This window comes from Ranitomeya variabilis, chromosome 1, assembly GCF_051348905.1.
Source record: "Ranitomeya variabilis isolate aRanVar5 chromosome 1, aRanVar5.hap1, whole genome shotgun sequence".
NCBI classification, from domain to species: Eukaryota; Metazoa; Chordata; class Amphibia; order Anura; family Dendrobatidae; genus Ranitomeya; species Ranitomeya variabilis.
In genome coordinates this window covers 267,246,976-267,391,154 of record NC_135232.1, presented here as the reverse complement: position 1 = coordinate 267,391,154, position 144,179 = coordinate 267,246,976, and the positions used below count along the sequence as shown (strand labels likewise).

Genomic DNA, 144,179 nt, shown 5'->3' with positions numbered 1-144,179 from the left:
TATCTGTTAGAACTCTAAGGCCACATTCATATGTTCAGTATTTGGTCAGTATTTCACATTTGTATTTGGCTAGGTGGTTGCACGACTCGTTAGAGGGTTGATTGTGACTTGTAGGATCACTACTTCCAACAAGTGGCGCTATAGAGTTAAGTCCTCTTTTTCTCAGAAGAGGCAATTTGCACATTTGTATTTGTAAGCCAAAACCAGACGTGGGGGGAAAATACAGAAGTGGTGACGTGTATCTATTATACTTTTTCTCTGATTGTTCCACACCTGATTTTGGCTTACAAATACTGACGTAATATACTTATCCAATACTGATAGTGTGAATGTGGCTGGCTATACACACTAGACGGCTGTCAGCTGAATGTTGCTTCGGCCGATTGTTCAGCAGACAGCCACCTCAGCTGAATGTCCCACACAAGAAGCCTTATTCATTGTAATCTCTTAACGAAAAGCTGCCGAGAGACACATTGGCCAGTAGCTTAGCTCAGGGAGAACAATGTGATCGACATCTACCCTTACCATCAGTTGACCGGCGGCCTCATATACATAACACTATTAGTCGATATTGGCGGGTTCAGCCAACTTTAAGAGGTATTCCCATCTCTGTGATCCTATCCCAATATATAGTAGGTGTAATAATAATAACATTAACAAATATCTCCAATTAGAAACGTAGTATAGTTTTTCTGATTCGTTATGTATTTTCCTCATGTGCAGGCATTGCAGGATCTTAGGTATCCATGGTTACAACCTCTGATATAGTGAGAGTTAGTGGTCGTAACCATAGATACCTAAGGTCCTGCAATGCCTGCACACGAGGAAAGAGACACAGCAAATCAATAGAACTATACTACATTTCTAATTGGAGATATTTGTTGATATTATTATTATTACACCTACTACATATTTGGATAGCATCTTGAAGATGGGAATACCCCTTTAAGTCTAATGTGTATGGGAGCCTTCAGGCTACATTCTGTGTGCTGGTATTGTTTTTTCTCAGACAGCACACTGACCCATAAAGTTTCATTGATCCATACAAACATGCATTTTAAAAACAAATCCTGGTGTCCAGTCTGTGAGACTAAGAATTAAGAGAACTTTCTATTCTCATCTTTTTGGGGACCAGACTCGGCCATTAAAGATTAAAGGGATTTGCATAAAACAGATGAAAAACAGAAGGCATACTTTGTAATTCAGAGATACATCGGAATTTCATCCATTTTTTACTGATCTATTGTAAAACGACAAGGATAAATAAAAGATCAGACGATCTACCTGCTTCAGTGAGAGAAAGAATCTGAAAAAACCCCAGATGCAACAAGGAGGTAATACAAAAAGCACATGAGACAAACAGCGCGTTTCTCACTGACGTAAAAATAGACACGGATGTGTTACTACGGCCTAGGGGAGAGATCACACAAGGCTCCCTGGTTGCACGTGGCATGCACTCCACACACTTGCCGCACAATTATCTTCAGTAGTCACGCTGCCATCAGACAGCTATGGGTGGGGAGAGATTTGAACCCTGGGGGGTTATTATCCTAATGAACAAATCAATGTTTCAAGCCATGTCAATAATAAAATACTTAAAAAATGTATTGCAGCAATAGTAAGTGTGTAAAAAGTATAAGAGTGAGTGAAGCATTCATGTCACGGCCGCCATCCAGCCGAGAAGCGCAGCGGCCAGGTGTTACTGTAGTTTTAAAGTTTCCTATTAAACAATCATTTGATTTTGTGGATGAAACAGCTGCTCCGTGTGCAAAATCTAGTAATTGTTATATGGGCAATCTAAAATCACAGCAGCACCTGGTCGCAGCGGCTCTCGGCCTTACCGCAAGAGATAAAGTAAAAGCATGTAAATAAGTATAAAGGGATAATGAAATACCAAATTACTTAGCTCGGCTGCTCCCATCCTGGAGGAGTTTGGGAAAGGGACTGGAAGATATGTCATCAAAGGCTGACCTGTCACGATCTCCTGCCTGGTGTTACCCCCCTTCCTTATAGTTCCAGTACAAATTATTTAATCACGTGTTTGCAGCAAGTAGGATTCCCCCAATGAAATGACTTTCTAAGACTTATGTAACTATTTCTCTAAGAATTGTTTAGATCTCGTACATATAATGATAAGAAGCAAATAACTTTCTTGACCTTGCATTCATAGAAGAGATATCAGATGGTCAAATGGTCATGAAATGCAGTCTGGCTTCACAAAATTCTAGATATTTACCCCATAATTTACTAAACTCTGAATCAGCGGTCCCCAACCTTTCTTACGTGAAACCAGGAAACAACTAAAACAAGAAGTACCCACAGACTAAGGCTATGTTCACACGCAGCATTTTGCTGTGGATTTTTCGGCATCAAAAGCCAAAGTGGTTGGCAGGGAAAACGCTGTTTTTACTTGTCCTTTTTTTCCCATTTACTAGATTGGGTAAAAAAAACCTTACAAAAATGTTGAAAGAAATGACATGCTGCGGTTTTAAAAAAATGTCCAGTGGCTCAAAAAATGCAAGGAAAAAAACAGTATATGAATGACAGTTTAGAAATCTGTAAAACAGTGTTTTTCTGCACAAAAAGATATGTGGTGTGAACATACCCTAATTCTTCGGCCGTCATAGTAATAAGTGACCACAGCATCGATTGGGATAAGCCGATGCGATCTGAGTTACCTCTGGAGCTGTCTGCAGTTGGAAAACAGCCGACGCCTGCTGTGAAAAGAGAATGCTCAGCTTCTGAACACTTTCAACACAGGGATGCTGCCATTGGGTCCCACTGTATATATGTCACTGGTCATTAGAGGGTTATTCTGGCTCTGCTCACTGCTGTATCGTGATGTCACATCATGTCTACAGATGACTGCCGGGACAAGTACGTGATCAGTGAGTATTGTGCACCTGTCCTAGTCTTTGGAATAGGACAGGTAGACGATATCTGCTAAAAGATGTCCAGCGCTACTATCTCCAAATATGGAAGTGCATGGAGGCAGAATAATCCTTTACATCTTTCCAAATGAGGTAGAATTTCCAGGAATTACAACAAGGTAGAATTACCAGGAATTTAAGGGCCCCATAATGGCAAAATTTTCGAGCCCTCTTGAGACTCTGGCTCTGACCCAGCTCCGCCTCCACCCCTCAAACCTTCCACAGTCCCACCACCCCCTCTTGGTAAAACTCCACTTCTGAATCATGTTCTCACCAATCACACACAAACAGTTCCCATCAAACACCAGATAACATACATAGCCATCAGCTTTTGTTTTGTCCAAAATATTTTGTAAGCCGCCGCAATGACAAGGTAGATTCTTTTGGCCTAGCCCTACTCTACTCTAACCTATTAAACATTTGCTAAATATCCAGTACTCTTTTTAGATATATTTTTCTTTAAAGGAATGTGTCACATTTTTTAAAATGACCAATAATACCACATACAAGGGACAAATACCGTCACACCATTGCCACACCGCATATTACCACAACATAGTGACCAAATAATACCTAATACAAAAACAAATACTGCCACACCATGGCCAGAACACATTACCACCACATAGTGATAGAATAATACCACATACAAGGAACAAATACTGCCACGCCATAACCAGATCACATATTATCCCCACATAGTGACAAAATAATACCACATACAAGGAACAAATACTGCCACACCATGACCAGAGCACATATTACCAACACATAGTGATCACATAATACCACATACAAGGATCAAATACTGCCACGCCATGACCAGATCACATATTATTCCCACAGTGACCAAATAATACAACTTACAAGGAACAAATACTGCCACACCATGACCAGATCACATATCCCCACATACTGACCAAATAATACCACATGCATGTAACACACACTGCCGCACCTGGACCAGAGCACATATTACACAACATAGTGACCGAATTATACCACATACAAAGAACAAATACTGCCACACCATGACCAGAGCACATATTATCCCCACAGTGACCAAATAATACCACATACAGGGATCAAATACTGCCAAACCAAGATCAGAGCACATATTACCTCCACATAGTGACCAAAACACCACATACAAGGAACAAATACTGCCACACCATGACCAGAGCACATATTATCCCCACAGTGACCGAATAATACCACATACAAGAAACAAATACTACCATTCCATGACCAGAGCACATATTACCACCACACAGTGACCGAATATTACCACGTACAAGGAACAAATACTTTCACACCATGACCAGAGCCCATTTTACCACCACATAGTGACCAAAAGCACCACATACAAGGAACAAATACCGCCACACCATGACCAGAGCACATATTACTTCCATATAGTGACCAAATAATACCACATGCAAGGAACAAATACTGCCACACCATGACCAGAGCACATATTACCACCACATAGTGATTGCATAATACCACATACAAGGAACAAATACTGCCACATTATGACTAGAACGTATACAGCTCTGGCAAAAATTAAGAGACCACCACATCAAAACCCTGTCATGTTATTCCACAAAATATTGATTTCTGAACTCTTCCTGAGTTAAAACATTAGTATTGTTGTTTCTAAATGATTATGAACTTGTTTTCTTTGCATTATTTAAGGTCTGAAAGCACTGTTTCTTTGTTTTTATTTTGACCATTTCTCCATTTCAGAAAAAAAATACAAAATTTATTGCTTGGAAAGTCGGAGACATGTTGTCAGAAGTTTATAGAATAAATGAACAATTTACATTTTACTCAAAATATACCTGTAAAGAGAAAAATCGGACAAACTGAACATTTTGCAGTGGTCTCTTAATTCTTGCCAGAGCTGTATAACCACCACGTAGTGACTGAATAATACTACATATTACCACCACATAATGACTGAATACTCCAATATTGATCATTAATAAAATAAAACCCCACAACATTAATATTACCATGAGTGCCGTTATACACAGGAGCTCTGTACATAGTGCATAGTATCAGTGTACAGGTAACACCGACTCACCAGTGACATCTCTAGTTGAAGTCCTTTATCTTTGCTTTTATTCTTCATCTAAGCTCAGATGGCCATCACTTGTACCAGCCAGCACTCATCTGTCACAAATCATTAAGGGATTCGTGACAGCTCTGGGTCTGTTGAAATTTAAATATTGATTTTTCCTTCAGCTGATGTTGTTGGTAAACACTCCCACCTTCCATTATATAATCACATGTCCCATCAGCTGATCGTTGGTTATAGAGTTCCTCTATGCAGATCAGCTAGGGGTGTGGAACTCTTCTGTGACAGTGGTGTTGCTGATGTTTGAGTTTTGATTCCAGGTGCTGGTGGTGGGGGTTAAAATTACCGTTGTATTGTCAGGTGACATCAAGCCCAGGGGTTAGTAAGGGAGAGCCATCTATAAAGCGCCCATTACTAACCCCATAGTAGGTATTGTTATAAATACACAGCAACAATAAAATCTTTTATTTGAAATAAAACAAAACACCACGTTTAACACTCTTATTTAAAAAAAATAAATAAATTTAAACTCCCCTTACGACAATTCCATTAAAGCCCTTGTCCCCTTTAAAAGACAGAAAATAATGAACAACCATAATACTCACCTTACGCCTAATCCATTGAAGCCCTTGTCACCTGTAAAAAAAAAAAAAGAAGAAAAATAATAAACAACCATATCCCTCACCTGTCCAAAGTGAAGATTAGCATTACTGTCCCATGCCTTAATCCAACTCTGCGATATCTGGCTTACAACCTGAACGGTGGAATGATACGACCACCCAGGCTGAAAACCATGAGACAATGGATAAAACACGGTGTTTTGTTTTATTTTAAATAAAGGATTTTATTCCTGCTGTGTTTTTTTCAATAGTTACTATGGGGTTAGTGATGGGGGCGTCTTATAGATGCCTCTCCATTACTAACCCCTCGGCTTGATGTCACCTGACAATACAAAGGTGACATCAACCTCAAACCTATTACCCCACTTGCCATCACCACAGGGCAAGTGGGAAGATCAAGACTAAGTACCAGACTTGGCACATTTTATGTATGCACCATTTCTGGGGTGGCTGAGGGCTGATGTTGGTAGCCTGGGAGTGAGAGGAAATATCTCTGACCCCTTCAAAGGGTATTAAAGGGAACCTGTCACCTGAATTTGGCGGGACCAGTTTTGGGTCATATGGGCGGGGTTTTCTGGTGTTTGATTCACCCTTTCCTTACCCACTGGCTGCATGCTGGCTGCAATATTGGATTGAAGTTCATTCTCTGTCCTCCGGAGTACACGCCAGCGCAAGGCAAGATTGCCTTGCGCAGGCGTGTACTCCTGAGGACAGAGAATAAACTTCAATCCAATATTGCGGCAAGCATGCAGCCAATGGGTAAGGAAAGGGTGAATCAAACACCCGAAAACCCCGCCCATATGACCCAAAACTGGTCCCGCCAAATTCAGGTGACAGGTTCCCTTTAATATCAACCCACAGCTGTCTGTTTTGCCTTTGCTGGTTTGAGTTTATAGTGGGACCCTACGTCATTTATTTTTCTGGGGTCCCCCATAAATTCACCAGAAAAGGCTAAGCAAACAGCTGTGAGCTGTTATTATTAGCCTGGGAACCTTATGGGGTATTATCCCTTGTACCAGATTATTACCATGAGCTGCCCAGTCGTGGACTTTCCCTCTGCTGGTTATGAAAATTGGGCAGGAACACATGCCTTTTTTTATTTAATTCTTTATTTTACAAAGGTGTTACACAGCTGCTGCTAAATACACCTCTCATCATTGTCGCCTGCTCACACTAATCTTTGCACGACCAGGAGAAAATGATGAGAGCTGCCTTCAGCTGCCGGCGCCTGAGACCGGTACTTGTTAGGCTGATGTCTAAGATTATATTGCAAAACCCTGTTGACAGGTTCCCTTTAAAGGGATTTTCCGGGTCAAATTTATGATAAGGCATTGATTACTGTACACACTGTTTGGATTCCGCTGTTTCACTTACCTGTGCCCTCACTGAAATCTTTACAAGCCTCTATTAATGGTATATATTTCATTCATCTGATGCTTTTAACCCTTTAAGGCCTGCATCCTCACTCCCATCTCTGCTAGCCTCTATTAATGGTATACATTTCATTTATCTTACTGAGTTTGTTCCCTGATGCTGTATGGTCATCTCACTTGATCAAAGAGCTAATGATTAGTGATGAGCGAATATACTCGTTACTCGAGATTTCCCCAGCACGCTCAGGGGTCCTCCGAGTATTTTTTAGTGCTCGGAGATTTATTTTTTATTGCTGCAGCTGAATGATTTACATCTGTTAGCCAGCTTGATTAGATGTGGGGATTCCCTAGCAACCAGGCAACCCCCACATGTACTTATGCTGGCTAACAGATGTAAATCATTCAGCTGCGGCAAGAAAAACTAAATCCCGAGTACTAAAAAATACTCGGAGGACACCCGAGAGTGCTCGGGAAGGCTCGAGTAACGAGTATATTCGCTCATCACTATTAATGATCCATGTTGGTCTACAACTTTCAAGAAAGTTTTTTTGGGTCTGCAAGTTTAAAGAAAAAAATTGACCATATCCAACAGGTAATTTTCTCTCACTCCCCTAATATCATGCATTCTCTTCTCTCTTGCTCTCCATCTAACTCACTTTTTTGTCTTTGAACCGGTCATGGAAGGTTACCTGGCTCCTCGCATCTTCTTGCCCTACTAAGCAGACCAGTGACCCTTTTCCCTCACAACTCCTTCAGTCCCTTTCCCCTTCTGTCACCACTTACCTAACTAAAATATTTAATCTCTCTCTCATCTGGAATTTTTCCCTCCGCCTTCAAACATACCAGCATATACCAATTACTTTAAAAAAAATCCCTTGGCCAGAATTGCTAACTACAGACCTTTCTCTAATCTCCCATTCATTTCTAAACTACTTGAATGTTTAGTCCACTCTTGCATAATCCCCTATCTTCTCAGATAATGCTTTTATTGACCCTTCTACTAAAACTGACCTTACTAAAGTCTGTAATGATCTACTTACATATAAATCTAATGGTCACTGCTCCCTGCTGATGCTCCTGGATCTCTCTGTAGTATTCCACACTGAGTCATGAACACTGACCTTAACTGAGGCAAGGGAGGCCTGCAGATCTTTGGATGTTGTTGTGCTGTATTTTGTGACCTCTTGAATGAGTCGTCGCTGTGCTCTTGGGGTAATTTTGGTCATCCAGCCACTTCTGGGAAGGTTCACCACTGTTCTATGTTTTCACCATTTGTGAATAAACTCTCGCACTGTTTTTCGCTGGAATCCTAAAGCTTGAGAAATGGCTCAATTACTTTGTTTCTCATTTGGTCCAGAATTTCTTTGAATTGCGGCATGTCTAGCTTTTGAGGAACCTTTGGTCTACTTCACTTTGTCAGACAGGTTCTACTTAAAGGAAAGGTGCCGCATTTTATTTTTTGTATTAAAAATAATTGTTTATATAAACAATTATTTTTCATACAAACTTCCTTTTTTTAACTTTAAAATTTTTTTTATTATTAATTTTTTTTTAAGCCACTGGGCGCCGCCATTTTGCTTTGCAGGAGTGTAAGTGAAGCTGCACGTCACTTACACTCTGCATTTACGGCAGCCCAGGGCATAGAGATCTGCGGTCGGGAGCCGACTCTATAGCTAGCATTATAAGCTGCTTTCTGCTGTGTCTGGCCACGCCCCCTGAGCCGTCCTGCACAGCAGAGGCAGGAGATCAGCGCAATCTTCCTGGAGCTCACACTGCAGCTGTGAGCTCCAGCTCCCAGGATAATCGCAGGAGCCCTGCAGCTATAGGAGGAGGAGGAGAAGACCAAGGAGGGGAGGGAGAAGAAAGGACTCAGCAGGGAGCCGTAAGTATCAGTGGGGAGGGGGAGAGGGAATCTATTCCTATCCCTTGTGGTGCTGATTCTGAGCAGTGTATCTCCTCCCATGTGTGTTACTGTCTGCTGAGCTGTGTATCTAATCCTCTCCTGTGTGATACTGACTGAGCTGTGTATCTAATCCTCTCCTGTGTGATACTGACTGAGCTGTGTATCTAATCCTCTCCTGTGTGATGCTGACTGAGCTGTGTATCTAATCCTTTCCTGTGTGATACTGTCTGAGCTGTGTATCTAATCCTCTCCTGTGTGATACTGTCTGAGCTGTGTATCTAATCCTCTCCTGTGTGATAGTCTGCTGAGCCATGTATCTAATCCTATCCTGTGTGATACTGACTGCTGAGCCATGTATCTAATCCTTTCCTGTGTGATACTGTGCTGAGCTGTGTACCTAATCCTCTCCTGTGTGATACTGTCTGCTGAGCCATGCATCTAATCCTATCCTGTGTGATACTGTCTGCTGAGCCGTGTATCTAATCCTCTCCTGTGTGATACTGACTGAGCTGTGTATCTAATCCTCTCCTGTGTGATGCTGACTGAGCTGTGTATCTAATCCTCTCCTGTGTGATACTGTCTGAGCTGTGTATCTAATCCTCTCCTGTGTGATACTGTCTGAGCTGTGTATCTAATCCTCTCCTGTGTGATAGTCTGCTGAGCCATGTATCTAATCCTATCCTGTGTGATACTGACTGCTGAGCCATGTATCTAATCCTTTCCTGTGTGATACTGTGCTGAGCTGTGTACCTAATCCTCTCCTGTGTGATACTGTCTGCTAAGCCATGCATCTAATCCTATCCTGTGTGATACTGTCTGCTGAGCCGTGTATCTAATCCTCTCCTGTGTGATACTGTCTGAGCTGTGTATCTAATCCTCTCCTGTGTGATAGTCTGCTGAGCCATGTATCTAATCCTATCCTGTGTGATACTGACTGCTGAGCCATGTATCTAATCCTTTCCTGTGTGATACTGTGCTGAGCTGTGTACCTAATCCTCTCCTGTGTGATACTGTCTGCTGAGCCATGCATCTAATCCTATCCTGTGTGATACTGTCTGCTGAGCCGTGTATCTAATCCTCTCCTGTGTGATACTGTCTGAGCTGTGTATCTAATCCTCTCCTGTGTGGTAGTCTGCTGAGCCATGTATCTAATCCTTTCCTGTGTGATACTGTCTGCTGAGCCATGCATCTAATCCTATCCTGTGATACTGTGCTGAGCCTTGTATCTAATCCTACCCTGTGTGATACTGTGCTGAGCCGTGTATCTAATCCTCTACTGTGGGATACTGTGTGCTGAGCCATGTATCTAATCCTATCCTGTGTGATACTGACTGAGCTGTGTATCTAATCCTCTCCTGTGTGATGCCGTCTGCTGAGCCATGTATCTAATCCTATCCTATGTGATACTGTGCTGAGCCTTGTATCTAATCCTATCCTGTATGATACTGTCTGAGCTGTGTATCTAATCCTCTCCTGTGTGATAGTCTGCTGAGCCATGTATCTAATCCTATCCTGTGTGATACTGACTGCTGAGCCATGTATCTAATCCTTTCCTGTGTGATACTGTGCTGAGCTGTGTATCTAATCCTCTCCTGTGTGATACTGACTGCTGAGCCATGTATCTAATCCTTTCCTGTGTGATACTGTGCTGAGCTGTGTATCTAATCCTCTCCTATGCAGTCCTCTCCCCCGTTATGTGTGATCTATATGGCGGCGTTCTGTGAGAAGTATATGGCGGTACTATGTGATGTATATGGTGGTATTATGTGTGATCTATATGGCGATATGTGAGAACACTGGTGGTATTATGTGAGATCTATATGGCGGTATTATGTGAGATCTATATGGCGGTGTGCTCTATATGGCGGTATTATGTGTGCTCTATATGGCAGTATTATGTGTGCTCTATATGGCGGTATTATGTGTGCTCTATATGGCAGTATTATGTGTGCTCTATATGGCAGTATTATGTGAGATCTATATGGCGTCGTTATGTGAGAAGTATATGGCGGTACTATGTGATGTATATGGTGGTATTATGTTTGATATATATGGCGGTATTATGTGTGCTCTATATGGCGGTATTATGTGTGCTCTTTATGGCAGTATTATGTGTGCTCTATATGGCAGTATTATGTGAGATCTATATGGCGTCGTTATGTGATGTATATGGCGGTATTATGTTTGATATATATGGCGGTATTATGTGTGATCTATATGGCGATATGTGAGAACACTGGTGGTATTATGTGAGATCTATATGACGGTATTGTGTGAAGTATATTGTGGTATTGTGTGCTCGGTATTATGTGTGCTCTATATGGCGGTATTATGTGTGCTCTATATGGCGGTATTATGTGAGAACACTCTGGCGTCGTTATTTGCGATGGTATTATGTGAGAACTATAGGACAGTATTATGTGTGCTCTATATGGCGGTATTATGTGAGAACACTATGGAAGTATTATCTGCAGAAAGGGGACCAAATCTAGGGTGGTTCCGGTTGAGCAGCTGCACGCGGGTCTGGGGTAATAGAGGGGGCAGCATGACCTCCAGTTAGGTGCCTTCAGGGGAGGGCTGGTAAGGCAGCTGAAGAGAGGGGTCTCATGTTTATCGTTACTATATGGCTACATTTCCTTCCCAGCATCACCCCGGACTGCGCCTGTCACCTCGCTTTCACACATCGCCAGGACAGGATCTGAGGAGGGGAATGGGGTCTTTGCATGCAAAGCCTGGATCAGAACAGGCCATCAATCAGCAGAAATGTTTCCTGGATTTCTGAGGAGACGGTCCATCCATGTGTATAAAAGACAGCGTTCTATGTACAATCCCTGGCTGCTCTGCGCACCAAACAGGGTGCCCCCCATAGACCAGCACACTGCTCTCCTGAAATACTCTGTGCTGCTGTCACCCTGCTCCCTCCACCATATATCTCCCAGAATCCTTGCTGCCTGCCATCTTCGGTGACTGTCTACTTGTCAGTATAACTTTGCAGTCACCAACAAAATGGCTGCACACTGTGTTCCTGAATCCTCTCATCCCCTAGCAAACACCAGAAGGGGAGGAGAGGAGTGACATCACACACACGTCAGCAGACTCAGCCCATAATTACTGCAGTGCAGTAATGTGAGCTAGTTGTACACTAGGTTTTTGTCAAATTTCATTAGCTGCTCCCCCTAGTGTTTAAAAGTGGAAATGCCAAACCTTTTAAAATTATTTTTCATATTTTACTAAATTAAAAACAAATGATAATATTTTTTAAGAAAATGTAAACATTAATTTTTTACATTTTTTCAATCGCTGGAAATTTTTTTTTTTTTTATGGCACCTTCCCTTTAAGTGATTTTTTGATTGAGAACAGGAGTGCCAGCAATCAGCCTGCGTGTGGTTAGGGAATTTGAACTCAGCTTCCCAAAGATGTGATAAACCAGTTAAAATATAAATTAAGGGATGGGGGCAATCACTTCTTCACACAGGGCCCTGTAGGTTAGGATTTCTTCTTCCCTTAATAATAAAGACCTTCATTTAACCCCTTTCTGACATCCGATGTACTATCCCGTCCCCATATGACCATGGACGGGATAGTACGCCGAAGCGATCGGGGCCGGTTGTCAGCTGTTTCTCACAGCTGACACCCGGCACTAAGTGGCAGGAGCGGTCACGGACCGCTCCCAGCACTTTAACTCCTGGAACACTGCGATCAAACAAGATCGCAGCATTCCCGTGGCATAGAGAAGCATGGCGCAGGGAGGGGGCTCCCTGCGTGCTTCCTTCAGACCCTCAGAACAATGCAGGACTTGAGAAGCCTCTTTCACTGCCTGTCAGATCGCTGATCTGACACAGTGGTGTGCAAAGTGAAGCTCATCAAGAGAATGCCAAGAGTGTGCAAAGCAGTCATCAAAGCAAAAGGTGGCTACTTTGAAGAACCTAGAATATAAGACATATTTTCAGCTGTTTCACACTTTTTTGCTAAGTATATAATTCCACATGTGTTAATTCATAGTTTTGATGACTTCAGTGTGAATGTACAATTTTCAGTCATGAAAATACAGAAAAATCTTTAAATGAGGTGTGTCCAAGCTTTTGGTCTGTACTGTACATTAGAGGGCTTTGCAAATTCAACGTGATGCACGCAGACCATTCCATCAAAGTCTGCATTCCAAAATGGTGCTCCTTCCCTTCCGAGCTCTACCATGTGCCCAAACGGTGGTTCTCCCCCACATATGGGGTATCAGAGTACTCAGGACAAATGGAACATCTTTTGGGGTCCAAATCCTCTGGCTACCCTTGGGAAAATAAAAAATTGGGGGCTAAAAGATAATTTTTGTGGAAGAAAAATGATTTTTTTAAATTTTCATGGCTCTACATTATATACTTCTGTGAAACAACTGGGGGTTTAAAGCGCTCCACGCACATCTAGATAAGTTCCTTTGGTGGTCTAGTTTCCAAAATTGAGTCACTTGTGGGGGGTTTCCACTGTTTAGGCACATCAGAGGCTCTCCAAACACGACATGGCGTCCGCTCTCAATTCCAGCCAATTCTGCGTTGAAAAAGTCAACCGGTGCTCCTTTCCTTCTGAGCTCTGCCGTGTGCCCAAACAGTGGTTTACCCCCACATTTGCGGTATCAGCGTACTCCGGACTAATTGCACAACAACTTTTGGGGTCTAATTTCTCCTGTTACCCTTGGGAAATTAAAAATTGGGGGCGAAAAATAATTTTTGTGAAAAAAATATGATTTTTTATTTTTACAGTCTACATTATATACTCCTGTGAAGCCCTTAGGGGTTCAAAGTGCTCACCACACATGTAGATAAGTTCCTTAGTGGGTCTAATTTCCAAAATGGTGTCACTTGTGTTTAGGCACATCGAGAGCTCTCCAAATGCGACATGGAATCCAATTTCAATTCCAGCCAATTTTGCATTGAAAAGTCAAATGGCGCTCCTTCCCTTCCAAGCTCTGCCATGCGCCCAAACAGTGGTTTACCCCCACATATGGGGTATCAGCGTACTCAGGACAAATTGCACAACTTTTGGGGTCCAATTTCTCCTGTTACCCTTGGTAAATTTTTTCTGAAAAAAAGTTAAATGTTCATTTTTTTTTTAAACATTCCAAAAATTCCTGTGAAGCACCTGAAGGGATAATAAACTTCTTGAATGTGGTTTTGAGCACCTTTAGGGGTGCAATTTTCAGAATGGTGTCATTTTTTTTGTATTTTCTATCATATAGACCTCTTAAAGTGACTTTAAACGTTATGTGGTCCTTTAAAAAAAAAAAAAAAAGCGTTTCTTCCAAATCTTGTCTCTTGTAGCGTGTTTACACACCCTCCATGCACTTAAGAGCACATTGTATCTGCACTTATACTGATATTGGCTTGTGACCGATAAATGCAGCGTTATTTGAATACCATATTTATTATATTGATGGCTGGAACACACAACACAAGCAGTTTTTACCATTTACCCAATTTCCTCATAGATTGTAAGCTTGCATGCAGGGTACTCACTCCTCTTGAGTCTGTAATGTAAAGTGTCGCGGAATATGTTGGCGCTATAGAAATAAAAATTAACATTACATACAAATGCTAATGTTAGATACCATATATACTCGAGTATAAGTCGACCCGAGTATAAGCCGAGGCGCCTAATTTTACCACAAAACACTGGGTAAACTTATTGGCTCGAGTATAAGCCGGGTATATATTGTACCCTCATCCCTGTCCTGGTATGCATGGCTCCTTATCCCCATCATTGTATGCATGGTTCCTATATAAAAAAAACCAAAACATCCTACTTACCTTGCCTGCGCGCCCTTGCTGCATCTCGTTCCAGCATCTTCCGTCCGAGCAATCATGTGGCCCCATTCATTAAGGTAATGAATATTCATTCCACACCTAAGGGAGAGAAGAATGACTATTCATTACCTTAATGAGCGGGGCCACGTGATCACTCGGCTGGAAGAGCGGCTGGCGCCGGAACGAACAAGATGCAGAGATGGTGCGCAGGGAATGTAAGTAGGATGTGTGTTGGAAGCAGGTGGCTGCGGCTGTTGCTGTTCGCTATTACAGCGGCACAGGCTTTAGCCACAGTCGCTGGCTCCTGCCTCTGTGACCCGCTGCTCTGCCGCTCCCCCTCCCTCTTTCTGGGACAATTGACTCGTGTATCAGCCGAGGGGAAGGGGGGGGGGGGGGGTGTTCAAATGTGCTGAAATACTCTGCTTATACACGAGTATATACGGTATTTCAAATCCGATATGTTCAGATTAGAACCTGAGCTATAATCATTTAATTCTTACGATTCATGTTTGGTTTTCCAGTTTGACTTTAAACATGATTTGCTGATTCTGACTGTAAATCAGGCTAAACTGTCCAAAAAAGGTGATTGGTAAGAGATGACCATGCAAACAACTTACTTTTAAGAGAAATATCACATGGCAAGCTGACTCCCAGACGTAAGCCTCAAGCTCAGAAAGTAAACATAACAGGGAATATGTCACCAGAATTTTGCTATCCCATCTGAGGGCAGCATGATGTAGGGGCGCAGATCTTGATCCCAGCTATGTACCACTAGCTGAGCTGCTAGCTTCTGTTTTGATAAAATGTCTGTTTTATCTGCTGCAGATCTACCAGCTCTCTGAATGTTGTGTTCTCTATAACCGCGCCCACACCACTGACTGGCAGCTGTGTGTACACTGTGCATAGGCAGTCAGAGGTGGGGCAGGATTATACACAGCCTGATAAAACAGTGATTTTATTAGAACTACAGCAATCAGGCCAGTAAGTGACACATCAGTGGAATCAGTGTCTCTGCCCCTACATTATGCTCTCAGATTAGGTGGCAAAAATCTGGTGACAGATGCCCTTTAATAGTTCTTCTTTACATCTTTGAACATTGAAGTATTAACGCAATGTTTTATTTTCACAGATTTGGAGACTAGTAACCAATTTTCTGTACTTCGGACAGCTGGGTTTCAGTTTTGTTTTCAAAATGATTTTTACGTATCCTCACATTGTAGAAGGGATCCACCCTCTAAATATGGACATGGGAATGTGTGTTGCTGTCTTTAATAATGTCACAATATAGAAGTCACTAAGTGAAATACATGGTTACTTTGGTTGTTAGTTTCCTTTACAGATATTTCTTCTATCCAGGTACAGATATTGTAAAATGTTGGAAGAAACCTCCTTTAGGGGGCGCACAGCAGATTTTGTGTTCATGTTTCTCTTTGGAGGACTCGTCATTACAGTATCCTTTTGTTGTTTTAAATCGTCGCAGATACTGAAAATCTTTAAATGAACTCCGATCCAAGAAATGTCTTTATATTAGTAAGAGAGAAATAAGAAAACTCTGGGTTAGTAGAAAAGCTTATGGTGAGGTTTTTCTTCCTTAATAGGGACTTTAAAATGCAGCTGTATTACCTCAGTGTAAAGCTAGTGTTATACCAGTAGCACATGACTAGGACAGTGCTCACATGCAGGCTATCCCCGCATGTGTTGTGGCTGTCGGACAGTTGCGAGACATGCAGCCGCGGGGACTAGAACATATTATTCGAGCATGCCGAAGACACTCAGTTACCACCCGAGCATGCTCAGATAACACCTTATTAGAGCACATTCGCTCATCACTAGTGAACACAACCTTTTCTAATGCAATTTTTGCACTCTGACACGGAGTTAGAACATGAAAGAGCCATATTTTCATTTTTGAATGGGCAGCTTGATTGTAACACATTTTCACTATGCTTCATCATCTATTTGTCAATTAAAATAAGTTTCTAATACCATTTTTTTGCAACAACAAATCAAATCTGCCAATATGTGTGTGTAAATAAAGCAAGTATCATATGATGGCTGTATCCTTATAGTTACAAATATCTGGCTAAAAAACCTATAAAATAAAAATGTTATTTTAGTAAAGGGAATCGGTCAGCAGCTTTTTGCTACCTCATTAGCATAATGTAGGCAAAGAGACCCTGATTCCAGCAATGTATCACTTAGTTTACTGGGTGCATTGGTTCTGACACAGTCAGAGTTCTTAGATTTAGGAATGCAGCACAGCTGATGAAGCTAACCCCACCCACGGGCTCTCTATGTACATTGTCTAGAGACAGTGAGCTGCTTATCACAGGAGGGGGTGGAGTCCGATTACACAGACTGCAGTAACTGATGTAGTCCAGACAATGATGATCATAAGGTGATAAAACCTTCAGAATAAGTAAACAGTACCCAGCTGGACATGTGACACATCATTGAAATCTGTGATTTAACCCCTACCTCATACTGTCCTCAGATTACATAGCAAAAACCTGCTATCATATTCCCTTTAAAATACATTTATAACTTCGAGATGGGAGTATCGATTCACAAGACTCCTGTCCATCAGCCTGGTCAGTAATCTTTGACCACTGGACTGGAGGCCTACAAAACTCACTACCTCTCAGAATAGTCAGGAGATTCGCAGACCACCTGGCCAGCAGCCACAGATTAGTGACCTAGCTGATGGATCGGAGTGCTGCGAATCGATTCTCCACTCTCAATCTCTCACCTAGTCACAAGAGAGAGAGGATGATTGTAGAATCTTTGTGGCTCTGACTGCTGGTATCACAATTGATCACTAGAATGAGGATCAGAAACCCACTGATCTGGAGCACTGTACTCAGAGCTAAAAGACTACTACTGACTATTCATGTTTCTTACCTATCCTGTGGATAATAAATGTTTGTAGTGGGATAACCCCTTTTATAAATGCTCCTTCTGTATAGTATTCTATGGGTCTGATCATACTCCGCATGTAATCTTTTTAGGCTTCTTTTGACTATACGGGGGCTCATGTGGCGGCCAATTTCTCAGGAGCATTTAGGTCCTCCCGAACCTTTGCATCTTCTTTAGGTATCATCAATACTGTAGCTATAAAAATAAATGTACATTATTTGAGCCGCCAGTGATTTCTTTAGGTCTAAATTGTCCAATCATGTCCTAAACAAGAAACAGGTGTTTGGTCTTTTTGTCAATCTCTTCTTCATGGGCCAGGCTTTTACTCTGATGTTGGTATACATTTGGTGCCGCAGAAATCCTTCCGTTCAAATCAATATTCTTGGCATTCTTACAGTCCAGGCGCCATACATGCCCTGGGTACTTCTGGCTTTGTCCCTACTAGGGGACGATTCCGTTCTTGTGGATGCACTAGGTAAGATATGTGACCTCCAGGTCCGCTTTTTTACATGTGTTCAGAGGTGGCCCTATTTTAGGCTGTATGTAAAATGTTTTTCTTCCGTTTCAGGCATTGCAGCTGGGCACATTTATTACTTTCTTGAGGATGTTTTCCCAAACCAACCAGGAGGAAAGAAGCTCTTAGTTACTCCCGAAATTATGTAAGTATGAAAATGATGGGTCCTGTACCCTGCGTTAGCGAGAGTTTGGTTAATAGGAACTTGATGAAGTAATAGACAAGCAGAAAAACCCTTTCAGTGTTACCATAGGGTAGTGATCCTTATACAAAAAAGTGATGCTGTCCAGACCACTCATTCCCTGCCCACTGAGGTAGCAGATTGGCTGCAGGGTGAAATGACTGGTGGTTGGCCAATCACATCACTTCTGCTCCTCCAGAAATTGGAGCAGTGGTGGTGGGGATGATTTGATTGGTAAGTATTGATAGTTTTTTTTTTTTTTCATAAAGATCTCTACTTTTTAATCATTACAAATGCAGTGAAGAGCGCATTTAGATCAGGACATCTTGTACTTGGTTTTCCACCATATAAAAACAATATGCGCCATGGAAATAAGAAGTTGTTCGATAAATGTATGTTACAAAAACTAATGTCATAATAGTTGTGCAGGATTTCTTAAGGGAGGTAGAAACATTACCTTCTGAAAGCTTTATCTGTGTGTCTTCCGCAGGAAACAGATGTTTGATGAGCCTCACGTGGAGCCCAATTACAACCCTTTACCAGAAGATATTGTGAACCAATTGGTCAACAGGCAGCTGCCTCAAGTTGACTAAAGCAACAGTATTAAAACCAAATTTCCTGCATATCTTAAAATAAACGATTTTTCTAAGCTATGGACTTGTGCATTCAAGTTAGGCAGTACTGTGAATCAGTTTTAAAGAGGCCCTCCCAAAGTTTTTATCCTCTATTTTATTGCAGTCATCATATTACATAGCAATGTGTACTTACAATTGCTCATTTTGCCTTCCTACCCAATAAATTCTTCTCTTTTCTCTGCTCTATGCAGAAACAGGAAGTCGTGTCCTCGCAAAAAATCATTCCCCTCTTCAAGTCCTGATCCAGCTGCTCCCTCTGCCCCCACGCCAGAGACTGTTTCAGTGAATTATGGCTCATACAGGGAAAATTGAGCACCTGATTCTACATAGAGCTTAGAAGGTTTCAGTTAGTCAGTTTTTAATCATGTGATGTCATAGATCAAATAGAAAAGAAGTATTAGCTGGGTAGAAAGGCAAAAAGAGCAATTGTAAGTGCACAGGGCTATATAATATGATGACTGCAATGTATTAAGAGGATACAAATTTTGATGAGAAGAGCACTTCGTAATTTTCTTTTCTCTGCTCTGTATAGAAACAGGAAGTCTCTTATCCCTGCATGAGTTATCCCGATCTTCAACTACTGACTGAGCATAGCAGCTACTCCCTCTTGCCAAGGACTTTTGCAGTGATGACTCATTTAGGGAAGAGACTTCCTGTTTCTACATTTTGCTTCGAACAATTCAGCTAGTCAGCTTTTATTAACGTGATTTCATTGACCTAAAGGAAAAGAGAAGAATTGTTGTGTAGAAAGGCAAAATTAGCAATAGTAAGTACACACATATGACGACTGCAATATATATAGAGGATTAAAGTTTTTTAGAAGCACGTCTTTTATGGACAAGTAGGGTCAGCTAATACAATTTTTTTCTGAAATGATCTTTCCAAAATAGTATTTATTGGCTGACAAAATACACCATATCCTTAACAGAACATTGATCCTGAAATAATTGGATGAGGCACAGATTATATCTGTAAACAAACTTCAGACTTTATCCAGAGCAGACTTGCCCACATAGAACATAAATAGGCAGGGGAAGTGGGGAGACAATAAAAAAGGCAAAATCCTCAATGCAAAATATTCAGCATTATGTTTATTTAAAAAGTTCTCTACAAGTGCGTGACGCACCAATACAAATTAAAAATAGAACACAAAATAGCTTTACATATCACGTACACAGGTATAAAGGAGGGCTTGGGACATCTGTCTCAGGTCTTCCGGTAGTCAGGTAGCACTAAAGCTTCACACTCTGTACATGGAAGGAAAGGCTGAGGGAGTCAAACTAGGCAGCATCCAGCTGCTTTCAAAGTGGAATGTGTGGGTTCCCTGCACCTTCTGATTTGGGCTCAAGAGGTGCTAAGGAGACCCTTCCCTCCTCCACAGCTCTTTAGTCTTAATTTTTTTTTTTTTTTTTTTTTACATTTTTCTCTTTTTTTTAATGGCTTTTTGTTTATTTATGGGGCGAGGTTCCATCTCCAGGATGTGAACCGCGAGTTTCATCGGGAGGGGACTGTTTACCAGGCCGGTGCAGTGTTGGCAAGACGTCTCATACGCCTATAGGGAGGAAAAGAGAAGAGGGGCAAGATAAATGTTAAGGAGGTTGTAGGTGTATTCTTAACACTAAGGCAGAGGATCAGGTAATGTTCATGGGGGATTTTAGTTTCACACTGGCCACTTGAAAACCATCTTCTAGCGCAACTACTTCTAATACCCTTCCAGATACTCTTTCAAAATAAACCAAATCCTGCAATCCGAAATGATCCTTCATCTGCTAAAGAGCTTTGTTGCCCAGAGTCGGACCATAAGAAAAAAATGCAGCAAGAGCTATGCATAAAATAATACAAGGGCATCACTTCAAAACGTGAAATGCCAACTGCAGAGCCTGTTGTGTACATGTCTACATGCCTGTGGCCAAATGTTCCAAGCTCGTAAGGTCATTCTGGTTTAGATCAAGTTGATGGGGAATTACATGTCTGTAAGCGCTCAGCCTAACTGGAGAAACCATGTGAAAAATGATATCTGCAGATTGTATATATCGAGGACGGAAAATAAGCCTTCTGTTCGATAAATCCGTTCTAATATTTATATAAATATCAGCTTTTGCCAAAGTTGAGTCAGTCCCATTGACTCCCATATGGTTGTGTATTTTACCGGTATGGCAAATTACAATATGTGCTGATAGCTAAAATTAAAAGAAAAAAGTAAAAAAAAAACAAAAAAAAAAAAACAAAAAACAATCTAGCCGGAACATATTTTCACATGGATGAAATTATCTATACAACAATAGGGGGCAAAGCAGACCCTAAAATTAGTTTCTATTGGTTCTACTAGATAAGTGCCAAACTGAAAGCTCTCCTTGCCCAGGGCAGGTAAGGCATTAACGTAGCGACTGAAGTGTTAGTACATTAACGGTTAGTACATTCACAGGCTTCTCTGCCATATTTCCATGGAACTTGTCCTACCCAACAGATGTTACAGCCACAATTATGGTGGCAACCAACCAGAAGCAGATACACTCTCTATAAAGGCACGTGTTCTAGTTTATCTAAGAATGTATTGCACAAAAACACGGATATGGAACCAAAAGACTTGTGCCTACAAGCACCGGGGCGGGAAACGATATCATCCAGATGTCCTCAGTTAGTAAACTAAAAGCTGAAGTTAGGGGCTTAAAAGTGCTAGAGGATGATAAAGCCAGCAAGTGGGTTACCCAAGTCATTCCAGGTTGTACCACAGATTGTCCTCAAGCCAATGGACTACAAGGGTACTGCAATGCCTAACTATGCAGATATCAGCCATGAATTTCCTCAGTCACAGCTCTTTAAGCATGATCGACCTACTCAACAAGAAAAATCAGGGGACAACCTCAGAGAAAACCATCCGTCCATGTGTACCGTAATAAATTCCGACCTATGCCCAAAGAGGCTCTCCAACCAGCGTGAGCCATTTAATCTGAAACATAGTGCCTCACCTTCCAGAAATAAAAACAGGAACATTAATACTGTCACTACACTAGATACACGGAAAGTAAAAATACAAATATTAATACTGCACATAAGTACTTGATAAAGGCACCACCATAATATAACCAGTGGTGATTCATGTTCCATTAACCCAGCATGCACCAGTAGACGTATACGCTACAGGGACTGGCAAAAGTTAAAGGATTATGGTTAAGCGTTTCAAGCAGCAAAGCTATATCTATAACGACATTTCACAAGCAGATTTTTGGCACCAGTTTTAAGTATAATCCATCGATGCTAAAGAATACTAAAGCCTGATCAACAGATACAAGATACAAAAGAACATGAAGGCTTCTGCTGTGGGCACTCAGAGGTGCTCCTGCTACAGGAACCAGCAATATCCTATATATAGTAGGTTCTGATAAAGGAGGGGAAAAAAATAAAAAATTATGAGGCAAGTTGGCGATTGACTATCTCAATGTGAGACAAAGATGCTTGAAGGTGGAAATCAATTCTAAGTGCATTAAGCCTCAAGGCAGAGTACCATGTTTAGGGGTTAAACAGAATCACTTTTCTAAGGGGAGTTGGGCACAGATGGTGCTACTAAGCTAATGGCGAGCACTGGGAGAAATGTCCAATCCCACCAGCTAAAGTCATATGAAATACCAACACGTCACTTGCAAAGTGCGATAATGATTAAAAGAGCAGCTCCACTGGCTGAAGCACGACAGCACAGACACGGATAGACACACATCACTTCATAGGCTGGTGCGCAAAAGCGGAAAAGTCTTCCTTGTGGACGCTCCCAGGAAGTGCCACATTGTTGGCTATATTCTACCCCGGCGAGAAGCCCGGAAGGAAAAGCGTATGAAACGACGGTGGCACCTGGTGTTCCTGTCCTGGTCACGGATCTTCTTTTCCATTTCTGCATCTGTAAGGGTCTCCAGAAGAGGACACCATTGGTCTGCATCACCTGTATTGCGGATTGCGATCTCCACTGTTGGTAAGGGGTTTTCACTGAAATAAGAATGTTAAAATGTTATGAGACAAATAATAATTTTATTTATATAGCGCCAACATATTCCGCAGCACTTTACAATTAAGCACGGACATGTACAGACAATAAAGACAATGCAAAGTAACACATTTCAGCAGGAGTAGTGAGGGCCCTGCTCACAAGCTTACAATCTAGAGGGAAATAAGGGGGGACAATAGGTAGAACGTGCGCTTGTCGTGTAAGGACCTGCCAAAACCCAGCACAGGTTTCCTGCAGTTATAAAATCAGATCAAACTTCACAAAATGACGACCACAGCTACCTAGTTGGGTGTAACATTTCTTCCCTCCTATTGCACATCGATTTACATATAAAAACAATGCTTTATGGCCAACTGTTGTGTACAGAGCATAATATAATAACAAAATAAGGAAACAACATCAAATTAAGGCCGGGTTTACACCAGCCGCTCTGTGAGGTTTAAAGGGCCACTGTCACCCCCCTCCAGCCGTTATAAACTAAAAGAGCCACATTGTGCAGCAGTAGTTTTAGGTTCAAGTATACCCCAAATAAAGCGTTTTTATACTTAGCCACAATTCCTGTCTCTAGCCAGGTAGGCGGGTCCTCACTCCCCAGCTTGGCCAGCTCCTCTGCCGTCACTCACATCTTCCTGCGTTTTCGGCGCTGCCCCCTCAGCGCTGTTATCGTTTCAAAACCGGCGCCTGCGCTGTGTACTGGTGTCCTGCGCAGACGCAGTAAGCTCTGGCCGTCTGATGTCCCTGCCAGGCTTGCACACTGCGCCTGCGCGGGCATTGTGGCCAGCCACCTTTGGAATCCCCGCCCCGCACTGTGTTATGCATTATGCACAGTGCGGGGCGGGGATTGCAAAGGTTCCACCTATACAGAATATTCCGTGTAATGGCTGATACCAGAGAACAAAAGACATCCACAGAACACCAGGATGGATCTGCTGCACAGCAAATAGCTGTAGGACCTGCGATGACGTCACTGCCATGTGATTAGGGCAATCACATGGCAGTGACGTCACCGCAGGTCCTACAGCTATTTGCTGTGCAGCAGATCCATCCTGGTGTTCTGTGGATGTCTTTTGTTCTCTGGTATCAGCCATTACACAAAATATTCTGTATAGGTGAAACAAATATATACTGATAAGAAGACGTTTTCCGGGGATTCCAAAGGTGGCTGGCCGCAGTGCCCGCGCAGGCGCAGTGTGCAAGCCTGGCTGGGATGTCAGACGGCCAGAGCTTACTGCGTCTGCGCAGGACACCAGTACACAGCGCAGGCGCCGGTTTTGAAACGATAACAGCGCTGAGGGGGCGGCGCCGAAAGCGCAGGAAGATTGGAGTGACGGCAGAGGAGCTGGCCAAGCTGGGGAGTGAGGACGCGCCTACCTGGCTAGAGACAGGAATTGTGGCTAAGTATAAAAACGCTTTATTTGGGGTATACTTGAACCTAAAACTAAAAGAGCCACCTTGTTAGAATGCAGCATTACTGCTGCACAAGGTGGCTCTTTTAGTTTATAACGGCTGGAGGGGGGTGACAGTGGCCCTTTAATGACCGGTGATCAGCCACGTTTGCCACCATAGGTTAGTTTAGTCACTTTACACTGGCATAACACTTAACGATACACACAGAACAATCAGCAATAGATCGTTCTGTGTACAGCGACTGTCATTGTCCTCGGCAGCACATATTTACACAGGACGATGTGCTGCTGAGAACAATGAGCTTCATGCCAGTCAAAAATGCATTTCACCCTATGAACGAGGATTGGGTGATCGACAGGTTGTTCTTAGTACGTGATAAGGACACGCGCATTTTGATAATCACTCGCAAAAATAATGCCGTGTATATATATCTTAAAGGGGTCACCCAGACAAAATTTTATTTTCCCATAAGACTCAATACAGTGTGTTCCAAATTATTATGCAAATTGGATTTAAGAGTCTTAAAGATTTAATGGTTTTGTTTTTCAAATAAACTTGTGCATGGTATTGTGTCTCAGGGCTCTATGGATCAGTCAAATCAATCTTAAAGACATGTGATAATTAGTTTTCCAGGTGATTCTAATTAAAGGAGAACTACATAAAAATGATGTTCCACATTATTAAGCAGGCCACAGGTTTCAAGCAATATGGGTAATGATAGGATCTCTCTGCTGCTGAAAAGCGTTAAATAGTGCAATGTCTTGGACAAGGTATGAAAACATTAGATATTTCACGAAAACTTAAGAGTGATCATCATATTGTGAAGAGATTGTGACTGACACAGAGCACAGACAGCATTCATGCAGATAAAGGCATAATGAGGAAGGTTTCTGCCAGACAAATTAATTGGATTAAGAGAGCAGCTGCCTAAATACCATTACAAAGCAGCAAACAGATATTTGAAGCTACTGGTGCCTCTGGAGCCTCAAGGTGTAGGATCCTTCAAAGGCTTGCTGTGGTGTATAAACCTATTCGGCCACCCCTAAACAGTGTTCACAAGCAGAAACGGTTGCAGTGGGCCCAGACATACATGAAGACTAATTTTCAAACAGTCTTGTTTACTGATGAGTGTCGATGGTTGGTGGATGCCCCAACAAAGCTGCGACATCAGCAAGGAGGTGGAGGAGTCATGTTTTGGGCCAGAATCATGGGGAAACAGCTGGTAGGGCCCTTTAAGGTTCCCGAAGGTGTGAAAATGACCTCTGCAAAGTATATAGAGTTTCTGACTGACAACTTTCTTCCATGGTATAAAAAGCAGAAACGTGCCTTCAGGAGCAAAATTATCTTCATGCATGACAATGCACCATCTCATGCTGCAAAGAATACCTCTGCGTCATTGGCTGCCATGGGCCTAAAAGGAGATAAACTCATGGTGTGGCCACCCCTGACCTCAACCCTATAGAGAACCTTTGGAGTATCATCAAGCAAAAGATCTATGAGGGTGGGAGGCAGTTCACATCAAAACCGCAGCTCTGGGAGGCTATTCTGACTTCATGCAAAGAAATACAAGCAGAAACTCTCCAAAAACTCACAAGTTCAATGGATGCAAGAATTGTGAAGGTGATATCAAAGAAGGGTTCCGATGTTAACATGTAACTTGGCCTGTGAGGATGTTTGGGAGTTAATAGCTTTTCTGTTCAGTGAATGTGACCTCCTAATGCTAAATTCCACAAATGAGCATTTTCAGTTCTTTAAAACATATCAAATGTTTAGAAATTCTACTGTGCCTAATAATTTGGAACAGTGCATTTTGAGTTTTTATTCTTTTTGGAGATTATGCTGTTCTCATTGGGAGGTTTCTTCAATAAAATTTGATGTATACTCTAACGGGTGATGACTTTTATTAGACTGACTGTCATTTGCACCGACCATTTAGGAAAATCCGAGAAAATTATAATTTGCATAATAATTTGGAACATGGTGTATGTTAAACAAAAACACGCAAACTCAGTCACACTGTCATGCTCACCGACCTGCAGCCACGCAAATCCAGAGTGGGTTGACCTGTGGTTTGCGCTAAGATGGGAAGTGGTGATGTAACAGCTCCACCTGTTGTCATCATAAAACATCAGATGACGCACTACTCCAGTCACTTCTGCAGCTGGATCCAGGTGAGTGATAGCAGGTGACATGGCACATGTTTTTTTAAACATCCAGACCACTAGGCAAACTTTTATTGTACTCGCCTACACGGCGGTCAGGGCCGATGGGCGTTGCTGGTCTTGCTTTAGCGCCGCCTCTTCTTGTGATCACCGTCTTCCTGCAGCGCTTTGTGTCCTACATCATCCACGCCGAGTCCCCCAATCGCGATCCTGTGCAGACGTACTTCTCTCTGCCCTGTCGAGGGCAGAGCAAGTACTGAAGTGTGCATGCGCAGGCGCTCTTCGCCCTTTTTCTGCGCCTACGCACTGCACTTGACAGGGCACAGAGAAGTACGCCAGCATAGGAGAGCGATGCTGGGCACTGGATGATGTAGGACGCGTCATCCACATGAAGCAGTGCAGGAGCACGGCGATCATAAGAAGAGAGGAGGCGCTGAAGCAAGAGCAGCAATGCCCATCTGCCCGGACCGCCCGGTAGGAGAGTATAATAAAAGTTCGGATCCGGGGAATATACACAGCATATTAGATTACTGTATATGAGGGCTTACAGGTACTGGCATTATCTCATATTGGAAAAACCTGGTGTATTTGGTTCATATTTAAAAAGTGTCTTGAATGACTGACACAAACCATTTTTTTTTTTTTTGGAAAGTATTGAATTTTTTTAACTGCTAAAATATAAAAAAGGGACTTTCCACTTTTTCCAATGCACAATATGGTAAAAATCAACGTTGTAATTCAAAGCTACAACTTGTCCCTCAAAAAGTCCTCATTGCTATTTAAAAAAAAAAAAAAAGTTATTAGCTCTTCGATGAATGGAAAGAAAATACAAAAGTAGAAAAGTGGGAAATCAACCATTAAGGGGTTATATTTTATTACTAATTTCGTCTGGAAAGGACCCAAGAGAGAACTGTTTTGTGTGGGGTTTAGTGAAAAAATAAGCTTGTTGATTCACATTCCTAGTTGACAGTGACATGAAAAACATTGTTTCCCATCTACGGAATATGCAAACAGTACAACACATGGGCTGCCCACAATCACTGCGTTATCTGCAAACAGACCGCGGGTGCTGAAAGGACGCTGCAAAAATATACACATGCTGCATGATCAGCAAAAGATTGTCTGCCGCACTCATGACTTGGCCCGTGTAAGATTACTGCTCCAACATACAGCAGATACAGCAGCTTTATAGGAGTTTTAGTGCAGAATCCTAAACCTGGCTTTACACCAAACGTGCGGCACTAAATGGCAGGGCTGTGGAGTCGGTAATCCAAACCTCCGACTCCGAGATTTCCATAACACCGACTCCACAGCCCTGCTTAATGGCCGCCATTCGGCTACTTGCTTGGTGAGATCGGTGGTCCTTTAGTACGGTTTTTAGACAGGCAGACCGCTCTTCAGATACACACTGAGCGGTCTGTAACAGATCGTCCTGAGCACAGACGGACATTTTTCTCTGCAGCCAAGGTCCTGTTTAAGATGATGTGCTGCTGAGAACGATGATCTTTTAAGGAAAAAAAATAAAAAAAAGATACATTTCATCTGAATGATTAGCATTTTGCTTGCTAGTAGAGTTTTTTAGGTGGTAAAAAAACAATGAGTTTTCTAGTGAAAACGGCTTCAGGAAACGCTCCTTTTGGGGAGTTTTTTATTTCCTAATGTGTTACGGAAAAGTTTTTTTCCAAGTGTTTTTTGTAGCTTTCTGATTGAAGAATTTCTAGTTTGGAGCAGATTCCATGAGGAAATTAGTTACTTGTTCACATGTAAGCAACTATGTAATAAATGGCGCTATAATAATAAATAATAATGTGGATCTATTGAAAAAAAGCACTCAATATGTGAACTCACAGGTAAAATAAAAGATGAATTTCTGGAGACACAATTGAATAGTTACTCTGCAAAAGTCATGACTTGATGTCCTATTACTGAGAATCCCAATGCCATGTCTAATTGAAACACTAAAAGGCAAAATCAGTGAAAGACCCCTGCACCTTCTTTGACAATGCAATGGTAAATTATTACTGCTTCGCAACGTACCACAAGGCGTCATGCCACATTATAGGTGAAAAATGTATAAATTGTTTGCAGGCCCACCAATGGATCTTTAGGTCATAAGGACGAGGGGGTCCTGTGCCTGTTTGTTCCTCTACACAGTGCTACCACAGTGACCAAGAGTTTGGAGCAGAAGTTGATCATTTCAGGTGCCGATCCATTCAAGGTCTAATGGACTGACAGATAAGACTTGTACAGCGGTTGGCTGTTTGTGATGCCAAAAACACAGAATATTATTTTATGCTAACCACTGATATAGCACCAATAACTCGACAGCGCTTTACAGACATCAGCATTACTGTCCCCGTTGGGGCTCACAACCTATATTCCGAATGGGAGAAAGCTAGAGAACCCGGAGGAAACTCACACAAACAAGAAGAGAACGTACAAACTCCTTGCAGATGTTGTCCTTGGTGGGATTTGAACCCAAGACCCAGTACCAAATAGCAACAGTGATAACCACAAAGCCACCATGAACAGTGGGACAGTTCACGTACGAGACCACCACCTGTATTCAAGTTGCTCCACACTAGTAATGTGTAGTGATCAGGAACGGGATGCTCGAGACCTCCACTCTAGCGACTGGTGATCAGACATTTATCACGCATATGAATCCAATATTCAAAGACCATGCATCGTTAGTTTAAGTAGGCCAGGAACCAACTCACATACAGTGTGATTCCCCCATAGTAAACCAAGAGTGCACGTGTGGAGTACTTCAAATAGCCCCAAGCAAAAGGAAGAAATGGAGCAACCATAAACCACAAAGTAAAAAGCAAATAAATTTTATTTATACATCATAAAACAACTGCCTAGATGTGCGCCACCGCATCCTGCAGAATTCTTCTGCCCAGCCCTGCATCAGCCGAAGCTTGAGTATGAACCATGGTCCTGTGTCCCCCAATGAGGCGAAGGAGAAATATCCAATACATATATTATAGAGGTCACACAAGTAGTAAGGAGGAACAACCAAAAAACGGAGGGGCAGACCGTAATTCTAGACAGGGTAAAAGAAAAAGTTCACCCAGTGTAGATCGATATGTAAAGAAACCACTCTATAAGTCTAACTGGATGAGTGTGGAGAAAGTGCTTTGTGCATGAAAAATAAAGTGCCAGAAGAAATTACTTGTCTAATCAAATGCTGTGTATTGCTGCATAATTCCCGCTAGGTAACATGTCACAGAGATACAGACTGCCACTTACCCATGTCATTTGTAACTTGGAAGTGCCCCTCGCAACCCCGACGCGCGTGTCGCCATGGCTTTCTCAACACCTCCCCTTGAAAAAGCCGTGGCGAAACACGCATCGGGGTTGCGTGGGGCACTCCAAGTTACAAATGACATGGGTAAGTGGCAGTATGTATTGGATATTTTATGAAGATGTATAAATAAAATGTATTTGATTTTTACTTTGTGGTTTATGGTTACTCTATCACACATAGTGTAGATAGGTGATACTCATTCTGGGGCTTCCCCTATAAGATTATGTTTCTGAGAAAAAAGTGTTGCATTCTTTGCATATTTCACCTAAGTGAATTAAAAAGATAATAAACTTTCCTTTCTTACCATTTGCTTCTGCATTTGTGCCCAAATCATATCCTACCTGAATGCATAAGTCTTCTGATGCCAGCTGAGCTGCCCACGGATGCTGTATGCAATAGTGGTAACGAACTCGCCACCCAAACCAAGCTCGGAACATAACTTCAGTGCAAACTTCTCTGGGGAGTTCTCTTTTTCGGACATATCCCATTCAAACTGGTCAACCAGGGAAATATTCCCAACGTGGATATTTAGCTGAGGAAGAGCACAAGGAGAAAAACAGCAAACCACAAAGTGAGGCCGCTATCTTTCATTCACCAACACAGCAATAGTCTCGACACAGAGACATTATGCAGCTTCGGAAAACACACGGCCAGCCTTTTATGATGTTAGGAAAATACTCATATTCCAGAAGTGCCATGCAAAAACATCATCCAGGAATGAAATCAGCTGTGAAAACTGCACAAAATGTCCATGGATTATCAAACTGTCTGAAAAAAAGCAAACACAACTGGCAGGCATATGACTACACTAAAAGAAAACCATGCAGCACACTGCGACAACATGCAATGGAGTCAGACGAAAAATGCACATAAGCAATTGCTACGAGGTTACAAAGACTACTTTCTCAGTACCTTAATGATGACTCTCTGGTCAGACTGGTCCTCCAGAATGCTGTCAGTAGGATAAGACTCTATCTGCTGGCGGATAGCTGAAGCAATAGCTGGGACAAAGGCAAGAGGGTTGAGGTCTAGGTCATCACAGAGAATCTCCGCAAACATTTCTGGGGTCATTAACTTCTCTGTAGACGAAAGGGGGAAAAAATGTCAATCCCTAGATGATAATAATAATCTTTATTTATATAGTGCCAACATATTCTGCAGTGCTTTACAGTTTAACAATTTGAAACACAACAGTCATAAGTAACAATGTTAACAATACAATAATTAAAGCAAAATAAGATGACCCTGCTCGTGAGAGCTTACAATCTACAATGAGGTGGGGAGATACAAAGTACAGGTGTGTATTTACAATGATGTATTTACAATGATGGTCCAGCCATCTTCAGAGGGTGGGGGATAGATGGAGATAGTGAATGGGCTACACACACACAAACATAAAATGACTGATTAGGGAACGTGATAGGCCGCTCTGAACAAATGTGTTTTGAGGGAGCGCCTAAAACTATGCAAATTGTGGATGGTCCTAATATCTTGGGGTAGAGCATTCCAGAGGATTGGCGCAGCATGGGAGAAGTCTTGGAGTCGGGAGTGGGAGGTACGGATTAGTGCAGAGCGCAGCGGTCGGTTAGGCCGATAGACAGAAATGAGGGAGGAGATGTAAGGGGGTGCCGCACTGTGGAGAGCTTTGTGGGTGAGAACAAGTACTTTGAATTGTATCCTGTAATGAATGGGCAACCAGTGTAATGACTGGCGAAGAGTGGACACGTCTGAAAACCGATTAGCTACATGGACAACCCTGGCTGCTGCATTAAGGATGGACTGGAGAGGGGAAAGTCGAGTAACGGGGAGGCCAATTAATAAAGCATTACAGTAGTCCAGGCGGGAGTGGATCAGGACGACAGTGAAGGTTTTTGTTGTTTCCATGGTGAGAAAAGGGCGGATTCTAGAGATGTTCTCTAGGTGTAAGCGGCACGAGCAGGCAAGAGATTGTATATGGGATGTGAAGGAGAGATTGGAGTCAAACATAACACCCAGACAGCGCGCCTGCTGCCGGGTTGCTATTATGGCCACCCACGGAAAGGGAAATGTCAGATTTTGGGAGGTTGGTAGAAGGCGGGAGCAGAAGTTCAGTTTTGGAGAGGTTGAGTTTCAGATACAGTGCGGGCATGATGTTGGAGACTGCAGACAGACAGTCAGTGGCGTTCTGTAGTACAGCGGGGGTAAGGTCAGGGGATGACGTGTATAGTTGTGTGTCATCAGCGTAAAGATGGTACTGAAAGCCAAATCTGCTGATGGTCTGTCCAACTGGGGCCGTGTAGAGACAGAAGAGAAGGGAGCCAAGGACTGAGCCCTGTGGTACCCCAACAGTGAGAGGAAGAGGAGAGGAAGTGGAGCCAGCAAACAAAACACTGAAGGAGCGGTCAGAAAGGTAGGAAGAGAACCAGGAGAGAGCAGTGTCATTAATGCCTAGTGACTGGAGCCTAGAGAGTAGGAGAGGGTGGTCAACAGTGTCGAATGCTGCAGAAAGGTCGAGAAGAATGAGCAGAGAGTGGTCACCACTGCATTTTGCTGTCAGAAGGTCATTGGTCACACTTTGATGAGTGCAGTTTCTGTCGAATGTAGGGGGCGGATACCGGACTGTGAGGGGTCTAGGAGGGAATGAGTAGAGAGGTAACGGGTAAGGTGGGAGTAGACCAGGCGCTCTAAGAGTTTAGAGATGAAGGGGAGATTGGAGACTGGTCTGTAGTTATTTGTGCAGGATGGGTCGAGGGCGGGTTTCTTTAGTAATGGAGTAATGATAGAGTGTTTGAAGGAGGAGGGGAAAATGTCTGAGGAGAGGGAGAGATTAAAGATTGCAGTTAGGCAAGTTGTGACAACTGGAGAGAGAGACTGGAGGAGATGAGAGGGAATGAGGTCAGTAGTGCATGTAGTCGGACGAGAAGAAGAGAGGAGCTTGGAGACTTCCTCTTCTGTGATGGGATCGAATGTGGAGAGTGAGTCAGGGGAAATGCAGGGAGGGATGGGAGTCACTGCACTTAGTGGCTGGGAGCGGATTTCCTGACGGATGTTATCTATTTTCTCTATAAAGTGGTAGGCCAAGTCATCAGCACAAATGTCTGTTATAGGGGGCTTGTGCTGTGGCCTGAGGAGGGAGTGAAAGGTGTCAAAAAGTTTCTTGGGGTTGTTGGCTAGTGAAGAGATCAGGGTGGTGTAGTAGGTCTGTTTGGCGAGGTGAAGGGCAGAATTATAGGTCCTTAACAAATTTAAAGTAACCCAAAACATAACTTCACAGCATAAATATCAATCTCTAATGATTTAACAATTGCAAAGTCCTTTCCTAACTCTACAATATTGATGGCCTATCTATAATACAGGCTATGAATACCACATTTACGGCGGTGCGAAGACTGAAGTGGCCAGGGGTTGTGCTGATCAAGAGCGCTCACATGCCAGTCATAGCTCAATGACTTATGGAATCGGCTGTATACCAATTTCTCTTGAATGGGACAGAGCGACCGAGAGCCAAAATACCAGGCACAACCACAAATAGAATTATAGAGTTGTGCCTGGTTAAGAAAAGGCCTAAAAAACTTCTTTAAAGGGAATTTGTCATCAGGTTTTTGCCACAATCTGAGAACAGAATGATGTCGGGGGGTGTCACTTGCTCAAATTTTGATAGCATCTCTGTTTTATCTGCTGCACATCTACCAGTTCTCTAATGCTGAGCTCTGTATAACTCCACCCACACCACATCTAAAAGGGAAATGTCACCACATCTAAACTATTAATATGGGCATACAGGTTATAGACTGCTGAGAAGAGTCATGTCCAGAATGTCTCATATCAGATGCCTTCCTGTGGATAAATCATCTTTTAATCACTTTGTATAAATGACCTCTTCCAGGCTTTGAGGAAGATGGTGCCTGGAAGATACTCTTCCTCCAGAGCTTATTATACATGAAGGGGAGTTAACAAGTGTGATGTGTAATAGCTAGTGATGAGCGAATATACTCGTTACTCGAGATTTCCCGAGCCCGCTCGGGTGTCCTCTGAGTATTTTTTAGTGCTCGGAGATTTAGTTTTTATTGCCGCAGCTGAATGATTTACATCTGTTAGCCAGCATAAGTACATGTGGGGGTTGCCTAATTGCTAGGGAATCCCTACATGTACTTATGCTGGCTTATCATTCAGCTGCAGCAATAAAAAATAAATCTCCGAGCACTAAAAAATACTCGGAAGACACCCGAGCATGCTCGAGAAATCTCGAGTAAGGAGTATATTTGCTCATCACTAGTAATAGCCACTCTCTGCTCTCAATCTTATTGCAGAGCTGTGTGTGACTTTAACTGACATACCTGCAGGTTCCTCCTAGCTTCAGCAGACAGGGGTGCAATAGTGTTGCAATACAGCAGAGCTCAGAGAGAAGCAAAAAATGTGTGTACAGACATTTCACTTCTCCTGTTCTGTGTTAGTTAGGCTACTTTCACACTAGCATCGGGCACTGCACGTCGCAATGCATGGTTGTGGAGAAAAAAACGCATCCTGCGGGCAACTTTGCAGGATTCGTTTTTTCTCCACAACCATAGACTTTTATTAGCGACGCAGTGCCACAAGTTGCAACTGTCGTGCGACGGTTGCATCGTGTTATGGCGGACCGTCGGCACAAAAAAAGTTACATGTAATTTTTTTTTGCACGTCGTGTCCGCCATTTTTGACCGCGCATGCACGGCCGAAACTCTGCCCCCTCCTCCCCGGACCTTACAATGGGGCAGCGGAAGCGTCGTAAGACTGCTTCCGCTGCCCACGTCGGGCATTTTTTTTTCACAGTATTCGTCGGTACGTCGGGCTGACGCAGCGCGACGGCCCCGTACCGACGCTAGTGTGAAAGCAGCCTTACTTGTCTAACTGGTAACTCCCCCTTCATCTACTATATAATTGTCTAAGGGTCACTTCCGTCTGTCTGTCCTTCTGTCTGTCTGTCTGTCACGGATATTCATTGGTCGCGGCCTCTGTCTGTCATGGAAATCCAAGTCGTTGATTGGTCGCGGCAAAACGGCCACGACCAATCAGCGACGGGCACAGTCCGGCGGCAAAGTGGCTGCTCCTTACTCCCCGCAGTCAGTGCTCACACAGGGTTAATGGCAGCGGTAACAGACCGCGTTATGACGCGGGTAACGCACTCCGTTACCGCTGCTATTAACCCTGTTAATTAACCAACTTTTTACTATTGATGCTGCCTATGCGGCATCAATAGTAAAAAGATCTAATGTTAAAAATAATTAAAAAAATCAAAAATTGTTATATACTCACCGTCCGTCGGCCCCTCGGATCCAGAACCGGCCTTTCCCGCTCCTCGCGACGCTCCGGTGACAGCTCCATGCATTGCGGTCTCGCGAGATGATGACGTGGCCTGTGCAATATACTACTACGTGGCCTGTGTTATATACTGCATGTGCGTGGGCTGTGCTATACACTCCGTGGGCTGTGCTATACACTCCGTGGGCTGTGCTATACACTCCGTGGGCTGTGCTATACACTCCGTGGGCTGTGCTATACACTCCGTGGGCTGTGCTATACACTCCGTGGGCTGTGCTATACACTCCGTGGGCTGTGCTATACACTCCGTGGGCTGTGCTATACACTCCGTGGGCTGTGCTATACACTCCGTGGGCTGTGCTATACACTCCGTGGGCTGTGCTATACACTCCGTGGGCTGTGCTATACACTCCGTGGGCTGTGCTATACACTCCGTGGGCTGTGCTATACACTCCGTGGGCTGTGCTATACACTCCGTGGGCTGTGCTATACACTCCGTGGGCTGTGCTATACACTCCGTGGGCTGTGCTATACACTCCGTGGGCTGTGCTATACACTCCGTGGGCTGTGCTATACACTCCGTGGGCTGTGCTATACACTCCGTGGGCTGTGCTATACACTCCGTGGGCTGTGCTATACACTCCGTGGGCTGTGCTATACACTCCGTGGGCTGTGCTATACACTCCGTGGGCTGTGCTATACACTCCGTGGGCTGTGCTATACACTCCGTGGGCTGTGTTATACACTCCGTGGGCTGTGTTATACACTCCGTGGGCTGTGCTATATACTAGGTGGCTGTGCTATACACTACGTGGCCGTGATGTGGGCTGTTATATACTACATGGCTGGCCGCGAACAATCAGCAACAGACGCATTCTGGCCACGAATTAGCGCGGGATTTGAACCACGCTTCGCTAATTGGTCGCGGACGGTCAAAACGACGCATGCGGTGGCATCCGCATACAGCGGCATGGCCTGCGTACCCAATGTTAAAGATAGGGTGCCCATGCAGTCGTAGGCGGAGCTGAACGAAGAGGCGCGGCTTCACGGAGGAAGTCCGCATGCCTCCGCAGCCCGGATAAACGCTAGTGTGAAACTAGCCTTAATTCATAGTTTTGATGCCTTCAGTGTGAATGTACAATTTTCATAGTCATGAAAATACAGAAAAATCTTTACATGAGAAGGTGTGTCCAAACTTTTGGTCTGTACTGTATATAGTGATAAACGATGATTCCTCAACTACAAGTCATCTGATACAAGACATACAGGGGTCACTCCCCTTAGCATTCTATAACCTGTATGCCCATATTAAGTTTAGATAAAGAGAATCTGTCACCACATTTGACCTATCAACTGTGTACATTGGGAAGAGGCAGAAAGTTGGCAGTCAGTGGTGGGGCGGGTTGATACAGACCAGGACAACATGGCATGAGACAACCAGCCCTCTACAAGTCCATCAATGCCAAAAATAAAAAAAATAGATGGTATCGGCCCCTTTAAAGATGACAATAAGATAATCACAGAGGATAAAGGCAGAGATATTACAGGCACTTTTCGTCCGTGTACACCAATGAACTGTCCATTACAGGGATCATTCAACAAGGCCAAAATCTAAATTCACAACCGCAAATGCCAGAATTAAATTTTTTTGGTCGCCGCGACATTGCATTAAAATGCAATAACGGGCCATTAAAAGATTGATCTACATCATAATGGTATCTATAAAAAAGGCCACCTCGGCGCACAAAATATAAGCCCTCACCCAGTCCCAGATCACGAAAAATAGAGTTGCTATGGAACTCGGCATATGACACAAATTTTTTTTTTTTTAACAAATTTTGGATTTTCTTTCACCACTTAAATAAAAAAGAACCTATACATTTTTGGTATCTATGAACTCGTAATGACCTGGGGAATCATACTGGCATGTCAGTTTTAGCATTTGGTGAACATGGTAAAAGCCCAGAAAACTGTTGTGAAATTTGCAATTTCACCGCACTTGGATTTTTTCCCCTTTTTTCCAGTGCACAATATGGTAAAACCAACGGTGTCGCTCAAAAGTACAAATTGTCCTGCAAAAAACAAGACGTCACATGGCCATACTGACGGGAAAAAAAAAAAAAAAAAAAAAAAGGTATACCTCTGGGAAGCAGGGGAGCAAAAACGAGAAATGCAAAAACGAAAATGGGCTGCGGTGTGAAGGGGTTAATAAATAGCTTGCTATCAAAAAGAACCTGAAGACCTACCTCTTCCGACAAGCCTACAACCTGCAGTAATCATCGATCGACCAAACCACTGTACGACCAGCTCTACCCTCACCTACTGTATCTTCACCCATCCCTTGTAGATTGTGAGCCCTCGCGGGCAGGGTCCTCTCTCCTCCTGTACCAGTTGTGACTTGTATTGTTCTAGATTATTGTACCTGTTTTTATTATGTATACCCCTCCTCACATGTAAAGCGCCATGGAATAAATGGCGCTATAATAATAAATAATAATAATATAACTAGTTTAACATAAAAAGAAGTGCATTTACATCTGAGCAAATTAAACATTGACAAATCCCCTGGCCCAGATGGCATTCATCCACGGATACTGAGGGAATTGAGTTCAATAATTGACAGACCACTGTATCTCATATTCTTAGACTCTTTTGTAACATGGGTGGTGCAACAGGATTGGAGAATGGCTCATGTGGTACCTATATTTAGGAAAGGTAAGAAGGTGGCTCCAGGCAACTACTGGTCGGCAAGCCTGACATCAGTAGTGTGCAAAATTTTTGAGGGCATTATAAGAGATGACCTGCATAAATATATTGTAGATAATAATATAAAAACTGACAACTAGTGATGAGCGAGTATACTTGTTGCTCGGTTGGTCTCCGAGTATTTGTTAGTGTTCGGAGATTTAGTTTTCATCGCAGCAGCTGAATGATTTACAGCTACTAGCCAGCCTGAGTACATGTGGGGGTTGCCTGGTTGCTAGGGAATCCCCACATGTATTCAAACTGTCTAGTAGCCGCAAATCATGCAGCTGAGGCGATGAAAAAATCTCCGAGCACTAACAAATACTCGGAGACCACCCGAGCGTGCTCTGGAAAACCAGAGCAACGAGTACACTCGCTCGTCACTACTGACAACCAGCATGGATTCATGAAGAATAAGTCGTGTCTAACATGTAGGGTTTCTATGAGGAGGTGAGTGCAAATCTGGATGTAGGTAATGCGGCTGATGTGATTTATCTTTACTTTGCATAGGCATTTGATACAGTTCCACATAACAGCCTTAGGCTACTTTCACACTAGTCCGTCGGTACGGGCCGTCGCAAACCGTCGGCCCGACAGACAGTGTGTTAAGTAGCGCAACGGGGGCAGCGGATGCAGTTTTTCAACGCATCTGCTGCCCCATTGTAATGTCCGGGGAGGAGGGGGCGGAGTTCCGGCCGCGCATGCGCGGTCGGAAATGGCGGACACGACGCACAAAAAAACATTACATGTAACTTTTTTTGTGCCGACAGTCTGCCAAAACACGACGCATCTGTCGCACGACGGATGCAACGTGAGGCCATACGTCGCAATGTGTCGCTAATGCAAGCCTATGGAGAAAAAACGCATCCTGCGGGCAACTTTGCAGGATGCGTTTTTTCTCCAAAATGACGCATTGCGACGTACAGCAAGCGACGCTAGTGTGAAAGTAGCCTTATACTGAAGCTACAGAAGCAAGGACTGGGGGAATCTATATGCAGATGGGTAAGGAATAGGCTAAATGGCAAGAAACAAAGTTGTCACAAATGGTACATTCGCTAAATGAGATATAGTCAGCAGTGGGGACCACAGGGATCTCTGCTAGGACCGATTCTTTTTAACCTCTTTATTAATGACCTAGTGGATGGGATTGAGAGTAAAGTGTCAGTCTTTGCTGACGACACCAAACTATGTAGGATATTAAAATCTGACCTTGACATTACAATATTGCAAAATGATCTGAATAAGATGTTTGAATGGGCAAACACTTGGCAAGTGAGGTTTATTCTTCATAAATGTAGAGTAATGCACATAGGACGGAGTAATCCTATTGCTGGATATACATTAAATGGGAGTATATTCGGGGACTATAGAACAGGAGAAGAACTTGGGTATCCTCGTTACAAGTAAACTGAGCAGCAGTACTCAATGTCAAGCAGCAGTCGCAATAGCAAACAAGATATTAGGATGTATAAAAACAGAGATAAAATCCAGTTATCCCAACGTATTACCCCTTTATAAATCACTGGTGAGGTCACATCTAGAATATGGAATGCAATCCAGTTTTGGGCTCCACATTTTAAAAAGGATATTCAGAAGTTAGAATTAGTTCAAAGATGGGCAACTACAAGGGATGGAGGGCCTCTCATAGGATGAAAGGTTGGAAAAGTTGGGCTTGTTTAGCTTAGAAAAAAGACGCCTCAGAGGAGATCTCATTTACATGTATAAATATTTGTGGCCAGTACAAAACACTGGCGCTTATTCCTTGCAAAGTCCATACACTGAGGACTAGGGGGCACTCATTACGGGTGGAAGAAAGGCGATTCCAGGAGTTAAACAGGAAAGGGTTCTTAGAGCAGTCAGACTGTGGAATTCCCTACCACAAGAGGTAGTAATGGCCGACACTATAACAGCTTTTAAAAAAGGGCAGGACGATTTCCTTGATACATAACATTGCGGGTTACAGTTAAATAGTGACAAAATGTACAATCGGTGGAGAAAGGTTGAACATGATGGACCTAGTGTTTTTTTTTTTTTTTTTAAACCTACGCAACCATGTAACTAGTGATAATCTCTTGCTGAAAAAAACAGTAATTGTATTAAAACTACAGCAAGCAGCCCAATAACAGGAAAATCGCTGGATCAAGGTCTCTGTCTTTAAATTAAGCTGCTGTCAGATTAGGTGACAGATTTCCTTTAAGCAGTATTAATCCTAAACTAAATCGAGTAACGCTAATAGGAGCCCCATAGTTCTACCGACTATTGCCTGTATCTGCAATCTCACCACCACCAAGTACCACTAGCTGATGAATGAGGAATTTGTGCAGAGTAATGCACATTTCTTTTATGATCATTCATTGCATGTAAGTGGTGAAATGACAAAACCGTGTGACGTGTTCCTTCGGGTGGACTACCAGCATGGCTACTAGTAAAGGCACTTTACAAATCACTGATCACAAAAGAACAACAAATTCAATTTGAAGCCAAAAGTACCATTCATGTTCCATGTAAACGCATCACGCAACTTCTGCCCATCGATCTCCATGTCCAGGCGGATCGGGACTAGCACCTCTGGCTGGGAAGCGTTCTCGTGAATCACTGCTGGATCATGATCATCAAAACTATGAGTGGAAGGGTAACAAAAACAAAACATGAAACGTCTCGCTATGTAATAATAATAATAATAAGAAGAAGAGAATTGCTGAGTGGCACAGACAACGTTCTCATTTCTCACCTCTGATTATGGTTACAGAGAATTATATTAACCCCTGCCCGACATATGGCGTACAAAGCTAGAATCCAGATTACCTTTCTGACATGTATGGCCACCTGTACTATTGGGGGCATGCTACATGAGAGGAGAGATACACAAGATACAAAGCACATCTTACCACAACGGGAAGGTTCTCTTCTTGTCCCGACCTAAGCGGTTTCGATTAATAGTAGTAGAACAGGGCACAGCGTCCAAGTGGTGAGAGCTGTTCGGCAGTGTTGGGACCCACTGGCTGTTTCTTTTCGCTTTTTGTTCCCTGAAATAAAAATATAAAAGCTCCAAGTCCAAAAATAGCGGGAACACGATAGGAAAAGCAGATAATGCGGTATCCACAGTTAATAATAAAAGTGCAGGTAAATATATAAAAGGCGTTTTAGGAACTAATCACACCCAGGTCACTCAGAATGGAAGCTACAAGTTTCTGCCAGTACAAATGGTGTCCAACCAACCCAACTCAATCACAATGGTGCCTGCTGTGGTTGTGTGGTTTGCAGCGTTGCCATTTTTCCTAGCTAATTTGACACAAGGAGAATCTGACACAAATGTGAACAGAACCTAAACAGCATTCATGAAACACTGCTCAAAAACTACCATATAGTGCAAGCACTAAAGACGTCATAATACTACATATATTTATGGGTAGGCCTCATGGTATGCAAACAGTGTATGCTCAAATATGAACTTTTACCAATTATGCCAACAGAAAAGGACGCGACAGCTCTCCTCTCCATGACCAACATATGATCCAAATGCCAACCCGCCCCAGACATGTTGGTACTTCTGGTCCACACCTGGACATCTCAGAACAGCACAGAATTCTATGTTGACCCAAGTTCAGATCTTTAGAACATTGTGGTCCAGGTGTTACAGGACCAATATGGACCCTAATAATCACTAACACTAGTCCAAGTCTAGTCTGAAATTTGACGTACTGTAATCTTGACTATATTGATGGTAACACTAGACTTTACTAAATACACCAGCGCTAGAACCATGCTCACCTGAGATATGTCGGAGGCTCGGTGCTAATAGAAACAGCTTTGTATTTTTCATCATTCCCGTCTAGGATCTCTTCAACTTCTGAAGCCTTCAATAGAGTGACACTAGTAGCTAATGTCGTGTACCCGTGATCTAGAGAAGAAAGGGGAAAGTACAGAACGAGTTACATCAAACTCACTGGAAACGCCGGTAATGTCGAGTGTGGACAAACAAACTGACTGGTAATGTTGGGCGCGGACAAACTCACCGGAAAAAACGGTAATGTCAAGCGCGGATGCCACCACTGTCTTAACACTGATGAATGCAGCTTAGTTGCCATTTTATGTGAATTTATTGACACATTCATTAAGACTTGATGGCTGCCACTTATGGTGCCATACTGGCTGTCATATGTCTGCAGTCAATTTAGGAGTCTGTGAAGTCGTGACAGTATGTGATGCGCACAATCACGATTACCCCGGATCCCGTGCGGGCACAGACTTTCACGTGTGCAATTTGCAGACTTGAGCTCACACTTCTCTTAATTCTCTTCTATTCAGATATGCAGAGAGAGAATAATTGGCAACTGGCCACAAATATACAAATCTCATATTTGGGGGTCATAAGACCACCCTAATGCCCCCCTCTTTCGCACAGGGAATAAAATGCGAATCACGACAGGTTGTGCATCATCTCATATAGTGACTGTAGACTTTCATCTTACAGGAAAACCCATTTAAATACAATAATTTGTATGGCCAACAACCCATAACCATGTATAATCGTGAGAGAACATGTGTCTCCAGGGCCGTATGGATCAGCTCTTCATTTCACCTCAGTAAGAAGAGAGGGAGCATGAGACCAGCACAAATATTTATTGAGAAATTACTGAAAAGTATAATGATGTGCTGCAGTATAAGATCAGGTCTCCTGCACAACACACTGTGACCATATACCTGCAGGGACAAGGGAAGAATGTGGTCCCCCCACATCGGCACCCTGGACAAGTCTGACAGGCCAGAATTAGAACGCTGGGCATGGGCACGATCTCAGGACTGCCTGAATAGCAAACAGATGGCGCACACAGGAACATCATGGAAGCAGCACCTACATTTCTTCCCATGTGAAGAAGCGACAATCTTCTTCCTTTCTTCTACTGTGGCCAGGCGTCTCCACAGGGAGGGGTACCTCTTGTACAGTGAACCTCTAAACATGCGCAGATAATTCCCCACCTGAAACCAAATAACCATAAAAACCAAATAATCATCACTGGTGACCATACAAAAGTAATTTTACAGCCACCCCCTATACAAGTATCGGGAAGGTAAATACCCCCCACCCTCCATACAAGTATCGGGAAGGTAAATCCCCCCCACCCCCCAAACAAGTATCGGGAAGGTAAATCCCCCCCCCCCATACAAGTATCGGGAAGGTAAATCCCCCCCCCCCATACAAGTATCGGGAAGGTAAATCCCCCCCCCCCCCATACAAGTATCGGGAAGGTAAATCCCCCCCCCCATACAAGTATCGGGAAGGTAAATCCCCCCCCCCATACAAGTATCGGGAAGGTAAATCCCCCCCCCATACAAGTATCGGGAAGGTAAATCCCCCCCCCCATACAAGTATCGGGAAGGTAAATCCCCCCCCCCCATACAAGTATCGGGAAGGTAAATCCCCCCCCATACAAGTATCGGGAAGGTAAATCCCCCCCCCCATACAAGTATCGGGAAGGTAAATCCCCCCCCCATACAAGTATCGGGAAGGTAAATCCCCCCCCCATACAAGTATCGGGAAGGTAAATCCCCCCCCCATGCAAGTATCGGGAAGGTAAATACCCCCCCCCCATGCAAGTATCGGGAAGGTAAATCCCCCCCATACAAGTATCGGGAAGGTAAATCCCCCCCATACAAGTATCGGTAAGGTAAATCCCCCCCCATACAAGTATCGGGGAGGTAAATCCCCCCCTCTTACTAGTCCGGGAGAAGTAACCGCCCCCTCACCATACACACCAGTCGTGAGGAGTTACTGCCTCCCCAGATATATAAATAAGTATTGGTGAGGTAATCCCCCCCCACATATATAAGTGTTGGTGAGGTAATCCCCCCCCCCCCATATATATAAATAAGTATTGGTGAGGTAATCCCCCCCATATAAGTATTGGTGAGGTAACCCCCCATATATATAAGTATTAGTGAGGTAATCCCCCACATATATATAAGTATTGGTGAGGTAATCCCCCATATATATAAGTATTGGTGAGGTAATCCCCCCATATATATAAGTATTGGTGAGGTAATCCCCCCATATATAAGTATTGGTGAGGTAATCCCCCCCCCCATATATATAAGTATTGGTGAGGTAATCCCCCCCATATATATAAGTATTGGTGAGGTAATCCCCCCCATATATATAAGTATTGGTGAGGTAATCCCCCCCCCCATATATACAAGTATTGGTGAGGTAATCCCCCCCCCCCCCATATATATAAGTATTGGTGAAGTAATCCCCCCCCCCATATATATAAGTATTGGTGAGGTAATCCCCCCCGTATATATAAGTATGGGAGAGGTAATCCCCCCCCCATACATATAAGTATTGGCGGGGCCGCCCCACATATATATATATATAAGTATTGGAGAGGTAATCCCCCCCATATATATAAGTATTGGTGAGGTAATCCCCCCATATATATAAGTATTGGTGGGGCCGCCCCCCATATATATAAGTATTGGTGAGGTAATCCCCCCATATATATATAAGTATTGGTGGGGCCGCCCCCCATATATATAAGTATTGGTGAGGTAATCCCCCCATATATATAAGTATTGGTGAGGTAATCCCCCCCATATATATAAGTATTGGTGAGGTAATCCCCCCATATAAGTATTGGTGAGGTAATCCCCCCATATATATATGTATTGGTGGGGCCGCCCCCCATATATATAAGTATTGGTGCGGTAATCCCCCATATATATAAGTATTGGTGAGGTAATACCCCCCATATATATAAGTATTGGTGAGGTAATCCCCCCATATATATATGTATTGGTGGGGCCGCCCCCCATATATAAGCACTGGGGAGGTAATCCCCCATATATATAAGTATTGGTGAGGTAATCCCCCCCATATATATAAGTATTGGTGAGGTAATCCCCCCATATATATAAGTATTGGTGAGGTAATCCCCCCATATATATAAGTATTGGTGAGGTAATCCCCCCATATATATATGTATTGGTGGGGCCGCCCCCCATATATATAAGCACTGGGGAGGTAATCCCCCATATATATAAGTATTGGTGAGGTAATCCCCCCCCCCATATATATAAGTATTGGTGAGGTAATCCCCCCCATATATATAAGTATTGGTGAGGTAATCCCCCCATATATATAAGTATTGGTGAGGTAATCCCCCCATATATATAAGTATTGGTGAGGTAATCCCCCCATATATATATGTATTGGTGGGGCCGCCCCCCATATATAAGCACTGGGGAGGTAATCCCCCATATATATAAGTATTGGTGAGGTAATCCCCCCCATATATATAAGTATTGGTGAGGTAATCCCCCATATATATAAGTATTGGTGAGGTAATCCCCCCATATATATATGTATTGGTGGGGCCGCCCCCCATATATATAAGTATTGGTGAGGTAATCCCCCATATATATAAGTATTGGTGAGGTAATCCCCCATATATATAAGTATTGGTGAGGTAATCCCCCCATATATATATGTATTGGTGGGGCCGCCCCCATATATATAAGTATTGGTGAGGTAATCCCCCCCCATATATATAAGTATTGGTGAGGTAATCCCCCCATATATATAAGTATTGGTGAGGTAATCCCCCCATATATATATGTATTGGTGGGGCCGCCCCCCATATATATAAGTATTGGTGAGGTAATCCCCCCCATATATATAAGTATTGGTGAGGTAATCCCCCATATATATAAGTATTGGTGAGGTAATCCCCCCATATATATATGTATTGGTGGGGCCGCCCCCCATATATATAAGTATTGGTGAGGTAATCCCCCCATATATATAAGTATTGGTGGGGCCGCCCCCATATATAAGCACTGGGGAGGTATTGGGGAGCTAGTCCCTCGCCTCCCCCAGATCCCTGGCATGTCCCGGATGCACACCTCCAGGGGGTCAGGTAACCCTGGGACATCCACATGTTCGCATTGTCTGCACTCCCCTCCTTGCTCCTTTGTCTGAGCCCCGGTTCTGAGCCGCTTAGTTCCGCGGTATTTTAAGGGTCTGACCCGATCTTTTTAATCTGATACCTCGGAGCCGATCATGTAAAAGTCTCCATCTTCTTCCAGCTGAAATTTCACCGGCTTTTGGCCGAATGTTTTACTCAGCGCCATGATCATTTTGCCTTCTCCTGCGCCGGGCCCGGCTCTCCGAGCATGCGCAGTACAATAATCAAGCAAGGAGTATGCGTAGGAATATTTGCCATTGGGCATGCGCAAAGCTAAGGGAGGAATATACGTCAATGAGTTTGCGTAGAAGCTGCCAATGCGCATGCGTAGTAGAGCGGCCTCGCTTCACACGCAGGGACAGTCAGGATCATTTAGATTCGGTAGCGAGGGTTAGTTTCCGCGCATGCGCATAGCACTGGTTGCTAGGAGTGTGGTAACGAAGCTTCATTTCTCTGTGTAGTTTTCTTTAGCGCTTTTTAACAAATACTTGCGTCCAAACTACTGCAAATATTTCCGGAACGTTATAGCTTTAAATGTGGGCAGTGCAACATGTATTCTGCAGCATAGAAAAGCTATACTGGCTGTACCACAACGCTAAAGCCATAATATTGCTCCTGTGCATGGCCGATGTGGCCGCATGGGCCGGTGGTAAGTGGCTGACCAGTGCACGGCCTGCTGACCTCGTTCTCTTGTCACAGGGAATCTGGACCTCTATACTTTCCATTGTAAGCCCTGAATTTTCTGGGATTGTCTCCTACTTTCAGGAACAATCCCGAATTCCAGCATGTCCCCGGCAGAGAAGGAATGGGGATATGTTCCCCTTCACCACACCCAAAAGCAGGTGTTCCACAGGGTGTAGGACCTTCGTGTGATGGGACGTTATATCTCTATTTTACCGATGGTGGATAAGCCTGACCCACTATTAGGACGCAGGTTTTTGGCCATCGACATGAGCGCCAATCAGCTACATGGCAGGTCGATCATGTAGCTCCATTTACATAAAGCAGTCATTCATGTTACTGGTGACTTAATTGCTCCATCTCTCCCTTTGTCTCTGTGAGGGCACATCAGACTACACTCGGATGACATCCAAGTGCAGTCAAATGTTTCACATGCACCTGTAGACTTGTATAGTCGAAAAATGTAAATCCAGCTTCAAAAATCTGATGCATAAAAAATATCAAATTTATTTCGTAGATTAAAAATAAGAGCAGCAGCATGGTAGCCACAGCCCCGGCTTGAAAAGATGATAAGCAGACGCGTTTCAGACTCTCCGGACTTTAATCATTGCAGACCTGTATGGGTGCACGTGATCAGATTATAGCAGCCACTAGCAACATGCTTCAATTCGGCATGAGAAAATAGTCACAGATCTGCACTGCCCCACAGCATAGCATTAGACCTAGTACTGTACGCTTTTGTCCTCATGGCTTTTACAAATAAAACAAGTTTCCCTGGCATTCCCACCATTAAATGAAAATACTCCGCATGCTGATATTCACATTAGGCATTGTAGTAAAGCGTTCACCTCTTGCTAGAATAACCTCCTGTATATGGTTATGTTCTACTACACCATGTTCCAAATTATTATGCAAATGACATTTTTCTCGGATTTTCCTAAAAGGTCAGTGCAAATGACAGTCAGTCTAATAAAAGTCATCACCCGTTAGATTATACATCGAATTTTATTGGAGAAACCTCCCAATGATAACAGTATAATCTCCAAAATGAATAAAAACTTAAAATGCGCTGTTACAAATTATTAGGCACAGTAGAATTTCTAAACATTTGATATGTTTTAAAGAACTGAAAATGCTCATTTGTGGAATTTTCAGCATTAGGAGGTCACATTCACTGAACAAAAAAGCTGTTTAACTCCCAAACATCCTATCAGGCCAAGTTACATGTTAACATAGGAGCCCTTCTCTGATATCACCTTCACAATTCTTGCATCCATTGAACTTGTAAGTTTTTGGAGAGTTTCTGCTTGTATTTCTTTGCATGAACTCAGAATAGCCTCCCAGAGCTGCTGTTTTCATGTGAACTGCCTCCCACCCTCATAGATCTTTTGCTTGATGATACTCCAAAGGTTCTCTATAGGGTTGAGGTCAGCGGAAGATGGTGGCCACACTATGAATTTATCTCCTTTTATGCTCATAGCAGCCAATGACTCAGATGCAGGGCTGCCACTAGGAATTTCGGGGCCCCATACTGGTAAAATTTTGGGGGCCCAGGCTCCACTCAAGCCCCGCCTCCACCCCTCGAACTGTCCACAGCCCCACCGCTGTCTCTTGGAAAAATTCCACTTCTCACCAATCACACATTAACTGTTCCCTTCACCAGATCACACACATAGCCCGCAGATTTTGTTTTTGCCAAAAGGTTTCTTTAATCTGCCACGACGACAAGGTAGACTCTTTTGGCCGGGCCCTACTCTAACTTTTTAAACATTTGTTAAAATATGCAATACAATTTAGGTATATTTTTATTTATTTTTAAATTTTTCAAATGACCAATAATACCACATACAAGGGACAAATACCACAACACCATGACCAGACACCATATTATCACCACATAGTGACCTATAATACTATCTACAAGGAACAATACTGCCACACCATGTGCAGACCACATATTACCACCACAGTGACCGAACAATATCACATACAAGGGACAAATACCACCGCAGCATGTACAGACCACATATTACCACCACATGGTGACCAACTACATACAAGGAACAAATACCACCACACCATGACCAGACCACATATTACCACCACATAGTGACCAAATAATAGCACATACAAGGAACAAATATCGCCACACCATGGCCGGACAACATATTACCACCACATTGTGACTGAATAGTATAATGCTGATCATTACTAAAAAAAAAAACACTATCACCATAAGTGCCATCATACACAGGAGATCTGTACTTAGTATGTAGTGTCTGTGTACAGGTAATACAGTGGTCACCGGTGCCATTATACACAGGAGCTCTATATATAGTGTCTGTACAGGTAATACAGGGATCACCAGTGAAATTATACACAGTAGCTCTGTATATAGGGTACAGTGTACATGTGGTACAGTGATCACTAGTGACATTATACACAGGAGCTCTGTATATAGTGTATAGTGTACAGATAATATAGTGATCACCAGTGACATACACAGGAGCTCTGTATAGAGTATACAGTGTATGGTGTCAGTGTACAGGTAACATACTTACTCACCAGTGTTGTCTCTAGCTGAAGTCCTTCATCTTTGCGTTTTTTTTTAATCCGGCGCAGACCGCCATCACTACTTTCAGCCAGGACTCGGCTCTGCATAAAATAACACAGTTATCTAGAGCACAGCTTCCAGAGCACATTCCCCACTTTCTCCCTTTCTTCTACACTACACATCTAAATACAGTCACCCACCATCTACAATATAATTGTCTAAGGGTCACTTCCGTCTGTCTGTCCGTAACTTCCGTAACGGTTATTCATTAGCTGATTGGTCTTGCCAGCTGCCTGTCATGGCTGCCGCGACCAATCAGCTACGGGCACAGTCCAATTAGTCCCTCCCTACTCCCCTGCAGTCAGGGCCGGCCGGCCGCTCCATACTCCCCGCAGTCACGGCTCACACAGGGTTAATGCCAGCGGTAAAGGACCGCGTTATGCCGCGGGTAACTCATTCCGTTACCGCCGCTATTAACCCTGTGTGACCAAGTTTTTACTATTGACGCTGCCTATGCAGCGTCAATAGTAAAAGGATCTAATGTTAAAAATAATAAAAAAAAATAGAAAATCATTATATACTCACCTTCCGCTGCCTTTCCCGTTCCTCGCCACCCTCCGGTAACCGCTCTGTGCAAGCAGCAGGTTCCGGTACCAATTATCGTATGGCAGAAGGACCTGCCATGACGTCACGGTCATGTGACCGCGATGTCATCACAGGCCCTGCGTGCCTGCGCGAGCAGGACCTGCCATGACATCACGGTCATGTGACCGCGACATCATCACAGGCCCTGCACGCCTGCGCGAGCAGGACCTGTCATGACATCACGGTCATGTGACCGCGACGTCATCACACCCTGGGACCGGAAGCTGCCGCCTGTACCGCGCACAGGCGGCAGAACTACAAGTATGGTGAGTATGTTAGAAATACAAGGGGCCCTCAGATCGGAAGGTGAGTATGTTTATTTTTTATTTTCTAACCTGTGACATACGTGGCTGGGCAATCTACTACGTAGCTAGGCAATATACTATGTGACTGGCCAATATACTACGTGGCTCTGTGGTGTATACTACGTGGCTCTGTGCTGTATACTACGTCGCTGTGCAATATACTACGTCACTGGGCAATATACTACGTGGCTCTGTGCTGTATACTACGTCACTGGGCAATATACTACATAGCTGGGCAATATACTACGTGGCTGGGCTATATACTACATGGCTGGGCTATATACTACGTCGCTGGGCAATATACTACGTCACTGGGTGACGTCACTGGGCAATATACTACGTCACTGGGCAATATACTACATGGCTGGGCAATATACTACGTGGCTGAGCTATATACTACGTGGCTGGGCAATATACTACTTCGCTGGGCAATATACTACGTGTCTGACCAATGTACCGTATATACTCGAGTATAAGCCGAGATTTTCAGCCCAAATTTTTGGGCTGAAAGTGCCCCTCTCGGCTTATACTCGAGTCACGGTCGGCGGCAGGGTCGGCGGGTGAGGGGGAGAGGGCGGTGAGGCATACTTACCAGCTTCCGGGGCTCCTGGCGCTCCCCCTGCCTGTCCCACGGTCTCCGGGTGCCGCAGCTCTTCCCCTGTTCAGCGGTCACGTGGGACCGCTCATTAGAGAAATGAATAGGCGGCTCCACCTCCCATAGGGGCGGAGCCGCCTATTCATTTCTCTAATCAGCGGTGCCGGTGACCGCTGACAGAGGAAGAGGCTGCGGCACCAAAGACCAGCTGTCCGGGGGAGGGAGCGGGACGCCGGGAGCAGGTAAGTATTACATATTCACCTGTCCTCGTTCCACCCGCCGGGCGCCGCTCTGTCTTCCCGGCGTCTCTCTCTCCGCACTGACTGTTCAGGTCAGAGGGCGCGATGACGCATATAGTGTGCGCGCCGCCCTCTGCCTGATCAGTCAGTGCAGAGAGACGCCAGGACGGGACGCTGAGGAGCTGCAAGCAAGAGAGGTGAGTATGTGTTTTATTATTTTTATTGCAGCAGCAGCACAGCTTTCTATGGCACAGCTATGGGGCAATAATGAACGGTGCAGAGCACTGTATGGCACAGCTATGGGGCAATTATGAACGGTGCAGAGCACTGTATGGCACAGCTATGGGGCAATAATGAACGGTGCAGAGCACTATATGGCACAGCTATGGGGCAATAATGAACGGTGCAGAGCACTATATGGCACAGCTATGGGGCAATAATGAACAGTGCAGAGCACTATATGGTACATCTATGGGGCAATAATAAACGTGCAGAGCACTATATGGCACAGCTATGGGGCAATAATGAACGGTGCAGAGCACTATATGGCACAGCTATGGGGCCATAATGAACGGTGCAGAGCACTATATGGCACAGCTATGGGACAATAATGAACGGTGCAGAGCACTATATGGCACAGCTATGGGGCAATAATGAACGGTGCAGAGCACTATATGGCACAGCTATGGGGCAATAATGAACGGTGCAGAGCACTATATGGCACAGCTATGGGGCAATAATGAACGGTGCAGAGCACTATATGGCACAGCTATGGGGCAATAATGAACAGTGCAGAGCACTATATGGCACAGCTATGGGGCAATTATGAACGGTGCAGAGCACTATATGGCACAGCTATGGGGCAATAATGAACGGTGCAGAGCACTATATGGCACAGTTATGGGGCAATTCTGACCGGTGCAGAGCACTATATGGCACAGCTATGGGGCAATAATGAACGGTGCAGAGCACTATATGGCACAGCTATGGGGCAATAATGAACGGTGCAGAGCACTATATGGCACAGCTATGGGGCAATAATGAATGGTGCAGAGCACTATATGGCACAGCTATGGGGCAATTATGAATGGTGCAGAGCACTATATGGCACAGCTATGGGGCAATAATGAACGGTGCAGAGCACTATATGGCACAGCTATGGGGCAATAATGAACGGTGCAGAGCACTATATGGCACAGCTATGGGGCAATAATGAATGGTGCAGAGCACTATATGGCACAGCTATGGGGCAATTATGAACGGTGCAGAGCACTATATGGCACAGCTATGGGGCAATTCTGAACGGTGCAGAGCACTATATGGCACAGCTATGGGGCAATTCTGAACGGTGCAGAGCACTATATGGCACAGCTATGGGGCAATAATGAACGGTGCAGAGCACTATATGGCACAGCTATGGGGCAATAATGAACGGTGCAGAGCACTATATGGCACAGCTATGGGGCAATAATGAATGGTGCAGAGCACTATATGGCACAGCTATGGGGCAATTATGAACGGTGCAGAGCACTATATGGCACAGCTATGGGGCAATTCTGAACGGTGCAGAGCACTATATGGCACAGCTATGGGGCAATAATGAACGGTGCAGAGCAATATATGGCACAGCTATGGGGCAATAATGAATGGTGCAGAGCACTATATGGCACAGCTATGGGGCAATAATGAATGGTGCAGAGCACTATATGGCACAGCTATGGGGCAATTATGAAAGGTGCAGAGCACTATATGGCACAGCTATGGGGCAATAATGAACGGTGCACAGCTTTCTATGGCACAGCTTTCTATGGCACAGCTTTCTATGGCACATCTATGGGGCAATAATGAACGGTGCAGAGCACTATATGGCACAGCTATGGGGCAATAAGGAACGGTGCAGAGCACTATATGGCACAGCTATGGGGAAATAAGGAACGGTGCAGAGCACTATATGGCACAGCTATGGGGCAATTATGAACGGTGCAGAGCACTATATGGCACAGCTATGGGGCAATTATGAACGGTGCAGAGCGCTATGGGGCAATTATGAATGGTGCACAGCTTTCTATGGCACAGCTTTCTATGGCACATCTATGGGGCAATTATGAACGGTGCAGAGCACTATATGGCACAGCTATGGGGCAATAATGAACGGTGCAGAGCAATATATGGCACAGCTATGGGGCAATAATGAACGGTGCAGAGCACTATATGGCACAGCTATGGGGCAATAATGAATGGTGCAGAGCACTATATGGCACAGCTATGGGGCAATTATGAACGGTGCAGAGCACTATATGGCACAGCTATGGGGCAATAATGAACGGTGCAGAGCACTATATGGCACAGCTATGGGGCAATTATGAAAGGTGCAGAGCGCTATGGGGCAATTATGAGCGGTGCACAGCTTTCTATGGCACAGCTTTCTATGGCACAGCTTTCTATGGCACATCTATGGGGCAATAATGAACGGTGCAGAGCACTATATGGCACAGCTATGGGGCAATAATGAATGGTGCAGAGCACTATATGGCACAGCTATGGGGCAATTATGAACGGTGCAGAGCACTATATGGCACAGCTATGGGGCAATTCTGAACGGTGCAGAGCACTATATGGCACAGCTATGGGGCAATAATGAACGGTGCAGAGCAATATATGGCACAGCTATGGGGCAATAATGAATGGTGCAGAGCACTATATGGCACAGCTATGGGGCAATAATGAATGGTGCAGAGCACTATATGGCACAGCTATGGGGCAATTATGAAAGGTGCAGAGCACTATATGGCACAGCTATGGGGCAATAATGAACGGTGCACAGCTTTCTATGGCACAGCTTTCTATGGCACAGCTTTCTATGGCACATCTATGGGGCAATAATGAACGGTGCAGAGCACTATATGGCACAGCTATGGGGCAATAAGGAACGGTGCAGAGCACTATATGGCACAGCTATGGGGAAATAAGGAACGGTGCAGAGCACTATATGGCACAGCTATGGGGCAATTATGAACGGTGCAGAGCACTATATGGCACAGCTATGGGGCAATTATGAACGGTGCAGAGCGCTATGGGGCAATTATGAATGGTGCACAGCTTTCTATGGCACAGCTTTCTATGGCACATCTATGGGGCAATTATGAACGGTGCAGAGCACTATATGGCACAGCTATGGGGCAATAATGAACGGTGCAGAGCAATATATGGCACAGCTATGGGGCAATAATGAACGGTGCAGAGCACTATATGGCACAGCTATGGGGCAATAATGAATGGTGCAGAGCACTATATGGCACAGCTATGGGGCAATTATGAACGGTGCAGAGCACTATATGGCACAGCTATGGGGCAATAATGAACGGTGCAGAGCACTATATGGCACAGCTATGGGGCAATTATGAAAGGTGCAGAGCGCTATGGGGCAATTATGAGCGGTGCACAGCTTTCTATGGCACAGCTTTCTATGGCACAGCTTTCTATGGCACATCTATGGGGCAATAATGAACGGTGCAGAGCACTATATGGCACAGCTATGGGGCAATAAGGAACGGTGCAGAGCACTATATGGCACAGCTATGGGGAAATTATGAACGGTGCAGAGCACTATATGGCACAGCTATGGGGCAATTATGAACGGTGCAGAGCGCTATGGGGCAATTATGAACGGTGCACAGCTTTCTATGGCACAGCTTTCTATGGCACAGCTTTCTATGGCACATCTATGGGGCAATTATGAACGGTGCAGAGCACTATATGGCACAGCTATGGGGCAATAATGAACGGTGCAGAGCACTATGGCACAGCTATGGGGCAATAATGAACGGTGCAGAGCACTATATGGCACAGCTTTCTATGGTACAGCTATGGGGCAATAATGAACGGTGCAGAGCACTATATGGCACAGCTATGGGGCCATAATGAACGGTATGGAGCATCTATTTTTATTTTTGAAATTCACCGGTAGCTGCTGCATTTTCCACCCTAGGCTTATACTCGAGTCAATAAGTTTTCCCAGTTTTTTGTGGCAAAATTAGGGGGGTCGGCTTATACTCGGGTCGGCTTATACTCGAGTATATACGGTACTACGTGGGCTGTGCAATATACTACGTGGACATGCATATTCTAGAATACCCGATGCGTTAGAATCGGGTCACCATCTAGTTAATATATAATTGGTTATTATGCAACCCACCATTCCAAATATAAATTATAATCCGACACTGTGCCCCCACTATCTGTACAGACACTTTCCCCATTTAATATATACATTAATTAGCACCTGTACTCTTTCCCCCAATTTATTTCCAGTCACTTTATCCTCAATGAACCCATTTTGTACCTCCCGCTCTAACCCTTACCCCGATTCATTATAGTTACATGCCCCTTCTGCCTCGATTCATTGTCATGTCTTCTCTCTCTCCCACCCTCTATTCATCATCAATTGCTCTTCCCCACGATCGGCTGGAGCACTGCAGACGTGACTTCACCACTGAAGCTGGCCCACAAAGCCTGAGCATTGGCGGAAAGGCCACCACTACTTGAGAGAAAGCTGTTAATCAGCAGCAGATGGGAAGGGGATCCCATAGCTGATACATTCCAAGAACGCCTGAACTAAACTCTCAATTTTATGAAAATGAACCAGATGTTGACAGGTATAAGTCACATACAGATATCAGGGCACAATAAACTTGGTGACAGAGTCACTTTAAATTACCAGGGTCATGTGGTGTCGAGCACCCTTCCTCCTACAGTTTATCTGTGTGACAAAGAAGGAATCTCTAGACTGCAAAAACCCACCTAAATGGCTCTGAGCCCCTCATTTGTATGTCAGCAGAGAAAAAAGATTTTCTTCATAAGTACTCAGTGATTTATTAAACTAAATTTCAGGCTTAATTTGGCGCAAGGTCAGCTGCAGGTTAATATTTATTTCACAATTCCTTTTTGTTTAGGGACTGGTCTGTGGTCTGAATACATTTTAATGTCTAATTCTGGGTTCAAATCTATTTTAAATGTCTTCATTCTGAAAAAAATGAGATGTCTTGTTTGTGGACTGAAATAGTTTGGGGGTCTTGTGTTGGATCTCAATTCTTCATGCAAAAATATTATAGCTCCACTTTTTACTGGGCCATAATAGGATTGCCTAGCGGTGCATGAGCGCTCACTGCACTTCTATATGCCGCTGACTTTTGTTTTTTTACAGAAGTATACAGAGATTCATTATAGTTACATGCCCCTTCTGCCTTAATTCATTGTCATGTCTTCTCTCTCCCACCCTCTATTCATTATCAACTGCTCTTCCCCACCCTCAAAATTCATTATTTGCTCTCCACACCTTCAATACACCATTTGCTCTCCCCACCCCCACCTTCAATTCAATTACTGTCCACCGTTCCTCACACTCACTTGATGTGCAGTCCCCATCACGCCCACTTCATCATTTGCAGTCCACCTTACTTCATGATTTAGTCCCCTTTCCCCCCTTCACTTCATCTGCATCCCCCTTACTTCATCATTTGCAGCCCCCTATCATTTCATCATGCGCAGTACCCCCTGAAACACAATTCATCATTTGCAGTCCCAGTCACCCCACTTCATCATTTGCAGTCCCCATCATTTGCAGTCCACATCACCCCCACCTCATCAGCACAATTTTGGAAACAAAATTTTTTTTTGTTAGGAAGTTATAAGGGTTAAAAATTGACCAGCGATTTCTCATTTTTACAACAAAATTTACAAAACCATTTTTTTAGGGACCATCTCACATTTAAAGTCACTTTGAGGGGTGTACATGACAGAAAATACCCAAACTTTACACCATTGTAAAAACTGCACCCCTCAAGGTGCTCAAAACCACATTCAAGAAGTTTATTAACCCTTTATGTGCTTCACAGGAACTGAAACAATGTGGAAGGAAAAAAATAACATTTACCTTTTTTTTGCAAACATTTTAGTTCAGAACCAATTTTTTTTATTTTCACAAGTGTAAAAAGAAAAAAATTAACCACAAAATTTGTTGTGCAATTTCTCCTGAATGCGCCGATACCCCATATGTGGGGGTAAACCACTGTTTGGGTGCACGGCAGGGCTTGGAAAAGAAGGAGCACCGTTTGACTTTTTCAATGCAGAATTGGCTGGAATTGAGATCGGACGCCATGTCACATTTGGAGAGCCCTTGATGTGCCTAAACAGTGGAAACCCCCCCACAAGTGACACCATTTTGGAAACTAGACCCCTTAAGGAACTTATCTAGATGTGTGTTGAGCACTTTGAACCCCCAGGTGCTTCACAGAAGTTTATAACGTAGAGCTGTGAAAATAAAAAATTGCATTTATTCTACAAAAATAATCTTTTCGATCCCAAATTTTTATTTTTACAAGGGTAACAGGAGAAATTAGACCACGAAAGTTGTTGTGCAATTTCTCCTGAATGCGACGATACCCCATATGTGGGGGTAAACCACTGTTTGGGCGCACGGCAGGGCTTGGAAAAGAAGGAGCAGCGTTTGACTTTTTCAATGCAGAATTGGATGGAATTGAGATCGGACGCCATGTCGCGTTTGGAGAGCCCCTCATGTGCCTAAACAGTAGAAACCCCCCACACGTGACACCATTTTGGAAACTAGACCCTTTAAGGAACTTGTCTAGATGTGTGGTGAGTACTTTAAACCCCCAGGGGCTTCACAGAAGTTTATAACGAAGAGCCATGAAAATAAAAAATCCTTTTTTTTTCCTCAAAAATGATTTTTTAGCTTGTTATTTTCTCAAGGGTAACATGAGAAATTTGACCCCAAAATTTGTTGTCCAGTTTGTCCTGAGTACGCTGATACCTCATATATGGGGGGGTCTACTGTTTGGGCACACATCGGGGCTCGGAAAGGAAGTAATGATGTTTTGCAGACTTTGATGGAATGGTCTGCGGGCATCATGATGCATTTGCAGAGCTCCTCATGTACCTAAACAGTAGAAACCCCCCACAAGTGACCCCATTTTGGAAACTAGACCCCAAAGAGCTTATCTAGATGTGTGGTGAGCACTATGAACCCCCAACTGCTTCACAGAAGTTTATAATGTAGAGCCATGAAAATATAAAATCATATTTTTTCCACAAAATGATCTTTTCACCCTCAAATTTTTACTTTCACAAGGGCAACAGGAGAAACTGGACCCCAAAGTTTATTGTGCAATTTATACTGAGTATGCTGGTACCCCATATATGGGGGGGACCACTGTTTGGGCACATGGCAGAGCTCAGAAGGGAAGGAGCGCCGTTTTGGAATGCAGACTTTGATAGAATAGTCTGCGGGCGTTATGTTACGTTTGCAGAGCCCCTGATGTACCTAAACAGTAGAAACCCCCCACAAGTGACCCCATTTTGGAAACTAGACCCCCCCCAAGGAACTTATCTAGATGTGTGGTGAGAACTTTGGACCCCCAAGTGCTTCACAGAAGTTTGTAATGCAGTCGTGAAAATAAAAAATATTTTTTTTCCACAAAAATGATTTTTTTTAGCCCCCAATTTTTTATTTTCCCAAGGGTAACAGGAGAAATTTGACCCCAAAAGTTGTTGTCCAATTTGTCCTGAGTACGCTGTTACCCCATATGTTGGGGGGACCACTGTTTGGGCACACATCGGGGCTCGGAAGGGAAGGAGCGCCGTTTGGAATGCAGACTTAGATTGATTGGTCTGCAGGCGTCACATTGCATTTGCAGAGCCCCTGATGTACCTAAACAGTAGAAACCCCCCACAAGTGACCCCATATTGGAAACTAGACCCCACAAGGAACTTATCTAGATGTGTGGTGAGAACTTTGAACCCCCAAGTGTTTCACTACAGTTTATAATGCAGAGCCGTGAAAATAAAAAATCATTTTTTCCCCCCAAAAATGATTTTTTAGCCCTTAATTTTTTTATTTTAGCAAGGGTAACAGGAGAAACTGGACCCCAAAAGTTGTTGTGCAATTTGTTCTGTGTACGCTGATACCCCATGTGTGGGGGGGAGCGACCACTGTTTGGGCACACATCGGGGCTCGGAAGGGAAGGGGCGCCGTTTGGAATGCAGAATTAGATTGATTGGTCTGCAGACGTCACGTTGCATTTGCAGAGTCCCTGATGTACCTAAACAGTAGAAACCCCCGACAAATGACCCCATATTGGAAACTAGACCCCCCAAGGAACTTATCTAGATGTGTGGTGAGAACTTTGAACCCCCAAGTGTATCACTACAGTTTATAATGCAGAGCCGTGAAAATAAAAAATCATTTTTTTTCCACATAAATGATTTTTTAGCCCCCAATTTTTTTTATTTTAGCAAGGGTAACAGGAGAAACTTGACCCCAAAAGTTGTTGTCCAACTAGTACTTAGTATGCTGATGCCCCATATGTGGGGGTAAACCACTGTTTGGGCGCACGGCAGAGCTCAGAAGGGAGGGAGCATAATTTGACTTTTTGAGTGCAAGATTGGCTGTCTCTTTTGGAGACCCCCTTATGTACCTAAACAGTTGAACCCCCCCCAATTCTAACTCCAACCCTAACCCCAACACACCCCTAACCCTAATCTCAACCCGATCCATAATCCTAATCACAACCCTAACCCCCAAAACACCCCTAACCCTAATCCCAACCCTAACCATAACCCTAATCAAAGCCCTAAACCCAACACACCCCTAATCCCAATCTCAACCCTAACCTCAAAACCTAACCCTAATCCCAATACACTCCTAACCCTAGTCCCAACCCTAACCTTAACCCTAATCCCAAACCTAACTCCAATACCAAACGTAACCCTAATGCCAACCCTAATCCAAACCCTAATCCCAACTCTAACCCTAACTTTAGCCCCAACCCTAGCCCTAACCCTAACTTTAGCCCCAACCCTAATCCTAGCTCTAACCCTAGCCCTAACCCCAACCCTAGCTCTAACCCTAATCCTAGCTCTAACCCTAGCCTTAACCATAGCTCTAACCCTAACCCCAACCATAACTTTAGCCCCAACCCTAACCCTAGCTCCAACCCTAACCCTAATCCTAGCTCTAACCCTAGCCCCAACCATAGCTCTAACCCTAAACCTAACCCTAATTGGAAAATAGAAATACATACATTTTTTTTATTTTATTACTTTTTCCTAACTAAGGGGGTGATAAAGGGGGGGGGGTTATTTACTATTTTTTTTATTTTGATCACTGTAAAAAAATCTCACAGTGACCAAAATAAAACAAGAGGAATAATCTTCCTCTGTCGGCCAGCAGATCAAGGCGGGCACACTGCGCATGCGCCCGCCATTTTCTTACCGGAGCAAGAAGCTGGCGGCCAGGAGAGGAAGCAGGAGGACCCAGGGACACCGGTAAGTATAACAGGGTACCCGATGCCCCTATTTCTCTGTCCTCTGATGTGCGATCACATCAGAGGACAGAGAATGACATCGCTTTTTTTTGTTTTGTTTTTGCGGCCGCTGGTAAACGGTTAATTACCGGCGATCGCAAAACAGGGGTCGGTAAAAACCGACCCCGATCATGTTCTTTGGGGTCTTGGCTACCCCCGGCAGCAGAGACCCCAAAAATCTTCCGGGTGCGCCCGCCATTTTTTTCCTGGAACAAGATGGCGGCGCCCATCGGAAGCCACGAGGAGCACCGGGGGAGACAGGTGAGTATTGGGGGGCGATCGGGGACCCCATTTCTCTGTCCTCTGATGTGCGATCACATCGGAGGACAGAAAAATTAAATGGCAAATTTGCTTTTTTTGTTGCTGCGACCACGGTAAACGGTTAATTACCGGCGATCGCAACTCGGGGGTCGGTAAAACACCCCCGAATCATGTTCTCTGGGGTTTCGGCTACCTCCGGCAACCGAGACCCCAGAGAAAATCCGACTCTGGGGGGCGCTATTCACTTTTTCCACAGCGCCGTTAATTAACGGCGCTGTGGTTTAAGTACCCTTAACTGCCGCCATTAAAAGGCGTATCGGAAGTCGTTAAGGTTACTTTCACACTAGTCCGTCGGTATGGGCCGTCGCAAACCGTCGGCCCGACGTACCGACGGACAGTGTGCTAATTAATCACAACGTGGGCAGCGGATGCAGTCTTACGATGCATCTGCTGCCCAGTGTGATGAGCGGGAAGGAGGGGGCGGAATTACATGGAACGTTTTTTGTGCCGACGGTCCCCCAAAACACGACGCATCCGTCGCACGACGGATGCGACGTCTGGCCATACGTCGCAATGCGTCGCTAATGTAAGTCTATGGGGAAAAAACGCATCCTGCAGACAACTTTGCAGGATGCGTTTATTCTCCTAAACGACGCATTGCGACGTATTCCAAACGACGCTAGTGTGAAAGTAGCCTAAGGGGTTAAAGGGGTTTTCCCATGAACGAAAGTTCATTTTAAAAATTGTCTGTGTCTGACCGTGTACAGAGCATACCACAGCTCCTGGGCAGGGGAGGAAGCAAAAGACAGTATTGGCATTACATCAGGAGATCGCAGAGGATACATTTTGTGAGGTAAAATATTGTTTAAAAACAGTCAGTGAAATATTTTACCTGACAAAATTAATCCTCTGTGATTCCCTGCTGTAATGTCAGTATTGTCTTTTGCTTCCTCCCCTGTCCAGGAGATGTGGTATGCTCCGTACACGGTCAGACACAAACACATTTTAAAATGAACTTTCGTTCGTGGGAATACCCCTTTAATGTGACCGGCTTCCTCTGCCTGTAGACACGTCATGCATCTGCCGACGGGATCAGCCAAATGATTCACTGCGCCTGCGTGGAATTCACGCAGGCGCAGTAAATCAGACCGCCGCCATCTTTGTGGAGACCGATAGTGGTGGTCACATTACAACTGCGCATGCGTTCCTCCTGTACATAGATGGCAGTGGTCAGTAAATCATTCAGCTAATTCCGGCAGCGTGTACGCAACGGTGTTCCGTTGGTGGTACCGCGCAAGAGGCTGCGTATGGAGTATACAGTGTGTGTGTGGTGCGTACGGCGTATACAGTGTGTGTGTGTGGTGCGTACGGCGTGTAGTGTGTGTGTGTGGTGTGTGTGTGGTGCGTACAGCGTATACAGTGTATGTGTGGTGCACACGGCATATACAGTGTGTGTGTCTGTGTGGTGCGTACGGCATATACAGAGGCTGGTACCACCAGCAGTTTCCATATTGAGACACCCATTACTTGGGTGTCCCAATATAGCAGTCGGTGAACATCCGCCACTTGAAATTCTGGGATCTGGTTACATCTGAACGGAACAGGATGTGAAGACATTACAAGGTAAGTATATACAGTGCCTACAAGTAGTATTCAACCCCCTGCAGATTTAGCAGGTTTAATAAGATGCAAATAAGTTAGAGCCTTCAAACTTCAAACAAGAGCAGGATTTATTAACAGATGCATAAATCTTACAAACCAAAAAGTTTTGTTGCTCAGTTAAATTTTTATAAATTTTAAACATAAAAGTGTGGGTCAATTATTATTCAACCCCTAGGTTTAATTTTTTGTGGAATAACCTTTGTTTGCAATTACAGCTAATAATCGTCTTTTATAAGACCTGATCAGGCCGGCACAGGTCTCTGGAGTTATCTTGGTCCACTCCTTCATGCAGATCTTCTCCAAGTTATCTAGGTTCTTTGGGTGTCTCATGTGGACTTTAATCTAGAGCTCCTTCCACAAGTTTTCAATTGGGTTAAGGTCAGGAGACTGACTAGGCCACTGCAACACCTTGATTTTTTGCCTCTTGAACCAGGCCTTGGTTTTCTTGGCTGTGTGCTTTGGGTCGTTGTCTTGTTGGAAGATGAAATGACGACCCATCTTAAGATCCTTGATGGAGGAGCGGAGGTTCTTGGCCAAAATCTCCAGGTAGGCCGTGCTATCCATCTTCCCATGGATGCGGACCAGATTGCCAGGCCCCTTGGCTGAGAAACAGCCCCACAGCATGATGCTGCCACCACCATGCTTGACTGTAGGGATGGTATTCTTGGGGTCATATGCAGTGCCATCCAGTCTCCAAACGTCACGTGTGTGGTTGGCACCAAAGATCTCGATCTTGGTCTCATCAGACCAGAGAACCTTGAACCAGTCAGTCTCAGAGTCCTCCAAGTGATCATGAGCAAACTGTAGACGAGCCTTGACATGACGCTTTGAAAGTAAAGGTACCTTACGGGCTCGTCTGGAACGGAGACCATTGCGGTGGAGTACGTTACTTATGGTATTGACTGAAACCAATGTCCCCACTGCCATGAGATATTCCCGGAGCTCCTTCCTTGTTGTCCTTGGGTTAGCCTTGACTCTTCGGACAAGCCTGGCCTCGGCACGGGAGGAAACTTTCAAAGGCTGTCCAGGCCGTGGAAGGCTAACAGTAGTTCCATAAGCCTTCCACTTCCGGATGATGCTCCCAACAGTGGAGACAGGTAGGCCCAACTCCTTGGAAAGGGTTTTGTACCCCTTGCCAGCCTTGTGACCCTCCACGATCTTGTCTCTGATGGCCTTGGAATGCTCCTTTGTCTTTCCCATGTTGACCATGTTTGAGTGCTGTTCTCAAGTTTGGGGAGGGTCTTAAATAGTCAGAAAAGGCTGGAAAAAGAGATAATTAATCCAAACATGTGAAGCTCATTGTTCTTTGTGCCTGAACTACTTCTTAATACTTTAGGGGAACCAAACAGAATTCTGGTGGGTTGAGGGGTTGAATAATAAATGACCCTCTGAAAAAACTTTTCCCAATTTAAAAAAAAAATAAACAAAGAAATAACATTCTTTTTTGCTGCAGTGCATTTCACACTTCCAGGCTGATCTACAGTCCAAATGTCACAATGCCAAGTTAATTCCAAATGTGTAAACCTGCTAAATCTGCAGGGGGTTGAATACTACTTGTAGGCACTGTATATTAAGATTAGACACTAGAGAAGAACATAAGCTGTCAGACTCTACATCCCCTTCTCCATGCGAATGGCGGTGGTGTATCATCCTCCGGGCCCCTCCCATCAGTTCCTGGATCACTTTGCCACCTAGCTTCCACATTTCCTCTCCTGTGACATCCCCATCCTCATCATGGGTGATTTCAACATTCCCATTGCTTTTCCCCTCTCCCCATTTGCTACTCACCTTTTATCTCTAACCTCCTGTTTCGGCCTTTCACAGCTTACTAACTCTCCTACGCATGAAGACGGAATCTCCATTGACTTGATCTCCTCCCGGCTTTGCTCAGTGGATGATTTCACAAACTCCCCTCTCCCTCTCTCTGACCACAACCTTCTTTCAACCTCTCCAAACAAAACTATTTCAACACCGTCATCACCTCACTATCCAATAACCCGAAATGTCTCTTTGACACTTTTCATTCCCTACCCAACCCAAGAGTGCAGGCCCCAATCACGGATCTCCGTGCTGACGATCTGGCCAATTATTTCAAAGAAAAAATTGACCATATCCGACAGGAAATTATATCCCAATCCCCTCATACCATGCACTGTCCTCGCTGGGGGAGACGAGTGGGTCTTCCCCACTGCATCTAGCTCACTCTCTGATTTTGAACCAGTCACAGAAGAAGAAGTAATCAGGCTCCTTGCATCTTCTTGCCCTATCACTTGCACCAGTGACCCCATTCCGTCACATCTTCTCCAGTCCCTTTCCCCTGCTGTCACCACTCACCTAACAAAAATATTCAACCTCTCACTCTCTTCTGGTGTCTTTCCCTCCTCATTTAAGTGTGCCATCATACATCTATTACTTAAAAAAACCATCACTCGACCAAAACTGTGCCGCTAACTATAGACCTGTCTTTAATATTCCCTTCATCTCTAAACTCTTGAAACGACTGGTCCACTCCCATCTTATCCGCTATCTCTCACATAACTCTCTTCTCGACCCTCTTCAATTAGATTTCCGCTCTTTACACTCTACTCTGCCCTCACTAAAGTTTCTAATGATCTACTAACAGCTTAATTCTAATGGTCACTACTGTATGCTAATTCTCTTGGATCTCTCTGCAGCATTTGACACTGTGGAATGGATCATCAGCTCCTTCTCACTATGCTCCACTCCATCGGCCTCAAGGACACAGTTCTTTCCTGGTTCTCCTCCTATCTCTCTGACCGCTCTTTCACTGTATCTTTTGCTGGCTCCTCCTCTCATCTTCCCCTTATTGTTGGGGTTCCTCAAGGATCAGTCTTAGGCTCCCTCCTCTTCTCTTTGTAATCTCCCCCTATTGGACAATCAGTAGATTTGGTTTCCAGTACCATCTCTATGCTGATGACACCCAATTATACACTTCTTCTCCTGATATCACGCCGACTTTTTTAGAAAACACCAGTTATTGTCTTACCGCTGTCTCTAACATCATGTCCTCCCTCTATCTGAAACTGAACCTGTCAAAAACTGAACTCCTTGTCTTTCCTCCCTCTACTAACCTACCTATGACCGACATTGCCCTTTCTGTGTGTGGTTCCACCATTACTCCCCAGCAACATCCTCGCTGTTTTGGGGTCAGACTTGATTCCGAGCTTTTATTCACCCCCACATCCGATCACTGGCTCGCTCTTCTTATCTGCACCTCAAAAACATTTCTAGACTTCGACTCTTTTTTACTTTCAACTCTGCAAAAACTCGTCTGGATTGTAACTCTTTACTAATCGGTCGCCCTCTTACCAAACTTTCCCCTCTCCAATCTGTCTTGAATGCTGCAGCCAGGATAATATTCCTCACCAATCGTTATACCGATGCCTCTACCTTGTGCCAGTCATTACACTGGTTACCCATCCACTCCAGAATCCAGTACAAACTTGTTACCCTCACCCGCAAAGCACTCCATGGCTCAGCACCACCCTACATCTCCTCCCTCGTCTCACCCTACCAGTGCCCTCCATTCTGCTAATGACCTGAGGTTAACATCCTCAATAATCCGAACCTCCCACTCCCATCTCTATGACTTTTCACGTGCTGCGCCAATTCTTTGGAACGCACTACCCAGGTTAATACAATTAATCCCCAACCCCACAGTTTTAAGCGTGCCCTAAAAACGCATTTGTTCAGACTGGCCTACCGCCTCAACGCATTAACCTAACTATCCCTGTGTGGCCCATTCAAAAAACTTAAACCATAATCCGGTTTCTCGCATCATGTTCTCATACGCTTTATGCAGTTAATAGCTCTCTGTGTCTGTACTGTTACATACTTAGGCTGATAACCGGTTCATGCACCATTACATGAACACCCGATTCATACACTATAGCTGGTCCAAACAACGAAAGCAATTGTTACCATCCACCTTTCGTCTCTCCCCATTTTCCTCATAGATTGCAAGCTTGCGAGCAGGGCCCTCATTCCTCTTGGTATCTGTTTTGATCTATGTGCTTATTGTTATGCTGCAATGTCTATTGTCTGTACAAGTACCCTCTAAAATGTAAACTGCTGCGGAATATGTTGGCGCTATAGAAATAAAATTATTATTATAAGCATGTGTGTCGATGCACTTGGTGGATGGTTAAACCAGCAGAGGGCAACAAAGAAGTGAAGGAAGCTATACTGCAAAAGAAAGCACTTAAGACAAAATCAAATGGGCTTAAACAAACAATGAATTCATCTAGACTACAAGTGGGCCATGAATAGGAGCCTCAATAAACTATTACATGCTCCCACTCTGTACCTGGGTTTGGTATCCTGTATTTGGATTGTGTAGGACTGCTCTGAGACTGGCCCACAATTAGTTGCTTAGGTTTGGTTAAGTATCTTTCGGTTAAGAATGTTGCCTTTCACATGTATGTACCTATAGGCAGGTGCTGTTAGAGCACTTTTTTCCATTTTTATTCTCATTCTCAAGATTTGAGTTGTATGTAACCATCTACGGGACAGAAAATGGCAGAAGATTGATTATGAGGATGTTGTCCTCACCACATACAGGTGCTTCTCACAAAATTAGAATATCATCAAAAAGTTAATTTCATTTCTTCAATACAAAAAGTGAAACTCATATATTATATGGAGTCATTACAAACAGAGTGATCTATTTCAAGAGTTTATTTCTGTTAATGTTGATGATTATGGCTTACAGCCAATGAAAACCCAAAAGTCATTATCTCAGAAAACTAGAATACTTTATAATACCAGCTTGAAAATTATTTTAAAATGGTAAATGTTGGCCTACTGAAATGTATGTTCAGTAAATGCACTCAATGCTTGGTCGGGGCTCCTTTCGCATCAGTTCAGTTACTACATCAATGCGGCATGGCATGGAGACGATCAGCCTGTGGCACTGCTGAGGTGTTATGGAAGCCCAGGTTGCTTTGATAGCAGCCTTCAGCTGGTCTGCATTGTTGGGTCTGGTGTCTCTCATCTTCCTATTGACAATATCCCATAGATTCTCTATGGGATTAAGGTCAGGCGAGTTTGCTGGCCAATCAAGCACAGTGATACTGTTTTTTTAAAACCAGGTATCAGTACTTTTGGCAGTGTGGACAGGTGCCGAGTACTGCTGGAGAATGAAATTTCCATCTTCAAAAAGCTTGTTGGCAGAGGGAAGCATGAAATGCTCTAAAGTTTCCTGGTAGACGGCTGGGCTGACTTTGGTCTTGATAAAACACAGTGGACCTACACCAGCAGATGACATAGCTGCCCAACCCATCACTGATTGTGGAAACTTCACACTAGACAGCTTGGATTGTGTGCCTCTTCATTCTTCCTCCAGACTTTGGGACCTTGATTTCCAAATGAAATGCAAAATTTACATTCATCTGAAAACAACACCTTGGACCACTGAGCAACAGTCCAGTTCTTTTTCTTTTTCTACATGGCCCAGGTAAGATGCTTCTGGCGTTGTCTATTGGTCATGAATGGCTTGGCACAAGGAATGCGACACTTGTAGCCCATGTCCTGGATATGTCTGTGTGTGATGGCTCTTGAAGCAATGACTCCAGCAGCAGTCCCCTCCTTGTGAAACTCCCCTAAATTTTTGAATGGCCTTTTCTTAACAATCCTTTCAAGGCTGCGGTTATCCTGCACCTTTTTCTACAACACTTTTTCATTCCACTCAACTCTCCATTAGTATGCTTAGATACAGCACTCTGTCAACAGCCAGCTTCTTTAGCAATAACCTTTTGTGACTTACTCTCCTTGTGGAGTATGCCAATTGCAGCTTTCTGGACATCTGTAAAGCCAGCAGTCTTCCCCATGATTGTGGAGCCTACTGAAACAGACTAAGGGACCTTTTTAAGTGCTTAGGAAACCTTTGCAGGTGTTTTTTGTTAATTATTCTAATTTACTGAGATAATTACTTTTGGGTTTTCATTGGCTGTAAGCCATAATCATCAACATTATCAGAAATAAACACTTGAAATAGAACAATCTGTTTGTAATGATGCTATATAATTTATGAGTTTAACTTTTTGAATTGAAGAACTGAAATAAATTAACTTTTTGATGATATTCTAATTTTGTGAGAAGCACCTGTATATATAGCCAGAGATCACACTGGCTACAATTTACAGTAAAATAGACACAGAAACTTTCTATAAAACACATTTTATTACAGATCATATAAAAAGTTTATATACAACAATAAAGCATAAAAGGTTCACAATGGTTATTTAAATAACAATATACAATACAAATGCTGCATAAAGGCTCAATTTGTGAGAGATACAATGTACAGGGACCTTTTATCATATTTAGCATGTTAAACTAGCCACAAGGTATAGTGGCTGCAGAGATTTTTCTCCAGGGGTGTGTACTTCTTACCCTGTAGGACATTGACCAATCATAAGCAACGTACAGCAGAAAAAAAGAACACGCCCCCCACAATAGCTTATCTCCTCACTGGTCTTATTGCAGAGTTGTGTGTGATTAAAAGGGGAGAAAGCAGAGATTACTAACACTTTTCAGCTTTTATCTCACATAAATTGAAAATTAGAAACTATGTTTAAGGCTATGTGCACACGCTGCGGATCTGCAGCAGTTTTCCATGAGTTTACAGTACCATGTAAACCTATGGAAAACAAAATCCGCAGTGCACATGCTGCGGAAAAAACGCACGGAAACGCAGCGGTTTATATTCCGCAGCATGTCAATTCTTTGTGCGGATTCCGCAGCGGTTTACACCTGCTCCTCAATAGGAATCCGCAGGTGTAAAACCACAGGTGGAATCTGCACAAAAACCACGGAAAAACCACGGTAAATCTGCAGTAATTCCGCAGTAAATCCGCAGTGTGGTTTTTCTGCGGATTTACCAAAATCAGTTCGGAAAAATCCGCACACCATTCCGCAGCGTGTGCACCCTTACTCAGCTCTGCAGCTACTACTCCCGAATGTGGCCAGTTTACCATGCTCAAACTGGTGAATGGTGCTTTTCATATACCAGTAAATAATTAGTCTCTAATAATTATCAGTTAGGTATATGAACTGACAAGGTGTGATTTTTTTTTTTCAAAAGTACTAATACCTAAATAGCCCCTTAACCTGAATCAAATGGTAACTGTACAGCACCCTTTGTGCTTGATCTTCAGTGCTATAGCTTGCTTGAGGACCAATAATTCTCAACACATATAACAGGGAAGAACCCCTCCTAATTTTTTGCATTCTCCTGGGCAACATCTACAACTACTCCATGCCCAATTTAGCAGTTCTCATTATTGTTTTCTTTAGAGAATAATCAGGTTAGAAGAAAACCAGAAAATTCCACTGTACCCTATTTGGCTGACATTGCACTGGACAGTAAATATAATGTAGTGGTTTTTTTTACTGGCTTTGCATATTTGTTTAAATTCTCGTTGGGCAGGTTAAAACACATATGTAAGTGTGCTTATATATATTTTTAATTAGCTGGGATGTGTCTTTTTTGCTCTACAGTGCTTACACGGGTTTCCGAGACATTTTATTTTCACAATGTGTCTCCATTCAGCTCTTAGCAATTTTCTGATTTACACTCTATCAAAATTGCTACCGCTACTGAGATTATGATCACAAAATACCCGCCAGCTCTTTTCTGTTCCTGTCTCTGTTCATGTGCCGTACATTTCACATGATTTGCGTCTCCTTAATGACTACCACAATGATTACGTCAACATTATTGAGGTCACGTTCTATGTCCACCACTATTTCAACAGGACTGGCGGTGTTACATTGATGTCTAAAGGCGGACAATGAGGTTGACGTCAATGTTGACAACAATTTTGATGGAGTGCACAATACAAAATTTCTTAATGATTCGTGGCACATTTTTACAATAAACTGTATTCCTAGGAAACCCCTTTAAAGAAAGAACTCACTACAAGTAAAACCAGAATTATATTCTTATAAATCATAACTTCACCGTCTGGAATCTCTCACTACCCATGGAACAAGCTAATTAGGGCCTTCTCATAGTTATGACATATCCTATTAACAGGTAATACAAGTATTTTCTAAGAAATTCCTTTAAAGTCAGCCTATCGCAAAATAGCTTTACTTTGTGTAGGAGAAGTAGTTGCTGTGTCCTATAAATTGTCCTGCAAAACTAGAAATCTAGGGCAGCAGTTGGGTTATGTTGTATTGATATTGTACATGTGAGTCTCAATACTGTGATAATTATTGTTACAAATTATTATTATGAAGCATAACTGTAGTGACAATAACAATTACAGTAGTCATATCGGTAAACATTGCAGTGATAATTGGCTACATTTCCAAAACCTGAGTTTGCCACAGATGTTTGTTCTGCATGCTTCCTAACCAAGTTGCCAGGAATAAAGCCCAGGACTGCGTAAAACAAACACCAGATAAAATAACACTTTAATTCCATGTTTCAGTATCATAAAAAGCTATCTGATCACTTTAAAAAAAAAATACAGAGTGTGTTAATACTTGGAGGCTGTACAAACACTGTCAAGATAGTAATGACAGTACTGTAGTCACACTAACACCAAAGGCACTGTCTCATCAAATACAACAGTCTTTCAAAATGTAGGCACCATGGTGGTCAGCTAACTGCCACAGGTTCCACTCCTGGCACCCCTCACAAGCAGATGATTTTTCCAATGAAAGCTGTGGCCAGCTAAGAATGTTCTCTTCTTCAGCTACAGAGTGTTCTGAGTAAGCGTGCTCTCACATTGCGTTTCATCAAACTTCCAAATCCCTCGTAAAACATAATTAAAGCGCAAGCGCCAATGGGGTCATTTACTATAATGGTGCTTAGAAAGCGAACGTGCCCTCTGCCGTGCATCATTTGTGGGCATATACACCTACTGGAGGTGGACACCCAGATGTAGTAGACTGTGTCTGGGTGTCTGCCATAAGTACGGGGGGTTCCGCCTTCAGTAAGCGTATACACCCGAAAATGATGCATGGCAGAGAGCATGTTCACTCTGTCGGCACCATTATTGTCAATGGCCCCATTGTCGCCTACGTCAGAATCCTGTTTAGTGGGAGGTTTGGAAGTAAGCCCTGATGGAACAAATGAACGTGTGACAAAACAGAGCGACTTTCCATTCTGGCCTCTCCTCTATGATATCCACATGCCCTACTAATGAATATGCATAAGGGTTGTCTTTATGAAACAATTTCTTTAAAGCACACTCTGGCATTTTTTAAATTTCACTGCCGCAGTGATATTAATAATGTACGTTCCTTGACCCTAGTCAAAACTTACCAGCTGCTGTCTTGTCTTGGTGCCGCTATGGTGGGTTTTCTGCAGGTTGTGACCTGTCGGATCGCTCCACAGTTAGCTGGGCGACCCGGAAGTCACTACTCAATGTAAGTCTATGAAAGGGAGAATGAGGCCAGAACAAGGCTGTCATAAACTGATATCGAGATCTAATAACAGTTATCTCTGACTTCTGGTCAGTAAGGAGCTGCTGTAACAACTTGGCGGCTTGGGGCCGGAGAGGCATCGGAAAGAGCAAAAGATAGCGTCAGGTTAGTATTTTAATGTAGAGAACATCCTTTAATGATAGTGCTCCAACGGTGGAGTGAAAAAAAAATAGCTTTAAAGGCTTTGGATACCATTGACATGAAAACAATGATTTTTAATATATTAGTGGTTACCTTGAGTTAAAAAAAAGTGTTAGGCTCAAATCTTCATTCACACTTAGACCACCTATTACTCTCTTTGCAGCCTGTTCGCAGTCTCTTACCTTTTAATTTGAAAGCTAATATCCTCTCTTACTATTATGTTCTATCATTGCTTCATCTGTGTTCTGTTCTTCCCTTGAACTACCCTTGAAAGATCTGTGTATATAGCACCTTGTTGTTTGGGGTTGCATTTGAGGCTATAACAATCATCTTGTCAACCACTGATAAAAATGTACGGTACTTATAGGGCGTCTCCAGGCTGAAACATTCACAAATCCCTACAAGTGCCACAACAACTTTGACATGTAGAATATTTCCACACAACTCAGCAAATTTTGCTTCAAATTCAATGTCGCATCTGTAGCAAAATCTACGTGTTTCATGCTTTTTTCAAAGTAATTCTCAGTGGATTTCACCCAGCTACATAAAAAGGAGAGGGAAATTTCCCCCCCAAAATTACATATTGCAGATTTTTAAATCCACAGGTGAAGTTCTATATTTAAAGGATAACTGCAGTTTTAATTTTTATTTACACAATCAACATTAGACATGAACACATGAAAATGTAGTAATATATCTTATCAGAGCAATCTGTTTCTTTCTTCTCCTTGACTGTTCATTCATTTTAAAATTCTCAATTCACCAGTAAATTCTGTACACGTTGCTGAGATAGGAGAAGACACTAGCTACTGATGAGATTCTACAAAGAAGCAAAGAATCCTCTGGGAATGGATCAAAAGAAGAATTGGTGATGGGACAAGGTGATAGACTAAAATACCTTTATTGAAAAGTAGGTGGCAAAACTTCGCACATGTGCAAGAGTGCCCGCACAATTACAATGATGAGATTAAAAAGACGACAAACTGTGTACAAGATACAATTACTGTAATACAAAAGAAGGGGGACCACAGAGAACATGATAGCAATGAGATTTTAAAGTGCTTAAAGGTTAAAGTACAAAACAATACTATTCCCATAAAGGGTAAGCCTATATGTCACAAAATACACAGTGATGCATAAATTTAGCCCATAATATAATGTCGTAAGTCAATCACCGGAATTGAAATAAAAAATAATCATATGGAGAGACATATGGGGCATGTGCAAAAATAATGCAAAATAATATTAGAGGAAAACAGGGCGTCGGCACAATACAGGCTATATAGCTACAGAGTAAAGCAGGATGATACTAATCCTATAGAGGGTATGTCTGATGACAGTACATCATGGACTAATTGATGCATCTCCATAGTCAATCTCCTAACTAAAATAGGAAGCAAACATAAGGAGAGACATATGTACCCCCTAATCTATATGGAGAGGATGATATAAGTATAAATAACATTAATAGGCATTACCTGGTGGTGGTCCCCGGTTCAAAGTGCGGCGCACGAGGTGTGTGCCGCACTTTGAACCGGGGACCACCATATGATTATTTTTTATTTCAATTCAGGTGATTAACTTACGGCATTATATCATGGGCTAAATGTATGCATTACTGTGTATTTTGTCACATATAGGCTTACCCTTTATGGGAATAGTATTGTTTTGCACTTTAACCTATTAAGCACTATAAAATCTCATTGCTATCATGTTCTCTGTGGTCCCCCTTCTTTTGTATTAATTGTATCTTGTACACAGTTTGTCGTCTTTTTAACCTCATCATTGTAATTGTGCAGGCACTCTTGCACACACTGCCAACTTTTGCCACCCACTTTTCAATAAAGGTATTTTATTCTGTCACCTTGTCCCTTCTTTTGATCCATGCCCAGTGGTTTCTTTGGTTCTTTACATTTCCGAATGGTGTGCTATTCACTGTTTAGGACGTATATGCCATTATTACTCATGGTAGATGTCTATATACAGATTTTGTTTCCATCTAAGCTGTTACGTCCATTTTTTCTGTCTGTTCTGATAAGATTCTATGTAGACCGGAGGAGGGAAGGAGCTCTGCCTCTAGCTCCTCTCTCTTCCCCTTCACTGCCTCCCCACTACATAGAATTTGATCAGTTCTAACTGCCATCTCCTATCTCAGTAATGAAATATCTGCCTGTCTTCACTAAATACAGATTTTACTAATGAATTGAACATTTATAAAATGAATGATCTGTCCTGGCAGAGAAAGAAGTAGATTTCTCTGATAAAATATATTACAAAGTTGCTTATTTTAATGTGTAGTATTCATTTTTTTAAAATAGAAATTAAAACAATGGTTCCACTTTAGTATATCTGCAGCACGTAGATGAGATTTGTAAATCCACAGGTAAAATCGGCAGGCAAAATCCACTCATAAAAATTGTGCAAATCCACAGATAAATTCAGCAGTCCCATTCAGCAAAGAACTTACCTGTATTTTGCCTGTGGAATAATAACTTGGAAATTCAACATTGTAAGAAACTTATATGATTTTGTACTGAAAAAAATCATAAGGCAGTTTTAGTTTGTTACAAAATGTCATAAGTAGAAATGTTAAAAGAAGATTGTGGGATCAGCCACTCTTCCCAGATAGTGAGAATAATTAGCAAACGTGTGCCACAAACCCTTCTTGATCAGTGTCCAGCACTGCAAGACGTATTGTTTCTGTACAGATACATACATTAAATAAAAGATAGAGAAAACCTCTCTCTAGGTAAGTATTGCACACTGTGTTAATATAGTCAATGTCAGCAAAGTGTAATGAGTTAAACATAGATTTTGAGTTGCAGATATGGGGTATTTTGTGTTTCTTCATAATATAATAATATTCGTTCTATGTGTCGTAATAAAATTGTTACAGTACTTCTAGATGTTGGTAGCTCTGATGCTGTGAAATCACAACCGAACCCTAAGAAAAAGACTAAAATAAAAAATTGATGTTTCGTTTTTCGGAATCGGTTTCCTGAGTCCCTTTTATCTCGCACACACATGCAGTCTAAGCTTCCTGGCAATCCATCACATGACTTGTAGCAAGGCAATAACGTATTTTTTTTCCATAAAAGCACATGGTAGGGTTACAATGTGCCTTACTCTGCACCTGGAGTTAAATCACCTTGCTTTATAAATCAGTCCAACAAGAAACACAATTGGTTGGTGCGACAGCAAATACTGTTCTTTGCTTTACTCTGCAGTCCATTAAAAAACATGGACTTGTCTTAAGTCAGTGCTCTTCGCAAATACATTTGGCTTATGTCAGTGCTCTGCACGAATACATGTATGTATTGAAAGAAAGGGTTAAGTGCAGTTGGTTTCATCATAACGAGTTGGCAGATGATGATGATGATGCAGGGCAGTTGAAGAAATCTTGACTGATCAGGCGGGGATAACCCTCCTGCACACGAACTTGTACAGGATCAAACTTCCAATAATATCGACCCCGCAGGAAATAAGCAAAACCTACAAGCAAACACGGTAAAGTTGATTGTGAATAAATATTTCTCACTGGGGGCACAAATCCATTCTGAAACTGTTATGTGTAATCATCCCAAATGTATGCAGGGCTATTTATTGTAGAAGGACCCTCAAAGAGATGGTCAAATGATCATATGAACACATCTGTACAGGTCCTCTAAGGGGTTGTCCCATGAACAAAGTACATTTTAATCAATAGATCTTGGAATAATAATAATTTCCACAAATAGATGTGTAAAAAATATTCCTGTGCTGAGATAAGCATGTGCCCCTGCTGTGTGGTGTGCAATGGCCGTGTCTGACCGTACAGGGACATGGTCTGATCACACCACAGCTAAAAAAAGTACTTGATTTTAGAAATTATCCCATTTACCATTTCACCTCTTTAGGTCACCAGTGATGTTTTAATGAACCTCTCCTCTAAAAATGATATAATCACTATAATTTACAGCTGTTTTTATACTTGGGGGCATAATTTTCTTTATTGGCCTAAAACACCAAAATACCTTATTTGGTCCAGAATAGCAATAAAGTAATAGTTATTACTATGATCCATTTTTTAGAGTTGGAATATTAGCTATAATCACTGTAAAATAGTGCTAATTGTTTAAAATGATTGTCCAGTTAGGTTTCCATATTCTTATTAAAAACAAGGATAAACATAACTATTATGGTTGTATTATCAAATATAGATATTGGTGTGTTTCTGGGTTCAGACAGCTCTGCTTACTACTAATGCTCAACACAGAAGAGAATTTCCTGCACGGGATGGAAGGCTAATCTGAATAGCCAAGCCACTTTTCTTCTCATAATGACCAAGTCAGGCATATTAATTAGCAGATTTAGCGACAGGAACCAGTCAGCCAGACCCCTTCACATCAAACTGATGGCAAGCTGAAACAGAAAAGGCTCTCTAGTTTTGAACACAAGTCTGAAAGTGTGTTGCTGCTATCCATTTATTCTGATGACCAGGGCCGGTGTTAGGGGCAGGCAGACTATGCAGCTGCCTAGGGCCTTTGCTCTCCCAGGAGCCCCCAGCTAGTGGTGTGCGCTAATAGCGGCACACTATGTGGCCGCTATGGGGCACGTGAGAAAAATGGTCTCGGTCGTCACTCCGCCTCCACTTGCATGATGACGCTCCCTCTCCTATCACTCCCCCTCTGCTTCTGGCTCAGTGGGTGTGCGATGACGTCACGTCATTGTGAGCCACGCTGTGCCAGCAGTATTGCTGTTGAGATTAGCTGCAGAAGCTAGAGCAGTGTGGAACTGGGAGAGGTAGGTATCGTGTGTGTTTTTGCATTATACTGTGTGTAATACTGCAGGACTGTGGGGCTGCATTACTGTGTGTGTAGGCTGCATTATACTGTATGTCTGTGTGTGGGGGGGCTGCATTATTGTGTGTGTGAGGGCTGCATTATAGTGTTTGTGTGGGGCTCTGCATTATACTGTGTGGGAGTAGGCTGCATTATACTGTCTGTGTAAGGGGGCTGCATTATACTGTGTGTGTGTGTGTGTGTGTGTGTGTGTGTGTGTGTGTGTGTGTGTAGGGGATGGTGCATTATACTGTGTATGTGTGTGTGGGAGGGCTGCATTATACTCTATGAGGGGGCACTATTAAACTCTATGAAGGGGCGCTGCATTATACTCTATGAGGGGACACTGCATTGTACTCTATGAGGAGGCGCTGCATTATACTCTGAAGTGGGCTGCATTATACTTTGAAGGGGCCTGCATTGTACTCGATGAGTTGGGCTGCAATATACTCTGAGGGGGGCTGCATTATACTCTATTGAGGACTAAGAGTTGCATTATACTATATGGGGCTGCATTGTATTCTATCAAGGACCATGGGGAGTGCATTATACTATATGTACTATATGGGACCTGCATTATACTGTATCGAGGACTATGGGGATTGCAATATACTATATGAAGGACTATGGGGCGCATTATACAATGAGGAATGCATTGTACTATATGGAGGACTATGGGGGCTGCATTATACAATATGAAGGACTATTATACTACATTGAGGACTATGGGGAGTGTAATAAAGTATATGGAGGGATATGTAGCACATTAAACTATATGGAGGACTATGGGGCACATTATACTATATGGAAGACTATGGGGTGCATTATACTATGTGGAGGACTATGGGGTGTATTATCCTAAACAAGCAAAATGCTGCCTATTCCTTGAGTGATTGGATTGTTTATGCCGGAAAAAAAATCATTGTTCTCATCAGCACATTGTCCAGTGTGACCTGCAGATATTCTGTTCATAACATGATACTGTGATGGTGTGATATGTTATGTGGGTATCATTTTGTGTATATTTCTATTTTACTTATTTTCATGGTGTTGAGTTGTTATTTGCCATCTGATATTCTCCCCACAGTTCTGTATTGTTATCTCTCCACAGGGTCAGTGAATAATGTTGTTTGCTAATATGCTAATGACATGTTGACCTAGCTTGTTGAAACAATGAGCCCCTGCGACCCACACCCCTAACCTGTGAATGGGGAGGTGAGACACAGATCAGTCTTGTTTGGAACTATGAAGTGAACACAGCACATCAAAGAGAAAGAAGGGAATATGGACTGTTATCCTCTGTGCTGGATTGTTGGACTTTTATCCTGTTACTGGAATATTTTATCCTTTGTGTGATGGATCGTATATATGGACCTTTCGTGTTTTGCCTAAATAAAGGTCTTGGAATTGATCACTATTCTCTTGCTCTGTTGATTGTGTGATACCGGAGAAGGAACCCGTGACAACTGGTGGCAAGCAGCGGGATCAACAGAGCGTAACCTAATGGAGAACCTCACACAGAGTGAGAACAGAAATTGGACTGTATCCAGTTTACAGGAGAGAGCCAGAGACCTAGGCCTGAACTACCAGGGACTGACTAAAGAGGCCTTAATCGATCTACTGGTGGGTGCTAGCCAGACCACCTACTCCCATATGTCTGAAGGACGAGCACTGGAGACGAGGACCCCCACCCCAAAAAGCCAGTGGGTGGTGTGGTACGAAGAAGAGATGGTGGTTCTGGACCCAGGCGTCTCTCAGGAGTACAAGGAGGAAGCTGCCCACATGGCACAGCGGAGACAAGAAGCAATGGAGCTTGAAAGAGGGAGTACCGCAATGTGGACTGTAAACCCAATGATCAGGGAGCCTGTACGGATCACCCAGACAGAGTTTAAGCCATTTGATGAGGCTTCCGGAGATGTGGAGGGGTTCTTCAAGGACTTTGAGCAGCAATGTGCTGTGATGGAGGTGCCCCACTCTGGCTGGATGCGTTTGTTAGTGGGACTCCTGAACGGTAGCCTGGCGGAGGCTTACCGAACCATTGACTCACAGTGGAATCGGGATTATAACATTGTAAAGCAGACTATCCTGGATTACCATGCTATCACCCCAGACTCATATAGGGCCAAGTTCCGAGACCTCCCATGCACTACAGGGGGATCGTTTAGGATGTATGCACATAAGATGTCCCAGGCATGTCGGAGATGGCTGGAAGCAGAAAACGCCTTTACTGTGGAAGATGTTATACAGGCGTTCCTTATAGAACAATTTCTTGCCAAGTGCCGTGCAAAGGTATGGGAATGGGTCCGGGAGCGCACGCCGTGCACCATGGATAGAGCTGCAGCCCTGGCCGATGAAGCCCTTACTATCTGACCGCAATGGAGGAGGCTTCTGGACTATGAACCACGGCCTTCTCCCGCGCCCCGTCCCACTCCGATTATATCTGCCCCTCCACCCAGCCGCAGGCTGATGACAATCACAGCTCACAATCCTGGGCCCCAACAGTTCCGACCACGACCTGGTGGTATCACAGAGAGATGTTACGGGTGTGGGCAACCTGGACATTTGCAGTCTGGCTGTCCCTCAAGGATTCCGAGGGAGCCCCACGCAGCCCCACCTCGTCCAGTGCATCTTGTGCACTCCATCCCGCCTGAGGAAGAGGAACCACCACCCCCACCAGAGTGGACCACCGACCACGGCACCATAGATACCCCTCCTGGAGTGTACGGACTCCGGCCTTTGTCCAGAAATACACAGCAACGGCATTGCCACCTGCAGGATGTCTTAATTGATGGATACAAAGTGCCGGGATTTAGAGACACAGGGGCATTCCTGACTATCGCTGACCCCCGTGTGGTTCGACCCGAGGCAATTCACCAGGGCCCGGGAATTCCCATTGTCCTGGCGGGGGGTGTCTGCAAATATATACAGAGAGCTTTGGTACATTTGGATTTCGGTTTTGGAGAAAAACTGTGTTGGATTGGTGTTATGGGAGGACTTCCTGCAGATATCGTCCTTGGAAATGACATTGGGGAGTTGCAAAGTCATTTTGTGGGAGCAGAAGGTCCGTGGGCCTCTCCTTCTTCTGAAAGAACAATTGGAGGGAGATATCGCAGATACCGTAATGCCCATCATTCCCTACGTTCTAGAGTTCAGAGACTGTCTCGCCCAGCAAGCTACCGTGGCTAATGAACATCAGCGAACGGCCCAGTCCAGACAAAAAACCTGGTATGACCATAAAGCCAGGACCCGGGAATTTATGGACAACAAGTGCTCATGATTATTGCAACCCCTGCCACTGTACAAGGAACTATAAACAGTGAAGCAAAGTGGACTAAAGTGAGCAGGCCAGAGGTCTGTGTTGACCTAATGGCATGCTCACTTATTATGAGGGGGGAGAGGTTGTGATGGTGTGATATGTTATGTGGGTATCATTTTGTGTATATTTCTATTTTACTTATTTTCATGGTGTTGAGTTGATATTTGCCATCTGATATTCTCCCCACAGTTCTGTAATGTTATCTCTCCACAGGGTCAGGGAATAATGTTGTTTGCTAATATGCTAATGACATGTTGACCTAGCTTGTTGAAACAATGAGCCCCTGTGACCCACTCCTCTAACCTGTGAATGGGGAGGTGAGACACGGATAAGTCTTGTTTGGAACTATGAAGTGAACACAGCACATCAGAGAGAAAAAAGGGAATATGGACTGTTATCCTCTGTGCTGGATTGTTGGACTTTTATCCTGTTACTGGATGCATTCGTGTTCTGGAATATTTTATCCTTTGTGTGATGGATCGTATATATATGGACCTTTCGTGTTTTGCCTAAATAAAGGTCTTGGAATTGTTCACTATTCTCTTGCTCTGTTGATTGTGTGATACCGGAGAAGGAACCCGTGACAGATACTGTATGGGGACAGATTGTTGTACTAGTGATCATTCTGTGCCCATCATTCTTCTTCAGCCTGTGTAAATAGGCCGGGAAACAAGCATCGAACGACTTCAATATTGTCGATTACACTCCTTTAGCGGCCTGAACTCAGCACATGTAAATACAACAGAAAAGCTTCTGTGTGATGTGGAGTATGTGAGCATTTGGGGCCCCACTTTAAACTTTTGCCCAGGGCCTCACTTTGTCTAAAACCGGCTCTGCTGACACCTATTTTTCCCAACAATTGCTGCCACACAGCTTTGGCGTCTTATTTACTGGGAGAAGAAAAAAATCAGCTGTTCATATTCAATTGCTGTGAGAGAGCTAGAAACCCGCAGAAGATGATGTGTTTCAAAACTATTTTTTATGTATGGGGGTCTTAAAAATTATTTTATGAGTATTCCAATACTATTGTAACTCGAAATAGCTTATAATATGTTGCTGTGCCTGATTTTAAAAGAAAACTGAACCTGTCAGCAGGATTTCACCAACCGCAAACTATTTATAATCACAGTAACTCTTTCAAAGACAAGTTCAGCAATAGCTTTACATGGAAAATCCATTCCTCAGCTTCTGAGAAATCAGAATTTGAATAGATATGTAAATGAGGATGAAGGACTGTGGTAGAACTGAAGACTCTGTCACTCAGCTCTATTCCCCTCCCAGTACCACCTCTTCCTGCCTAATTGAGAGCCTCAGTGCTGTGTGACTTCACGCAAAGAAATCATCAGTCAAGAAGGAGGAGGTAATGAAGTGCAAGAAATAGAGCTGGAGTGACAGAGGCTTCAGATCTACAATATCCATTCGCATATAATTTCAAATGCTGATTTTTCATTAATGGAGGACCGGATTGGCTATGTAAAGGTATTGTTGGACTTGTATGTGAAAAACCTACATGCGCATATACATAGTTTCAGGTGTGAAACTATGCTGACAGATTCCCTTTAAGATGAATTCCAGTGCATAATGCTTTAGAAATTATGACCAATGCCCTTCTTTACAGAAATAGTATATTCTCACCATGTTCATCCTGGAAGACAGCATCTATGCTTGTGGGCACTCCTCTCCAATCACTCATGCTTCTCGAGTGTCTATTTTCTATCCGTCGTGTCTCAGTATTGAATCGCCAATATTCTGCTCCTCTAAATAAGTATGTTTTCTTACTCTTGTTTGTGCCCCATAAAAGTGCCGCTTGAACAGCAGGCACAGACAATCCAAGATCGGATATCTGGAAAGGGCCTGTGGCTTGTAATTTTCCATCAAATACCCAGTACTTTAAACCTGTAAAAGAAATAATAGAAATGTATAATATAAATATAATCTTTAACTTACCACTTTCTGTAGCTGTATGCACACTACACCCAAATTACATACAAAAAATATACAAGCATCAATCTATATACAATACTGTGCACAAGATATAGGCCTGAGTGAAAGAAAAATAAGGCTAAAAAGAATGCCTTTAAAAATAGAAGTTTTAATAAGTTTAATTTTATCGCTGAACAAAATGGAAAGTTAATGAACAAAAAAGAAATCTAAATCAAGTTAATATTTGGTGTGACCACCCTTTGCATTCGAAACATCATCATTTCTTCTATGTACGCCTGCACACAGTTTTTGAAAGAACTCAGCAGAGCAGGGAGGTTATTCCTAACTTCTTGGTGTACTAGCCACAGATATTCTGTGGATGTGGAATTATGCATTTTTTTGTCTCTTCACGTAATCCCAGACTTAATGATGTTGTAATCTGGCTCTCTGGAGGCTGTATCATCAATTCCAGGGCTCCTTGTTCTTCTTCACACAAAAGAAAAAGAGAAAATAAAATTGGCTGAATATTTGGGGCCATTGTCTTGCTGCAGAATAAATATGGAAACAATTAGAGACCGGCATGATGGATAAATACGTATCTCCCTTATTTCGTAACATTTAGGACACTATTAATCTTGACCAAATTCCAACTCAATTTGATGAAACTTCCACCATGCTTCACAGTTTCCTGCAGACACTCATTATTGTACCACTCTCCAGCCCTTGGGAGGACAAATAGCCTTTTGTTATAGCAATTTGAAATTTTGACTCATAAGTCCAGAGCACCTGCTGACATTTTCCTGCACCCCAGTTCCTATGTTTTCGTACATAGTTGAGTCACTTGACCTTGTTTCCATGATGAAAATATGTTTTTTGGCTGCAATTCTTCGATCATGACAACTTCTGACCAAACTTCTCTGAACAGTAGATGGATGTAGCTGTGTCCAAATGTTGCTGTTCATTGTGAACTGATGGCATTGCAAGCCTTCTTATGAACTGAAATGAAGCATGATTTATTTTTCATCTTCTCAGGTAAGTTTCCTTGGTCATCTACTGCGTCTATGGACCTCAACATTTTCCATTTCTTGGTGCTTCTTCAAAAGAGCTTATGCAATATAGCCACTTTCTGTCTTTTCTGTATTCCGTCTTCTTATGATATGACATGAAACTGACCTCCGCAGTTTGACCATTGTAATAGAGATTGGCTGTTCTTCATCCAGTTTTAAGCAATCTACACAGACATTACTGCTTCAGTTAGTGACTGCGTTTCAATCTTCATATGAAAAAAATGATCATTATCACGTCTGGAATAATTAATTACTCACACACCTCAATATAATCCAAAAAAATGTCTGACAAAATATGCAAGTATACCTGTCACGACAGCTGTCGTGTGACCCACGACCAGGGGCTCCTTCCCTGTCCCTAACATGCTTGCCATGCTCCCCTGGATACTTCAGATGGCGAAGATGCAAGGGCCTCAGCCCTTGCCTTATCTCCTGAGTTAGCCCTCAGTCTGTTCTCTTTCCTCACCCAAGGAAGAGGGAGCGCTACTGTGCACCATAGTACACCAATCCAACAAAAAAGGCAACACAGACGAGGGTTAACAGAAAACTCCAGGCATAGAAAATATTCACTCACATAAAACAGAGGAATGCACCGGGGTGTGAAGGTAGGGGAATAAACCAAAATAGAGAATGATAAGGAATTACCAGGCATACAAACCAAGCAACAGTCACTAATAACTCCTTCAACTCTCCTTCTCATATGTACTCCTCTCCCTCCGTTAGCCATGCAGCAGTAAAGCTAGTTCTGACAAGGATTTGCTACAGAGCCCAGATTATAAAGGGGAAAGGAGTGGCTAACCGAGCCCAGCTGTGAGTACAGGGATTTCCAAGATGGCCGATTAACCCCTGTTCTGCCAGAAGAAATAAACACATTTAAAATGACGGAGAAGTGCTTCTAATCAGAGCCAGAGTAGGAGCAATCAGATGCTGCGGTCTTCTGGCTCCACACTATCGCAGTAACCCTGTGACAATACCTAAAGGAACTAATGCTGTTTTGAAGGTGAAATGTGGTCACAACAAATATTAATTTGCTTTAGATCTCTCTTTTCTTCATTCACTTTGCATTTTTTTTAATTGTTATAAATAAACTATTAGCAATTCTATTCTTCAAAGCATTCTTACTATGTGGGATTTTTTCCACACCTGCCTATACACACTTATATATACAAATATGATTATCAGGCTAAAAATCTAAGGGAAGCTATAAATTGCTTTATCATCCAAAAATCTGCCTGTCCCTGTGAACCTTGTGTTCCGTATGTCTGCTACCTGTCTGTCAATGCCCCTCTCTTGCAATGTTTGAAATATTGTGCTCTAGGGTATGTAGCTTCATGGGGCAGTTGAGCTGGCAAAAGCTTGATTTTCTTCTGTGCCTCAGGGTTAATAGGACATGCTGCGGCTCCAGTGTACAGACATCCAACAAAGGCCTAAGAATGCGAGATGATCCATGGACCTGCCCTAGCTTGTATCTGCACAATCAATACTCACTGTTAGTTATAATAGAATAACCCGAACCTCTATATTTGGTAATATCTACATCTATTCTTTCTGCTAATGAATGTAATCTCTCTCAATAGAGCACTATTTGTCACATAGACAGCTATAATGCACTTCTTTGTGAACTCTATAGTCACTGTTATTTCAGACAATTGTTTTTTTAAGGAGCTACATCAAATCATCTATCTAAATATATTTATTACAATTATACTTCTGCAGCTTCATAAGGTGAAGGAGTTGTTTGACATGTATTTATCCCATCACTTTTTTGCCTTAGGGTTAAAACAGAGTGATATAATTTGTGATCCGTTTGAGATATAATTGTTTTCAATGTTAAGAGCAAAGAAAACCTGGCACATACCTCAGGTCAGCAAAAGTAACATCACAAGCAGATGTTCTTATCTTATAACTATATATTCTTTAAACTCAGAGGTATATTTTTACCCGCTCATGGGTCAGATTGGACCACCAGAATGCCACAGGATCCTGTGATCAGCCCAGGCATGAAAAAAGTTTTGTGCCCTAAATACAATATTGCCACAAATGTCCAGTAGAATACAATTCCATTTGGACCTGGCTTTATTACCAATTACTTGCCCCTAGGTTCTAAAAATATATAACAGTGTCTTAAAGTACCGTATTCATACCCCATGAACTTTTCCACATTTTTTCACGCTACACCAACAAACGCAAATGTATTATATTTGGATTTTATGCGATATACCAACACAAAGTACCAAGTATTTGTGAAGTGCAAAAGAATGATACATGGTTAGAAAATTAGAAAATAAAGTATTTAAACCCCCAAAATGGCCACATATTCAGGGGCAGACATACTGCCGGTGCAACCGATGCAGCTGCACCGAGGATCTAGGGGCCCATGGCCAGATTGCCTTCATGTGCAACGGGCAGGCGGCGATACATGCAGCTCCACTGCCTACAGGAGAAAATGGCAGCGGAGCGGAGGTGCAGGGATCCGTCCTGTACTTCCTTCCAGCATTTTCTGTCTGACACAGTCGCCCGGCTGGATGATGTCAGCATTCAGCGCGTGGCTGTGTCAGACAGAAAGCTGCCAGTGACAATAATGCTGCGGCTGTGAGGAATGTGCGGAGAGGTAAGTGGTGTGTTTGTTTTTTAATAACACATTGGGGGGAGGACAATGATAGAGATGGTGGGGGAGAACAATGATGGGGGTGGTGGAGGAGAGCAATGATGGAGGTGGTGAGGGAGAGCAATTATGGATGTGGTGGAGGAGAGCAATGATGGTGGTGGTGGAGAGGGCAATGATGGTGGTGGTGGAGAGGACAATGATGGGGATGATGGATAGGGTAATGATGGAGGTGGTGGAGAGAGCAATGATGGAGGTGGTGGAGAGGGCAATGATGGAGGTGGTGGAGAAAGCAATGATAGAGGTGGTGGGGGAGAGCAATGAAGGGGTCGGTGGGAGAGAACAATGATGGGGGTGGTGCGGGAGAGCCAGGATGGAGGTGGTGCAGAGGGCAATAATGGGGGTGGTGGACAGGGCAATGATGGAGGTGCTGGGGAGAGCAATGATGGGGGAGAGCAATGATGGAGGTGGTGGGGAGGTCAATGATGGGGGTGGTGGAGAGGGCAATGATGGGGTGATGGAAGGGCAATGATGGAGATGGGGAGAAGGCAATGATGGGGGTGGTGGAGTGGACAAACAATGATGGGATGTGGGGGGTCAATGAGGAATGTGGGGATTGGGATGGGAGTAAGGGGCACTTGTAATGGACTTATGAACAGGGGATGGGGAGGAGGACATTAGATATGGATGTAAAATGAATTGGGTGGTGGAGAAGGGTGCTAAGCCCCTGATAGCATCACAATGAATTGTGAAATGGGGAGGATGCTGTCAGGGACTTGTAATGAATTGGAAGGTGATGGAGGATGCTCAGTACCTGATAGCATCATAATGAATTTGGAGGAGGAAGAAGACGCTATCAAGGACTTATAATGAAGGATGCGGAAACACGGACAGGGACCAAGGCTATGTGCACACGTTCAGGATTTGCAGGAGAAAATTGTGCTGCATATCCTAATGTGTTGGCAGGAAGAGTGCTGCGTAAATTATTTTTTTTGCCATGTTTTTGCCATGCTTTTGTTGTGTATTTTCCCCCACTTAGTAGTATGGGTGAAACAAGTTGCAAGAATTGACATTATGCAGATTGTAATCTGCTGCAAATCTGAAAGGGAAAAATAAATTAACGGAACCGCATGTAAGGGTAAACCTCAAACCCTACCAAATCCTGGACCTTGGGGTGATAGAGGAATCAAGGAGTGGCTGGTCAAGTCCCATCGTCCTCGCACCAAAGCCCATTGGCAAATGGCGGTTTTGTAACGACTAACGCAAGCTCAATGAGGTGTCCCGTTTTGATGCGTACCCGATGCCCAGCGTGGATGAACTCATTGAGTGACTGGGACCAGCAAGGTACATCACAACCCTCGACGTGACAAAGGGGTACTGGCAGATCCCGATGTCCCAGAGCGCTAAGGAGAAGACGGCCTTCTCGACGCCGGATGGGTGTTTTCAGTATACTAGGATGGTTTTCGGACTGCAGGAGGTCCCAGCTTCCTTCTAGAGGGTGATGGATCGAATCTTGGCTCCACATAAAAAAATATGCCCCAGCTTACTTGGATAACATTGTCCTCTTTAGCCCTGACTTGAGTTTGCACCTGCCCAAGGTACAGGCGATCCTTGATGTATTGAGGAAAGAGGGACTCACCATAAATCCCAAGAAGTGTGCCATAGGGAAGGAAGAGGCCAGGTACTTAGGCTACATTGTCGGGAGAAGGCAAATCAAGCCCCAGTTGAATAAAATAGAGGCAATTCAGGAGTGGCCCCAACCGCTCTCCAAGAAGTAAGTGAGGGCGTTTCTTGGGATTGTGGGGGTATTACTGGTGTGTCATACCGAACTTTGCCATAATTGCTGCAATGTTAACAGATCTCCTTGTGGGCACCCAGTCAACGATGGTGAAATGGACTCCTGACACAGAGATGGTGTTTCAAGAACTGAAGCGGGCTCTGTGCAAGCATCCGGTTCTGGTCACACCAGTCTTTAGAAAGGAATTTGTGGTCCAGACCGATGCTTCAGAGGTTGGGAGCCACGCTGTCACAGGAAATCAATGGAGAAGAGCATCCCATCCTATACTTGAGCTGGAAACTCTCGTCTTGCGAAAAGAACTACGCAATAGTGGAGAAAGAGTGCTTAGCCATAAAGTGGCTAGGTCGTAGGTTTAAATTAGTGTCAGACCACGTCCCTCTGAGATGGTTGAGTGAGAAGGGTAAGAACGCCAGGGTGACTAGGTGGTTCTAAGCCCTTCAAGACTTCACGTTCCATGTAGAGCACAGGCCAGCGGATGCTCTCTCCTGAATTCCATATTTAGTATCTCTGAAGGTGCCCAAACTCCCGGCTTTAGGCGGGGGGGGGGGGGATATGTGTCAGTCACTGGCATAGTATGTGAAGGGAGATACGTGTCACTGTGCATACTGCAGTCAGTGATGTAAAACCAGAGTGTTTTTGCCTCCAGCACACTAAGTGCTGAGAGGGTTAATAGGAATCTATGTAATGGGCTGGTTTTAGTGGACCTTCATAGAGCGGGTGGGAGGAGGTCCACCTTATCTCCACATGCAGAGTCCTGACAGGACCTGTCTGATGTCATGGCTATGTGACCATCACATGGGTGTTAAACACCTGGCCATTAGAGTCAGTGGGGTGTTGTATCTTGGGAGAGGAGGTACTCCCACATATCTCCAAGGAGGAGCTGAGGACAGTGTGTGGTGTCTGCAGGTTGAAACTGGCAGAGAAAGGACTTTGTTGAACTTTGTATTGTTTTTCCATTAAGCCAGGAAGGCTCTGTTTTTGTTTTCTGAACCCTGCCTTGGTCTACGTGGACTTTATTAAACCAGCAAGTGTTTTACCAGCAAAGTGTTCCTGTGTCTACCTGAGAAAGCAGCTAAGGGTGTCAACCCCTTAGAGTATATTTAGATGAAATTACTTGTTGGTCTGTGGCAAGGAGGGGGCTGGTTTCTCTTTGCTTTTATTAATAAGAAAAATGTCTTTTCAGGGTCATTTTTCTAGTGAAAACCTGAAGATCTAAAAGAGGTCAAAATCTTTGCTTTTGGTTGTGGGGAAAAGGATAATTCTTTGGATAATACTAACTCTTCATCTTTTGTAAGGGAATATAGGGATAGATTAAATACATTTGTGGTTATTAACCCCCTTAACGACCGCCGATACGCCTATTAATGGCAGCAGTTAAGGGTACTTATTCCTCAGCGTTGCTTTTTCACAGCACTGAGAAATAAGGGCATAGCGCCCCCCTGCGTTGGAAAATCTCCATGATCTCAGCTACTGGGGTAGCTGAGAGCGCGGAAAACATGATTCAGGTCAGTTTTTACCACCCCTATTGTTGTGATTGCCTTTATTCACCGAATAACGGCGACCGTGAAAAAATCAGATTTCCCTCTCATTTCTCCTTGGATATGATCTAGCACATCAAAAGAGAGAGAAATGGGGTCCCTCGAGCCCCCCAGTACCTCCGACATCTTCTTCTGGGAAGAAAATGGTGGGCACATGCGCAGTGCGCTAGCCGAGATCCACCGGTCAGAACTCGGCAACAATAGGAGATTTTTCCTATTGGTTCACTTTGATCACCATGATAGACCATATTACAGTGACCAAAATAAAAAAAAATAGTAAATCAACCCTCCCCTTTATCACCCCCTTAGTTAGGTAAAAGTAGAATACAAAATATATTTTTTCATTGGGGCTGGGGTTAGAGCTAGGGCTAGGATTGGGGCTAGGGTTGGGGCTAGGGTTAGAGCTAGGGTTAGGATTGCGCTAGGGTTAGGATTGGGCTAGGGTTGGGTTAGGGGTACAGTTGGGGCTAGGGTTGGGGTTAGAATTAAGGATAGGGTTGGGCAAGGGTTAGCGTTGAGATAGGGTTAGGGTTGGGCTAGGGTTGGGGTTGTGGTGTTGGTGTTAGGATTGTGGTTAGGATTATAGTTAGGGTTGGCATTAGGGTTAGGGGTGTGTTGGGGTTAGGGTTGGGATTAGGGCTGTTAGGGTTGGAGTTAGAATTGGGGGGTTTCCACTGTTTAGGTACATCAGAGGGTCTCCAAATGCGACATAGCGCCCGCCATTGATTCCAGCCAATTTTACATTCAAAAACTCTAATGGTACTCCCTCCCTTCTGAGCCCTTCCATGCACCCAAAAAGTGGCTTTCCATCACATATGGGGTATCGGCATACTCAGAAGAAATTGCACAACAAATTTTGTGGTCCATTTTCTCCTGATACCCTTGTGAAAATAAAAAAGTTTGGTTCCAAAGTAAATTTTTTGTGAAGAAAGTAAAGTGTTCGTTTTTTATTTTCACGCTGCTTTGGTTCTCGTGAGGCACCAAAAGGGCTGATGGGCTTCTGTGGTTTTGCGCACCTCGAGGGGTGACTAATCGGTCATACACACAGGGAAAATAGGGAAAAGAGCTTATAGCTTCCAATTCTATCATTGTATTTGTGGCGCCCCTGGGGTTCAGTCGCCATAGAGGTACTGCACTTCATCCAGAGGTGTGGTATCCCACTCTCATGGAAGGAGGGGGGCACTACCTAGGACTCTAACACTCACAAACAACACACACTAGCTCAGTCGGGGCACCTGGGTGTACCCTTAGCGAGGAAGGCCTCATCCCAGACTGGATAGGAATGGGTGGTGGGAGTTAAAAGACTAAAAAGAGAGAGAGGGATTGCAGAGAAGGAGAGAGGAAGAAGGGGTCCTAGGGGCACGGGAAGTTCATAAGCCACCCGTGGGGCCCTAATCCAGATGTTGAGGGATCAGGTCGCAGACAGGGGACCAGCCCCAACTTAGTGGAATACTTTAAGTTCAGCTAAGAAACCAGAGGCTGTGGCTTTTGCAGGAGTCACAGTCACATCCACCCAAACTTCGCCAAAAAGGCAGCCATATAGATTCCAGGGGACTCAGAGGATGTCGCCTGACCAGGTTCATGGCTGCATGGCTGATGGAACACTGTGGGTAAGGCGCTGGGCATGAGAAGTGGAAGTCAGTGTAGTGAGGCGGCCAGAGAAAGGCATACGAACAGAGTACTGGAAAGGTGCATCCAAAACTACCTGGGAATTTGCTGGGCCACTGACCGAGAGAACACAGCATCCAGCTGGCGTTTGTGGACTGGAGAACTGTGAGTAAAGTGGAAACTGCACCTTAGGCCGGTTTCACACGTCAGTGGCTCTGGTACGTGAGGTGTCAGTTTTCTCACGTACCGGAGACACTGACTCACGTAGACACATTAAAATCAATGTGTCTCTGCACATGTCAGCGTGTTTTCACGGACCGTGTGTCCGTTTGAAAAACACGGAGGCTTGTCAGTGTTCGCGGGAGCGCACGGATCACACGGACCCATTAAAGTCAATGGGTCCGTGTAAAACACGTACCGCACACGGATGCTGTCCGTGTGCCGTCCGTGTGTCGTGCAGGACACAGCGCTACAGTAAGCGCTGTCTCCCCAGCGTGGTGCTGAAGCTACCATTCATTTCTTCTCTCCAGCAGCGTTCGCTGGAGTGAAGAAATGAAAAATCATTGTTTTGGTTTTTTTTGTGCGGTTGAAATAAAGATCTTTGTCACCAAAATAGGGGTGGAGCCGCATATTCATCACTGTAATGAGCGGTACCACGTGACTGCTCATACAGGAAGAAGCTGCGGCGCTGAGAGGACGCAGCGAGGGAGCCGGGTGAGTATTTTATTTTCAGCGGGCGGGCGCACAGGGGGTGGGAGGGGGGTGGTGACAGGGATCTTTATTTGAAACACAAAAAAAAAAACCCCAAAAATGATTTTTCATATCTTCTCTCCAGCGAACGCTGCTGGAGAGAAGAAATGAATGGCGGCTTCAGCACCAGATGCAGGGGACAGCGCTTATCTCTAGCGCTGTCTCCTGCACGGTCCGTGTGGTACCCAGTCGGCACACGGGCGGCACACGGCTGCCGCTCGTGTGCCACACTGATGTGCCATGTGAGCACACGGACACACAGACATGGATAACTCCGGTACCGATTTTTCCGGTACCGGAATTATCTGGACGTGTGGGACAGGCCTTACCGTGTCTTTGCGTTATTTCAACTACACCTGCCCGGTCTACCACAACCACCATCATCTCATCATTTACTCATACAGTTACCCTGCAGTCTAGCTCTACCTGTGGAGAGCTGCACCAACTGTGCTGCATCACCATCGGCCCCAGCGGACTCTGAAGCAGCGTCAGCTAACATCTTTATTGCCGAGTACCACAGGTGGCATCACGAACAATCCCCTATGAACTTTATTTTTCCCTTTAATTACAATTTCACTTCTATTGGACGCCCTGGGTCACGGACCGGGTCACTGGTGCTGTGACCTTCCCCTTTAAGAACTGTGTCGGACCGGGTACCGAGTATCCCCACGGCCCTAGCGGGTGCTACATATCTCCATCCAGGATGCAGATACCATTGAAAAAGTGACACTGGACAGGGAAAGCCCAATGCTGGCATCACCCAGGGTCCCCCAGGCTCTATAATGGCCACGTGTTTTGACACTATTAACGATACACCCCTGATACCAAACATAAGGAAATTTATCTTTAGCTTATTCAATTTTTATATAACTTCTGATAGGGTTCCTTAATGTAAAAAAAATAATAAAAGTTGAGTAACGCTATTTACCATGGAAGAACCAGATGTTCCCAACAGAATCTTCCAAAGCAGCATCCACCGACTCAGGGATCCCTTTCCAGTGTCTTGAAGCCAAAGCTGGATATCCACTCTGGAGCTTTCCCCCTCTTAGGCGCCAAACATATCCAGATCGAAAAAAGAACAGCTCTCCCCGGATTGTGGATACTGCATCAAAATCTGTTGTACAGGCATCTGGCTAAAATAAAATTGGATACACTAATATAAGTACCAAGGTCATTTTTTCTTTTAAATGGAGGTCTACGGGCAAATTGTGCCGGTGTTTATGTTCTTCCCGTGTTTGCCTACGATTCTTCGGAGTACTCTGGTTTCCTCCCACACACCAAAGAAGTACTGATAAGGAATTTAGATTGTGAGCCCCACATGAGATGAGATCTGTAAATTGCGGAATATGCCGCAAAATAAATAATAAATAACTGTGTATTAGGATATACTGTATTCACATATGAAAGCTCTGTCACATGAATATGTGACGGACGGTTCCCTGAAAAATGCACACAGGAAAATTGCACACAGGAAAATTGCCCACATGAAAAATGCACACAGGAAAAATGCCCACAGGAAAATTCCCCACACGGAAAATTCCCCACACGGAATATTCCCCACACGGAAAATTCCCCACACGGAAAATTCCCCACATGGAAAATTCCCCACATGGAAAATTCCCCACACGGAAAATTCCCCACATGGAAAATTCCCCACATGGAAAATTCCCCACACGGAAAATTCCCCACATGGAAAATTGTCAATTACAGCATCACAAAAGTTTCAGATCTATGATATTTCAGGTGCAAGGTGAGGATGTTCACATAATATGTGATCAACTTGTGATTTACAGTTGACCTAGTGCAAAACTGCAAAAATGATGATCTGTGATTTGCAGCAGTCTGTCATTCTCAGCACTAGATAGATCTAGTCTGCTCTCTTCTCTCACTGATTCTGCCTTACTCCTCCCACCAGCCCAAAACAGCAGCACATGCAGAACCAGCAGCAGTGTGATCCAGAGGAGCCATCACTGCTATCAGTACCCACAAAAGAATCACTGCTGCTGGCAGAGATATTTGGTCCTGGAAGCCCAGAAGGCACCGCAGAAAGGTGAGATTCTGTCACTTGTACCACTTTGTGTTCTTGCTGAGAATGTATGATGTGCTTTTGCAGTGGAGTCCGATGGACCCCAGTGCGAAATTTGACCCTTCCCCCCCCCCCACACACACACATTGGTCAGATGTATGGGCCCCTGTAGTGTTCTAAATTCTATAAACACGTATGAATTGCCCCCCTCCCCCTTCATTATGTAGTAATGTCCCCCATACTGGTACATATGCCCATCATCCTGGTGAATATGTCTGCATCCTGGTATATATGTCCTAATGCTGGTGATTTACAGTACAATGTAAATCAATGTGAAAAAAAAAAAAGCTGTGCACATGGTGCAGAAAAATCTGCGCAGAAATGCTGCAGATTTCAAAGAAGTGCATGTCACTTCTTTTGTGCGTTTCTGCAGCGTTTCTGCACCCCTCCATTAATAGAAATCTGCAGTGGTAAAAACTGCACAAAAACTGCACAAAAAAAGCATAAAAAACGCACTAAAAACGCATTAAAAACGCACCTGTGGATTCTGCCAGGAGATGCAGATTTAGTGCAGAAAATTCTGCACCACATTTCCTACGTGTGCACATAGCCTAGGATTGGGGACCATGTAAACCAGGATAGGGACATATATACCAGAAAGGGGGCATAAATACCAGGATGGAGATCATGTGGACCATACATACTAGGATGGGGACCATATATACCAGCATTAGGACATATATACCAGGATGCAGACATATTCACCAGGATGATGGGCATATATACCAGTATGGGGGACATTACTACATAATGAAGGGGGGGGGGGGCAATTCATACGTCTTTATAGAATTTAGAACACTACGGGGGCCCATACATCTGACCAATGTGTGTGTGTGTGTGGGGGGGAAGGGCCAAATTTCGCACTGGGGCCCATCGGACTCTACTGCAAAAGCACATCATACATTCTCAGCAAGAACACAAAGTGGTACAAGTGACAGAATCTCACCTTTCTGCGGTGCCTTCTGGGCTTCCAGGACCAAATATCTCTGCCAGCAGCAGTGATTCTTTTGTGGGTACTGATAGCAGTGATGGCTCCTCTGGATCACACTGCTGCTGGTTCTGCATGTGCTGCTGCTCTTGGCTGGTGGGAGGAGTAAGGCAGAATCAGTGAGAGAAGAGAGCAGACTAGATCTATCTAGTGCTGATAATGACAGACTGCTGCAAACCACAGATCATCATTTTTGCAGTTTTGCACTAGGTCAACTGTAAATCACAAGTTGATCACATATTATGTGAACATCCTCACCTTGCACCTGAAATATCATAGATCTGAAACTTCTGTGATGCTGTAATTGCCAATTTTCCATGTGGGGAATTTTCCGTGTGGGGAATTTTCCGTGTGGGTAATTTTCCATGTGGGGAATTTTCCATGTGGGGAATTTTCCGTGTGGGGAATTTTCCGTGTGGGGAATTTTCCTGTGTGCATTTTTCCTGTGTGCATTTTTCATGTGGGCAATTTTCCTGTGTGCAATTTTCCTGTGTGCATTTTTCTGGTCACCGTGACGGACCTGACCCTGTATCATGTTTTGTGTTTTTAATCCACAACACAGATGTGGACAGAGCCATAAATGGGAAACTACAATTAAAATTCCCTAGTATACTTTCAGTATAGAATGTCAACCATCCGTTTAATCTAAATGGATTAAACATTTTTAAAAATCTGTTGTTTTTTTTTACTATATAACTGCAAAGTTAATATAATCACTGCACAGGTATGTAAAGAAAGTGATCAATACAGAATGGTAAAAGATGGACATTGACTTTAGATCTAAACATTTGCTTAGACAATGTAGGTAATGAGTTAATGATTTTTGAAAAAGAGGGTCAAAATGAGACAACGCGTTTTCACAGTATAGTAGGGGTACATAATTTCCATATGCAGACATCATTATGAAACAAACCTCAGAATAAGGGATCTCATTGCTCTCAGGCTCAAGCGGACGGCTTTCTGGCTTTACGGTTGGAGCTACGGTTGGAGTTTGTGGCGTACCATACAGATATTGAATTCCCTGTTTATCGTCCGTGCTAAGGCTTAGTGGATAGCGAAAGGTATAGAATGGAGACATCAAAGACTTGGAGACTGAGGAATGTTGCAAACCCAACACATGGCCAAACTCATGAGCAGCTACTTGTAAAAGATCGGTTCCTGCAGTGGATGAAAGTGAATGTGTATTTATATAATCAGCTGCAAAGGCTTCTATAGGAAGGAGAAAGAGAGATATATAGACATGAATGCTGTTGTATTAGCTTATTGATGTTTAGTACCTACCTAAATTGTTGCCAATGGTCCAAGCTTCATCGTAATCAAAGTGTACATCCCCTTCACGATGTGTTTTTGGGAAAAAAGCATGAGCAAGGATGCCTCCAGGGCCATCAAATGGCAAGTTGTCTCCATGCCAGTACCTGTATGTACAACCATTTAATTCAACAGGTTACTGCAATGCATCTTGTGCTGAGCTGACTCTGCATACCCTGTCTATGATGTGAAGATGTGCTTCTACCTGTCCATTTGTAAGAGGGTGGTGCTGTTACGGACAGTAAAGAACACGCTGTACAGTAAGGAACACGCCGTCACATTAAGAGGCTGCACCCCCTTGTCTGGCGTAATGGAATGTTCTGCTTCTTCCCTGCAATAATCGAACTAGTCTGGCAGAGTGCAGGTGTGGAGCTGGAGCAGCCTGTGTGAACTGAGGCTGCTGCAGAGAGGACTTTTTGTGCTGATAGCTGAAAGAGAGAAGAACTGTGTTCTGACATAGCTGCAAGAGAGCCACGCAGATACAGAGAAAGAGACTTACAGTTACCAGGAGCATCCCTAGGATCCAGAAGCAAGGAGAAGACCACGTTTCACGGAGCTGACAGAAAGCCGTACGCACCACCATATTAGACTGCTGGGGCCCCCCTGGGACTGGACCTGATTCTCCAACATCACCGTGAGTTTGTTCCTGTTTGGTGCACCTGTAAGGGCCTAGTGTAGTCTTCAATAGTCAGTACACGAGAGCCGTGTGGCCTGCTTAGTAAAGGCCAGGGAGGTTATACGTAGAGTAGCATCATCACTCATTTATTGTTTACATTTGCTTGTTAGACATATTTTGAGTCTGCAATAGTTGTAGCACCGTGCTGTTTTACGGAAAAGTTAAAGTTCATAACTCTTGTAAATTGTCTGTTGCCATTGTATACCCGTTTTCTTCTTCCTCATTCCCTTCATTCCTTGCCCTCCAATAAATCTACCCTTTGTTGTTTGCACTTCATCTTGTGTACAGTAGTCTTCCTGCACCGTGGTGGTCCCCCGGCCATCGCTTCAAGTGGCACTGCGAGCAGGGTACTGTCATCAAGATGGAGGCAGCAGACAGCAATGGCGGGAATGCTAATGTTAATGGAGATGCTGTGGGCATTGGTGGAACCCCTGCAAGGACACTCCCTATGGGCACCATATTTAGTGTGCTACAAAAGTTTGACGGCAAGAATATGCCACTGTCCGACTGGGTGTCCCGGCTGCAAAGCACCCTGAAGATTTATAACATCAGCCCAGACCTTGAAGTGGACATTGCGTTAACTGCCCTAGAGGGAGAAGCCCGTAGAAACGTCTGCCTACAACCAGAACTCACCCGCAGTACCCTGAAGGAGCTAGTGAAGTTCCTGGAAGAGATCTACGGCGAAACTGCTAGCGCCGGACACCTTCGCGCCAAATTTTTCTCCAGGCTGCAGCGGGAAGAAGAAGGAATTTCTCAGTATGCAACAGCACTGCAAGAAGTGTTAGCAGAGGTGCAGAGAAAGGAGGCGGATGGATTTGGCGGCATGGGCTCTAAAGACCGGATACTCCAGGAGCAATTCATTCTGGGACTGCACAGCACATCCTTGAGGCGAGCACTGTCAGAACGGGTCCGGGCAGATCCAGCTCTTACGCTTCGTCAAATCCTGGCGGAAACAGTGGCCCGAAGTAAAGAAGAGAGCTATGTGTCTGGGGTGATGCGTGTCCAGGGTGCCAATACCAGAGGGAACCAAACCATCAGGAGGTGCTGGTCCAGGTGGTGCAAGACTTGCAGCGGTCCCTTGTCATCGTGCAAGAGAAACTGACCTAGATGGAGCGAAGAGTGGGGGAACTACAACAGTCTGACCCACCATACTCATGCAACCATTCTTCAGCCCGACCGATAAGGGATTAGTGGGAGCAAGCCCCCTCCCATCAGGCATCAGAGGCACAAGGACAGGCTCGAGGTACCCCTCGGCGAGGAGGAGGCATCCAATGCTGGAAATGTGGAGGACGGGGGCACCTTGTCAGAGACTGTCGGAACTATACTCAAGGCCAGCGGAAGCCGCCACTGTTGTGAATTTACCTTTTGGCTCCCTCTAGTGGCTAATAGTGATTTGACTCTGGGGATGTCATTCATCCCTTGTATGCTCACCTGGGTCGTTAGGTCAGGGGTGTTGCTATATAAGCTCCCTGGACCTTCAGTTCAATGCCTGGCAACGTTGATATCAGAGCTAATCTGTAGTGCTCTTGTCTACTGATCCTGGTTCCTGCTTGATTAAGCTAAGTCTGCTTCCTTGCTTTTTGCTATTTGTTTTGGTTTGCATTTTTGTCCAGCTTGTATATAATCTGTTTCCTGACCTTGCTGGAAGCTCTAGGGTGGCTGGTGTTCTCCCCCCGGGCCGTTAGACGGTTCGGGGGTTCTTGAATCTCCAGCGTGGATTTTGATAGGGTTTTTGTTGACCATATAAGTTATCTTACTACATTCTGCTATTAGTAAGTGGGCCTCTCTTTGCTAAAACCTAGTTCATCTCTGTGTTTGTCATTTCCTCTTACCTCACCGTTATTATTTGTGGGGGGCTACTATCCTACTTTTGGGGTCTATTCTCTGGAGGCAAGAGAGGTCTTTGTTTTCCTCTTCTAGGGGTAGTTAGTCCTCCGGCTGGCGCGAGACATCTAGCGACCAACGTAGGCATGTTCCCCGGCTACTGCTAGTGTTGGCGTTAGGAGTAGATATATGGTCAACCCAGTTACCACTGCCCTATGAGCTGGATTTTTGTACGTCGCAGACTTACTTGTTTCTCTGAGACCCTCGCCATTGGGGTCATAACAATTTGCCAGGCCAGTATTAAATGTTAAATGCATTGCAGAAGCGGGATTATAAGAAAGAAAGTTCTGAGTTTTTTTTTCTCTTTCTCATTTTTTTTTTCTTTTCCCCTTTACCTCTGAGTGGCTTGTGTTTGCTGCAGACATGAATGTCCAGACCTTGATTACAAGTGTGGACCAGCTTGCTGCTCGTGTGCAGGGCATACAAGATTATGTTATCAGAAGTCCTATGTCAGAACCTAAGATACCGATTCCTGAACCGTTTTCCGGAGACCGATTTAAATTTAGAAATTTCTGGAATAATTGTAAATTGTTTTTGTCCCTGAAACCCTGTTCATCTGGAGACTCCGCTCAGCAAGTAAAAATTGTTATCTCTTTTTTACGGGGCGACCCTCAGGATTGGGCCTTCTCGCTGGCGCCAGGAGATCCGGCATTGGCTGACATTGATGCGTTTTTTCTGGCGCTCGGTTTGCTTTATGAGGAACCCAATCTTGAGATTCAGGCAGAAAAGGCCTTGCTGGCTATGTCTCAGGGCCAGGACGAGGCTGAAGTGTATTGCCAAAAATTTCGGAAATGGTCCGTGCTGACCCAGTGGAACGAGTGTGCATTGGCTGCTAATTTTAGAAATGGCCTTTCTGAAGCCATTAAGAATGTGATGGTGGGTTTTCCCATTCCCACAGGTCTGAATGATTCTATGGCCCTGGCTATTCAAATCGACCGGCGGTTGCGGGAGCGCAAAACCGCTAATTCCCTCATGGTGTTGTCTGAACAGACACCTGATTTAATGCAATGTGATAGAATCCTGACTAGAAATGAGCGGAAAATTCATAGACGCCAGAATGGCTTGTGTTACTACTGTGGTGATTCTACACATGTTATCTCAGCATGCTCTAAACGTCTTACTAAGGTTGTTAGTCCGGTCGCCATTGGTAATTTGCAACCTAAATTTATTCTATCTGTAACTTTGATTTGCTCACTGTCATCGTATCCTGTCATGGCGTTTGTGGACTCGGGTGCTGCCCTGAGCCTTATGGATCTGTCATTTGCCAAGCGCTGCGGATTTGTTCTTGAGCCATTGGAAAATCCTATCCCTCTTAGGGGTATTGATTCTACACCATTGGCAAAAAATAAACCGCAGTTTTGGACACAGGTTACCATGTGCATGACTCCCGAACATCGGGAGGTAATACGTTTTCTTGTTCTGCATAAAATGCATGATTTGGTTGTTTTGGGTTTGCCATGGTTACAGACCCATAATCCAGTCTTGGACTGGAAGGCTATGTCGGTGTCAAGTTGGGGCTGCCATGGAATTCATGGAGATTCCCTGCCCTTGTCTATTGCTTCTTCTACGCCTTCGGAGGTTCCGGCGTATTTGTCTGATTATCAGGATGTCTTCAGCGAGTCTAAGTCCAGTGCACTGCCTCCTCATAGGGAATGTGACTGTGCAATAGATTTGATTCCTGGCAGTAAGTTTCCTAAGGGGAGACTGTTTAATCTGTCGGTACCTGAACATACCGCGATGCGTTCATATATCAAGGAGTCTCTTGAGAAGGGACATATCCGTCCTTCTTCTTCCCCTCTTGGTGCGGGATTCTTTTTTGTGGCCAAAAAGGACGGATCTTTGAGGCCTTGTATTGACTATCGGCTTTTAAATAAGATCACTGTCAAATTTCAGTATCCTTTGCCGCTGTTGTCAGATTTGTTTGCCCGGATTAAAGGTGCCAAGTGGTTCACCAAGATAGACCTTCGTGGTGCGTACAACCTTGTGCGCATTAGGCAGGGCGATGAATGGAAAACCGCATTCAATACGCCCGAAGGTCATTTTGAGTACTTGGTGATGCCATTCGGTCTTTCTAATGCACCTTCAGTTTTTCAGTCCTTCATGCATGACATTTTCCGGAAGTATCTGGATAAATTTTTGATTGTTTATCTGGATGATATTCTGTTTTTTTCTGATGATTGGGACTCGCATGTGGAGCAGGTCAGGATGGTTTTTGAGATTCTGCGTGAAAATTCTTTGTTTGTAAAAGGCTCCAAGTGTCTCTTTGGTGTACAGAAGGTTCCCTTTTTGGGGTTCATTTTTTCCCCTTCTGCTGTGGAGATGGATCCAGTCAAGGTCCAAGCTATTCATGATTGGACTCAACCCTCGTCAGTTAAGAGTCTTCAGAAGTTCTTGGGTTTTGCTAACTTCTACCGTCGTTTTATCGCAAATTTCTCTAGCGTTGTTAAACCGCTGACGGATATGACCAAGAAAGGCTCTGATGTAGCTAACTGGGCTCCTGCTGCCGTGGAGGCTTTCCAGGAGTTAAAACGCCGGTTTACTTCGGCGCCTGTTTTGTGCCAGCCTGACATCTCACTTCCCTTTCAGGTTGAGGTGGATGCTTCGGAGATTGGGGCAGGGGCCGTTTTGTCGCAGAGAGGCCCTGGTTGCTCTACTATGAGACCTTGTGCCTTTTTCTCTAGGAAGTTTTCGCCGGCAGAGCGAAATTATGATGTGGGCAATCGGGAGTTGTTGGCCATGAAGTGGGCATTTGAGGAGTGGCGTCATTGGCTCGAGGGTGCTAAGCATCGTGTGGTGGTCTTGACTGATCACAAAAATCTGATGTATCTCGAGTCTGCTAAACGCCTGAATCCTAGACAGGCCCGCTGGTCATTGTTTTTCTCCCGTTTTGACTTTGTGGTCTCGTATTTACCAGGTTCTAAGAATGTGAAGGCCGATGCTCTGTCTAGGAGCTTTGTGCCTGATGCTCCTGGAGTCGCTGAACCTGTGGGTATTCTTAAGGAAGGAGTTATCGTGTCTGCTATTTCTCCAGATCTGCGACGTGTGTTGCAGAGATTTCAGGCTGGTAGGCCTGACTCTTGTCCACCTGACAGATTGTTTGTGCCTGCTAGATGGACCAGCAGAGTCATTTCCGAGGTTCATTCCTCGGTGTTGGCAGGGCACCCGGGAATTTTTGGCACCAGAGATCTGGTGGCCAGGTCCTTTTGGTGGCCTTCCTTGTCAAGGGATGTGCGGTCATTTGTACAGTCCTGTGGTACTTGTGCTCGAGCTAAGCCTTGCTGCTCTCGTGCCAGTGGGTTGCTCTTGCCCTTGCCTGTCCCGAAGAGACCTTGGTCACACATCTCTATGGATTTCATTTCTGATCTTCCGGTGTCTCAGGGCATGTCTGTCATCTGGGTGATATGTGATCGTTTCTCCAAAATGGTCCATTTGGTTCCTTTGCCTAAGCTGCCCTCCTCTTCTGATCTGGTTCCTGTGTTCTTCCAGAACGTGGTTCGTTTGCACGGCATTCCTGAGAATATTGTGTCGGACAGAGGATCCCAGTTTGTTTCCAGGTTCTGGCGATCCTTTTGTGGTAGGATGGGCATTGAGTTGTCGTTTTCATCCGCTTTCCATCCCCAGACTAACGGACAAACGGAGCGAACTAATCAGACTCTGGAGGCTTATTTGAGGTGTTTTGTCTCTTCTGATCAGGATGATTGGGTGACCTTCTTACCGTTGGCTGAATTTGCCCTTAATAATCGGGCTAGTTCCGCCACCTTGGTTTCGCCATTTTTCTGCAACTCTGGTTTCCATCCTCGTTTTTCCTCGGGACATGTGGAGCCTTCTGACTGTCCTGGGGTGGATTCCGTGGTGGATAGGTTGCAGCGGATCTGGGGGCATGTGGTGGACAACTTGAAGTTGTCACAGGAGAAGGCTCAGCGTTTTGCCAACCGCCGCCGCGGTGTGGGTCCCCGACTTCGCGTTGGGGATTTGGTATGGCTGTCTTCTCGATTTGTTCCTATGAAGGTCTCCTCTCCCAAATTTAAGCTTCGCTTCATTGGTCCTTACAAGATATTGGAAATCATTAATCCTGTATCCTTTCGCCTGGATCTTCCGGTGTCGTTTGCCATCCACAACGTATTTCATAGGTCCTTGTTGCGGCGGTACGTTGTGCCTGTGCTTCCTTCTGCTGAGCCTCCTGCTCCGGTGTTGGTTGAGGGCGAGTTGGAGTATGTGGTGGAGAAGATCTTAGATTCTCGTCTCTCCAGGCGGAGGCTTCAGTACCTGGTCAAGTGGAAGGGCTATGGTCAGGAGGATAATTCCTGGGTTGTCGCCTCTGATGTGCATGCGGCCGATTTAGTTCGTGCCTTTCACGCCGCTCATCCTGATCGCCCTGGTGGTCTTGGTGAGGGTTCGGTGACCCCTCACTAAGGGGGGGGGGTACTGTTGTGAATTTACCTTTTGGCTCCCTCTAGTGGCTACTAGTGATTTGACTCTGGGGATGTCATTCATCCCTTGTATGCTCACCTGGGTCGTTAGGTCAGGGGTGTTGCTATATAAGCTCCCTGGACCTTCAGTTCAATGCCTGGCAACGTTGATATCAGAGCTAATCTGTAGTGCTCTTGTCTACTGATCCTGGTTCCTGCTTGATTAAGCTAAGTCTGCTTCCTTGCTTTTTGCTATTTGTTTTGGTTTGCATTTTTGTCCAGCTTGTATATAATCTGTTTCCTGACCTTGCTGGAAGCTCTAGGGTGGCTGGTGTTCTCCCCCCGGGCCGTTAGACGGTTCGGGGGTTCTTGAATCTCCAGCGTGGATTTTGATAGGGTTTTTGTTGACCATATAAGTTATCTTACTACATTCTGCTATTAGTAAGTGGGCCTCTCTTTGCTAAAACCTAGTTCATCTCTGTGTTTGTCATTTCCTCTTACCTCACCGTTATTATTTGTGGGGGGCTACTATCCTACTTTTGGGGTCTATTCTCTGGAGGCAAGAGAGGTCTTTGTTTTCCTCTTCTAGGGGTAGTTAGTCCTCCGGCTGGCGCGAGACATCTAGCGACCAACGTAGGCATGTTCCCCGGCTACTGCTAGTGTTGGCGTTAGGAGTAGATATATGGTCAACCCAGTTACCACTGCCCTATGAGCTGGATTTTTGTACGTCGCAGACTTACTTGTTTCTCTGAGACCCTCGCCATTGGGGTCATAACACGCCACTAAACTACCAACCCCCGCAGTAGTGCGGCACTCTGCGGGGGAGGAAAGAAGAGAGGCCGCTCCATATCATAACGAACACTTGATTGCTGGGAGCCCCATCCTACGTGCTGAAATCAAAGGAGTTCTAGTGGATTGCCTGATAGATACCGGGTCACAAGTGTCAACGATGCCAGAAGCATATTTCAAGCAGCATTTCCAGGACCTGGCCAAGCCAGAAAAAGAGACATTGATCCGTTTGTTTGCTGCCAACCAACAACCGATCCCGGTCACAGGGGTCGTGTGGATGAATATTCTAATCTGTGGGCAAGAAGTTGGGAGAAAAGGGATCCTGCTAGTCCGTGAGCCTATCAAGGAGGATGTGCCTGTAGTACTGGGAATGAATATCCTACGTGAACTCGATCAGATTATGTTTACCAAACAGGGACCTGGATACTGGAAGAAAGCTACTACACATAAGCCTACTCAAGAAGCCCTTCAATGACTGATCCGCATCTGTGGGACGCTGAAGAGTGTGCCATCTTATCAGACGGTAGGGGTCATCAGGGTTCCTGGTAAAGAACCTGTAATCCTACCTCCCGAGCGAGAAACTATAATGTACCTTCCAGTGGGGACTCACCGCAACCTTGACGGGTTGGAAGTGGTTGTTCAGCTTGTGGTAGGCGGAGGAGTGGACTAAGAAGTAATGATAGCTCATACGATAGCTGTGGTCCAGCGAGGACATGTCCCCATAAGAGCTTTGAATGTGGGCCCCGGGGAGGTCACCTTGCCACGAGGGACAGATCTGGCCCTGGTGTACCTACATAAGTGTGAAGTGGTGAGTCAGAAGATGTCTTTATCACTGAAAGAAGGCGGGGGAACCTAGCAGTTACTGCATGGGACGAAGAGACGCCATCCCCGGAGTGGAGAGGGCGGGTCATCCTTGATCAAATGGAAGTGGATGTGAAGGCTCTGGGCCCTGAGCGTGTGCAAGCAATAGAAACTATGCTGTGGGAAAATCAGGCCGCATTCGCCCGTCACTCCGAAGATTTTGGCTGTACTGAAGCCATGACGCATGAGATACCTACTGGGGAAGCTCGTCCAATTCGAGAACGATACCGGCAGATCCCGCCCAAGATGTATCAAGAGGTGAAAAAATTACTGAGGCAGATGCTGGATTCAGGAGTGGTGCAGAGTAGTCAGAGCCCTTGGGCAGCCCCGGTGATGCTCGTCAAGAAAAGGATGGGACCATCCGGTTTTGTGTAGATTACAGGAAACTCAATGCTTGCACTGTTCGAGACTCTTACCCGTTGCCCCGCATCGAGGAATCCTTGACAGCGTTGGGGAAAGCCAAGTACTTCTCCACCCTGGAACTAGCAAGCGGATACTCGCAAGTAGCCGTGGCAGAGAAAGACAAAGAGAAAACCGCCTTCATCCTCACTATGGGGCTGTTCGAGTTTAACCGGATGCCCTTCGGGCTCTCCAATGCTCCAGGCCCATTTCAATGGCTGATGGAAAAGTGTTTGGGAGACTTAAGTTTTGAGGCTACCCTGATCTATCTGGATGACATCATTGTGTTTTCGGCCTCATTCGAAGAACACCTTGCCCGGCTTGGACAGGTACTCGGAAGACTACTGTACACAAGATGAGGTGCAAACAACAAAGGGTAGATTTATTGGAAGGCAAGGAATGGAGGGAATGAGGAAGATGCAAACAGGGGTATACAATGGCAACAGACAATTTACAAAGAGTTATGAACTTTAACTTTTCCGTAAAACAGCACGGTGCTACAACTATTGCAGACTCAAAATATGTCTAACAAGCAAATGTAAACAATAAATGAGTGATGATGTTACTCTACATATAACCTCCCTGGCCTTTACTAAGCAGGCCACATGGCTCCCGTGTACTGACTATTGAAGCCTAAACTAGGCCCTTACAGGTGCACCAAAAAGGAACAAACTCACGGTGATGTTGGAGAATCAGGTTCAGTCCCAGGGGGGCCCCAGCAGTCTAATATGGTGGTGCGCACGGCTTTCTGTCAGCTCTGTGAAACGTGGTCTTCTCCTTGCTTCTGGATCCTAGGGATGCTCCTGGAAACTGTAAGTCCCTTTCTCTATATCTTTGTGGCTCTCTTGCAGCTATGTCAGGATACAGTTCTCTCTTTCAGCTATCAGCACAAAAAAGTCCTCTCTGAAGCAGCCTCAGCTCACACACTCTGCTCCAGCTCCACACCTGCACTCTGCCAGACTAGTTCATTCCAACGATTATTGCAGGGGAGAACATTCCATCACGCCAGACAAGGGTGTGCAGCCTCTTAAAGTGACAGCGTGTTCCTTACTGTACAGCGTGTTCCTTACTGTCCATAACAGCACCACCCTCTTACACATTCACTCATCATTTACAGTAGACTAGGCTCAGCTGCAGGTTTTTAACTGTACCACTGCCACTACAGTAAAATCAAGTTACCATCTAGCCACAAACTTTATAACAGACTAGCTGAAGAGCCCGGCGATGCCTGGGCATAGTAAATATCTGTAGTTAGTTATAGCACCTCACTTCTCTCAATTTCCCCCCTCACATCTTTCATTTTCCCCTCACATCTCTCATTTTCTCCCTCACACCTCTCATTTTCCCCTTCACTCCTCTTACTTTGCCCCTCACTCCTCTCATTCCCCACTAACACTTGTCATTTCGACCTCACATGTGTCATTTTCCGATCACTCCACTATTTTCCCTCACTCCTCTCATTTTGCACTCACACCTTTTCATTTTCACCTCACACCTCTCATTTTCACCTCACACCTCTCATTTTCCCCTCAGTATATACATGTTTGTCATCTCCCTTATATATAGTATACACCTGTATGTCATCTCCTGTATATAGTATATACCTGTATGTCATCTCCCCTGTATATAGTATATACATGCATGTCATCTCCCCTGTAAATAGTATATACCTGCTGTATGTCATCTCCTCCTGTATATTTTATATACCTATGTGTCATCTCCTCCTGTATATAGTATATACCTGTATGTCATCTCTTCTGTATATAGTATATACCTGTATGTCATCTCCTCCTATATATAGTATATACCTGTATGTCATCTCCTCCTGTATATAGTATATACCTGTAAGTCATCTCCTCCTGTATATAGTATATACCTGTGAGTCATCTGCTCCTGTATATAGTATATACCTGTGTGTCATCTCCCCTGTATATAGTATGTACCTGTATGTCATCTCCTGTATTAGACCTCGTTCACACATTATTTGGTCAGTATTTTTACCTCAGTATTTATAAGCTAAATTGGCAGCCTAATAAATCCCCAGCCTACAGGAAGCCCTCCCCCCTGGCAGTATATATTAGCTCACACATACACATAATAGACAGGTGTCAGGACTCTGAACATTTTTTACCTTTTGTGCATTACTGCCCTCTTCCAAGATGGCGTCTTTGGTCTCATGTGCACTGTGTCTTCCTTTTATAAAACGCCACCCCAGCCTTCAGTCTGTGCTAGAGTATTCTGCCTTGCATCCAGCTCCTGACCTCTGATTACTCCCTGGCTATACACCTGCTCCTGTGAACCTGTGTGGTGATCCTGCTACTCTGCTCTGACTTGCTGCTGCATACACAAGTTTCCAGTAATCCTCCTTCATCTGCTGCTCGTGTTTACTTCATCTGCATTTGCTGGACATGTAAGCTGCTGCTGCTTTGCTATAACCTGAGACTATTAACCAGGCCTCCCTGGTTGAGCTAAGATATGATTTGAACTGCCTATAAGCATATCTATCTGTGTCTGGACTAAGACAAGGATATATTTGCGTCAAGTATCCTCAAGAATAACTGTGCTTTATAGACTTTCTGCTTGATTGCATTTTTCTCTGAAGACTGCTAAGCTGCGTTTATTATTTGCACCAAGTGTTGTGGACTTGAGTTTCTCTCTGCACCTGTTTGAATCACCGTGTGATAATATAGACTTTACCACTTATAAAACTGTGTCCTGTAGTTGTCTTGTCCCACATAAAGAGTCTACTGAGTTATCCCCTATAATTATTACAGGATACTCTAGCCTAAAAAAAAAAAAAGGAGACTGCTGGAACAATGACTGCAGAAAGCAGATTAGAGCAGGTGTTTTCCATAATTAGATCACTGCAGAAAGATGTGGAATGTCTGCAAAAGAAGTTTGGAAGCTTTTAACTCAATCAACAATTGTTTGGACAGACTTTGCAGGACTTGAGCAACCGCATGGCAGCCCAGGAAAACAAACTTGCTGGCATAGAGTCCCAGTATGGACGGGCTCGCCACCAGCTAGCACACCTAAGTTGCCCCCATTTAGATTTAACGGTGATCGCGACAAATTTCGTGGCTTTGTGAATCAATGTATGCTATATTTTGATGTGCATGCTGACCGTTTTCCTACTGATAGATCCAAAGTATTGTGTGTAATAATGCTACTGACCTCACGAGCGCTCGCCTGGGCGAATCCGATGATTGAGTCTCGTGACCCACGGTTAAATGACTTGGATGATTTCTTGGCCGCTATGGCATTAATGTTTGATGACCCTAATCACCGTGCAACCGCTGAATCTGCTTTGTTGTCTTTACGCCAGGCTAAACGTTCTATTATTGAGTATGCCACTGAATTCAGGAGATTGGCGGTAGATACCAATTGGGACAGTTATGCACAATTGCCTATTTTTAAAAGGGGTCTGTCTAGTATTGTAAAAGATGAACTAGCCCGCTCTGAGTCACCAAAAGAGCTAGAGACATTTATACAGCATTGTGTGCGCATAGACATTCGCCTTACTGAGCGTAGGCAGGAGAAATTTGCTGCATATAACCGTGTTTCTAACTTTTCCCTTCCTTCCAAAGAGCCTGCAGGTAAAACCTCTCGGGAGGTGGAGGAGGTGCCCATGCAAATTGATTCCGTTGAGAGGCGCGAGATCAATGAGAACCAGGAGCATTGCCTTCGTGAAAGTCTATGTTTCTACTGCGGCCAGTCTGACCACTTCTTGATCAATTGTCCTAAGTGTCCTAGACGGCCTAACAAGGTGCTAGCAGCAATAGGGGAGTATGACAACTGTGATGATGAATCTGACATCTCTGAATGTAGCCTGCCTTTAAACGCTGTATTCCATTCACTTTCTATGACTTCACCCCCCAAGGAGCTGAAGGAAAAGAACTCTCACTGTTCTCTCCCTATTAAGATCCTGTGTTCAGGACAGTGGATTTCCAGTTCAGCTATGACTGACTCTGGTGCAGGTGGCAATTTCATGGATATCGCATTTGCCAAGGAACATGGTCTTAAAATTCAGCAAAGAGCCTCTCCAATTACCATGGAAACAGTGGATGGGTCACCTTTAATCTCTGGGCCTGTGGATCAGGAGACCGTACTCCTTGAAATTTTGTTGGAGCTTAATCATCAGGAGCAACTTTCTTTCTTGCTAATTTCTTCTCCTTATTTTCCTGTGATTTTAGGCATTCCTTGGTTGCGTTCTCAGATCCCAATTATCAACTGGGAGACCAAGGAGATTATCTTCCCAACAAGGAGCAACTCAGCGTTAACAGAAGCTGTACCTGAGTCCACGACTACGGAACCACATGTACAGGTATTTTCTTTACCTCCAGCTCATAAAGAGTTCTCTGACATCTGTGACAAGAAGAATGCAGATCAGCTTCCTCCACACAGGCATTATGACTGTCCCATTGAGCTGCTTCCCGGGGCAGCCATTCCTTTTGGTAACGTATACCCTTTGGCGGCACCTGAGCTTCAAGTCCTTAAAAGAGTATATTGATGAAAATCTGGCCAAAGGCTTCATACGTCCTTCTTCCTCACCAGCAGGGGCACCTATCTTTTTTGTAAAGAAGAAGGATGGGACCCTGAGACCCTGTGTTGACTATCGAGAACTCAATAAGGTAACCGTACGAAACCGTTACCCTTTGCCTCTGATTCCCGAATTACTGGAAAGAGTCCGCCATGCTAAGGTGTTCTCTAAACTGGATATTCGTGGGGCTTACAATTTGGTGCGTATTCGTCCAGGGGATAAGTGGAAGACAGCATTCAGATGCCGGTATGGACACTTTGAATCTCTTGTGATGCCCTTCGGGCTTTTTAATGCCCCTGCAACATTTCAACACCTTGCTAATGACATTTTCAGAGATTTGTTGGACAAGTTTGTAGTGATCTATTTGGACGATATACTAATCTTTTCTGACTCTCTACAGGAACATGAAGAACATGTCAAAACTGTTAAGACGTCTGAAAGAGAACCATCTGTATATTAAGCCGGAGAAATGCGAGTTCCATTGTTCTGAGATACAGTTCTTAGGTTATATCATCTCTCCCCAGGGGCTGAACATGGAATCTGGTAAGATTCAGGCTATCCTTGACTGGCCGGTACCCAAGAACGTTAAGGAGGTCCAACGTTTTATTGGTTTTGCAAATTTCTACAGACGCTTCATTCGAAATTTTTCTGATATTGTCCGTCCCATTACTTCCTTGACAAAGAAGGAAAAGCCCTTTAAGTGGTCATCACAGGCTCAAGAAGCTTTTGATCGTCTTAAGATCTGTTTCACATCAGCACCACTGTTGATACACCCAGATCCAACACAACCTTTCATTGTGGAGGTGGACGCTTCTGATAATGCTTTGGGGGCTATTCTCTCCCAAAGAACTGGAGAGAAGGGTCTGCTACAACCTTGTGCTTTCTTTTTCCATAGACTAACCTCAGCAGAGAAGAATTACGACGTGGGAGACAAGGAATTGCTGGCTATTATTGCGGCTTTCAAAGAATGGAGGCATCATCTGCAAGGAGCTGCACAACAGATCATAGTACTAACTGACCATCACAATTTAGAGTTCCTTAGATACGCTAGATGTCTTTCTCCTCGTCAGGCTCGTTGGGACTTATTTTTAAATCAATTTAACTTTGTTATCTCGTACCGTCCAGGTTCTCGTAATGGGAAGGCTGATGCTTTATCCCGAATCCATGCTGCGGATTCCGTACCTGGAGCCCCGTCCAAGACCATTCTATCTGATGCCAATTTCATCGGAGTTATCCACGATCAGGACTTGTGGAAGGAGTGCAGGGAGGCCTATGAAGGTGATGTATTTCTGACCAACCCACCTGTGGATATTAATCTTGTCTTTAAGGGTGGCATGTGGTTCAGAGATCGACGTATCTACGTCCCGGAGGTCGTCCGTCTGCAGATCCTCAAGTTGGTACATGACTCCAAGTTGGCTGGTCACAGGGGGGTACAGAAGACACAAGAGTTCCTGAGCCGATTCTTCTGGTGGCCAACTTGCCTGAAGGATACCAAGGACTATGTTCTCTCTTGCGAGGTATGTGCCTGTTACAAGACTCCTCATGTGGCACCTACGGGTCTTCTACAACCATTACCGGTTCCGTCCCGCCCTTGGGGGTCTACATCAATGGACTTCATTGTGGAGCTGCCTACATCAGGGGGCATGAATACAATCATGGTGGTAGTTGATCGCCTGACTAAAGCTGCTCATTTTGTTCCGTGCACCGGCCTCCCCTCAGCTAAAGATACAGTGAACTTGGTTATACAGAATGTCTTTCGGTTGCACGGGGTTCCGGATGAGATCATCTCTGACCGTGGAGTACAGTTCACTTCAAGATTCTGGAAGGGGTTTTGCTCTGCACTCAATATTAATGTCTGTCTCTCTTCTGCTTACCATCCCCAGACAAATGGTCAGACTGAGCGTACCAACCAGACGCTGGAACAATATCTAAGATGCTATGTCAGCCATCTCCAGGATGATTGGTTGGAGTTGTTGCCGTTAGCCGAATTTTCATATAATAATTCTCAGAGCGCCTCCACTAAATTTACACCTTTCTTTGCCAATCTGGGTTATCATCCGTGTATTTTACCTAGGTCTCCAATTAATTCTCCGGTTCCGGCAGTGGAGGAAAGGCTGACTGCGATGAGACAAAATCTGGAGGTTCTGAAGGAATCCCTGACCACAGCTCAAGAACGTTATAAGAGATCGGCTGATAGATTCCGTAAACCTGCACCCATGTTCAAGGTAGGAGATTCCGTGTGGTTAGCAACTAAGAATCTGAAGTTAAACGTTCCTTCACAAAAACTTGGAGAGAAATTAATTGGCCCTTTCAAGATCAACGATATTGTGAGCTCTGTGGCCTGCCGGCTGAAGCTGCCTAGGACAATGAAGGTACACCCAGTTTTTCATGTATCTTTACTAAAGCCTGTATCTCCTAATACCTTCCAGGGACGTGTTGTGCCACCTCCGCAGCCTGTGGTGATTGATGGGCAAGAACAATTTGTGGTGGAGGAAATTATTGATTCCAGGATTAGCAGGAATCGGCTCCAATATCTGATAAGATGGCAGGGATATCCCCCTGAGGAAGACTCTTGGGAACCTGTGGAAAACATCAATGCCCAACAGAAGATTTCTCGTTTTCATCAGAGATTCCCTGAGAAACCAGGTCCAGGATCGTCCTGAGGCCGCTTCTAAGGAGGGAGTAATGTCAGGACTCTGAACATTTTTTACCTTTTGTGCATTACTGCCCTCTTCCAAGATGGCGTCTTTGGTCTGATGTGCACTGTGCCTTCCTGCTATAAAACTCCACCCCAGCCTTCAGTCTGTGCTAGAGTATTCTGCCTTGCATCCAGCTCCTGACCTCTGATTACTCCCTGGCTATACACCTGCTCCTGTGAACCTGTGTGGTGATCCTGCTACTCTGCTCTGACTTCCTGCTGCATACACAAGTTTCCAGTAATCCTCCTTCATCTGCTGCTCGTGTTTACTTCATCTGCATTTGCTGGACATGTAAGCTGCTGCTGCTTTGCTATAACCTGAGACTATTAACCAGGCCTCCCTGGTTGAGTTAAGATATGATTTGAACTGCCTATAAGCATATCTATCTGTGTCTGGACTAAGACAAGGATTTATTCGCGTCAAGTATCCTCAAGAATAACTGTGCTTCATAGACTTTCTGCTTGATTGCATTTTTCTCTGAAGACTGCTAAGCAGCGTTTATTATTTGCACCAAGTGTTGTGGACTTGAGTTTCTCTCTGCACCTGTTTGAATCACCGTGTGATAATATAGACTTTACCACTTATAAAACTGTGTCCTGTACTTGTCTTGTTCCACGCAAAGAGTCTCCTGAGTTATCCCCTATAATTATTACAACAGGTCATGTGACTGACTGCTGCCGTATTTTCAATATGGTACATTTGTTGCTCTTGTAGTTTGTCTGCTTATTAATCATATTTTTATTTTTGAAGGATAATACCAGACTTGTGTGTGTTTTAGGGCGAGTTTCATGTGTCACGTTGTGTGTGTTGAGTTGCGTGTGGCGACATGCATGTACAGACTTTTGTGAGATGAACTTTGTGTGGCGACATACGTGTAGCAACTTTTTGTGTGTCGAGTTGCATGTGACAGGTTAGTGTAGCAAGTTGTGTGTAGCAAGTTGTGTGCAGCAAGTTTTGCGTGTGGCGAGTTTTATGTGTGGTGTGTTTTGAGTATGTGCAAGTTTTGTGTGAGGCAACTTTTGCATGTATGCATATTAGTCCTAAATAAATACATATGAACACATTCAACATAACATGAACATACAGGGACCTCCCAATAAATTAGATAGTCCACAAGAATGTAAAGTTCAAACCAAATAAATTTTATTAATACAAAAACTCATTTAAAACCAACATTGGTATATAACCAATCAGAATATAAAAATACCTCCGATCATAATGACAGATCAATAATGAACCCCCACAATATGCCTGAATAACAATAAGGTAAAATTATAACCTAATGGCAATGGAAACTATAGCTGAGAGATATGAACCTATTGGTATGACATTGTTAGTATATAAGTGTGCCACTAGATAAACCAGTGAACTCAATGAGCTCCGTAAGGCTAAATAAATAATACTACTGACAAATCCTCTGGTAATGCCAATATGCCGACTGAAGAGCTATCACAATCAATCAAATAGATGCCAATATAGTAAAAGTAATAAAGGAAATCTCAAAGCATAATTACCACAGTGGAGGCTGCACAAGATCTGCTGGGACCCCAGATCTTGTGCAGCCTCCACTGTGGTAATTATGCTTTGAGATTTCCTTTATTACTTTTACTATATTAGCATCTATTTGATTGATTGTGATAGCTCTTCAGTCGGCATATTGGCATTACCAGAGGATTTGTCAGTAGAATTATTTATTTAGCCTTACGGAGCTCATTGAGTTCACTGGTTTATCTAGTGGCACACTTATATACTAACAATGTCATACCAATAGGTTCATATCTCTCAGCTATAGTTTCCATTGCCATTAGGTTATAATTTTACCTTATTGTTATTCAGGCATATTGTGGGGGTTCATTATTGATCTGTCATTATGATCGGAGGTATTTTTATATTCTGATTGGTTATATACCAATGTTGGTTTTAAATGAGTTTTTGTATTAATAAAATGTATTTGGTTTGAACTTTACATTCTTGTGGACTATCTAATTTATTGGGAGGTCCCTGTATGTTCAACTTTTGCATGTGTAGCAACTTTTGTGCATGTGGCAACTTTTCCGCTTGTGCAAGTTTTGCATGTGGCGAGTTTTCCATGAGGTGAGTTTTGCACGTGTGGCGAGTTTTGCGTGAGCCTAGTTTTGCATGTGTCGAGTTTCGCATGTGGCGAATTTTGCGTGTGGCAAGTTTTGAGTGGTGACTTTTGTGTTTCGACTTTTATGTGGCGAGGTTGGTGTATGTGTCGTGAAATGTGTGCTGAGGGTGGTATATGTGTTCAAGCACGTGGTAGTGTGTGGCGCATTTTGTGTGTGTGTTCATATCCCCGTGTGTGGTGAGTATCCCATGTCGGGGCCCCACCTTAGCAACTGTACGGTATATACTCTTGGGCACCATCGCTCACATTCTTTAAGACCCCCTTGTTCACATCTGGCAGCTGTCAATTTGCCTCTAACACTTTTCCTTTCACTTTTTCCCCATTATGTAGATAGGGGCAAAATTGTTTGGTGAAATGGAAAGCGCGGGGTTAAAATTTCACCTCACAACATAGCCTATGACGCTCTCGGGGTCCAGACGTGTGACTGTGCAAAATTTTGTGGCTGTAGCTGCGACGGTGCAGATGCCAATCCCGGACATACACACACACATACACACACACATTCAGCTTTATACACTCACTGGCCACTTTATTAGGTACACCTGTCCAACTTCTTGTTAACACTTAATTTCTAATCAGCCAATCACATGGCGGCAACTCAGTGCATTTAGGCATGTAGACATGGTCAAGACAATCTCCTGCAGTTCAAACCGAGCATCAGTATGGGGAAGAAAGGTGATTTGAGTGCCTTTGAACGTGGCATGGTTGTTGGTGCCAGAAGGGCTGGTCTGAGTATTTCAGAAACTGCTGATCTACTGGGATTTTCACGCACAACCATCTCTAGGGTTTACAGAGAATGGTCCGAAAAAGGAAAAAAATCCAGTAAGCGGCAGTTCTGTGGGCGGAAATGCCTTGTTGATGCCAGAGGTCAGAGGAGAATGGGCAGACTGGTTCGAGCTGATAGAAAGGCAACAGTGACTCAAATCGCCACCCGTTACAACCAAGGTAGGCCTAAGAGCATCTCTGAACGCACAGTGCGTCGAACTTTGAGGCAGATGGGCTACAGCAGCAGAAGACCACACCGGGTACCACTCCTTTCAGCTAAGAACAGGAAACTGAGGCTACAATTTGTACAAGCTCATCGAAATTGGACAGTAGAAGATTGGAAAAACGTTGCTTGGTCTGATGAGTCTCGATTTCTGCTGCGACATTCGGATGGTAGGGTCAGAATTTGGCGTAAACAACATGAAAGCATGGATCCATCCTGCCTTGTATGGAGCATCTTTGGGATGTGCAGCCGACAAATCTGCGGCAACTGTGTGATGCCATCATGTCAATATGGACCAAAATCTCTGAGGAATGCTTCCAGCACCTTGTTGAATCTATGCCACGAAGAATTGAGGCAGTTCTGAAGGCAAAAGGGGTCCAACCCGTTACTAGCATGGTGTACCTAATAAAGTGGCCGGTGAGTGTATATTAGATTGTTGGGGTCTGACCACTGAAAACCCAAAGATCACTGGAACATAGAACTTCCACCCTATATAGAAACAGTTGTACATGGCCGGTGCTCCTACATTTATTCTCTATGGAACACCATTTTTTTATCTCTAGCAATCCCATAGATAAAAAATGAAGCTGCGCTGCATATGCTCAACTACTGCTCCATTCAAAAGGGTGACAGGAACCACCCTTTCTGACGAACAGTGAGGGTATCAGTGCTTGGACCCTCAGGGATGTAATAGATAACATCAGCTCTCTTGCATACTTCAGAAAATACAAACTTGTTATTTTTTTTGAATGGAGCATAATTTTTAATAACTGTAAATTACAAAACCATTTATTTCCACCTGTTCTGCTTGTTTAAAGGGAATCTGTCATCTCAAATTGACGGGCTATGTAAATGCCCTGTGTCCGGACCGATGGGTGGTGTTTCATCTTCTTTTTTCCACCCCATCCTTTCCCGCTGTCAGCAATATTTTTTTGGATTTGAGTAGGTGTCCTCCATAGTTCACGCGTGCACAATTTCCCGAAATACTTCCGGGACAAAGCGCATGCGCAGTATGCTTTTCGGCTTTGCCCGCAGTTGGGCAAAGCATACTGCGCGTGCACGAAGCAAGACTGCATTACGCACGCGCAAACTATGGAGGACACCTACTCAAATTCACGAAAATATTGTTGACAGCGGGGAAGGACGGTGTTGAGAAAAAAAGCCGAAACACCGCCCATCGGACCGGATACAGGGCATTTACATATCCCGCCAATTTGAGGTGACAGATTCCCTTTAAATTTTTTCTTCATGGTGGCACAACCCCTTTAAGGGGGAAGAAGAAGTACAAGGATGAGGAAGAAGAAGAAGGAGGAAGAGGAGAAGGAGGAAGAAGAGGAAGAAAAAAAAAACCCATTTTAAAACTTGAGCTCTGTAGTGTATTTGCTGTTTTGTTGGTCAGGCATATTAGTACAGTGGATGCAGAATTCATACCCATAGCAATACTGCAAGTATGAGAAGATCCAGAGATAAAATGCTCTTGGTAAAACACTTGTTTTACAAGACCTGACAGTAATATTTATAAATGATTAGACTTAAGGCTTTGATCCCAGGAGGTGATTCTGGCAGTCTACCAAACAGAGAAACTATTAGTAAAGCACTCCATCCGGAATGTCTCTGGTTGGTAACATTTTAATTATGAAATGGCGTTAGGTTATTGCTGTGAGAATCGTGTAGCAGTTACAGAAGTTCAGTAATTTATACTAAGATGGGAACATCTTATATTTCATTGTTTTATATTTCTATAAACCTATTGTACTTTTCATTTTATGGGGGGTCACTATATTGATAGCATTAATATTAGATGTTCTGACACCTCCACCGATCGGCTGTGTGATGGAGCCACATCGCTTACGTCAGAGCTGCAGCCTCTTCTTAGGTCACACTGCTCGGCACAACTGCTGGGCGTTAGATCTGTGCTCTTCAACTGCCGTATATAGAAAGTTCTATTTTTTTTCTAGTAACATACATTTTTAATTTTTACTTTTTTTTTGCTACAAAATGTTTAACATTATATAAACACATTATGATGCAAAATTGAATGAAGGCATCAATGAGTGTACAATGCTGCTTATATTCACAATGTGGTAGGTGTCTTATTTTACATTTCAGGTATTATTTCTGTACGTGAAAAGTATGTAAATTGTCATGGCAGCTTTCTGTTGGGGATGCAAGAAACTAGGAATCAAACAGCACTTGGTGATGGGTGTAATGAAAGTGATTAGCTGAACCACTAGGAGGTGCTATAACAGGCAAGTAAATGGAATACCTTGGCGCACAAGAATAGTACCATGGACATTTGAAAGTGAAGCTACTGGCCAGCCATCCCAAATACAAGCCATACACACCACATGACCTCTCCTGCCCTCTACTCCTAGCTCATGTCACTTACCTTGTGAAATCAATATTGATGTCAGCCCGTCCTTCATTCACCTCAGTGAATGTTATCGGAGTCACCTCGCTCCATACTCTAAGTGCTTCAGCAAGAGTCTTTCTCACCTTTACCTTGCTGAGTTGCCATGGAAAACGAATAAGCCTAAAACGCAGTGAGACAATGATAAAAACTGACACTATTATCAATATTATGATTTTCCTTTTACTGTTTACATGTACATGGCAGGCCAACAAATCTGTGATGCATGTGTAACGTTGAAATTTCCATCTAGTTTTAGCCATGGATTTGTTTATAATGCCAATGGTGAAATTTGCTGCAAAATCCAAAATATATTCCATAAAAGGGTTGTCCGGTCTTCGCCAACAAGTCTGCACTCGCTCTATGCGACTACAGACTTGTGGATCTTCACTGCACGCTGTAAAGTTGGTCATCTGATCGCAAGTATGCAATATGTCTACTTCCGGCCACATTCCGACTAGTTGTGTCCAGCCTCTTTCAATACACTTGCATTAGGCATTGACCGAGGCGGTGCAGTTCTTGTCGGCATATGACCACATGTATGCAAATCGCATACTTGAGGTCATGCATCCGACGCTCCTGACGCCAGAGAATCCTCATAGTGCATGCACATAGAGTAATGCAGACTTGTATCCTAAGTCCGGTAACCTCTTTAAAGTCTAGAACTTGTTAGGAATGAAGCTATATACCATGTCTTATTGCCAAATTTATTGCAACTTTAGTTTGGAGCTCATACTTGGATGCTGTTTCACCTCTTGGGCAGCTCTGCAGCCCACCATCTTGCCGGTGTCCACTACATCTATGGCCTCTTCACTATAAGCTGGGACTTGTGGCCATGTCTAGGCCTCGAAAGTCATTGCATGTCATAAGGTCACGACATTTTGACATCAAGAAGTTCTCCACAACCTTACGACACACAATGACCTCTGAGGCTTGAACGTGAAGGTCTTGGACTGTAGTGAAGAGGTCAGAGATGCGGAGAGCAATGGGAGAAAGAAGAGGACTGGACAGCAGGCAATGAGCAGCAGGAGAGGTGGGCGATGAAGTATTAGTTTCTTTTAGTTTATGTTACGTTCCTAACTATGAGCCGTATATACAATCATGGAAAACAGTATTGGCACTCTTGAAATTGTTCCACAAAATTAAGTCTTTCTCCAAGAAAATTATTGCAACTATTATGTTTTGTTATACAGATGTTTATTTCCTTTGTGTATATTAGAACCACACAAATATACAGAGAAAAAAGACAAATTGGAGATCATTTCAGAGCCCCAAAATAGGCTGGACAAAATTGTTGGCATCTTCCAAATTTGTGGGTAAACAACTTTGTTTCAAGCATGTGACGCTCCTTCAAACTTACCTGTGGCAAGTAACAAGTGTGGGACAATATGAAAATCACACCTGAAGCCAGATAAAAGGGGAGAAGTTGACTCAATTTTTGCATTGTGTGTCTGTGTGTGCCACACTAAGAATGGAGAATAGAAATAGGAGGAGAGAACTGTCTGAGGACTTGAGAACCATAATTGTTGAACAATATGAACAACCCATGGCACTGTAGCTAATCTCCCTGGATTTGGACAGCAGAAAGAAATAATGAAAGGTTGGAAAGCAGGATAATCCGGATGGTGGATAAGCAGTCCTACATCAAGCTGTCCTGCAGGGTCAGCGTGCATCAGTGTCAGAACTAACTATGTCCGATTTGCCTTTTTTTCTCTGTTTTTTAGTGTTGTTCCAATACACACAAAGGAAATAAACATGAAATAAAAATGAAATTCTTCATTTTGTGGAACCATTTCAATGGTGCCAACATTTTCAGCCATGACTAAGTGGGATGTTTATAACTCGACCACTGCTCGCATTACAAACATTTGTTTGAAGGAGGTTACCATGAAGTGGCAATGGAGGTGTGAGGTAATACAAGTATATTATTAATCTTATGTTCATATCCTATTTGGAGGTTGTGTTCTACATTCTAACATATTTGATGGGAAAGATAGTAAGTGATTCAACTACATTTTTCCCCTTAAAACAGCAGACACATCAGCGGAAAATGATGGACCCGCTTTGTAAGTCAACAGGGTTTTTATAGTGCCACTGGTAGCCGTTGCATGATATTTCCCCCACCTGGTTTCTGATAATGAGGATACCACAATATATATGTGAACAGAGCTTAACCTGTCACCAGCTTTTTGCTACCTAATCTGAGAGAAGCATATTGAAGAGACAGAAACCCTGATTACAGCAATGTGTCACTTATTGGTCTGCTTAGTGTAGTTTCTATAAAATCGGTTTTGTCAGCAGGAGATTATCATTAGAGGACTAGTAAATCTGCTGCCATGTAGTCCTCCATATACATGGACGCTATATAACCCCGCCCCTACCACTGATTGGCATTTTTTGTGTTCACTGTGCATAGGCAGAAAGCTGCCAATCGGTGGGGGCAGGTTATATAAGGCTCAATATTGGTGGATCTGAAGCAGATTAAACAGTGAATTTATAAAAACTGCAGCCAGCAGTACAGTAAGTGACACATCACTGGAATCAGGGTATCTGCCCCTATATTATAACACTCTCAGATTGGAATAATCTGGTGACAGATTCCTTTTAAATGGATTATCCGGTATATTTTTTAACTTGACAAGAAAAAGAAAAAAAAGAAGATAAATTCAAACATGAAATATGATTTCAGCTCCAGTGCTTCCGCTCTTTTTGCCGGACCAGAAGCGATGATATCATGACCTTTAGTGATCTGACCATTAAGGCCTCTGATTGGCTGCAGTGTTGGGTAAATGGTGATCAGGACATCTTTGCTTCCAGTCTGGTGGAGGCTGTCGGGACAGCAGTTCTGGATTTCAGGGGTCAGGATGTCTTCTTTTTTTTATTTCTCGACGTTGGCTTGATTTAAAAAGAGACTGAGAGCCCCTTTAACTTAATGCTCCGCGTCCAATCTGCTAAGAAGGTTTGAGTACAAATGTGGCAAATTCTCAGCAAAAAGAAGTACTATGTCTAGGAACAGGTGTCCTCATCAACTATGCCGGTCAACAGTCCCGCCAACAACACTATATACAGGAGCGATGTTTTGAAAATTGACATTATATTGATTTGTGGATCAATAATGAGTAAGGACAGCTTACTCATATCCTATAATTTTGGACTGAAATATTGGGCGGCATACATAGGACTATGTATAAACCATACATTGCTTTTTTACCTTCCTTCCCTCCACTCCTTGCTCTTCACATTAGGTTTACACCAGTGAATGACGACTTTTGCCACTGATACTACTACTTCATCCTGTCCGTCCATGTATACACTAGTTATCACGCCATATTCCCCAAAAATAAAACCGTGCTCTTACTTGTATGTTAGGTTTGTCTTGTCCCATCGTCCTCCAGAGAGCACATACCGTTTCTGTCTATTGCGTGCATTTGAAGAGTCTGCAGGGACAGGGATATCTGGTACTCCACAGCGAGGAGGGTTCCAAGAGTTATGAGGTCTGAGAATTCCCTTTGTATGAGGATGTCGCGTCCATAACCGTGACTTCAAGGAGGGATTATCCTGCTCCTGTAGATAAAAGAGGTTGAGTTCTTCCTTTCAAGTAGACATTATAATAATTTGTCCTCTTTGTTGCCTGATTTTGGACATTGAATTAATTCCATCTTCTACCACCTCCTATTTACAAAAAAAGGAGAAAGGTTGTACTTGAAGTCCATGGGTATATTATGGGTATCTCATATAACTCATACATCATTAGGGATATGTGCACAGGGTATCATCTCCCTTCACCAAAAAATTAAAATCAGAAGCTTTTATTGCTGCAAATTAAGCCTTCAATTATATATTAGGTTGCTCTTACTAGTGTACCCCAAATATATGGCTATTTGGAAAATATCCACATAAGAGAAGATATTTTTTATGCAAATATAAAATTAGTAGAAACTGAATTCCAACAATTTCATTTTCTATTCAGTTTATCGCTTAGGGTGTTTCCACGTGCCGGATCACATCCGGATTAGCTGCGAATTGAACGCTGCATACAGCCGCAGCGTTCAGCCCGCAGCGTCCAGATGTTAAAGCATAGCGGAGGGGATTTTATGAAATCCCATCTCCACTATGCGTGCGAACACGCATCCAGCGGCCCTGCGTTTCCAGACATGCGTCGCGTCTTTTTATAATGCACTATGTCTGTTTACCCTGCAGCGACGCTCCATCGCTGCAAGGTAAATAACAGGGTCCTATATATGGGGTGCGGTGATTCCGGATGTGTGCAATGAACACATCCGGAATCACCGCTCCTACAGAAGGGGGTGGCACTTTGGGCGGAGCGGGGTTTTCCGCTCCGTCCAAAGCGCCGTCATTATGGACCGTGGACACGCACCCTAAAGCTGGCATTTCTCCTAAGTGTTCAGATTTAGGCTATGTGCACACGTAGGAAATGTGGTGCAGAATTTTCTGCACTAAATCTGCATCTGCAGATTTGATGCAGTTTCTGTGCAGTTTCTATGCAGTTTCTGCGCAGATTCTATGCAGTTTCTGTGCAGTTTCTATGCAGATTCTATGCAGTTTCTGCGCAGATTCTATGCAGTTTCTGTGCAGTTTCTGTGCAGTTTCTATGCAGTTTCTATGCAGTTTCTGTGCAGTTTCTGTGCAGTACAATGTAAATCAATGGGAAAAAAAAAAAGCTGTGCACATGGTGCAGAAAAATCTGCAGCAGAAACGCTGCAGAACTGCACAAAAGAAGCGACGTGCACTTCTTTGAAATCTGCAGCGTTTCTGCGCAGATTTTTCTGCACCATCTGCACAGCTTTTTGTTTTTCCCATTGATTTACATTGTACTGTAAGGGTATGTGCACACGATGCAGATTTAGTGCAGAATTGGTGCAGAACTGCAGCAGATTTTTCTGCTGCAGAAACGCTGCAGAACTGCACTGTGATTTACAGTACAATGTAAATCAATGGGAAAAAAAAAAAGCTGTGCACATGGTGCAGAAAAATCTGCGCAGAAACGCTGCAGATTTCAAAGAAGTGCACGTCGCTTCTTTTGTGCAGTTCTGCAGCGTTTCTGCTGCAGATTTTTCTGCACCATGTGCACAGCTTTTTTTTTCCCCCATTGATTTACATTGTACTGCACAGAAACTGCACAGAAACTGCATAGAAACTGCATAGAATCTGCACAGAAACTGCACAGAAACTGCATAGAATCTGCGCAGAAACTGCATAGAATCTGCGCAGAAACTGCATAGAATCTGCATAGAATCTGCATAGAAACTGCACAGAAACTGCATAGAATCTGCGCAGAAACTGCATAGAAACTGCACAGAAACTGCACAGAAACTGCATCAAATCTGCAGATGCAGATTTAGTGCAGAAAATTCTGCACCACATTTCCTACGTGTGCCTTAATCACAGTGCAGTTCTGCAGCGTTTCTGCAGCAGAAAAATCTGCTGCAGTTCTGCACCAATTCTGCACTAAATCTGCATCGTGTGCACATACCCTTACAGTGTGTATAGACTGCCTGGAAAAGAGAGACTGAATAATAACCTTTCCAAAGACCAAAAGACCACCTTTTTGAGAAGACCATCCCTTGTCTTGACCTGATTTCCTGTGACAGACTTTTAGCTCAATGCTTAATGGACAGCTTCCTTGAGAGAACCACCATTCTAGAAGACAATTTTTCGATGAAATTTTGGGTGGTCCTCTTCAAAACCTTTCACTATAGTAATACAATAATTACTGGACACTGTAGAGGTTTAGGACTACATGATTCCTTCTCCATAATGGGTGGTGCTGTCATCATCAAGTGGCATTTCATTGCAACATACAACAAAAACTTGCTTAGGACAAGAAATGAGCAATTCTGGTGGCATTGCCTTAGTCCAACGTTCGTTTTGCCGCTACGTTGGCAGCCTGATGTCACTACTGTGACCAGCATTCTCAAACCAGTATTTTGGGCACTACTGACGCCAACCAGGCCCCGAGGTGTCACGCTGAGATGTCATCATGTCGAAAGGGCATAGTAAGCTGCAGAGGAAACCAGGATGCTGGCCCGAGAATGCTGGGTGGAGAAGAGAAAACTGGCTGCCACAAAGGACTGGCCATTGGACTAGGGCAGCACACATAGGGTACCGTCACACAGTGCCATTTTCATCGCTACGACGGCACGATTCGTGACGTTGCAGCGTCGTATGATTATCGCTCCAGCGTCGTAGACTGTGGTCACACGTTGCAATACACGGCGCTGGAGCGATAATTTCATGACGTATTTGCGATGTAGAAGCCGTTGGTTACTGTGCGCACATCGTATACAACCTGTGTCACACGATGCAATCATGCCGCCACAGCGGGACACTAGACGACGAAAGAAAGTTTCAAACGATCTGCTACGACGTACGATTCTCAGCGGGGATCCAGATCGCAGTAGCGTGTCAGACACAGCGATATCGTAACTATATCGCTAGAACGTCACGAATCGTGCCGTCGTAGCGATGAAAATGGCACTGTGTGACGGTACCCATAGAATTGCTAATCACTGCATAGCATCTATTGTAAGTGATTGTAGGGCAATGTGGCTCACACAAGGTCACAATCCAGCTGGATAATGTTCCATGGAGAACTGGTGGGTAATGAGTTTAGGGCCGTTATATGCAGCCATACCATTTCAATGGCAGCTCCACTGTGGTATGCATACTCTGAACCAAATATTCTGGCAGGGAATCTCCTGAATAGCTAATTTTGCGAGTTTTCAGGTGATTCAATGGACCTCAGAGATTTGCAATCTCATCTTTTTCTGGGAGAGTGTGCAAATATGGCCATAAAATGCGGCTTATAGAACAGAAACATATGTTGCTTTACGGCATGCTATAAGTACAGACCAGTTATGTGTTTTCTTAATCTAGAACAGGAACACTATAGAATGAAAAATTGAAAAATGTAAAAAAGAAAACCATGTTTATATATTTTATTTATGGACTACATTAGTGGAAGCAAAAGCTGTAGGCAATAAGATATATCCAAGAAGGTTTGTATTTTTACGGAATAATAACAAGAAATTGTACATGTCATCTGAAGACAACAACCTGTAATGACTAATTATGCTTCTAACTTCTAGTATGTCCTCCTCTGAACATTTTAATCTTTTCTAACCATAATATTTAGAGATACTATTTGAAATACTTACAGTCTAAAAACAGACAAGAGGCTCAAAATACCACAGCAGAGGCCAGATATTTATAAAAATGACTTTTAGAGGAAAAAGAAGAATAATACAATCAGTGCAGTGCTTTTGTAAATATGCTTTTTCTTTCTTTTTTTCCAATTACATACCAATTAAACTGGTTCAGATTAAAGCTACAGTGGGTATGGAAAGTATTCAGTATACCAAATGGCTGCAATGAACCAATGTGAAAAAGTTAAAGTGGTCCGAATACTTTCAGTACCCACTGTAAATGGAGACACATACCATGCGATTGCATGAGGCTTGTTAACGTACTTTCACATCCATTTGAAGTACAAGATAAAAAAAATTGGATTTTCTTGAAAGGTTCAAAGTATCTGTGATGTCTGGCTAATATTATAATTGTTTTAGGAGATAATTAACACTTTAAATAACAGTTGTCTTGACATTTGTCATGAATCTCTTGACCATCAAACAAGTGAACGCCGGCCTAAAGGGGTTTACTTCAACAAAGATATTGATGACCTATGCTTAGAATTGGTCATCACCCAACACCCGGCAGCCACAGGATCAGCTGTGACGGACTCTGACAGTGGCTGGCTGTACATAGTATACTGACACTACACTGTCATACTGTTCAGTGGCCGCTCCTGCAAATATGCTCTTTTTCAACTCAATTGGAGCTGATCTGCTACACAGGAGTGGTCAGTTAGAAGTGTGATGGAGCGGTGCTGTTCAGTTTACATCCGGCCGCTGATCAGTAGAAGTGCCAGTTGTCGGACCCTCAATATTCTGATATTGATGACCTATGCTAAGGGTGCAGTCAGACAGCCATATAAATCGGACCGAGATACGAACGCAGTTCACGGAGTGGTCAGAGGCTTTCCCAACCCGAGTGTGAACGCTGCATAGAAATTTATGAAGCTGTCATGCTTGGGTCAGGAGAGATGACGCCGGCCAGTCTGTGCACTGCGTTCCGATCTCGCCCTGATTTATACAGCCGTCTGCACACTTAGGGTAGGCCATCAATATCTTTATACTGGAAAAGTGGAAAACCCTTTTAAAAGTAAAAGCAGAATATAGAAAAGAGAAGTCAATATACAACTTGGCCAAATACCTATTAGTATGGGCCGAAAAATGTAAAATTCATATCTATTTGTTATAAGGTTAGTGCAAAATTGCTTTAAGTTAGTAAAAATATAATGTGTTTATTTTGTTTAAAATATATTATTTATGTGATATTAACTTATGATGTATTTTACCCTGACATAAAGATGTATAAAATATTCTTTACAGGAGTTGTTGTGAATTCTGATGAAAGTTTGCGAGTCTTGTATGTGACTGCGGACTTCTGAGTCCTGACAGCGCGCACACCGCATACTGTCAGGATTCTCTGGTGTTCTCAATGAGAGAGGCCGATCACATGATGGCAGGTGAGCGATTTGTATACATGTGGTTATGTGCCACATAGATCTGCTGGGCCTCCCTCAATACAAGTGATTGAGTGAGGTCGGACACAGCTGTAGGAATGTAGCCAGAAGTACAAATTGCATACTATATGACCGCTTGCTTTTGTCGGCGACACCGGAGAACCCTGACAGTGTGTGGTGGATTCAGAAGTCTGCAGTCACACAGAGTGGCTGCAGACTTTCATCAGAAGACCATCCAACCCCTTTAAGGCGAGACATACTTTGGTATTTGATGTGCATAGAAGGGTAGTTATTTTTCGTTATGCATGTCAGTACCTGTGTAGTCCAGCTAAAGACAAGAATGATGAGAATACCCGTGAGAATTACCTTTAGGCCTCTGAAAAGTCTAATGCATTAGTTTAGGCTGTAGACAATGTAACTGAAGCCTCCCTTAGCCGTTTATATATGTAGATAGAATTGTACTGTAGTGATTTAAGGGTCCCTTCATTGGATTTTTTCTTTATTTAAACTGAGAAATTCCTTTTATTGCCACTATTCTACTGATACTGGAAAAGGTATTCTTTTTTTTCTGTGCCCCACCGATCCACAGTTTTCCTCCCGGTAATAAAAATGCAAATTTCCCTTTGAAACAACTGGCATATACAACAAAGTATCTCTGTGGGCGTTTGCTTTTTCCCCATATAACAGAAGTTTTAAGCTATATGCGCAGTTGGGTGAAGGTTACATTTGTATCTTTGGAATGGAGAGGTACAGAAAATAAATACTGGTGGAGGATCAGTGGAACAGAAGCAACCGGGAGAGGTACTAATATCCTAATTCTTCTCAGATTTTCTGTTGCATGTTGAGTGGTATTTGCTATTGCAGAAAGTAGTACCACATGACTACAGGGTCAGACTTCAACATGGCTAGTTTGTAACCAAGGACACACATAGATTTTCATAGAAGCTGTATACCCAAACAGTAAAAAGATTTTTAATTTCATGTAGCTGCCCCTAGAGATTGTGTGTGATAAAGGGAAATGAGATTATGAGTTCAATTAGGGACAGGGACTGGATTAATATGCATTAGATCAATAATAGGCCTGTTCTTAAAGAGGTCATCTCATGTTCATAAATGGTTAAAATTGCAAAGTAACATAGTTACATAGTTATTAAGGTTGAAGGAAGACTTTAAGTCCATCTAGTTCAACCCATAGCCTAACCTAACATGCCCTAACATGTTGATCCAGAGGAAGGCAAAAAAAAACCCATGTGGGAAACAGTAAGGTCCACATTGGGGGAAAAAAATAAAACAAACAAATTTGCAATCTACTCATTAGTAATCCTGCAGTCTATCAAAGTGGCTGGTTTCGTAGGCAAGGAGCATGCATATGGAAGCTACTTGCTGTACAGCTTGCAAGTGCCTCTCTGAAGCTGTCTGGATCGCAGCTTCAGTGTCCTAGCGCTCCTCCCTTGTAGGGATGAAAGGACCCATGGAAGTTCGGGTTCTAGTATGAGACCCAAACTCTATTTCAAAGTTCAGTTCAGGAACCAGAACTGTACCTGAACTTGAACCACAACCAGAACCCTCATTGAAAACAATGGGGACCCAAACTTCTGAGTGCTATACGATAAAAAAGTGATGGCACTCATACGATGTATACGGCGGTGTGAGCGAGCCCTTAAACTTACTACAGAATTGAATGTGATTGACAATATAGCCAAACAGTGACCACAAACTGTTGATGACCATACACTGTGGTAACTCGATTCCCAGGTATCAAAACCAGATCGGCCTGTGTAATATGAGCAAGTTTAGCTGCCCTTATTATTAGTTTTGTTTCTTCACCGGAAGGCAAACACATTTCTGTATGGATATTGCCAATTGTGAATGAATGGTTTTGTCACGCTTGGCTTTCCATCTTATTCTCTGGGGTTTACAGCTCGACTATGGTAAACAGTCTGTATTTGTACTATTTGACCCGAAGGCCTTAATTTTGCCTCAGGATTCAGACCATTAAACACTTTAAGCTCTTGACTAACCGTCTCCCTCCTTCTTTGACATCACCACTTATCAGTGTCTGAAGATATCCGTGACTCAAATTCAAAGTCACCTGGAGACAGGTAAGGGGTAATTAACCTTCCATATACAAAAGTGAGACAGGATGAATAACAGACTGTCCTCTGAGCTCCTCAGGTCTCTGTGTCCTTGGGTCACATAAATCATTGTGTACAACAGAGATCACAGTATCCTTCAGTTCACCCGAGGAAGCAGCACTCTCTATCTCTGTCTGCTCTCCAGTCAAACCATCCGCACATGCTTATTGCTTTAAAGAAGGTGGCTAAAAGGCTGTCTTCTACAGGAATGGGCAATACTAAAGTCCCAGTGCCTAATGCCTATGTATCCCAAGAAAATACTTCTATTTGCCTCAGAAAATACTATTGTTCTTAAAGGTCACGGTAATAATATTGTGATACATTTTCTTCCGTTTTGGATAATCTTATCCAGTTCAGAGATACATTTGTTAATAGCATTGATCTGAGGAGGAGAGGCTTTTTTTTTCATTTTATTCCATAACAGATCGAATCATACAAGTCTAAGTATCATAAGCAAGAACATGTAGTGATGTTTTATGCAATCAATCAAGAACACTTGTGTCAGCTATAGCTATGTGCAAATGGTCATTTATCCAAAAATACACTGAGGCACCGGATTCAAATCTAACCTAGTGGCAGCATTATGTAGCCATACTATTTAATAAGTTGTGGTCTGCTGCTTCAAATGTTTTTCCGATCTTAAGCTACAAGTCTGCAGTCACTATATGTGACTGCAGACTTGTAAATCCTTACATCGCGTGTACTGCATACTGTGAGGATTTCCTGGTGTTGACGCCCAGAGTGGCGGGCGTGTGACCACAAGTATGTGATTTACATACATCCGCTCACGCGCCGACCAGATGGAAGTTGCCTCGCTCAATGCAAGTGTATTGAGTGTGGCTGGATAAAGTCTAGTCAGCATGTGGCTGGAAGTATGCATATTGCATACTTGAAGTCACATGACTTCACTCCTGGCACCAGAGAATCCTCACAGCGTGCAGTACGTGCGATGTAAGGATTTACAAGTCTGCACTCACATATACTGACTGCAGACTTGTAGCTTAAGACTGGACAACTAATTTAAAGAGGATCAGTCACCAGGTCAAAAGTGGCCAGTTTTCCTCTTATTTTATTCATTTTGATCCCCTAAGTATTCCTTTTATTAAATCCTCCATACGGTTCCAGAGATATTTGCCTTTTTATCTAGTGCTAACATTACAAGCGGGCGTTTCTTATATAATAATTATGCAGAGTCGCCTAAAGAGATGCCTCCAGAGAATCCTGTGAGCTGCGCCCTATTAGTTACAATCATAAAAATTAGCATTAAATAAAAGAGGCTTATATCTCGTGAACTGTGTAGTGGATTTAAAACAAAACAATACAACACAACAAACTGGAATACTCTGGGGAGAAGCAGGAATATAATAACAGCTGGCCATTTTTGACCAGGTGATAGGTCTTCTTTAAAGAGGTTCTCCAAAACATAAAAGTGAATTTAGTATTAATGGATAACTACATAATTTAAAGAAAAAAAAATAATACAACTTTTCTAATCTACTTTAATAAAAAATTCTCTACTGTTCCCTCTCCGCTCTATTTTCCTGTTTTTTTTGGCATCACATGACATTTCGTTTGAGTCTCCAGCATGCACACGAATATTCCCAAACGGGATGTCACCAGAGTGGCGCAGCTGCTGACACCACCCTGAAAGGGAAGTAATCAGGGACATCTCTTTTTAGGGGATGAGCTAGTCTATGCTATACTAGTTGTTGCTATAGTGAGCATGCGCCGTTTGTCTATTCTGACGCATGCTCAATATGTGCCCCTGTTTGCCAATTTACTTTCAATGCGCACTGACAGTGCGCTTCCCTGCTGGCTATAAAGGAACTCTCTTGCTGGCTCATGACTTGTCTATATAGCTGGAAGGAGAGTGCACAGTCAGTACACATTGAAAGTAACAGAGCTGTGAGCGCATACTGAGCATGTGTTGGAATTGACAACCAGCACATGCTCAGTATAGCAGAGACTAGTACAGAAAACACTAGCCCAGCCCCTAAAATGAACATCCCTGAAGAGGTCTCATTCAGAATGGAGACTGTAGCGAAGGCAGTGACTGCAGCCCCAGCCGCCTGATGACGTCTCATTTAAAAATCAGCAGTGGACAGCACGTCATCAGAAAAAAAATTACAGATAGGAAGTTAGAGTAGAAAGGGAACAGTAGGAAATTTTTAATTCAAGGACCTTATTAAAGTGCTTAGTTTTTTTCGGTCAAATAATTAGAAAGTATTGTTAAATTCACTTTTAGGTTTCAGACAGGCAGCTTTACATGTACAAAATATGCAAAGTAGCTCCTATAACACTAGGTTCCTGAAACAGGAACATGGATTACACAGACTTATGTCAGACTGCCATTTGCCTAGTTACAGTATACCAATTACAGTCATTCATAAATAATGTTTTTTCTAAATTGGTTGAATATTTTATTTACAAATGTAGCTGTCTACAAATAGTTTATAAAGGACTGGTTGCATTCTGTATAAATGCCAAAAGTATCACAGGCTGGATAGGCCAATTTATGTGCATACTGATGGCCAGCTGCAGTGCAGGCAGGTGTTTTTTGCAAACACTATATAAGTGCTGAGGATATTTTGGAAGCCCCATAACTGTTAGTTATTGCCATTTCCAGCACAGCTGTTTCTTATTTTAGATGTATATTGTTTGTGAGACAAAATTTTAAGGAACACTCCTGGAAAATCTTGTACATTATGTATGGCCAGTACAGTGCAGGAGCAACTGTGCATCACACAGGGATTCTTTCCTTGATGTATACTGAACATGATCATGTCTGATTCTTAGATATTTTGACTCAACCCAAAGGAATAACTATGACTGCACAAAAAAAATTAATTTGAAATTTGACATTCTGCAATACCAAAAAATACTGTATGTACTTCTCAAAATCATTTTTTTTAGATAGTTACTATATCTCCATTTGTCTGTTCTTGCTAAACTTCAGTGAGTTAGTGAGAGGTCTAGTAAGGCACATTTACCTTTTATGACGGATCAATCACCAGATTTCACAATATAACCTGCATCTGTTAATAAATAGATCTCTAAGACCTGATGATGTTGGTTCACTTACATTGAAAATCCATGACAAAATGGTTGCACAAGCCTTTTGAAGGTTTTCCTTCCTGACATTTAAATGAGCATTTTAGGAGTCCAGACTAATTTCATGCTCATCTTAGTATCAGGATTATACACTCATTCTGATGTGAATTTTCCAAGAAAGAAGCCTCATTAGCCATACGAGATCTATTTAGTAATGCATGCAGTTTGTATTTTGTTATGCACCTGACCAGGTCCATGAGACTTTCTTGTGCTCCATGTCAGGCTTTGCAAGTAGCCTGGTGTGCTCTCATATGTTGTATTTCCTAGGCCTTTATTTAAGCTTCCCAAGACACACACCTGTATCTTAGTATGATATTAAGACTTTCTAGTAACTCTTTTAGTTGGTCTATGTACAGTTCCTGTCCACAGACTCCAGGACATCTCCTATTTGCTTGTGGTTCCCAGTCCCTGAGATACTTGTCTGCAGCTTCCACTAACCCTACAGCCTATCAGTGGTCTTCAGGACTTCACTTGTCTGCGGCTTCCAGTATTCTGCTACCTGTTAGTGTTCTTCAGGACTTGTCTGTGACCTCCAGTAACTCTGCTACCTGCCAGTGGTCTTTAGGACTTCATCTGTTTGTCTGCAGCCTCCAGTAACCATGCTATTTGTCAGTGCTCTCCAAGACCCATTTTAGATTTTGTTTAACTCTACATGTCTGCCTGAGGCTTCCGTCTTCTGTCCACTTGCGACTCCCAGGACCCCTTTAAGACTTTCAGTTTGACTGTGTCTGCCTGCAGCTTCCAGGGCATCTCTTGCCTGCTTACGGCATCCAGGACCCTTGTAAGGCTTTTAATTTGCCTCTATGTGTCTGCATGCAGCTTCCTGGATGTCTCCTGTCCGCTTACAACTTCTAGGACCCCTTTAAGACTTTTAGTTTGCTTCCATTAACTCTGCTGTCAGTTTCTTACATACAACACTTGCTTGCTGCACCAACGCTAGTGGCTCATGATCCCACCAGGATTTTTAGTTTAGAGGATCCACCTCACCTAATGTGACACACTTTCTGTCACAAGTTTCCAGATAACATTGCAGATAGAGCACAAACAAATCACAGAAGCCCAACTTTTATAATCTAAAATTGTGTTTAGCCAGCATAATATCTACATTCCTGGTAATAGAGGAGAGTAAAGGGGGTTAATACCAGCAATCCTGGTGGTCGAGGGCACTAAGGGAGTTAATTAATGATCTTCCTGATCACTGAGGCAGGAGCCAGGGAGTCTGACAGGCACAGGTTCTCCCAGAGCAAGTGGAGTTTAAAGCTGCACAACCACAGCTTAGCAGGAACAATAGTCTATTGCCTTGCCTACTTTAATTAATCAGTTTTGGGTGTGTGCTCTTTGGCGTGGGTTAAGAACTAATTTTTCTAAAGAACTAATTTTTCTAAACTGTTGTTTCATCAAGGTTTTGGTTTAGTTTTTAATTTACATGAAAAACTTTGGTAAACTCCAACTTTGCAAGCTTCTTAGAGAGTAAAGAAGAAAAGCAATAAGTCCTTAGTGACTCCCATATGGTGCCATAGTGTTATGCAATTCCAGAATTATTTATGCCATGGAGTGTACAGATAAACAGTGCATACATTAACTGGAGAGAACCACATATTTACTGACCAGAGGGTCTAGTGAGTGCCTTAAATGATATAATACAAACCACTCTGCGCACACAGACCAAATATTGCACATTGTAAATTAAAGCCATATTGTACCCACATGGTGCCATAGAGTACCAAGGGCTCCAAATTGTCTATACTTTGTTCTAATATATGCACATAGCGCAGTACTGTGCCCACTTGGCTTGTACATAGTCTAAAAGTGCCCATATATCGAAAAACTGTGTCCAAATAGTTCCATACTTTGTCCAAAACACAGTGTCAATTTTTCTCAGTGATCTAACCAAACATCTCATTGTTTCTGGACCAAAAAACAATTCTTGGGTGGCATGGTGGCTCAGTGGTTACCACTGTTGCTTTACAGCACTGGGATCCTGGGCTGAAATCCCACCAAGGACAGCATCTGCAAAGAATTTGTATGTTCTCCTCGTGTTTGCATGGTTTTCGTCCCACACTCTAAAGACCTACCGATAAGTAATTTAGATAGTGAGCCTCAACGGGGACAGTGATGATAATGTCCGTAAAGTGCTGTAGAATTAATGGCGCTATATAAGCAAGTCAAAAAAATAATTCTTCATTACTGTATAAAAAAGTTTTGCTAGTAATGTGGTGGTGATAGCACTTTGTTGACTAGGTTGAGCAGGAAAGGGAACATCCAGAAAGCTAAAATACAGTTGGGTGTAGGACATTTTGGATGCCTGGACACCCAATGGTCTGTGTGACAACTGGAAGAGTTATAATAGGAGCTATATTGGGTGTCAAACCCCTTCATCAAGATTTAGCTAAGAAACTGTTGAACCGAATTTTTAACAACTTGACAGAAGAGGATATACCAACGAATTAGATGTACATGTACCGTTTTTTTCATGGAAGAGTAAATACGGCCAACAGTCATTGACTTAATCGCATCCACAATGCCCTTCATAAAGTCTTATTCGTCATCTTTGTGATCGGTATACATGTCAGTTCACTTCTAGTAAATACACAGTCTGTCCTAAACATTGGTTTAGTCAACAATACATCTCTGTCCGGTGACTCAGTGCTGTAACAACAACAACGACAACAGTACAACTTTCACCATTGGATGCCTCTATTTTAGATTTCTTGTTTATTCTTTCATAGACCAGAAAGTCATGAAAAAAAAAAAAGTCATGAAAAATTCTAGCTTTTTTTTTAATATTAGAACTGTACCCTTTAATATGCTACTATGTCCCACTCTCCTCCATCAGCCACTGCCTGCACTGAACTTTCAATCTGTGCAATGTTTTTAGATCCTGTTTATACAGAGGATAAACATTTCAAAAGATCGGAAATAACTCCGAACAAGAATGCAAATTCCATCTGGGCAAGCTCTTCTTTGGCTCCTGTTGCTGCCACCAAATTGTCAACTGGAGTTCTACTTTCTAGGCAGCACTACAGATGTCACTGTAGAAGCTTGCAGGCGGTGGGTGACACAGCAGTCTTAGGTACCGCGGTGGGTGACGCAGCAGACTTAGGTACTGCTACATTGTACTTCAATTGGGAGCTATACTCTTTCTTCTGGCCATGAGTCCAGCCCATTAAATCAGTTGTGACTCCTCCTATTGCTATTTCTTTACCTAGTGGTGGTCTTCATATGCATAAAAGATGCCCTTCTTTGTCCTACACACCACCTTGGCATACATAACCACGCTGTGAGACAATGTAATATAGCAGGAATATACCAGAATTCAAGGTCCCAACTGCTACTGTGTGAGCATGAAACAATCTCCTGTATTCTTTAGGTATAGGCTAATACATCATACAAGTAATAAGCCGGCTTGGTGAATGAGACAATTGTATACAGTCTTTCCAGCATTTTCATCACATGACTGAGTTTCAATTTAAATCCCCATGAAGGCAAAAGGGTTTACAGCTGAAAAAATAGTTTATGTGCATGCAAAAATCTGTCATTATATACACTGTGCTTAACCCTCATATGTAAAAGGAAAAAAAACGCCAGCCTGCAGATTCCAAATCGCAGGCAGCTGACAGCACAGAAACACGACATCCCTTATACAAACAGGGTCCGCCAGAGTCATCCTGTGGCTGTCACACTCATCCAATCAGATAATCATCATTACACTGCTAAAGGCCTAAAGCACATTCTTCCCAGGTGGGAACATGTGCAGGACAATCTTATACATATCTGTGATTACTTCTTAGTAATGTGGCATAATCTCTAAAGTGCCTATGAGGAGCACCCTGAGTATGCCACATAGGCACCTCCACAGCATTGCAGGCTATACACTGTATGACTAAGTACACTTAGCTACTATTTGTTCTTAGTGGTGCAATTTTATAAAATGTAGCACTCCCAAATCTGCTATCTAACAATGCCCATGCCAACCTTTCTGGTAACTTTAGTAACGATGCCCATGCCATCCATTCTGGTAAATTTAGTAATGAAGCCCATGCCATCCATTCTGGTAAATTTACTAACAATGCCCATGCCATCCATTCTGGTAAATTTACTAACAATGCCCATGCCAACCATTCTGGTAAATTTAGTAACAATGCCCATGCCATCCATTCTGGTAAATTTAGTAACAATGCCCATGCCATCCATTCTGGTAACTAACAATGCCCATGCCATCCATTCTGGAAAATTTACTAACAATGCCCATGCCAACCATTCTGGTAAATTTAGTAACAATGCCCATGCCATCCATTCTGGTAAGTTTAGTAACATTGCCCATGCCATCCATTCTGGTAAATTTACTAACAATGCCCATGCCATCCATTCTGGAAAATTTACTAATAATACCTATGCCATCCTTTCTGGAGAATTTATTAACAATGACCATGTCATCCAGTCTGGTGCATTACTAAGGATGCCCATGCCATCCATTCTGGTAAATTTACTAACAATGCCCATGCCATCTGATCTGGTGCATTACTAACAATGGCCATGCCATCCTTTCTTGTTAAATTACGAATAATGCCTTTGCCATCCATTCTGGCGCATTACTAATAATGCCCATGCTATCCTTTCTGTTGAATTTACTAACGATGCCCATGTCATCCGATCTGGTGCATTACTAATAATACCCATGCCATCCTTTCTGGTACATTACTAACAATGCCCATGCCATCTGTTCTGGTGAATTTCATACAAGCATGAAGTGCGCCTGAGGTGCCACCTTGCACAACACTTATGTCATATTTGTCGTCTGGTAAGACAATGAATAGAATAATTTAGAAACAACTCTATATCTGAGATATAAGATATCAAGATACAGGCTGCAATTAAAATGAAGAACACCAAGTACAAGAAGACAACTCATGCAAATAAACTGCTGGCTCAGCACATAGCACCATGTGTGAACTCATACTACAGAACTGTGAAATATATTGGGTACATGTGACGAAATATAGAATGACAAGAAACAGTGGTGAACATATCTTGTGTGTCTGTAGCTCACCTGGCTATTGTGCTTGGAGTTCTTCTGAGGTAAAGTTGCTGTTTGTGCCCCTAGTAGGCATAGGGCAGATAGGATGAGGAGGAGATGCATCCTCAAGGCAGGGCACAGGTTGTCAGGAGAGGTAGTGCTACTGTCTGGGCTGCAGACTCTTTGTTCTTTCTTTGTCTCTTCTTCTTTCTGTGCCTCCTCTCCTCTATGTGAATGTGTGGAGGAGCTGCCTGGTGCCTGTGTCAGTGAGCAGAGAATCCCTGCTGGGGATTTATACTCCTCTGTGCCTTTTGTTCTCTCTCTTCACTTTTATGGCCTGAAGTGACACATCTGAACAGCATCACGTGCTAAATGTTTGGGAAGGAGAGACACAGAGGGGTTGACTAAGGAGAGGGGTTCACTGGAGAGGAGGAGGGAGACGTTAATCTCCTTCCCATAAACAAAAAAATGAAGAAAGTCTAAGGACTTTACTGAAAGTTTACACTGTGGTGTGTTACTGGTGTTACTGTAATGTGGGGCTTCAAATACATAACAAACACAAAGAGAGAGCTACAAATACATTATGAACTTGTCAAACAATTTCCAGTTATGGAATTTGTCGCTTGGTGCTACATAAAGCCCTCATAAAATACTGATTGACGTACCCCACTGAATCAATGTATTGAGAACTGCCAGAAACTGAATTTCAACCAAGTTAAAAAAAAATTGACAAGACTGTATGACTAATTTTATTGTTTCCCAACAAGATTAGAGGCAGTAGAATGGCCTTGATGCTACTCATTTTTGCTAGATCTATTCACTAAGCAAACTTCAGATTTCTCCCCCAATGTCTATGGAATATATATGACCAGCTTTATATTTATAAGATTGGTTGGTCACATTAGGGATACACTTGCTGAACCTGGGTCTTGTCATTCAGAATGTGGGGAGTCCACAATTTAGCCCAGAACTAACAGTAATTCCTAGTAGATCTGACATGGTCAAAATGTTGGTCAAAGTTTCTGTCGGCTCTTTCTAGGGCCGTTTTTTTGGGGAACAAGAATGCAAATTCCATCTGGGCAAGCTCTCCTTTGGCTCTTGTTGCTGCCACCAAATTGTCAACTGGTGTTCTACATTTTAGGCAGCATTACAGATGTCACTGTAGAAGACTTGAAGGCGGTGACACAGCAGTCTTGGGTACCACTACCTTGTACTTCAATTGAGAACTATACTCTTTGAAGTGTCAGCCATAAGGCCACTAAGTGGCCATGTGACATGCCATTCTTGAGGATGGTTTACAGAGGTCCAGCAACTGGCCCAGGACTGGGATTGGGAAGCGGTCAGTTGACCACTGTTTAGTATATGTCATTGTGTGCGCAGTGACCTGAAAAGAAGAAAAGTTGTTGGACTCTCTCTCTCCAATATTACATATGTGCTTGGTTAATACATTACTATATTTATTCTGATTATAAGAGGTTTATTTTAAGACTTAATTAAAGTTAATAGTTAAGCAGTTTTAAGTTAAAAAAAAAATATTTAAGAGGCATTGGCAAGACATAATCCACTTTTATGCCTGTTTCGTGTCTATTTTTTTCAATAATATGACATCTAAACTCAGGGATAGTTATTGCTTGTGTACTTGATATTTTTTAGCTCTAGCTTCTTTAATCTTGTAGTTGTACAACTATATGACAATATAAAAACACTGACATGTGTAAGTAGACATTAGATTTGAGACCTAACACGTGTCATGAAGCATGAGTCACAATGCAATGACTCTTGACAGGGTTTTCCACTGACTATCATCTCATACAAAACTCATCTGCCAAGGATCCTAAGGCTAGGTTCACATTGCGTTAGGGCAATCCGTTTAGCGCTAGCGGATTGCGCTAACGCAATGTATTTGTAGGGGTCGCGTTTAGGGGTCGCGTTAACGTCCCCGCTCTCACAGATACCCGATCTGCGAGAGCGGGGAACGGACCTCGGGCGCGCTGCGGACGCTGCAAGCAGCGTCCGAGGCGTGCCACAAAACAACGGCACATCGCTAGCGCGAGCCGAAAAAGGCACGCGCTAGCGATGCACTTCAGGCAGAAACAACATTGCTGTCAATGGGTGCGCTAACGGACCCGTTGCACAGCATTAATTGCGACATTTTCGCCGTGCAACGCTGTCCGTTAGCGATCACCCACTAACGCAATGTGAACCTAGCCTTAGACCATCAGAGAGAAGCCTCATTCAAACGAGTGGGAGATATGGATATGACAAGCACTTTGTCATATCCATCCAAATGTCTTACCTTTCAGGTTCAGATATCCATGCACATGCTCCAGAAACAACCCTATTGAAATACGCAAAACTTATCTTGGAATATCTTCAGCAATCTGTGACGTATGTTAGGCTTCATTCAGATGTCTGTTTTTCACTCACATGTTCCATATGTGGTTTTCACGGATAGAACGCATACCCATTAAAGTCTATGGAGCTGTTCACATGTCCGTGTTTCTCTGTGAACTGTGTGCAAAAAATTCACAGAGATATGTTTTTGATTGGAGTCACAGATGAAAAGTACCAATACAAGTCTATGTGTCGATGAAAATCACAGACAACAGACGGATGGCAGTATACCATTCGTGTGCTGTCTGAGTAATAATGAAATGAATAGGAGAAGGTTTGTAATTTATTTATCCATGCGAGAAAATCACTAACCAAACACTGATGGTAAAAACTGACACTGACAAAAAAAGATTCAAAACACTGATGACTCTTTCTTTTTTTGTGTACCAGAAAAATCACGGATGTATGAATGAGCCCATATACAGTGCTCCCATAACTTGGAATTATCACTTGGAAAAGGTTGACCTCACATAGTGTAATCTGAGCACAGTAGCAGACCTGTTAATCTCTTAGTACAAACGGGCACAGCAGGTGTCTACTTGTCTATTTGTACTGTGAGAGAGGAAGCATCACATAGTTGTAAGATTTCTCTTCCAAATGCAAATTTGCCTAATCATTCCAAAATATGGACCCCAGAATGACCAACCTAATTTCCTTTGCAAAACTTTTCCCTCTCTTGTGTTGAAGGCCAGATACACAATGCTGAGGTCAATAGAATGGATTGAGTATCATACTTTACAATTAATGATCCCAGCCGGTGGCGTAGCCTGAAGCTTGTGGGCCCTAATGCAAAATCTCCAATGGGGCTCCCAACTATTGAAAGTCTTTAATAGTAATTATAGTTACGCCCCTGATCCCAGCCTCAGTGTTTGCTGGACATTAACATGTCAGGAAGCAGTTGTCCATCAGCCTTAACCTCTTTTAGGCACGGTGAGGACCAGCCTTTGTATAGGAACCCTTGGGTGTGTTCACACGTCTTGGATTTCCAGCACAAAGTTCTGCAATTGCCCCATTCACATGAATCGTGTTTCGAGAAATCCATGGACATGTTGTTGAAACAACCCAATCAGACATACAAACTTGCCACTTATAATTATACCCTCAGAGGTTTCCTTTTACACTGAACAGGAGGTTCATCCATCACACTGGACACTTGGATGCATCTTATGAACAAACAACAAACTTGCACACCGCCTGTAGGAATTCATCCAGACTGAGACAATTCCAGAAAGAAGCAAACTAAAACATAGCTTTGTATGTCCAAAAAAAGAATCCAGCCAAAATGAAAACATGGTGCTGCTTCAAACACCAGGTGTCCATTCACCTGACACCTGCTGGTGCACGTTTCCAGACCTCCATAAATATGTCTACAAACACAACCTCAAACCTTATGCAGAGGCGCGACGATAAATTGCAATGAGATATTATATAGTAAAAAATTCTATTTTTATTTTAAACATTAAAAAGTATGTAGCTCAAGCTCAGGAACATACAAAGAGTGCAGGAGCATTGGGGCATAAATAATAATCTACACAGGAAGGCTATGTGCACACGTTCAGGATTTCTTGCAGAAATTTCCTGAGCAAAACTGGACATTTTCTGCAAGAAATCAGCATGCATTTTTCTCGCGTTTTTACCGTGTTTTGGGTGCTTTTTTTTGCGGATTTTTCCGGAGGTTCCCAATGCAATGTGTTTGTAGTCTTCAATAATAGACGTTTTTGCTCATTATTTCTGGACTGTGTTGATTTATTCTCCATACATATGTGTAGGCCTATGTGTGTGTCAATCTCCTGACACCTATGTGTTTATCTGTAACATCAATACATCACAAGTAGATATACCCAAAACATTTTCCCCTTTACTGAACATACACTAATTTGTAGGATCTTTAAGGTGGATTTACAAAAGGCGCTTTTTTTTGCCACCACGGAAAATTTGCTGTAAAATTTGCACGTGTTATGTGTGGATTTTGCTGCAAATTTGCCACAGATTTCCTGCAGATTTTAGCTGGACTACAACAAATCTGCACCAAAATCTGGAGAAAAATACAGACTGCTTTTCTCATAAGCAGCTATGTGCTGTGTATTATAACATAGTATCTACTTAAGAAGAAAGTTATTCTGTCTGATAGTGTATACCGTATGTATAAGGAAGAAATATTATGTAACACACCCACAATGTGTATTGTTTTTTCCTCAAAAATATTGTATCTGTTTAGAAATTGGTTGAATAAAAAAAAAGAACAAATCTCCCCCTGAACATAGCAGGAACCACCCAGGGACTACGGGGAGAGATAACACTAGTGCGCCTCTGCTGCAGTGGATTGACAGGTCTATAGAGTGTGTATACAAAGGGAGAGACCGACCTGTCAGTCAACTACATTGGTGGGCGGAGAAGCCAGTCAGGGGCGGCACAGAACTAATCTCATCTCCACCTACTGTATGGTCCATTGCTGTTTATGTTTTCACTGAAACGCTACAGTTGACTGCAATCATCGTGCAGTCAGGCTCTGATTCATGTTTCCCACGGCTTGGACAACATGAATCAAGTGACAGGTACCCTCTAAAGAAAAATGTGGTCCTCATATTTATTACATTAAACCTGCTAAATGGAACTGGTTGACTAAAGGGTATGAGGGGCTTCCGATTCTTCGATAAATGATGTTGAGGAGATAAGAATCAGGCTGTGTTTTTAATTTGAAGGATTTTATTATTTTCAGGCACAAGCTTGATCCATTACAAAAATAACCAAATTAACCTTACTAACCAGCTACGGTGCTGCCTGTCACTCACCTTTGTTGACACAGTTGTGATGACAGTGATGTTACGACTCCAGCACGTGTTCACCGGTCATGCTGAGGTAGATATCTGATCCAATAACTGGTTGCATTCACAATGAACTGTAAAATGATGATAACTACAATGACAATAATCTGAATAAAAAAGACAGTGGCAAAAAAATCCCCTATTGTTATGTTCTGTCCAAGAAATTGTCCACCCTGGCCTTCTGTTATTTTCTGTAACTATTCCACCTTTAACTATTCCACCTTTAATTTATTATAATTGCCAGACCTGAAATAACAAGCACTTTTCACCTATTGTGTCCCCCCCATTTCCTTGTAGATTGTAAGTGCAACGCCCCAGAGTCCTGATCGTTGCCGTACTGACGCTCCGCCACTAAGGGGAGTGATGGTATGTCTGATGGCACTAAAGGAGTTCACCTGACCAGGTACCAGTCACACATTACACTTCACACTCCGGCCACCAGGGGGAGCAAAGGGTCCTATGTATTAGGCCACTCCTCACACTCTGGTAAAACTGGGGGTTGGATAGGAAGTTAGAAAGAAGCTGACTGGGTTTTGCCCAGGGAACATCTAGTGAGAGAAGAGCGTTGCCTGGGAAGATCCAGGGGGGTCCCTGTCAGGGGTGGGATCCTGACAGAGGCCTTGCGAAAGGACAGATCGTTACAGAGCCGTGCCTGCACCTCATTGCGGCAGCATCTTAAGAAAGGACACGAAGCGAAGTATATTGTGGAGAAGTGAGAAACGAGATCACAGCACAAAGGTGATGGAACCAGTAGGAGTCGTGCCCCGAGATCGGCAACATCCTACTGAGGCGCGTAGCCGGTGGCCGGAACGCCGAGAAAGTATTGGGCTCTACGCATTACTTCAAACCAACGGCAGGGCAGTTAATTTTAGGTTGGCTGCCTCACCTTAATCACCTAATGAAGACAACGGAGGCAATTGTGGGAGAGGGGTGTCTCTAGGGTCCCTATAAAATAACTCCAGGCCTACCCTGTCATACGGGTGCGTCCTATCCATATCATCTGGGGGACGGAGAGAAAGAACAGAAACATACACGACAGTTGTGAGGACTATCCCGTGGTGCTCAGCAGGGAAGTACTACAACACCCAGGCGCTAGTAGGTAGGCACTGATTTCCACCTGCAAAGGGAACTCTGGATGTGCCTTCGGACCGGCCGGTCTCAGCCGGTGATTAAGGGTGCTCAGTCACCGGAAACGCGTTGATCTTGGTTTTAATGTGCTGATGTTTTGTCCTCACACGCTATTTTGAAGTGAAATAAAGCTACGGATCTTTCACTGCATCGTTGAGCTGGATTCTTTTCCTTTTATGTTTGCCTACGCCCTGACACAGCGGTTCCGTGCTCCGAGCCTCCGGGAATGTCGATATGGTGAGCTGGACTTTGTTTTTTCTTATGCCGTTTTTGCACAGGCTCTTTCTTATGGAGTCATGAACACTGACCTTAAGTAAAGCAAGTGAGGCCTGCTGTTCTTTGGATGTTGTTGTGCGGTCTTTGTGACTTCTTGGATGAGTCGTCACTGCGTTCTTGGGGTAATTTTCACTGACCCACCACTCTTGAGACGGTTTACCAATGTTTTTGCCATTTGTGGATAATGGCTCTCACTGTGGTTGACTGCAGTGCAAAAACTTTCTTCAGAAATGGCTTTATAACCTTTTCCAGACTGACAGATCTCAATTACTCCGTTTCTTATTTGTTACATAGAATTGTACAAATATTTTAGGGTATGCAAAGTAATAATCAATTACTTTTCGTTAACTACAATATAATCAACATGACAGAAAAAGTGAGGCAACTGCACACTGATACAGATTTCAGCTACTTTTTAAAGGTGTTAATGCTGAATGAAGACACAGTCATACATTACCCCTGCAGAGATTGCTAATAAAAAAGGATGAACAGAGCAGGAGCTGCTCATGCAGCTAAACTCTGTGATCTTGCACATACCGGAGATTTCATGTGAAGGTTTCCCTCACTGTGACAGTCATATGCCCTAAAGGGCCATATTACCAGAAATCGTACTCATAACACACCCCTTTTAACAATTCTTTTTCACTTTTTTTTCAAACTGAAACATATTTTTTAATACATTCCAAATATTTATTCATTAACTTGATAATTGCTTAACTTCCCACAAAGGAAATCGGTATCAGATTGCTACTTACAGTAGGGAAAATAAGTATTTGATACACTGCCGATTATTTTGAAGTTTTCCTACCTACAAGGAATGGAGAGGTCTGTGTCTGTAAAAATAAGAACCAGAAAATCAAATTGTATGATTTTTACATAATTAAATTGCATTTTATTGCATGAAATAAGTATTTGATCACAACCAGCAAGAATTCTGGCTCTCACAGACCTGATAGTTTTTTTTTTTAAGAAGCCCTCCTACTCTGCACTCGTTGCCTGTATTAATTGCACCTGTTTGAACTAGTCACCTGTGGTTCTAACCACCGTGTCCTTGTGCGACGCAGAAAAGGTGAATGGATGGACTCTACATGCCTGGTTCCCACCGTGAAGCATGGAGGAGGAGGTGTGATGGTGTGGGGGTGCTTTGCTGGTGACACTGTTGGGGACTTATTAAAAATTGAAGGCATACTAAACCAGCATGGCTACCACAGCATCTTTCAGCGGCATGCTATTCCGTCCGGTTTGCGTTTAGTTGGACCATCATTTATTTTTCAACAGGACAATGACCCCAAACACATTTCCAGGCTGTGTAAGGGCTATTTGACCAAAAAGGAGAGTGATG

At 43.5% G+C, this 144,179-nt stretch overlaps 3 protein-coding genes across 5 annotated transcripts in view; 1 reads left to right on the top strand and 2 right to left on the bottom strand.

Moving 5' to 3' along the window:
* The window catches only part of DERL3 (derlin 3), a 31,987-nt gene extending 12,909 nt beyond the window's left edge, over positions 1-19,078 (top strand). The window contains exons 3-7 of one of the 2 annotated variants that reach the window (XM_077280853.1): positions 15,832-15,905; positions 16,059-16,152; positions 17,898-18,093; positions 18,187-18,277; positions 18,804-19,075. In XM_077280853.1, coding sequence (XP_077136968.1) covers positions 15,832-15,905; positions 16,059-16,152; positions 17,898-18,093; positions 18,187-18,277; positions 18,804-18,906 — 558 coding nt within the window. In that variant the 3' untranslated portion in view covers positions 18,907-19,075. Of the gene's footprint in view, positions 1-15,831; positions 15,906-16,029; positions 16,153-17,897; positions 18,094-18,186; positions 18,278-18,803 lie in introns of both variants that reach the window. The other variant, XM_077280854.1, reaches the window with a different exon arrangement.
* A 934-nt stretch (positions 19,079-20,012) lies between these two features.
* SMARCB1 (SWI/SNF related BAF chromatin remodeling complex subunit B1) lies at positions 20,013-46,051 on the bottom strand. 2 transcript variants are annotated; one of them, XM_077293455.1, is made up of 9 exons: positions 45,896-46,051; positions 42,709-42,829; positions 41,621-41,750; positions 40,738-40,875; positions 40,340-40,467; positions 30,740-30,906; positions 30,169-30,359; positions 22,795-22,926; positions 20,013-20,500 (listed from the first exon to the last, which is right to left on the bottom strand). In XM_077293455.1, the coding sequence occupies exons 1-9, from the start codon at positions 45,983-45,985 to the stop codon at positions 20,461-20,463; spliced, it is 1,137 nt and encodes a 378-aa protein (XP_077149570.1). In that variant the 5' UTR covers positions 45,986-46,051; the 3' UTR covers positions 20,013-20,460. The 2 variants fall into 2 exon arrangements, with proteins under 2 accessions (XP_077149570.1, XP_077149569.1); XM_077293454.1 differs by lacking the exon at positions 20,013-20,500 and having other exon boundaries at positions 22,593-22,926.
* Positions 46,052-73,611: 27,560 nt separating this feature from the next.
* MMP11 (matrix metallopeptidase 11) lies at positions 73,612-136,562 on the bottom strand. The gene is made up of 8 exons (XM_077280852.1): positions 136,248-136,562; positions 120,705-120,910; positions 117,326-117,469; positions 95,516-95,649; positions 95,148-95,392; positions 92,089-92,293; positions 81,507-81,767; positions 73,612-75,227 (listed from the first exon to the last, which is right to left on the bottom strand). The coding sequence occupies exons 1-8, from the start codon at positions 136,335-136,337 to the stop codon at positions 75,085-75,087; spliced, it is 1,428 nt and encodes a 475-aa protein (XP_077136967.1). The 5' UTR covers positions 136,338-136,562; the 3' UTR covers positions 73,612-75,084.
* Positions 136,563-144,179: the final 7,617 nt, after the last annotated feature.

What these genes read in the sequence shown, in the direction of transcription:
- MMP11 (XM_077280852.1), bottom strand. Translation starts at nt 136,337, where the DNA reads ATGCATCTCCTCCTCATCCTATCTGCCCTATGCCTACTAGGGGCACAA. An exon ending in AAGACAAACCTAACATACAA is followed by an intron (nt 117,470 to 120,704) that starts GTAAGAGCACGG and finishes ACTGCGTTTTAG; the next exon opens with GCTTATTCGTTTTCCATGGC. An exon ending in ATGAGATCCCTTATTCTGAG is followed by an intron (nt 92,294 to 95,147) that starts GTTTGTTTCATA and finishes ATTTTATTTTAG; the next exon opens with CCAGATGCCTGTACAACAGA.
- SMARCB1 (XM_077293454.1), bottom strand. Translation starts at nt 45,985, where the DNA reads ATGATCATGGCGCTGAGTAAAACATTCGGCCAAAAGCCGGTGAAATTT. An exon ending in TTTACATGATCGGCTCCGAG is followed by an intron (nt 42,830 to 45,895) that starts GTATCAGATTAA and finishes ATTTGGTTTCAG; the next exon opens with GTGGGGAATTATCTGCGCAT. An exon ending in ACCAGAGAGTCATCATTAAG is followed by an intron (nt 30,360 to 30,739) that starts GTACTGAGAAAG and finishes GCTCTTCCTCAG; the next exon opens with CTAAATATCCACGTTGGGAA.